Raw genomic sequence first — 142657 nt, forward strand, 5'->3', positions numbered from 1 at the left:
TGAAGGTAATTAATATTTTTATCTTCCTATGTGCTTCATTGATGGGGTACATGAAAGGAGAAATGGAATGAATACTGGAGTGAATACACATGTAGTTTTAAAAAAATATGAACCTATGAAGTTACCACCCAAGGAAAGAGGTACATCAGTCTATGCATTAGTCTCTTGCTTAGTGAGAAATACGGACTACTTCTACACAAGTAGAAATAAACACCAAGCTGCTGAGCTGCAGGGTAAAAGTTCCTGATCTGTGTCTATGTTACTTCAGATCCCACCTTTAAGATAGACCTTCACTCAGAATTCACATTCTACCTCATACTATTATATGATAACAAGATTTGCACAGCATAGTTATAAATCAAGTAGGTTCTTTCCACAGCCATGACTAACTAGGGGTGGAGAACACATACCATATAAACATCTAAATGCCTAATCACATTATTTACACCTCAAAAATTAACTTTACTTCCTGTTATTTGCCTCAAGAAATTGCAGGTATTTAAAGAAACCTTAAAGCAAACCCAGCCAATTCGCAGATACTGTTGCACTCCTGTGGCTGCCGCATTGAGGACAATTCTCACAGCAGCACGACCACTGCAGTTTTGCTGCTAGAAGGTCTCAGCCCTGAGCTCTTCTCTTGCTATACTCCTCAGGCAGGTGACCTGGAAACTACATGACGTAGCCAGGAGGACCACATGCAAAAGCAGTCAGGTCAGAGAACACAGGGTCACAGCAGAGGCCACTTCATACAGTACAGCACATGTAGAAAGAGCTTATGCCCACTGAAAACCCCTGCAGAAGCCTCTGGAAGCTGAAGTTTATACAAGAATCATTCATTTCAGCAACATCACACTGAAGCAACGTGGATATTGTATACCAACCACCAAAACCTAACTCAAGTGTTAAAAGGATGATTCATGAGCAGAGTTCATCTTGACAGTGCCCATTGCTTTCTAGGATCACTGCAACAAACCACATTTATCCAGACTGTAGAGTGCATTCAGTGTTATTATTCATATGCATTACGCAACAGTCCCCAGAAACATAAAGAACTTGCTGGTCATCCATCAAGAGAAGGAACAAGTAGCTTGACAAAGAAGATACTCACAGCTATGTGGACCACCCAGCAGATTTACAGGCACATGAAGACCACAGTTGTTCCCTCCCATTTCCCCCCCTAATAGTTGTAACTGAACATTTTTTTCCCAGTTTTCAGCTATCTTAAAACAGCACACTATTTTCAGGGCCATGTTGATGGGACCAGAATTGTTTTCTTTATCAAGGTGTGCATGATTTCAGCTGTGTAACTCTAATCTCTGTGAGTGCTGGCTGTTGTCACAGGTGATACAGAAAATCATGTAAAGTTAAGCATTAAATTATGACTTTTTGAGCTCACAATTGTCCCTGGTTTCACACCAAAGTAAAACATTCCCAAAGCTTGGCAGATGAGAGCATAATTAAAAGCAACCTTGCACAAATTAGTATTATTTCCTAAATATCTGAAAGAATTAAATATTCCTCTGCAAAATATCAGAGAACACCTAGAGACTTCTCTTTGAAGAAAGAACTGAGCCATCCCAAAAAGGGGCTACCATATCTAGTTAGCATTAATTAAACAAGAGCTCCTCAGGGAAAACAGAGTGCTTCAAAGGTGGAAAACTTATCTGGCAACAAATTCCTACTGAATCAATTTTCAATAATCTCAGAAAATAACACAGCTCATCCAAAATCTTCCCTGTGAACACCACCTTTTTATTACATTGCTGCAAACAGCAAGCAAAAGAAGGAAAATCTTTCAGACTAAAATGAAATTTTTGTTAATAGAAAAGGACCAAATATACATTATTTAAGAGGAACCTGGTGGATGAAAGTACAATAAAGACATAAATGTGCCTGCTAGATACACAGTAAGAATTTGTGAGCTCCCATAGACTGTGGGCTTATTTGCACAATTGCCATTTTCTTCTTTTCTTACAGCATAAAGAAAACTTAAAACCAGGATTAAGCTGTATTTATACCACCTGGAAAGCCTTTGTATTTTAGTAGGCTTGATGTACCTGAGAATGAACCCCACATTCAGGAGCTCAAAATGTTTGTTTCCCCCACACTGGAACACCCATCCCAGGCACTATATACCTGAAGGCAGCCCTTGAACTGCCTTGTTTACAGGCAATTGTTATGAACATTACACTCTTTTCCACTGTTCATTTTTGTTCATCTCTTGCTCTTGCTTTCTATTCTCTCATTTTTTACCTATAGCAATAGAATACATAATAGATGTGTTAGAAAAATTTTAGCACGATTGGAAGCACTTTCATATTTGTATGATATTGATTCTGTCCCATATTTGTTTGCCAGTCATCAAGGCAAAAGTGATTGGATATGCGTATCCACATGTACAAACATGCAAGAAGTCCTAAAGGATACTCACATAAACTGCATAATTGTAATAACTTTGTTCTATAATGTTCCTCTTTTCCAAATTTTTCAGCCCATTACTTGGCTCTTTTGCTGCTGCTGCTCCTCTTTTTTTAAAAAGGCTTGTTTATGAGAAAGTCACCATTACTTCCATGCTTACCTCCCACACACCAATTCCCTGATTAAACAACTGTTCAAACAGAAAAGAGCACTTATTGACAGTTTACTTTATCACCTACAATGAACAAGCCCCGTGAACAATGCACCAGGTTGGGTACAGGTGCCAAAAACCACAAAATCCTCTAAAAGAGCTCTAGCTATGCCTGTCCTCTTCTTTTCCAGCTCTTCTTCAACTACTCTAAATTATATTTTTACTTCAGAATAATATGGCAGTAAGCTTTAGTTAATTTAAAGTCATTTTTTCCTTTAGATTTGGAGGCATAAATACAGTGGAAAAGCCAAAATAGTGTTTATGTCACACTATGTTTTTCAAAGCTCTCATCCCCTTCATCATTCTGCAACATGGTTCATGTAACCCCTGTGAGCTGCCCCTTCATAATCACCCAGGAAAAACACCACAAATATATAAACGGGAAGCCAAATGGAAGCAAGCATACAGAGAACACCAGATTGTCTTTACCTTTCATCATGTCCCTCCCCATTTCAGTATGAGGAGTATGGGAGCACACATACAAAGGGAAAATAGATACCGTGGACAAACAGCAGCCAAACAAACAGCATTTACCTTGGTAAACTCAGTGACACAGCATGACTCCGCAAGAGCACAGCTCCACCCCAACATTATACACTTTGGATGCATTGCCCATCCACATCGCTGTCAAGGAAGCAATTATCAAAAGGATCAATATGATTTATTTATGCTTTACATTAGAGCAGAATTATGCATTATTTGCTTACATTGTTTGTTTCCCTTCTAACAACAGGCCATATTATCAAGATCTGGTTTAAAACAAGCACACCTACACAACCTCCCTAGAGCTTTGCCAGTTTTCTCCAGCTAAAGGAGTGAACCTCTGCCTCCTCGAGCACAGGAAACCAGCTCGATGAAGCTGGCCAGATGAGAGTTGCCTGCTAGGGGCTCAAGCTTATAATAAAATTAACTACTTTTTTAAAACAGGACAGATGCTAAGTTTCTGCATGAAGTCAAACAATGCTATCACATAAAAAGGAGAGGAAAAAAAAAACTTCAGCAAGGTCAATGGATATGAAAATTTCTTCCAATTCTGACACAGAATAGAGGTGTTTCAGTAATTATCGGTATCCATTCCTCTCTTTAAAGTTTCCCTGCAAGCAGCAATCAGAATTATATACAATCTCTGCATGAAACTAATGAATTCATGACAAAGACAACTCCTCAACAGGATAAGAGGTAGTGCATCAGGGGTATTAGCATCAGGCTTTAATGCCCCAAACCAGTCTCACAGCCACGTTCAAACTATAATGGAACTAGAACAAATACCAGCGCTACACAACATCAGCTGCCCAAGGACTTGGGTCCCCATCCCCCCAGAAATAAAAGTAAAGATTAAACAGGTTTGTTCTCTTCCTCTGTCAAGAGAAAGGTAATAAGTGATTCTGCTCTCTATATAAAGCTATTCATAAACAAAGATACAGCACATTCATCTGTAGAAACTTCCATTCAGGTCAGATAAAACACTTTTTAAACATTAACAAGTTACACCTCTCAGCACTCCTATAAAATAAATATTACCTGTGAAATGAAGGTAGCATGGCAAAGAAAAAAAAACTACAAGACAGGCATATCCCATTAAATTTGTGCAACACCTTCCTGGCAACTATTTCTGACCCAAGAGACTTTCTGAAGCAAAACCTACCACATAAGATACTTTCCTTCTTCAGGTGTTAGCTAGCAGAGATCACTGTTCTTGTAATTTAAGCCTGTTTCTCTAGAACAAGTGCACTTCCCACTCAACTTTCCTCCCTGAAAGGAAACACCTTAAAGGTAAACTGCCATGGCAAAGAGTTTCATGTGCATAATATCTTTGAAGGGTACCACAGAGTTCAAATCAAATCTTTACAGAAACAAAACATCTAGGTTGTCTATAGGAGATGCAAACACTTCAGAAGGGCACTCAAACTTACCAACTTGGTTTCCCCCTTGCAGTGAAACCCCAAGAAATTGAAGAAATGTACATTATCCCACATACCAGCTGTTACCCAAATGCTTGCATACATAGACCTTGTTAGGCAGACCCTTTCCTTGAGGTTAGCTGTCAAGCATCAAAGGTCCTGTCTGCACTTCCACATAAATATCCCCAATGTACTGTTGCTATGTCTGATACATGCTGGTGGAATCAAAGGAGGTTGCTCTTCTAAGGTCAGAGCAGATTGTTGTATGGGCAAAAATTAGTGAAGTAGAAAGGCAAACAGCAGCTTTAAATTTGAACATGGTGGCAACAAATACACAGCATAGGAAATATTTGGAAAAGCAAAAAACCCCCAATGCCTTTCACTATAATCTTGCTAGTTCCTAGATGTTTTAGGCTGTACCTCACAATCACATGGCAGAATAGCAGAGTCCTTTAGATGATTGGCTCAGGTAATTGTAAGTAGAAAAATACTGCCAGAATGATTAGAAGAGAACTGGTTGTAAATTTAAGCACCATTTTGATTCATTAATCTCCAACAGCTAAAGACAAACCTAAAGCAATATTAACGTGATTGTAAACTAAGCACTCCTATCCTGTGGCTATTTTTTGGCCTGCTGAGAGAGAATGAGCTGATCAAAGACAGACACTTCATTGAGAGCAGCAAGATTAGTGCTGCTTCAGTGAGCTCACAGTTAGTTCCCATTAACTAACCTGTTTTATAAGCTGGTAACACCATAATTAATCTTAGCTTCAATTTGAAGTGAAACAAGGGAGTGACCCATCCATCTCCTGATGACATTGCACCTGCCCTACAAGCCAGTGCAACTTTACTTATAGTCTTTTGTTGTTGTTGGCCAGGGGAAGAGCTGTAGCTAATTTCACATTAAGGGCACAAGCATTCAAGACCTCTCTGGGAAAGCAGAGCAGAGGTACTGTTTTGCTGGCTCAACGTATAGTGGCAAGTTGAAATCCTACCAAGTGATCACAGTTAAGCCAGGAACCCTCTATAACTGTCCACATGCAGAGCTAATAGCCATTAGCAGCAAGCCAGCCTAGAGAGATACAGCAGTGTAATAACAGTCCCAAAGTCGTGCCCTCCAAGGCAAGCTTAGTGTTTCAGCAGCAACAGTTAGGACTGACTTAAAATATGTATGTTTCACGCATTTACATTTCTGAATAGCTTGTTAGGTTACCAGCAGTTCATAGAATTATGTCCCTTGAGTAAACTGATGAAATTCAAAGATGGAGAAAAAACAAAACACCTTCAACCACCGCTTGTTTAAATCCATCCATCTGAAATCTGTCTTCAGCAGCTCTACCTTCTACTGTTCACCGTTATCTCTTACCATACATCTTCCCACGTAGTGTGATAGATTAGTAAATCTTGAGAACTTTTATTGCAAAATGCAGCTTTCCAGAATTGAATTGCATGTTATTTTTAGCTGATATTCATCAGGGTCTAAATGTATATATACAAATTATTGCTGACAAAAATCTCTCTAGTGAAATATGGTACATTACACAGATAAGATCCTCCACATTTGTAAGAAAAATACAAAGTCTGAATAAAATCTTTTTCTGATAAGTTTGCCTCTGTTCTGGGGATAATATTTTTAATATCACACCAATATTTTCTCTGTAGCAGTTTCACCTTTCAGTCAGGTTTTGTATGTCGAAGCAGAAAGGTTCAGGTGCAGTAGCTAGTACATAACTTCTCATGCACATACCTAAAGTTCCTCCAAAACTGCCTTTGAAAATCTGCTTAAAGTTTCACTCTCCTTTAATCATTAAAATGTTAGAACATTAAAATGCAATAAGAGTCATGAAGCACTTTGCCAAATAAAATACGATAAAAATCTTTCTGGACAAAGATGTCTTTTTTATGGGTTGCAACACATAATTCATCTGAGAAAAAGCTATAAAACTAAGAAAACAGAGTAAAATATCCCACTTCCATTCACATAGGCCCATTGCTTATTGTTACCATTGTCATATGGCTCCAGCTACATACTCCCTCATAAATATCAGCCCCTCAGAGACATCCCACTTCGTAAAAGAACTATCTCCAAACAAACATAGACAGCCAACAGTGACAGAGGGTCAGCTGATAGATGGTGCATATGTTAAAGCACAGATCTGAGCATATAATCTTTCAGCTACCCATAAGATAGAGTTCAGGCTGTGACACATCCATCATGAAAATATTTGACTGTGGTAATATTAACACACATCCCTCTATGGATAAGAGCTGGTCCTATAAAGCTAATAACTGTATTCTCCCCCATAAGAAAAAGTCCAAGCTACCTTGCTAATAAATGAATGCTGAGTACTTCACAAGAAGTTGCATTCATTTATGCATTTACAGGTGTGCTTGCATATGAGTAGAAATATGACAGGCACACATGGCTGTATACATTTCACGATGCACAGAATTGCAGAAGGAGAATAAGAGCAGTGAAATTGTAGAGAGAGATTATAAAATTTCTTAAATCAACTGATATACTGGAAAAGGGTGCAAGCTTTTAGGTACACTGTCAACCAAGCTAAATCCAGACTGCTATCATCCCACCTCTCCACTTCCACAACTGTGTTTGTGGTTCTTCTCCCTTGCACCACCAACAGCATGCAGGAGCCTGCACATACTCTGACAATTAGGAAATGGATCTAGCTCAACACCAATTTAGCACAGACCCTTTGAGGGAAAGGAGTGAGAAGGATCTTATCTGTATAGTGTATAGGATTTAACTTGGGGATGTTAAAAGAAACCACCTCATCCTCCTCTCTCCTCACAATATGTTGTTTCTCCTTCTCTTGCAGCAGTTTCTGACCACATAGCTACACAATCAGACACTTGAACTGACTTATCTAGCCAAATATTGGCACAGCAAAGACTCAAGTTTAAAAGATTAGCCTAAACAACTTAGGGGAATTGTGCACTGAGCACAAAGCTAGGTAGCACCCTTTGAATAGAGAAGAACTGTTTATAAGGGGAGGGAAAAAAGGACAAAATTGCCACCTTCTACTGAAGAGGTAGAAGTAAATACCCACTATGGAATACAGGAACAGCAGCTGAGTATACCAGAGTAGAAAAGGGGTAAGAAACAACAACAGTAAAATCTCTATCTACACAGCCAGCTTCTTATAGCCAGAAATAAGCATTTAGACTGTTGACTTTTGGAAGTCTCTCAAACACACGGTCTCCTGCAAGTAGTTTCTAAAATACATCACACTACCATTAACTTTATAGATAAGATTAAAATGTAAGATATACAGACTATAATATATGAAAACACACAGCCTATGTATATGTATTTATAAAGCACATCTCCATAAGGTCAGTAATACCCTCTAACAGACTAGAAGTACTCCGGTATCACTTCATTTATGCTACAGAGAACATTTACTTCTTTAGAACATACCAACAATTTAAAAAAAAAAATAAACCCAAACTCCCACACACACACCCTACATCACTAAGAAAATAGATTGAGAAAAATAGATTTCACTGTTTCAATGTTATCTGGATAACACATACACACACCAAAAAAAAAAGCCCCAACTAATGATATTTAACTGGCTATCACATATTTCTATAACCCAGGCACTACACAAAAGTGTTTTAAAGTTATTATAATACACACAGTAGAGGAAAGCACTACCTTGAAAGAAGCTACCCCCAAGTTCCAAATATTCCAAAACATGTTTTAGCTACTGCTACACATAACATCGTGAGAACCACATAGGTAGAATGCAATAGTTACCCAGTAGAAAGAATTTTACCTAAATAACTAAAAAACAACAAGAGAACCTTGATTTCTATGAAAAATTATTACTTACAAAGTAGCCCACTCAGTCTCCTCATTTCTGTCCTTCAAGAAAGGCTCTCAAGTATCTTCAAAAAATAATACTGGAAACTAGAATTCAGAAACTCAAGCAAAATAACAGAAACGCGATTGCTCTCATAGCATTTCTTAACCGTCCTTTTTCCATAAAAAGTAAATTATTTGTTTATTCGAGCTCTAGCCGCAGTAAGAACTTACAACCTGACTACCTCACTTCACCCATCATTAATGCCTTTGTTTCTCAGGCACCCGCTGCCTTTTCCCTTTAATAGTTTACGTGATTGAAGCAATCAAGTTAAGCTTGATTAGTCTTCATTTGCATTTACCATTAGAATTGCACCTGAGGAAAAACTTGTGTGCTTGAAGACCTGTTAATTTTTTCCTAAGTGTTGCAGGTGAGTTAAAGGAAGGTATCACATCTCCATCAAAAACATTCCATCACTTGCATCTAAAGGCAAACGCAGCTACCGTTGTGGTACTAAAGCACGCACCAGAAATAGATAGAAAGAACAGGGACTAATCAGCCATCTAAACTCGGAAAAAATAAAGGCAGGTGTTTTCCTCATACAATATAGATGGTAGTAAACTGAGAGAAAAGAACAGGAGGCAACATACAAACAACAGTTTTCCTGATTCTAGGACCACAGTGGTGTTGTAATGATCATAAAATATTAAACAAAACCATGATAAACTTCTGAGAATAAAAAGGGTGTAAGTAGAAGTTTAAAAAAAAAAACCTCTGTAGAAATTTGCTTGAAAATCTGTTGTGGGGGTTGTTTTTTTTTTTTGGCTTTACCAGGACAACTTCTTGCTGAAGCATCTGATTTTCAAAGACTTTGAAATGTTAGTGCAACTACTAACTTTGAAATGTTAGTGCAAATATTCGATAAATAAATAAAGTCATTTTTAACTCTCCATAGCATGAAGTTATTTGATGAAGGGTAGGTAAGGCTATCCTGCTAAAAGTACCTTCGTGTCTCAACACCAAACATTTGTTGAAACTTCAGGACAAAAGTTAAGTTTGTGTTTCTTCAAAGTATCTTGCAAGATAAAATGTATTTTACTTTAACAAAGGCACTGTAGACGACCCAGAAAAGTACAGAAATGATGCAGGTGCTGATCTTAAAGAAAGGCTCTGATATGGCAAGACATCAAGGCAGCTAGGAAGCAAACTTTTTTCCCAAAGATTTATTCAACTTTACAAAAACATTATGGTTTTACTTTTAGCTTTTTTGCAGGCTCGAATGTGAATATTCTTGGGGTATTTTGTTTGTTTTAATACTCAGCTTGTAACAGACAATGTAACAGACTATGTTGGTGAGTACCCAAAACGATGTGCTGTCACTAACACCTCTCGAGCCCAGTTTAAGTCAAGACGCTTCGCTCCAGCACTTACTGGTTGAGAATAAATGAACGGAGCACTAGTGATTTCTGTCCTTTGATCACCGCTCTCCTGGAAAAGGGGGTGTCAGGAAGGCGGCGTGTGAGGGGGAAGGTCCCTGGGCTTGAGGAGGGAAAGGTGTGCTGGAGGGACCCCTCGGCGCGGAGCCCTCCCCGCGCTGCAGGGGCTCTGCCAGCCCTGGCTCCCCCGCGAAGGGCCCGGGAGGGCAGCGGCCGCCCGAGGGGAGTTACCCCCAGCTTCGGGGGGTGGCAGAAATGCCGAAGCGCATCTTTGCGATGCCCTGAAGGGAGCGGGAAGCCGCCTTCTCCTCCTCGCACGCCCTCAGGGGTGATGATCCCCCGCCCCGCCGCCCGCCCCGCCGGAGCCACCGCAGCCTCCCTGCCTCACCTGCCCACCTCCTCCCTTCCCGCGAGGAGAAGAGCAGCTTGTGCATCTCCCGGTTTGGGCGGCGGGGGCGATCCGCCCCGCTGCGAGGGCGTCTCAGCCCCGTTTCGTGACCGACCGCGTCCCCCGCCCTGTCAGGCGAGCGCCCGTCGGTCCCCGTGAGGAGATGCGGGGGGGAACGACCGCCTCAGCCGCGCGCCGCCAGCAGCCGCCAGGGGGCGACGGGCAGCAGCGCCGGCGGGGGCGTGGCCTCCCCGCTAGTCCCGCCCCTCCCTGTGCTCTCCCCCGTCCCGTTGGCCGAGCACCGCAGTGGCCGTCGGGAAGGAGGCGTTGGCGGCGGGCCGGGTAGAAGTGGCGCGAGCCGTTGGGCGGCAGCCGCGGGTTGGGGTGTGCGGCGCGTGCCGGATCGTGGGCGCCATGAAGGAGACGTGCGGGTGAGGCGGCACCGATGGCCCCGGCTCCCGCCCCCTCCTTCCCTCCCCGCTCCCTGAGGGGGTTTTCCCACCGCAGCGCCCTGGCGGGGCGGGAGGCTGTGGGCCCCGGGGTGTTGGGGAAGGAGGGGAGGGAAACCTGCCTCCCGTGAGGGAAAACTCGTCTTTAAAATAAATATTAAACCTTTTCTGCGTGAAGGCAGGGGGTAAGGGCTCTGCGGGGCTCGCCCCGGTTGTCGGAACCTCTGGTTTTGGTGTGTGTGTGCCTGTCTGCGCGTTGTGTTGTCTCTGTTACCTGGTAACGGCGGGGCTGGGGCTCTGCGCTGGCCTTCGGCTACCGATCCCGCGGCAACGTGAGGGGAAAAAGTGGTTTTCTCCGAGTGTTGTCTCAAGGACAAAGTGCTTTAACTTGCTAACAAGTGTCTGCAGGCTTTTTTTTTGGTGTGAGTTTGTGCGATAGGAGTGAAAGGTGTAGCCGGTGTCACTCCCGAGAAGGTCACGGGGTTGGGGGTTTGGTTTGTTTGTTTTGTTTTATGCTGTCAATTTTTGTGGTTCAGGAGCTGATTTCTAGTCATTTCTCCTCCCAGGCCGTGAGGGTGGAAGAGGCTGGAGGCATAAATTTCTAGCTGGCTCATGGCAAGCGGACCTCATGAGTTGCAGGAATGCCCTCACAGTGAACGCTCATACACTGCACCGGTGGCTGAAGGCAACTCCCTGAGCTGTAATGGTGCAAACTTACCCGTTGTCTCCCTGAGTATGCAGGAGAAATGGCTCGCAGCTTTGCAAAGCTGTAAATAAGTGACAAAACCTGGAACAAATCAATTTAAGTTAACTTCTCGTATAAAATCAGGATCTGTCAGAACAGAAATATGTGTGAGCTGTTCACTGTGGTGGACAAATCACGGCAAGAGTTGGTGAGATGTTAAACTGCAACAGACTTATTTAATCAGAAGGCTGGTGGGTGAATAGGTAGTATGCTATGTATGCTACCTCATCCCTTAAGATCCCTTCTTTGTCTGTGCCTGGTGGTCTGGTACACTTGAGAGAGAGAAGATTTTTTTTTTTTTTTTTAATTTTTAAAAATTTTATTCTAAAAGGGGGGGACAAACTATTGGGCATAAGTCACCCTTTCAATAAAACTTTCCAAGTGCCGTTTTCTTCAACTTTTTAGTTGTGAGATCGAACTTTCAGTTATACATGCAAGCAACTGAAAAATATTTACTATTGATTAAAATAATTTGATATTAATAATATCTGATATATCTAATTGATATTGTCCTTTATGTCAGTCTCTAATTATAGTCTCTGTAGGAAGAATGGGGCGATGAAAGGCAGATGGTGGCATTCTCTATACTGGAAAGTCTAAAACCCATTCTTGTTTCGTGCAAACTTTCTGAAGTGCAAGTTGTACAATGCAAGGAATACATAAAACACGTAGGAAATGGCTGCTGTAGATGATTTAGTTTAGATATAATGCACAGCAATTAAACACAGACTTCCCTTCTGCATGTTATGAAAATGATATAAGAAGGAAAATATTCATTATGACTATTTTTACTTATGAAGTGGAAGTTGACGATGCCTATAAACAAGGCAAGGCAGATTAGGTCAAGGCCTAGTTAGACTTGTAAATAAACAGCCATTCTGACTGGAGAGGCTAGTTGATAGGACCACACTCCTCATACCACCCCCAGCTTTTTGGAAAACACATAGAAGAAAGTTTGAAAACTGAGCTCACAGAAAGAGGGGAAAAAAAAAAAACACTAGATGACTAAAAGCTGTGTCTGTAGTTGGATAAAGCTACTCTGAGAGAGAATGGAAGAGTAACGGCAACAATAGAAATAAGGAGCTGTAATAGACTGTTGTTTTTTTTTTTTAATCGAGTGTTGAAGCTGTCCTTTGAGCACTTCCTAATCCCATTGAAGGTGAAATGGGTCAGATACCCTAAATAGCTATAAGCATCTCTTGACTAACCCAGCTAATATTTGAAGTTGTCTGAATGTGAAGTAGAAAAACACACAGTTTGAACAATGGCATAATTAATCCCTTTAGTCTTGGGGTCTGGATATGGGCTCTTTGACAAGCATGATGAGTTGTATACACCTTTTAATGCGTCTCCCCCTTTTGCTACTAGTGTTTCAGTAAAGACCCGTGATCCATTAGGTATAGTTCTTACACCCTGTCCCACTCCTTTCTCTCTCCTGGTTTCAGCTGGTAATGCAAAGTAGGGTTTTCCCTCCATTTTTCTCTTTCTTAAAGCAAGGGTTGTATGGTGTATATAAAAAAAAAGTGCTAATGCTGCCTTTAATTTAATGTTGTACTGCCATGTCAGTCCTGTGCTGCTTCTGATTGCAAAACAGAAGGGCAAGCAGAGGGTCGGAAGAGAAAATTATGCCTTGCTGTAATTGGAGTTCCAGGGGTAGTAACCCGTGGCCCTCCAAACCAAGGTGCCTGGTGTCCTGCTCAGCTGAACTGGGCAGTGAACTAGCTAAGCCAGTTTTGAGCAACCTCTACAAACAGAGCGTAACTTTTGCTGTTTTATACACTTCCATCTGTTGGATTTAGATAAAACAGATGTATGTACAGCTAAGCCTCTGAACTATAAAAATAGAACAGTGTTAAGAGCATGAGGCTCTCCTAGCAACATTAGCTGCAGATTGGTTGATGTTTTCATTCATACTCTTCCATAAACAAAAACAAGATAATACTGAATTTACTGTATCAACTCTGTTTAACAGATCACTTCATTATACGTCCTTCCTCTACAGTTAAGTATAATTAATGCCCTTCCAGAATCAGTCAAAGCACAGCAAACATGTTTAACTAAAAGAAGCTAGTGTTAAATTGTTTTATGTTAGCAGGAACCTGATGGGAATATCCTTAAATCAAAGCTGATATGAAACTGAAATGTGTCCAAAACTTGTGCTGTATGTAGTGTCACCTTTAGTGGATTTCAGACCTTTTAATTTCCTGGTGATCAGTTCTAACTGTCTAGAGCAATGCCAATAAGATGTATTAAGATGGTAGCAACTTGGATCTTTTCTTATGTTTATAAATGTTTTCTAAAAAAAGTGGTTGCAACTTTATCTAAAAGTTATCTAAAAATCATCAGCAGGAATTTTTTTCCCATTTATGTTAATGCTGGGTAAAAGAGCAGAAGTTGATTTGGAAACCTGTAAGCTGAAGGGTGTTTTCCATTAAGTTAGGGTTTGTTTTTTTTTTTTCTTTTGTGAAGTCTTCTGTATTTTATTTTCTCCCACAGTACTGCTAGGTGGCAGAACCAGCCTCAAAGGCACTATGGAATTACCTCTCCCATTAGCTTGGCTCCTCCTAAGGATGTAGATTGCATTCATACTCAGAAGCTAGTTGAAGCAATGAAGCCATTTGGGGTATTTGAAGATGAGGAAGAGCTGAATCACAGGTATAACAAGACTGTAAAATTTGTTAACTAATTGGGTTTTTTAGGGCAGATTTAACATGAGTTTTCTTTACAGGTCGGTTGTTCTTGGTAAACTGAGTAACTTGGTCAAAGAATGGATTTTGGAACTTGGTGAGAGCAAGGTAAAGATTTTTTTATACATTCTTATCAAAACAGCTGAAGCCTTTTTATTTCTTTTAAAGGCCATACTACTAGGATTTATGCTAAAGTTCAATTTTTAACTTTCTTCTGAAGTATCGAGTAGAGCTGTAGTAACTGCCATTGAAATAAGGTACTTCAGGTCAAGATCTTGAAGTCTTTGGGGCACTGAATAAATCTGTGAAGTGGCTGTAGCAGTTGACTTGTAGCAGTTAACAAAGCTGAAACAATATGTTGTGGGGTGAGATAGGTGGTAAATGGGCACTAATCTTGCCCCAATCTAGTTTGAAATTATTAGACTAGATTTGCCTTTTGTATAGCTCTTAGATTATGTTAATTTATGTGCATCTGCTGCATGGAAGACTAATAATAGGTCTCAATTTGTCTAAATTAATGAAAGGACTGCTACATTACTCCTCTTTTTTTTTGAGTTGCAAGCACTCATTTCAGAAAAACACTATCAGTCTATTAAACTAACAACTCAGTACGAGAGTGAGAAGACATTGTTTATGGAGGCTGTTACAGTCTTTCTAAATAACTTGTGTGCTAGTTAAACTTGCATATAGGTCAATATCTATCTTGCATTCTAAAGTAAACTCTTTCTTCTCTACCCACAGAATCTTTCCCCTTCAGCTGTAGCAAATGTTGGTGGCAAAATATTTACATTTGGTTCTTACAAGCTTGGAGTACACACTAAAGGTAGAACTTCTGTTGTCTAGTCATAGTTCTAATGCTTGAAAGTGACTTCCAACAATAACAGAAGGAATGGAATCTCTTTGCAGGTGCTGACATAGATGCTGTTTGTGTTGCTCCTAGACATGTGGAAAGATCAGATTTTTTTCAGTCATTCTGTGAAAAACTAAAACATCAGGAGGAAATAAAAAATTTAAGAGTAAGTTCTCTCCTTGATAGATTGTGCAACTTCTACAATAAGAATATTCATGTTAAAGACTCATATTGGTATTGAATGTCTTACAAGCCAAAAAAAGAAATTGATTAAGCTTAAAAAAGAAACTGTTTCTGAACACCTTCTAAAATACTGTTTTATACAGCATGAAAATGTTGAAGTCAAGCTTCTGGTTCCTTTCCCCAAAGTCTATACATCACATAAGAATCTTTGTGGTACACTTCTCCCCTACACATGGTTTGGGAATGAGTCAGCTGTATCAAAAAGCAAGGTTCTCCCTCGGAGCCTTCCTTTAATCTTAGATGTAGTAAGGGGCTTGGAAATAAGGTAATTGCATGCAGGAAGAGGAAGGGGCAGCCTGAAAACTAAGGAAGCTGAATGTGATGTGGAAAGGCTTCTGTCAGTACCTTTCATAGAATCATAGAATGGTTTGGGTTGGAAGGGACCTTAAAGATCATCTAGTTCCAATCCCCCGCCACAGGCAGGGACACCTTTCCTCTAGACCAGGTTTATGGAGTTCCTCTGGATGTGCTTTAGGACCTCTAATTTGTTCTTCTCGGGTCATGTTCCTCTCTGGCTACTCAGCCTGAGACTTTGCAGAAGGAATGCACACTGTCAGCTTTATGTTCACAGCACAGCTCCTATTAACTTTATGTACAAAACTGCTTTGTAAAATCACCTTCAGGTGCATATATTGTGTACCTTGCATGTAAAGCTGAACTCCTGAGAAATGTTTGTCTTAGCCTAGTCTTCCTTGTGCAGACCCTTTGAAAGACTTCATGTGCATAGCCAATGAGCCTTCGTTTAGATGGCTGTCACCTGAAAACAGACTCACAGTGGGCTGTGGCACAGTTCTAACAACTGGTCTACAAAACTGAAAACTGTCCCAAAAGGTAGCTGATAGCACCTCAGGCATGGTGGAAAATAAAAATAGAGAAGACTAGTGCACACTGTCAAAGGTGGACAGAATTTTTTAATTTCTCTGGATGTTAACCAATAGTAAGATAGGTACAGAAATTTTTTTTCTTTGTAACTACCAAGGTAAGTACCTTACAACTACTGATACTGATGGCTCATTGTGCACTGTTCATTACAATAAATGATCAGCCTCTGAATCTTTTGGCTAAACAACTTTTTAAAGCTAGTGTTAGTACCGTATTAGTGCTATCCTGCTTGCAGCTTATTAACAATTCTTTTGGTTCAGAAGCAACTCAGTCTTTATACTGAGTAGTTTAGCAGTGCAAATTCTGTATTGTGTCATATTTTAGGAAAAACATTAAACTAGCAAAAGATGTTTTCTTATGCAGTTATCTTCTCCTTTACAGGCAGTTGAAGATGCATATGTACCAGTTGTCAAGTTTGAGTTTGATGGCATTGAGGTAAGCATTTCACTTTTTTCTTTAAGTGAGTAAATGCTTTTTCTTCCTTTGGAATAGGATAGCTTTTCCAGGGACCCGTGACTGTGCTATTTTGGAAGGTTGTTGGTATCTTAAAGTATATTTCAGAAACTGTAGTTGAACAGCTTGGCCACAACCTATCTGTGAAGACATTGCAGTAGAATGGGAGCTTATAGGAAAATAATCCCCTAGGAGTCTTAGCAGGCCTGGGAACATCAGGGACATCTTTTTCTAAACCTGCCAGGGTGACTACTTGAACAGCATTTATCTCACAAGGATTGTGCAGAGGGGGAGTAGAGGCAGTGTCCTTGCTAACTCTTCTTAGCTCTGACAAGCTAGCTCTCTGCAAAGGGCTGCATATAGTGTAGTTCGCTGTATGAATCATGTGAACAGACTAAATGTTTTGTTGCAAATCAAAACTGAAGTGGTTATGAGACAAACAATCTGGAAAATTAAAAGTACAAGTGCTCATTTGACTCCTGCCTAGGTTTGTCAGCTGCAGGAATCCTTATATCTTGAATACATCTTATACAGCAAATAAAGACCTGCATGCTGTAGTACCTAAGCAAGTTACTGCTTGGTATCTCTATCATGAAGACACTTAATCAATGTCCTTTTTGTGGCCTTTATCTGGTACAGACCTTCACAGAATAATTTTCTTGCCTCAGACTGTACTAAAAAACAAGATACTTAAGGATCAAAAGGGTTTACTGCATAAAGAAAATGCTCTCTCCTTCGCTGAAGTATAGTTGAGGTGATTGAACTTAAGTCTTAATGCTACGATTGATTTTAAGTTCCCTTTTAATGGAAATTCTAAGTTTCGCGTATCTTTTCAACTTAAAAAAAAAACACCTTCCTTTCCCTAGTTTAAAAAGAAAGGAGGGATGCAATGAAGGTTTAGTAAATAAAATATGGAACTTCTAGCAATTTTCTTGAGTTTTCTGGCAAATAAATCTCTTGGGAGATGTATCTATAGTCACATAATTCTAAATCCAAAAGTTAACCACTCTTTTTAGGCTTAACTAACTGTCCCCCACAAGTGTGCTCTTTGCAAGCAGCGTGACATTCTAACTCACGGTTGGCACTTTTTTCCACTTCAGATTGATCTTGTGTTTGCACGACTGTCTGTGCAAACTGTTTCTGATAATCTTGATCTCAGAGATGACTCACGTCTGAGAAGTCTGGATATAAGATGTATACGCAGCTTAAATGGTAAGCATGTTTACACAACTTTAAAAGAAATTGTTAAGAAAATTGCTATAGAATGCACATTACACAACCCAAGTCTCTGTACACGATGCAGAAACTTATCTCCTGTATACTTGAGATCTGAGGTGGCAAGTGGGCTTAATTTTAGATGTTTCAAGGAGTTGTGTGTTTAGATAGAACCCGTATATCATGTTTCTTTGATCAGGGTGTGTGCATTGTTCCAGTTTGCCACAGAAACTGCTTCAGATGAATAGGTAGAGCACTTGATAGAGAAGAATGTGTTGTAGTTCATAAAAAGTTAAGATATATAAAATACCTGAAGCTTAACTAGCTCACTGTTTAACACTGACTGGTTTAATTGTTCCTGGCTGTCAAAAGAAACCTATCTTTTGGAATGCTGTAGAAAGGCCTTATTAAAAATTGTTTGCTGTAGTCTAAACTATAAAAAAGCTGTTGAGGGCACCAGTTACCTGAAGTGATACTGAGTGTTATGTATAATCTATAATTTTTAAGGTAATACAAAGCAAGTAATCCAAACTTGTTTTCATAGACTGTAAGCTATTGATACAGTATAGCACAAAACTGACTTGTACCAGTTACTAGGAACTTCTGTACTTTTTTTCTTACAGGCTGCAGAGTTACTGATGAAATACTACATCTAGTGCCAAATAAAGAGAACTTCCGGCTCACGCTCCGTGCAATTAAACTGTGGGCAAAACGTGAGTAATGTGATTGTTCATGATCTTAAAACTTTTCAGAGGCACCTCATGCTGATAAAATAAGACCATTGGAAGTACTTCAGCTTTGGATAGCTGTTTAAATGACATTTTTTTAAATTAAAAACTGGTTTTAGTTTAGATTCAAGGTCTGTCCATGTGGTAGATTCTGTGTGGTTTTTAATGGGGGTGGAGTGGGGAGGAGAGGGGAGTGCCTACAAGACAAGGTGCTGCATTGCTTATCAGGAACCTGACTAAATGCTAAAAATACCAAGTATAAAAGCTTGATACATAAGGAATAAGAAAATATCATTTGTGCATGTGGCTAGAGCAAGTGCAAGAAGAATGTCAGAACTTTTTTCTTAAGGGAAGTTGGAGTGAAGCAGTAGCTGTAGCAGTGTAGGCAAATTTCAGAGGAGCAGTATTTTGGGAAGTGATGTGGTAATGATTCTTTTTCTCATTGCTTTAAGGACCGACAATTTTGGCCTCTTTGCACTGCAAAAATAACTGACTTTGAGGCTGAAGTGTACTAGTATTCTATAGATTGTGAAGGTGGTGCTGTAAATTTGAAGCAATATACTTGGCTATTGAAAGACTACAGGCTAACTACAACGTATCCATTCTAGGACGTGGCATTTACTCAAACGTGCTGGGATTTCTTGGCGGGGTTTCCTGGGCGATGCTGGTAGCAAGAACGTGTCAACTCTATCCAAATGCTTTGGCTTCTACTCTTGTTAACAAGTTCTTCTTGGTTTTTTCAAAATGGTAAGAGCTATTGTTTGTTTTAATTTGCATAACGAAGTATCACTTTTAGAGGCAGTATATAAGATTTACATTGACAACATTCAATCCTACCCTGGATTACATGTCAGAGTTTTAAAAGGATAGTCAGTTACTGGCTTTTCTTATATAGGGAATGGCCAAATCCTGTACTGCTGAAACGACCCGAAGAGAGCGATCTTAATTTACCAGTATGGGACCCTAGGGTATGTAGACATTGAATTAAAAAGACTTTAAACTTTCTTCTAACCTAAACTGACGCTAAGCAAAATTGTTTTACCATCGTAGGTGAACCCATGCGACCGATATCATGTAATGCCTATCATCACCCCGACCTATCCACAGCAGAACTCTACGTACAATGTATCTACATCAACGCGAGCGATAATGGTGGAGGAGTTCAAACATGGTAAAGTTCTTTCCATGTGTATTAACTGATTAAAAAGTGCAATTCTTGCTATGTGAAACCACATTATCTCAATTGGTTATATTCCATGAGGTGTTCTGCCCTTTTTGGTAGAACAGGTCTCTGGGAATTATGCCTGTTGCAGGCAATAAGGGACCAGTTTTACAATGAACTGTTGTAGCAGACCTGCATTGTGTCATAAGAATTCCTGCTTTTTGATCTGTCAATTACTGTTCAAAACCTTTATCTTGTGAAGTTTATATCATACTCTGCTAGACTTAAAAAATGTTAATAAGGTTTTCAACCTTAATTGTAGGTCTTGCAGTTACAAATGAGATTCTCCAAGGAAAATCAGACTGGACAAAGCTCTTTGAACCACTGAACTTCTTTCAGAAGTACAAGTATGTATGAAATCTGTTGTCTGAACTTGAAATGATTTACTTACTGGTTAGCATAGTGAGTTTTATCCTGCACTCTAAATAGAAGATGGCATTAATGTTTGTTTTTTCAGAAACTGGAGGTAGTCATGAATTTTGGTAAGGATAAGTACGGGGAAGATAGAGAAACTAAGTGTGTTATGCAACTGACACTTCTTATTAGAAAAAATCAACGATGATATTTAGAATATAGCAGAATGCAATTCTAAAGGATGTAATCAGTTTTTCTTCAGTTAATACTGTGCTGAATGCAGGATATAATCTGTCTTGTCTGAAAGTCATATTCTATAAGTTTGAGGCAGTTTTGGTTTCACTTGAAGGAATATAAAGTCCTGAGCTACTATATTAATTTTCCTTTTCTTCTAGACATTATATTGTGCTGAATGCTAGTGCCTCTACTGAAGAGCATCACTTAGAGTGGTAAGTCTTGCTTTAAATGTGGGTTCAATGCATAACTGAAACTCAGTCTAGTGTTGCACTTTAGTTTTGTTAACTGTATTAACAAATGAAGTATTAAACTGCAACTAGGTGTGGAATACAGTACCAAGTCAAGCAGACAGTTCATCAGCAAAATTAAAAGGGAAGGGAAGTTAACATACATCTTGCTGTTTGAGAAGTTAACCTAAAGATCTGAGTCATGATGAGGAGGAACAAAGAGGGTTAGTGTGCCTGATGGTCAGATGCTCTGCATCATCTGGAGAAGCAGATGCAAGGGGTCTAAGGAGACTGCTTACCCAGCACTGCTTCGATTAGGAGGATGGTCCTTGTTGCAGAGACTGAAGCAAACAGGGATTACTTGATGTAATCAGATGCGTAATGGACACTGGAGAGCGAGGTCTTTTACTGACTTATAGAGCGATGGTCTTCAAACTTTTTTTGATCATGTACTCCTATAAGCAAAAAAAAAATTTTGAATGTGCAATTGCAACATATATTTACTTATTTACAAGTTACATACACATTACTGAAGTTCTAATATTTTCTTCCTGTACCTCAGTGGATTGTCTTGTGCACCCTCTGGGGTACACACACCCCCCCACTTTGAAGACCACTGTTCTAGAGCCCTAGAAGACTTGCTTTCATAACTTTTACTGGATGTAATATTTCATTTAGGACTAGATTGCACTCGATGTTAAGTTGCTCTGATTATGTAGTCAGCCTGTTCCAGAGCCTACTTTTCTCCAGTGAAGTGGAACAAGGCTGTTTAATCTGGGTGAAACCTGACAGTCTGCGGAGAGCATCTGAATGCTGATAAATTGTACTTACTAAGTTTTAATCAGTAGTGTGCTCAGACATCTTATGTTTAGTGCTGAAAATGATCTCTTCAGCACACTTGGTAGTGGATAGGTAAATTGCAGGAGTGCTGACCTGCTTTGTGAAACTTAATGTGAGAAGCACCTCAGTTGTAGTTGAAGGAAATGACTGCTTATGACGTGATATTTGTCATTGTCTCAAGGGACATGTGCCAGTAATTTGTTTAACCTATGTGAATGTGCTGACTAACTGTGAATCTTGAAATAAGGGGAAACGGTGAGGAATCAAGGTACTGTAATGTGTGTGGTGTTCTTAATTTTGCAGTGGTATTCATTGTCAAGAAATGAGTGCTCTGCTCAAGCAAGCAAGTAAAATAGCTTCTGATGAGACTGTATTGACTAGATAATTTGTTTAGTAAAGGCACTATATTTTTCAGTTTGGCTAGAAGAGGGTAAACTCTTTTCACTGATCAATCTGCAGGAAGAATTGCATCTTTATTCAGGTGTAATTGAACAGTTGTGCTTGAACATTTTCTAAACTGCTCTTCTCCTTGATCTTTGGGGTAGAAAGGAGTTTTGCTGCACTTCAAAATGCAGCCAGAGGTGCTGGGATCTGCTGCTTGTTGATACTTGCATCATCAGTTGAAGTGTGGTATCAGAACTGTTAAGAGTACAAGTTAAACTTATTTACCGCTGTCTTTGGAAACTTAAAAGCTCAAATGTCACTGGAAACATCGCAAACTGCAGTGTGTACGATATAAAAATTTAGTGTCTGTTCAGCTGAATGGAACTTACTACTTATTCATTGGTTAGCGTTTTTGTATTATTGTATTATAAAAAGGCATAAAACTACTGTGCTGGATACGGTTAAAAAAATGAGTAAATATCTCTTGTTCTTACTAGGGTTGGCCTTGTTGAATCTAAAATTCGTGTGCTGGTTGCAAACTTGGAGAGGAATGAATTTATAACTATTGCACATGTAAATCCACAGTCTTTCCCTGGCAACCAGGAGCTCTGTAAACAGTGAGTTTCACTACTTTTCTGAAATACAGGTTGGCCAATGTATTGTAACTTGTTTATATTCATTCACCTCAGCTCATCTGTGGGAGATGGTCAGTTACATACCTACTGTTTCATAGGTGTGAGCTCTGACAGGTGAGGTTCTGAGCATGTAAGAGCTTTTTAAAGAAGGGAGAACTTCAGAGAGAAGTACTCTGAGCATTTAAGTATGGGCTGACTCTAATCTTTAACTGCTGCGTACAGCTACACTGTTTTGCTTAATCCCTTCTTGAGAGTAGATACTAGCATTCAACTAAATGTGCATCAATGATATGTGAATCTGTCTTTTTAGGAGTGGATATGTGTCAATGTGGTTTCTTGGAATCGTATTTAGGAAAGTGGAAAATGCAGAAGGTGTTACCATTGATTTAACGTATGTTATACAGTCATTCACAGATACAGGTAAGTTTATACTTTGCTCTAGTCTTGTAGGGTTTAATTTTTTTAATTCTAGTGGAAGTTGTTTCACAAAGTAAATTGTGCTTCCTTCTGGTTATTAGCTATTAGATATTTCTGTGGAGAGCAACATATAGAAGATTAGCTTTAAAAACATGCTATTTTGACACTCTTGCAAAGTAAGTCCATCTTGAAACAAAAGTGTGTCCTACAGTCATACACCACATACCATAAGTGAAATAAGTTCTGCAGATCACAGTAAACACACTGACAAAGGAACTCATTTCATGGTCAGATGTGAAGCCAGATGTCCATTTACTTGGTGTAGCTGCACTTGTCAGAAACAGTTGTCAGTTGCTGAACTTTGAAAGTGGGAATTAACTGTATTAGGCTCTAAAATAAGTTGTTAATGCTCATTGACGGTATTTTTCAAAAATAAGTTTGTGTATGATATGATCTCAGAACTTGGAAACTCGGTGAGTTGTCACATTGTAATTACTTGCAGTTTTGCATGTAAACTTTCGTGTTAATCTTGTGTTATTACTTCTGATAAATGTAGAAATAAAGTAATATTGCAAGTGTTGTTAGATAATGCTAGAATAAAGGGGTTTGGGGATGAGGAGTCATTTGAAAGTACAGGTCTTCTCCATGATCTGTTTACTACTTCCCAAGCTGACTGCTCTTGTGCCTTTCAGAAGTGCATGTGTGCTGTCAAGCTCATGCCTAGCTATCATAATGAAGAACTAAGGAAATCAGGTTACTCTTCTGAAGTGACAAGTGTGTTTGAACAGAGTTCTAAACAGTGGACTCCTTTAAATGTTTGTTTGCACTGATGAAGAGTTTATCCATAGAACCATCATGAGCTGTGTGTTGTCTTACTCAGACAACATGAGTAAATGTAGTAAAACCTGACCTTTTTAGCTCATGCTTTGGGATATGAGAAAAGCACAGAAAAATGCATCAAAAGTCTCGTCTGAGTTTCAAGCTGGGTGGGGTGACTTCCTCAGACTTGCACTGTTATTTGTACTGATGCTTGTCTTGGAAACACAGTGCCACTGGATGTGATGTACATGTGGCAAATGTAAATTATGTCAACGAGTTTTCTGTGCTGCTAAGAGGCTAGAACTAACGTTAAATCCTTTATTTCTATGCACAAACTCTATTTTTATAGCTGTGTGCTCTTAGTTTAGTGTAGCACAGCCTATAGTAAGTTTCAGATGTACGGTTTGAATCCAGAGAGATTGAACAGAGAAGATATTTCTTGATAGATATGAAATCCTTTGGCAAGTGTGGGAGTGACCAGTGGTTATGTGCAAGAAAGCTTTTATAATGTGCCTTGACTTTGAGAGAATACTTTTAGAGGGCCAAAGATTAACTTCAGGCTGATGGGCTCAAGAATATAAGGCTCAGTGTTTGGAAGGCTTTTGTTAAGTGAACTTTATCTCACTTTTACATAAAAACATTATTGGATTTATTTTGAAGCAACTGTTCATGTTGGTGTGAATGTTTGTATTTGTGCTTTTATTTCACTTCTAGGTCTCTTGTGGAAAGACTTGTAAACCTTTTTGTTGCATGTCCTTACTTTGATTCCCACTCTGTATGTTAGTAAGGTGACTTTCCAGTTATGCTTATGAAAGGCATGTTAGAGAAGCTTTTCTAAACGTGACTTAATTTTGTAATAACTGCTGTGCTAGTATAGTATTTTCAAGATGCATAAAAGGCTGTTTGCAAGCAGTTAAGAAAAACCTGTTCAAATTGTAGTGATTCTGATAAGTCAGATGTCTCTAAAATCCAGCCTTACTTTTCTGAACGGATAGAATTTTAACATATAAACTACTGAGAAGTTATATGATGTTACAGAACTGTTATGAAAAAACCACAATCACCACTGTAAATATCAAAAAATTAGTTTGAATCTTGAGTAAGGTGTTTGGTCTCTCATCAGCTGTGCACGATTGGGTTGATTCAGAAAGTCCTCTAGATCTATTCTCAACCAGAAAACTGATGGTTAAGGACTATATCCTTCAGGTTAAAATCATCTCAGATGTGAGCTGCATGGTTAGCAAACCACAGCTGTAACTGAGCTCAGAAATGCGTATTTGAGCTTAAATAGCTGTTATGTATCTAGTCTGTACTGGATGTGAAACGGGCACCTTAGGTCACAATCATCTTGGGACTACATGTGGAGTGCTTGAGTAGCATTTAATGTTCAGTTAGGCTGGAAACTTCTTGCTCTTTGTTTGGGCTGGACAGACTTAAAGGCTTGCTCTTTCTAAAGAAACCACATGTAACTTTGACAAATACCTAATGCTAACATCCCCACTAAGTTACAACTCTATATTTCATGTTAGTTTACAGGCAGGCTAACAATCTCAACATGCTGAAGGACGGTATGAAGATTGAGGCAGCTCATGTGAAGAGAAAACACCTCCACTATTTTTTGCCAGCAGAAGCCTTACAGAAAAGAAAGAAGGTATAATTAAAAATTTGGCTCTTCTAGCAATATTTTTTTTTGCTTCAATAATTAGTTGAAGACTTCATCATTTTTTTTAACTGTTGTTTCAGCAAAGCATGCCAGATCCTAGTCAAAATGCTAGTGGGCTTCAGTGCAGAAGGACTTCTTTAGATGGAAGCTATTTGGACCCTTCCAGAGACATGGACTCCAGAACATCATATAATTCCTCTTCATTGAATAAGATATCTATATTGGACACTTCTACAGCAGAGACAGAAAGGTTAGCACCATAACTGGAGAACTGTGAAGAAGCTGCTTTTAACTGACTCGCAATGTGAATGAAGTCTAGGATTTCTTGTTTGAATATATCTGGATCATAAGCATGTGGAGGGCTCTAATGGCTTCAGAAACAAAGCTGGCACCTCCTTTGGGGATCAGTTTGGAGACTGGTTAAAGAAATCCTTGAAAAAATTAATTTAATGTACATTAACACATAGAAATTAAGAAATATGTAATCTTGAGAGTAATAGCCCAGTACTACCAAACACATAATGCTTGCTGTGTTCAGACCTTTTGGTACTGTAGGAGTAGCATGCAGAAAAAAAACCCAACAAACTTGGGTGCACATATGGGTAGAGCAGATACATTTGTTAAAAGCAGCACAGAGTGCTGGATATACTAAGCTGAAAAGCAGTCCCAGTACACAGACTCACTAAAGAAAATGCTTAAGTTTAAATTCATTGTCTGAAGTTCAGCAAAACGAAGATCTCGTGCTAGATTGCCTGTGAGTTTGTGTTGTTTAGTGGAGCTGTGACAATGAGCTAAGAAGGTAGATGTTTGTCCTGCATGAACTGTCTGGAAATGTATAGTATTTTGCAAACTAGCATTTTATAACTCTATCATCTGACTTCTACAGAAATGCTGTATACCAGCGATCTCATGGCACTAACAATAGAGAGAAGATACCTCACATATCTGTGCCATCAGTGTCTAAGGGACTCTCCATGCCTCTTGTTGATTCAAGTATGTATTGAAGTAGTGGGTGGAATGTGGTCTTTAATTTCATGGCTGAACTCTAAAAGCTCGGTGTCTCCTACAGAAATGGAGGCTACAGTTGCCATAAGAACAACAGGACCTCCAATTGCTTGCACTGTTCCAGGATATAACACAGTTTCTCAACTCAAAGCACGTTTTGTCCAAGAACAGCATGAATTAAGTAGGACTCCAGTTACAGATCTTAAGAATTCTGCACCTAAACGGCCTTATTCACTGACCTCTAAAGGACGTTATTCACCTACATCAGAAGAATGCCCCAAAAAACCAGTAGACAGAGAAAAGGTAAGGAAGTGGGGCTAGGCCAGGCAGGGTTTGAAGTTTGATGTAGAATGGATGAAATTAACTGAGAAGAAACACATATGTACATCCCCAACGGATTCAGGAATCTAAATTTAAGCATAATGATAGTTTTACTAGGATGTAGATATGAGAAATTGTCTTGGATATGATGTATAGCTATTAAACACATTTTTTCCAACATCTGGCACTAGTGACTGTTTCTGGTCTGGTGTCAGGGTCTCTAAACACTGCTGTACTTTTATATTACTGCACTGACCGATTGCTGAATGAACTTGGCTCATTTGGAAGCAGTTCTTAAAACAATTCAGAAAAAAAAAATCTCAAAATGAAGAGGATATGGATCTTATAAATGTAAAAGTATGAGCTAATCTTATTCTGGCAGATGATTTTTGAATGCCTATTGATAGTTTTGCTGCTTTAGAAATCATCAGCCTACTCAATAGATTGTCCACTGCTGAAATTACATTGTGGAGATGCTAGTTAAATCTTGGTTTTGTGGAAGCTTTAGATTAATGTTTGATTTGTTTTATTGCTATATGCAAATCTCCTTAAAATAGCTGTTGACCTCCGATTTAAAGCAGAGGCAAAGAACAACTAGAAAAAACTCAATTTTGATACTTCTAACGAATCAACTTGCAGAACTGTTACCTAGTATTGAATATTTCAAGTACAGATTTCAAGGTTTGGGTAGTAACACTTTTTGAGAGGCTTGAGATTCCTGTGTGATAATGGTAGTCTTGTCTAAATGTTGTTTTAAGAATGGCCACTAATACATTTAATGTGTTGACTAGAAGCTGCACCCAAATATGAAGGTAATTTTGGTACAGCAATTATTTTGAGTCTGTGTATTCTGTTCTTCTAGTTAACTGGCCAGGATTCAGCATTCAAAGATGGCAGCAATCCAGAAGACGTCAGGAGATCTACAGAAAATGTAATTTTGAAGTGGTTGTACTCAGTGGACTAACTGAAAAGCTGAACAGACTGTTCTAGTGTTCTTATTTCAGTCTTCATTTCCCAAATATTACACCTGTATGATGTCTTTTAAATGTTACTACTAGATGATTTGGTAGCACCTAGCTTCTTGCCATGCTTGGAGTTAGATATTTTTTTAAACCACTTAATTCACTGATGTAAACTAAAACTATGATAAAGACTATAAAGCATTTGGCCTCTCAAAGGGAGGATAAAGAGCTCTATATTTAGTGTAACTTGCTACTGAAGCATAAACTCTTGAGGGCACACCCTTAAATCAAGATGTGTTCTTGTTGGTAGAGTGAAGGCTGAAATACCTGAAATGTTGTGTGTGTGCTTATAAGGCTTAAAAAACCCCCACAAAACGACAACAAAAATAAAACCACCACCACCCCCAAAAAAAAAACCCAAAACAACAAAACAAACAAAAAAAACCCCAAACCAAAAAAACCCCCCAAAAACACAAGGTGGAGTTTGTCAATTCATGTACGTATTTAGTTTTTATGTATCCTAGCTGCCAGACCTTGCTGTCTCTCAAGTCATGAAGTTGACAATACTGCCTAATAAATCCCTTCTGCCTTTTTTAGGGTGTCCTTGGAGGAAAATCCATGCTGATTCCCATTATCAACACATCAAGATCACAGGTATTACTTATTGTGCCTTTGTCTTCATGAGTAAAGCAAAAGTAAAATTTTCATTTTATATACAAAGACTTACATACTACTAATCCCTGTAAACTTGGTAGTTCTGAGTAGTTGGTAAGCTTTTGCCTATCATGCTTGTACCAAATTGAATAGCTGAACAGTGACCTTCCAGGTTTACTCACAAAAGTGAAGCCAAAGTTTCCAAGTTATTGAACTTGAAAAACCATGTTTCTTTACACTCAAACACTGACACAGTTTGTTTCCTGATTTCCTTTTTTTTCTTAAGCAAAAAGATATGCAAGATCTCCTTGCAGATCTTCCATAAGGTGATCTGAGCTCTTATCTTAAATACTTCTATACTGATTTCTGGTACAAGACTTGGAAGCTTTGAAGTGTATGAGTGGCTTTAAGTCTTCTGTGTCATATAAAATGTTGTGAAATTGAGGGTTATAAGACTGGCAGTAATCTGAACAGTAGAGACACTCTGTTTTCCTGATCTGTGGATCTGAGAAGAATGGTAGCTTTCTCTATTATGCTGTTGGGCAGCTTGCGACTTATTTCCCCCACTCAGGCATATAATTATCTCAACTGATGCTAGGAAAGAAGTGTGCAGAGGGGAAAATGTTCTTCCTCTGTAAACTGGTGGTAACTAAACAAGTGGTGTGGTGAAAAAAAAATCCTCTAAGTATTTGGTTTTGGGCCATACTGTTTTGGTACATAAAGAATGTCGTTATATTCAACTAGGAAAGGGTTTATCTGCTGCTTCTTCGGAATTAATGATTTTAAAACTTCCTTTTTTTTTTTTTCTGTGGCATCTTTGTGTGTTGTAGAGGCTTTCCAGCAAAGAACTACCAGATTCTTCATCTCCTGTTCCAACAAATAGTATTCGTATTATTAAAAGATCCATCAAACTTACCCTTAACGGGTGACCAGAATCTCTTCAGGTAAAGATGACAATCACTTGTTTAATGGTCCATATTATCAATGTGTATTGTAGTTAGTAACAAAGTATGGAAGGTTACTGTTGCCATACTGCAACTGGCCAGTTAAAATCATGGTCTTATTTTATAGTATTGTTAGATGCTTGCTTCCTTTCGAACTACTCTCTGCATATCCTTGTAACAGTTATCCTTATTAGTCTTTTAAAAGGTCTTAACTGTCACTAGCTGAAACAGCTTTTGAAAAAGCCATAAAAAAACAACCTGTCCTGTGCCTTGGATTCAGAATGCATGTAAACAGGGTTAACTAGTCACTGTAACCACATTCTGGTTTCAGGTGTCTATGAATGTGCTTGTATTCATTTGCGCTTTCCTAGTTCATGTGCATGTATTGTTCTTACCTTAAATTATTTTCCCATTTGGCACATACACTCCTGTGCATCTATCACCATGGTGCTCAGCTTCCTTAGCTAGTAGCTTTCCACTGTCTAGCACAGCCACGCACTACACAAGTATTACCTCCCATGGAGGTTCATAAATAATTTAAACATTGAAGAAAATGCAGCAGAGGATGCTACCAAGGTATGGAGGTGATAGATACGTCCCATCCCATGTTATCTGATTTTTGTCTTAAGACTACTCCTGCAAGAGACTTGAGGGCTTTTTTGTTGTCACTGGGTAGTAAAGCTAAACTCAGAACACACAGCTAAAGATGTACTTAAAACATTGTGACAGCCGAGGCTGTTGTAATGCTACTACCCACCTGCAAGCTGTAGTCTGGAAAGCAACTGGCATGCAGAAAGTGGTTTCAGATAAACCCTGAAAGCTGTTCTAATTGCTTACACAAAAACTTGTAGTAGTCTTAAGTCCAGTTCTGTAAACTGATAACACTGCTTACCCAGTTAAGTGTGTTAAGGTTTTTTGAGGGGTGGAGAGAAATTCTGGTCATATGAAACAGATGTTATGCTATTTCTCTATTGTAATTTCTTTATAATTTGGTGGTTTTGTAAATGAAGTTGTATGTTTTTTCAGAGTATTTTTGTATGTACTGTAAAATACTATCTTCCAAAGAGAAATATAAAATCTCAAGTCTCTTTTTTTTATGCAGGTGGGATCTGCTTAAAAACCCAAACAACTAAACCAAACGTAAGGTGGGGTGGGCAGTGCCACAAAAAAAAACGTTCTACAAAATTATAATGTTATGCTAGAGTAAATTTGAGGAGACTAGGAACGCTGCTTTCCTGCTCCTACTATTTCCAGGTTTTGAATTCACGCCCTCCGAATAGTGCAGTTTGCAAACTGCGTTGACAGCTGAAGTCCCAGCTTGCTATGTGGACAACATATACCCCTGAATTCTTTTAAAATTTGTTGCTTGGCTTAAATAGCAATTCTGAGCTCTGATCATCTTAAGCATCCACCTAAAACCCTAGTGGCAAGACTGAAGGACTGTAAAGGAATAAGAAGAGGCACGTATCTTGTAAGATCTTCTTCATTCTCTAGCATTCTTCCTACTGCTAGTATTCCAAACTTGTGGAGAAAGCATGACTGTATTTATCACAATATACTTAGTTTTTTTTCTTATTACTTGGTTTTCAGATTGCTTCAAGTGCAATTTATCTCTTAGAAAATTGGCCTTAGTGGGTTTGAGAGGTCTTATTCTTCCCTCTCCCCTCCAAAAAACCCAATACTTAGACTGCAAAGCTTAGGTTTAGTCACAGGTTAAAATCAAGAAACAGAACCCATGTTACTTAAGTGGCTTTTAACAGAACTACACCTGGGTTTATAAAATTGTTACCTCAGTTTTGTGACCTGTGTCAAAACCATGGTATTTAAATACTGTAACTAGTACAGACATGACAATATATATACAACTTCAGCACCTGTGTAAATAAAAATCCATCATGGACTTGAAGGAATATAAAGCTGAAGTAGGTGATAAGACAAACAGCAAAGCAAATATGAAAAGCAAGTGTGTTTTAATGGTCTACAACCCTGTAATATTACCATGCTTTTAAGCAAATTCTTCCACTTGAGTATTCCAAGACTGTTAAGGGCTGTTTTGCTCTTAACCTCTATGTCAGCACATGCATTCAGGCAACTATTCTCAAACTAACCTAGGTAATGGATATCAAAGTATATACCTTTACACAGATTTTTTTTTTAAACTCTTGCTTTGCTGTTATCTTCTAATTGCTCTTACTTTTGTTTTCCCCTCTCTCTTAGGGTTGCAAGAAGAATGTTTAGGAAAGACTTAGGAAGTAAGTTTTTCAGACGATTCAGCATAGGTGAGATTACACACCTTATTTTAACATACCCTGACTCAACGCTTGGCCCAGTGCTGAGCGATGTCACTGTTCTGGAGCTTCCCTGAACGTTGTGGAAGTCTGATACTGCCCCAGGACTATGCAGATTAGATTTCAGCTGTTTTAAATAAAGCTCAAACTGCAACAATTGAACTTAAATGTTTTCCTTTGTTTATGGAGCAAGTCCTCTGTTAAAGTGTGTGCAAGGGAAGTTACTCATGCATAAAGACTCAGTGAGGGAGGCTCTTTGATACCAGACTTCCTGCAAACTTTGCTGTTTTCTATTTGCTTTCTTAGCTGGTTGCTGTATGTGTGGCTTACAGGCCCACAAGGAAGGGGTGAGGGATGCATGCAATCTCCTTTAAGAGGAGCAGCTCCATATTGAAATTGTGTATGGTAAGCAACTGGAGCAAGAAATCCCATTGCAGGAATTAACGTCTGTGGTTTTACTTGTTAGGTATAAGCAAAGAAACAGTTAATGTGAAGTCACTTAAACTTCTGCTGTTGCAACGGATGTCCCTGTAGAAACTAAGAGAGACAGTAATAGAAGACTTGCCTTTTTTTCCCCCGTTTTCTTTTTACTCATTAAGGTAAAAAGTATCTTGAAATTGTTAATCTTGACTTTGGGATGACTTAATACTGCCTTTATGTAATACTTAGTGACATAAGCTGTTTAGCCTAAAAACACAAGCGAAAACTCCTAGCTGTATTTTTTGCAATTACCTCATCATCCTTCTTATAAAGAGCCTGGCCCTATGCATTATTCCAGCAACTGAAAAGCCGTGGTTGTAGTGTGCAATGTGTGTGCAGCCGAGGGGCTAATAACCACCCCAGGCTGGAGGCACTCCATGCCGTGGCCCCAAAGGAAATCCAATGGCTGTAGAGGGCACCTCGCTCTGAGCTGTAACCCACTCCTGTGAAAACAGGCACCTTCCTCTCCCCCCAGACCCCCGCAGTGGGCTGCAGCCTTGTCCCTCCATCCGCCCACTGCAGAGGGGCTGTGGGGGCTGCATGCCCTTTGCCAGCGGGCAGAGCTGGCGGAGTGAAGGGGAGCTGTGGCCCAGGCTTCCCACGCTGGGGCGGGTTTCCTGCTGTAAGGCCTGTGGCGGGGGCGGGCTGGGGGCTGAGAGCTGCGTGTGCTGTGACGGTGCTGGCATGTGACTGCGTCGCTGCAGCTCTCTGAGGGCGGGTGGCTGGGAAGCACCGCGGCAGCCCTGGGCTGCCTGTCACCCTTGACCACTGGCTTGGCCAGCTGCAGCCCCCTGCTTCCTGGCCAGCTCTGCTGTTGCTCTGCCTTGCCTCAAATCGTGCTGGGCCAGGCTGGACTAAGCAGACTACAGTGGGGTGTTTTCCAGCCCGGAGCTGATAAGGAGGGGACCGGTGGGCTGTTGAGCACTCCTTGCTGCCTCCTAGTATGCTGGTCAGCATGGACTCCCCTGTGGCTGAGGGTTTCTTCAGCCATCATCTACCCCTGTGGCTGGCTGGCTGGCCTAGAGTGTCAAGCTCTGAGCGTGGCCCGAGGGCTCAGGGCTCCAGGCTGCTGGACCTTGTGTATTTTTCTGAGAGGATGTTAGCAAAACAGTAGTCGGGGGGCTGATTTTTCTCTTGTTCCAGAAGTACAGCCTGTTGACCTCCCAACTGTCTGACCTTCAAGACACTGATAGAAATCAAGAAAATAAAACTGGGACTTCTTGTCCTTGGGCAGTTCCTCTTTGCTGGGAAGACCCTATCTGAATCATCCTGTTTTCTTCACCCAGCCTTGTCTCTTATTCACACCTCATCTCTCTTTATTTCATCTGATCTCAGACTTTTGCTTGTCTCCCTTTCTCTCTGATAACTCACATCTTCCTTTGTCACCAAAATCCATCTTTGCTTCCTCTGCGTTTGAACTGGGTGGTGCTTTATTCTGTGCTGGTGGAGTGAAAATCCCAGGAGTCCTGAAACCAGAGGAGAAAAAACCTGCCCTGCTTCTGTTTTAGTGTGTGGTAGCCTGGCAATCAGCTGCCTACTGTGGGGACCATCCAGCTCACTCTCTGCAGTATATGCAATGGAGCGAGAGCTGAAAATTTTGGCTGCTAAGCAAGTCTGGCAAGCATGTGTAAATTCAATCTTTTCAAAGGTTCAACACATGCCCAAGATATGTGTGGTTTTTCCAAGGAAGAGCAAAAAGTCCAATAGGGACACCAGCATAGTCTCCGTGCTAAATTTCATGTCCCTGCTTCTGAAATGTGAAGAAGTTAGAGCTTCTTAATAAAAGTTTTAAGAATTCTTTGAGTATAATTAAAGCAGCATATGTTCCCCATGACTCATTCTTAGAAATGACTGAGTCATTTTTGTTCTGTTTTTCCTAAAAATCAGCTGGAGGTGCAGTAGATGTAATCATACTCCAAAGAAAAGTTTTTGGCAAACTTGCAGTAACTGAAAATGTGGCCTTAAAATGGGAAGTGTTGACTAGCCATAACCCACAAAGTGCGTTGATGGTAATATGACAAAAAATAAAACATAGCATCTATTTGCTGCAGCATTAACTAAAGCTAAGAAAATGCCAGACTGTATTTTGTCCCTGCAGTTTTAATTCTGCTCTGTTTTTCCTGTGTGGTCACTTGTCAAGAACAGAAAAAGTAATCATATAAACACTATATCCAAGTGCATGCACACAAAGAAAAGCTGAGGGTTTGTCAATTGATGTATAAGTACTTGGCTGTCTGCCTTCAGCACTGCTTTAGTATGTTTGCTGGGATTTTTGTCCATTGCTTTTTCTCTCTTATTTCTTTGATACCAAATTTACATTTTATTATGTACAGCCTCTTCTACTACTTGAGCAGAAGGGCATAGGCCTGTCATTGTGAGCAGTACAACAGAGATTTCTAGTAACTAAGCTAAAGAAGTAATAGCTATTTTAAGTTATACATTTTCTGCTCTCCTAAATGAGGCAGGCATTAGACCATCGGGAAACTGAAAGCTGGTCCTTCTTCTGAATTATATACATGGAACAAGAAGTCTTTAAGTATTTCTTGCCAGCCTTGTAGCGGGTCATTACATTCACTTCTGTTTTTCTCTAGATGGTATAGCATATGTTAATTTCCCCTACTCATTTTGAGTGTTTTTTAAAGGTCTTTACTAATACTGTACCTTTTCTGCTATGTAGGATAAGAGCTGTTGGGAGAGTCTGTAAAGCAACCCAGTGTAGGTTTTGTTCAATGCCTTTACAAAAAAGACTAACCAATCTGTCAAATCATGAACAACAGGAAGATTATGGATACAGTATTTTCTGTATAGTGATTTTTTTACACTAATTTAGCCAAGAAAATCAAATGGGACAAAAATAGACTTCTGGGAGTTGTGTTTTGAGGAAAATGACTGTTGCAAACAGCTAAGTATTAGCAATGAGAAGGCAAGGGAATCCCCTGTTTCTGTTCCCCTGTTCACCCACTAAATAAATCACTGGGTTACACCAAATGATAAGTTGTGTAAACACAGAGATGTTTACTTTTCTGTAATTCAGGGTAAATATTTGGCACATGCCTGTAAAATTATAAATCTGTTTACTAAACTATATTCCTCTTACAGAAGTAAGTAATCAAAAGTGTGTTAATTTTCTCTCCCGTTCTTACATGTTGTGACTTCAAGTGGGGAAAATTCAGTAAAGGTAATATCTCTGTTTTCTCTGGACTGTGCTTATTTAAAGTTGTTTTCAGTTCACCTTTCAGTAACAAGTAAGCTGAGATGGACTGGCCAGAAGCCCTATTACTGAGCTGAGATAGAAGTTTGTATGTTCAGATTCAAATCATGTGTGTGTTCAGCCTTAAAGGTCATCCCTGATTTCAGTGGCTGTGATGTCAGTGGGGAAACCCTGCTGCACTTCTGTTTGTCCTTGTGCGAAGGTCTAAAAAAGTCAAATAAAAGCAAAGCAACTACTTAAAGTTAAGGCTTCAGTATAGAAGCTAACCACAGGTTCTTAGTGACTTCTAAGCAAGAATCAGCTCCTGCTTGTATATAAGCTTGAGTCTCTTATCGGTCACTATTCCTTTAGCTTAGATTGCTTTGTTTTTCAACTACTTATTAAGGAGAGCTTTTATCGAGAAACATGGGATGATCTTGTATTTGTTAAGTAATGGATGCCACTAAAACCAATGTTTAAGATGACTTCTTATCTGAAATAATTGGGCAGAGGATGAACCAGTGTGGCCACCAAAAGTTCCTTATTTGTATTAAGTTTTGGTACTATTGTATATTTTTTTTCAAGGCCTTCCCTGACACCGTGTAAAATTCTTTTTCAACACTTAATAATTCTTTACAACATTTCTGAGAAGTTTTTTTAAATCTCTGCTTTAACAGATGAGGAATCTAAGGCATAGAGATTAACATTTTATGAAGGGTCAGACAGAAATTTTGTGGCAATACCAGAAACTGAAGCCAAATTCCCTGAATGTGTGAGATTGTGTTGTTTGTCCCTTTTTCTGTAGTCATGTTATCAATGCTTGCAATGGGGATTCCCAGTCCATAGCAGTTACTGTATCTGGCTAAGGACTACTGTAAATATCTTTAGAGACTGTAACTGAAACAAAATGCTGATTTTTTAAGCTGCTATATATGTGATAGCTTGCTATTCTTTCTTGTTTCTTTTTTATAAGCTTGCAAATTAAACAACTTTTCCTTTCGGACCTCAATTACCTTCTTAAGAAGAAAAAAAATAATCACAAATTTGTTTCTTGCTTGTTTTTCATTTTCCACAAAAAAGTCTTGCTAAGAATTTTAGCACAACATGCAGTACCATAGGACTGTCAGATCCAAGTTACCACCTTACTAAGTGCTGATGGGTAAGTTCTTGTATGTTACCATTGTGGGGGTAGGTGAGGTTGGTAAGGGGGAATCCCAATAATTCCTGATAGTAGAATTGTAAAAAAAAAAAAAAAATGACATATTTTCTAAGGAGCTACTACTAGTCTCTATAGAAAATGAATGGATGTGAAGTGTATGCCCTTTAAAAAAAAAAAAAAAAAGAAAAAGGCAAAAATACTAGAGTTCTAACTGTCCAAATTGTAGGCAGCTTTATATGTAGTCTTTATCGAGATTCTTGATTAGACACTGCTGGAGATGCCTTTTTCTGCTGCTGAACAGTTGCTGCTGCAGCATCTAACCAGAGTTTCTATGTGAAAGATGAACGTAGCTCTTAAGTGATTGAGTAAATCTTTGCAGAAGTATCATGCCAACTGTTATGAAAAATTGGATATCCCGTGATACCATTTCGGCACAGAAGGCTCCATGCTTAAGGTCGTGTGCTAAAGCCACAAAGGCCTTAGGTATCACCAAATAATGTTGAACTGTATGAATTGGAGAGGCTCTGTCGCTTGGTGAAACATGAATCCCTAAGATGTGTGTTAAGTACTACAAGACTGAGCAGCATAGGACCTCAGTGTTGCCATGGGCTTGCCTCCAGCCCATAGCCATGATATCAGACTTTTTTTTATTATCGTGCATTTTAGGCCCAAAGTTAGCCCCCTTTATATTAATTGTTAAAAATTACTCTCGGCTTCAGTAGAAGCCAAATACTTTTATTTAGGAAAGGGTTGTAGCTACTGAGTTGAGTTTGTTGATTTATGAACATTATGTATATGAACTGGTATATCGTTATATCTTTCTGAATGAATGAATGAGTTTACAGCAAGTCGCTGGTAGCCATCTCCCTTACAATACTTAAATGAATGTTATGTTTGCAGGGCTGCGTATTTTTATCACTCAGACAAAATTCCAGGCAACCCAAGTGGAACCTTTGCCCGTAAGAGAGGTACGTGATTGGGTTCTTGACTCTTTACTGTATTGCTGTGAGTGTATTGTTGTGTGGCCCCAAACTTAATAAACTTATTCCTGTAATCAAAGCTTGTTCAGTGTGGTGAACAAACACAATGAGCATGCCTCCAGGGCCTAAGAATGTGCTATTGCTTAATGAGTTGCTTAAAGCCCCTCAAATAAAGGTGGAAGAAACACTTAGTTGAGAGAAGTTGACATATCCCTTTTCTTCAGCTTTAGGAGTGTGAATCTTCCTAGATTTCCTGAATAAAACTGTTGATCAGTCTCTGTTGCTTAAGCACATTATGGACAAAGATGGAGATGTTCTTGTAAAGGGAACAATAGAGAATTCTGGCTCCCCTCCGTCTTACTGAGCTAGAACAGGAATTTATGAAGATACCAAACTTCTGTTCATAAAGCACTGCTATGCATACTGCCTTAGAAAGCTCTGGCTTGGAAGACAGCCAGTATCTTTTGCAAAAGTTGAAAGAATCGTGGGTTAGAGGCTTATGAAGGGGAGGATATTTCAAAAGAAAGAGAACTGGTTAGGATTGCTAAAGTGGCTATGGTCACTATTAAGGGGAAGGGAAAAAGAAAACCACTTTAGTCTGTTAAGCAGTATCTACTTTACTGCTTATTTTTTTCATAAACCATAATCAGTTTGGTTTTTTATCACTTTAGGAAGTTTGTGCACACCACCTTCATCCCCGGCACACTTGAGTTATTCTTTCCTGGCTGGAGACTTCTGCTTCATCAGTTGTGGTGAATCAACTGTCTGTATATAGCGAAGGAGCCAAACGCTCTGTTAAAGGAGCAAAAATAACATTACATTTATTTACCCCTGTTTTTTGTTATTTCAAATTAATTACAGGGATGTTTATGAGGCAGGGTTGTTGACCACACAAATATAGGTTGTTCATAAAACATACAGTCTGGGAGAAACTGTAATTGCTATACTAAATATAATTTATTCTGTGGTTCCATTCAGCTATATATTTAATTTTATTTTTCCATTCTTCTTCTAGAGCCACTAGTAAACATTCTTCCAAGTAGGGATAGTAATGATGAGACAATAATTGTCTGCATAAATTATCCAAGCGGCCTTCTTTCTTTTCTTCACTTCCTACATTTCTGGTGTCCTCTGGCATCAGAACAGAAGTATATGTTAATCCTAGGCTATGTAATTGAAAAGTTCTGTCTGCATTACAATTCAAAACATGTCAGGTCACATGGTTTCCACTTGACCAGTTACAGCAGGGCTGTTTTGCAAATAAGGTTTTAACTGTGTTGCAAGTGTGAAGTCCTGAACTGACCAAGTCTGTAGTAACTGGGTCACCTGCTACAGAGTTTTTTGTGATGTAGGTCATGGGAATATTTGCAGAAGCAAAAGTGCTACAATTGCATAGCTGTACCAGTATTTATGTTGACATTGAAGCTTAAAGATGCCTATTCAGGAAGCAGAAACAATACCATGTGTAACTAAGATAAGTAAAAGGAATATAAAATCTTGTTTTTAAAAATCCAGCCACTAAATGACCTGGATTTTTTAAAAAAACATTGTAATTATTTCAGGTTTACTTCTTAATGGGCTTTTTGCACCCTGAGAGCTGCCCACTGTTGGAGAAAGTGAATTAGTAGCAGTAGCATAATCCCAAAAAGAAACTGGTGTGCCACTGGATGAATCACTGTGAAACAGAAGAGTAATTCCTGGCCTGTAGAGCTGACTGCTAAGTATATGACAGAGTAAACACAATATATACTTGTGAAGTAGACTGTGTAAGAGCATATAGATAGTATCACATGTAGTTTCCTAAACATCTAAAAGATTAGATCGACCATGGGGTTGCCATGCAGCCAAGGAGCTGTAGTCTTAGACCACCCTGTGGTGCTATGACAAACCCCCTGAAACTGCCCCAAAGCCCTAGCAGTCTAAAAATAGTCAGAGAAGAGATGAAGATGGTGAAACAGAGTATCACAAGCAATTTAACAGACAGCATCTGTCAGCAAGCTGATCACTATCTGTAAAGGAAGCTGGAATTTGGTAGCTCACTTACTGAATCATGAGTGTCCAGTCTCTCAAAAGCTTTGAAGTGGTATTACATCCAAATCAGTTTGCTCATTGTTTTTTGCTCTTACAGGATAAAAGAAAGTGGTAACAAAAACTAAAACAGCTGTGTTACTTTTTAAAAAGTAACAAACTTTTAAAAGTAGACCTATACATTTGGCTTTTTTGTCTGATACTTTTTTAAAAAGCAAATGATTATGTAGATTCACAGAAATACTTTGCAAATTCAAGTGGGAACTTTGGTCTCAGTTTGTTTTCTGTTATGCAGATCATTATTTATGCAGGTTTCCTTTAATGGAAACTCCTGGAAAAGGCAGCTATCTTTGGCTACTTTTCTTGCAGATGAGAACTCAAGATACCACAGAGACTAAAGCTCTCAGCTTTATGCGTGAAGATCTTTATCCTCTAGCTCTGGAAGAAGCGTGAAACCACACAAGTTTGACAAGCAGTTAGAAGCAGATGTAGTGAGATTTACTGGGAAGGCAGCACTTTGCATGCCCTTTCAGGAAATCATTGTAGTGACCACGAGAGGGCATTTCATTAAGACACCACAAACCCAACTGTATTACTCATGATCACTGGGGAGTGGCATCAAGGCCCTTAAAGGATAAGCTGTGTGAAGGCCAGGAGTAAGGCCAGTAGAACAGTAATCAGGCACTTCATTCCCAATCCCCGCCTCTTCCATCCTACCCTTTTGATACTGGAGCCTGTAATGCTTATCTCCTAACTAATGGGGCTAGTGCAATGGAAAATCTTAGCTAGCAGTTACCTGTCTCAGCCTTTGAAACAGATAATTTGGGAGGTTGATTTTCAGCACTGCTGACTTGCCTTGCACCCGAGGGTCTCATTAGAGACTAATCAGAAGTGAAGCTAGGACATCAGTGGCTTTACTATATATAATTTGTCTTTTCTACATCTGTGTGTTAAGGAACCTTTCCATTAAGCAGTTATCTCTTATTTATATTCAACTTTATATATGACATTGCCCTTCCAGCCAACTCAAGGCCTTGTTCTAATTAATCCTTCTTGCCACCAGCCCATTTCCGTCATCTCTTTCTTGCGTTAGGCTTTCTTCTTCCTCTGGTTCCTGCATTGACTTGCCAGAAGAAGCTTGTGGTGGCAATTCTCCTTTCATGTCTGTTTTGTTTCTATTCAACAGGCTATGTGTCTAGATCTTCTGCTGCACAGGGTAAGGAAGCCGTTCAGTTCCTCTCTCTCAATGTGTATTGTGCAACAGATGTCTTGAAGAATTCTTATTCTTCCTGGCTTATTTTTCCTTTTAATCAAAAATAAGTCAGGAGATTGATATGAATATTCTTTATGCACATGGAGAAAGTACTTTTTCCAGGCATCTGAAAACATTCCGAGTCTCATGGTTGTTGACACATTTACTATACCTAAGGCACAATATTTCAGACTGAAAACCTGGAGGATGTTGTTTGGATTTTAGCAATTTTCAGCAATATTAAAGTTCATAAGTAGAATTGCTGTGCAGATGCATGAGTATTTATAAAATGTATTGTTATGAGTGGTTAACCACTCATTGATTACAAAAAGGATGTTGAACTTCCCCAAGTGTCCTAAAAGCAAAATTGACAAGTCATGCAGCAACTGCCAAATGAACAAGCCTGTGATGGGCTTTGCTATTTTCACTGTTCTGTGTGACAAAGCAAGGGGTTTCAACCTTGTAATTAAGAAAGCTCAGACTAAAAATCGTAGCCTTACTAGGATGTTGGCATTTTTAGTAAATATAAATTACTTTATTGCAGCATACTAGTAAATCAGATGTATATGCACGCACAAAGTTCAAACAGACACCGGTGGAGACTTAACTGTTCAAGTGGGGTGAAGCAGTGATGTTGATTGTGGTATTGACATTGATGCTAAGACTTTGCACGGTGAGGTGGCACTATGACACACAGCCCCAGGCAATTTGTAGAAAGGGCTAGTGTGGGTCCAGATAAGATGAGCAGCTGGCCTGTTTACAAACTGTAGATATGTTTTGCATACGTAGGAGGATTTATGCATAAACTGGTCCCAGAAGGTGTTATGTGTTTATGTTCAACCTGAAGAGTGGTGTCACTCTCTGAGATTCTTGGGTATATAATCCTTTACCTGTACAAGTCAGAACTATGTGAGTCATTGGCATAGAGATTAAAAAAAAGGTGTAAGACTTCAAATTAAAAGGAGATATATCTGGTGGGGCTGTATTGAAACAACGTGCCTTTTTATCTCTTTTTTTTATTGGCTGCAGATACAGTCTTCTGAGACTCTTGAAGCTCAAGGTGATGTTAAGTAGCCTAAACTCCTTGCAAGCCCTGAGGAAAAAGGGAAGTCTTGTAATAAAAACCTGGATGAGCGATGGTTATCCTTTGTAGGTGGATCCAGTGCATAATGGCTGGCTGGTATGTGCTGAGGTTTTGGGGAGCAGGAGAATTAATATAGCTTATGTTGCCTATTTTTTTTTTTCAGTATGTAGTTTTCATGTTATGACTAAGGTACTCTAATAGCTTGCTGTTGCCAAAGGGACAGTTCCCATTCTTCAGTCTGCCTCCCTACATTTTTTTTGTGGCTGCAGCTAGAGCAATTCTATTGCTTTCCTTTGTACCAGCAATAGTGATCTGGCTTGGAGAGCTAATCTATTTGAAAAAATAATTCTGGGAAGAAAAAGGTTGTTTTCTGCTGATTTAGCTCCTTATGCTCAGCCTGAGCTCATCTCTTCCCTAAGTCCTCTCCCTACAGCACTACTGCATCAGATGACCCTTGATTGTGGCATAAGGAAGAAGTTTGAGGCTTAGTCCATTTCAGAGGTCACTAGATCAGCTTCACTGTAATATGAGGCTTTTATGTAGTGCAGTGGAAAAAGAAAACACTCCTCTTTTTCTTTGCCTGACAACAAACATGAAAGATATTTTTCTATAAAAATAAAGCAGCAAGTCCCAAACTGTGCATGTGTTTGTAGCACTGGGATGAGGAGAAAGGAATAGGAAACACTTGAGAGGGCTGGGGGAGAAGTTGCCTGAGAACTTCTCTGAATACTGACTCTGGGAAGGAAGGTGCATGTGTTTGTAGCACTGGGATAAGGAGAAAGGAATAGGAAACACTTGAGAGGGCTGGGGGAGAAGGTGCCTGAGAACTTCTTCTCTGAATACTGACTCTGGGAAGGAAGGATTGTGAATCAGAAATTTCAGAGAGATTTATCAATTTCTCAAGATAAAAATACAGTGTTATGCTACAGTTCCATGAAGCTGGCACCTCTGCCCAAACTGTCTTCCAGAAACTTGTTCTGGCCTTGGTGCCATCACATTCCTTGCTGCTGGCACAGTCATTTCTGTGATTGTACATGGAACTGGCTCAGTAAAAACTGAACCAGCAGAAAAACAATCTTTTTGTTTCCCCCAGGTTACTTTTAAGCAAGATCCTGTATCGCCAAAGGAGTGCTTGCAACAGCATAAGAACACATATGAGTGAGTTGCCTGAAGGTAAAGAGAGAAAGAGGGAAGAGACTGCCTTTATCTGACACTACTGCTGTCTAAAGTGTTCATGGAACTGTCATTTTACTGTGCTCAGCACTTTCACATGGAGAGTGGTTCATCCCTGGAAGAAGTTGCATCATGAGTGAATAAGGTAGAAGTGTGGGAGCAAGGAAGAATCTTCTATGATTTCTGTTGGGGAAATTGAGGCTCAGAGAATTAAACGACTTGCCTAAGAGTAAGAAGGCTGATTTGCCAAGAGCCAGATTCCAGTCTCCTGAATCATAGCCTTGTGCCTTATCCACAAGACCAACCTTTCTCTATTACCATTTCCTTTCTCTCCACCCTGTTTTGAGAGGAGGCACAGCAGCATTGTTCTATGTCAAACAAACTCCAAGCATCGCACAGGAACGTTTCCAGCAGAGTGGCTTGAACAACCTTTGAGTTTATCATTAATCGGGAAGCCATGACTTTTCTTGGAATGGCTTCTGCATTAGAACCTTCCTCAGGACCAATAACCACAAAAGCTTTAACCATCAAAAGGCCTGATAGTGTTTAAATAAGAGGCGTTTGAGATTAAGAACCATACTTCAAACAACAAAAGGTTTCTTAAAGCATAGAGGATTGGAAATTACTAATCAGCGGAGTATGTGAGGCTTGAGATACAGTGGGCAGGAAGACAGGACTTTTAACTTTATTCCATAAGGAGAGATAAAAATTATTTTATTATTCTTTTTATTCCTAGTATGATGTACCTTATTAGCAGAGCCATATTCTTAAAGTACCTTAGTGCCTGCTTGGCTGCCTAACCAGGGCAGTGATAAGCAGCTTATCTTTGATCGAAGTCAGATAGCTGGGAACAGGAAATAAAGACTTAACAGTTTGCCTGTGCTGCTTTCCTATCACAGCAGGCTTTAGCAGAGCTTGTTGGGCAATGGGTGTGCTAAGAGCCATCACCCTAGGCTTGACAAATATGTCAAACACTCAGTCCTGTGCTGTAAGAAGTTGTGGTAGTGTTTTGGGTTTTTTTTCTCCACTCTACCCTTTTCTCCTCTTGCTTGCCCCATGACGTTCCCCGTCAGAGCAGGAAGCTTAATTCCTTGCAGCAGCCTAGGTGTTAACTGTGCTAGTACAGCAGCCAGTGAAGAGCACGAGGGAGGACTTGTCTTTGGACTTGATAAGTGGAGCAAAATTGGGATCTTAAAACACTTGCTTTAACTGGAAGACAGGAAGTGAAGCACTAGATCAAACTGGTCTAAGAATCCTGGTATCTCGCCTCTGGCTATAGCCAAAGTCAGCTGACAAAAACAATAGTGAAGCACCTGGCTTTCGTTATGCAACGCTACAGGCGGGGAATTCCGTCCTGCTTTCTGCAAAGATCTGCATGTGCCCAAAGTTATGGCATGTTCTTACGCTTATGTCAGCTGCTGACCAGGTTTCTGTAATTACCATTGCTGTACTGCAATTCTCTAGTTCACGTCACTCCTCACAGGATAATCCCTGTGCCATAGATTCGGTTTGTGGCAGAACAAAATTGCATACAGGGTAGTCACAGGAACAGAGGGATCCATCTTCATGCTTGCATGATTTTGAGTAAGGCCTCTTTAATTTGTTTAGGTTTTTGCCTTTTACTTGGGAAGGCTTCTTGGTTTCTGTAGAACATTCCCCTAGTTTAGGAACATGAACGTATTCTAAACCAGCCACGCTGGGCTTAGACTGAAAGATCATTTTGGCCCACTATTGTGCTCTTCCCTGGGCATCAGCTTATGGCTACTGCTGGAGAGAGAAAAACTGTCAAGAAAATGTCTCCATTCACACTCTCCTTCCTCCAAGAACTCTGTTCAAGGACTTCCTGAGCCAGATCTAATCTCTATGTATCCAGATAATGGGAGCGTATAGATCTTACACAGTGAAACACTTCATGTGGTTGGTTTTCCTCTAATTTTATTATAGGTTGTTTTCATTTTAGGGGAGGGGTAGAGATAGAGTTAAAGTTTTTGGGATGCTATAAGAAGTGCAACCCACTTATCTTTTTCTTAAAAACAATATCACGAAGCAGTTTGTACCATAGACACTGGTGTGTATGTGAGATACTGCCTCAATTTCTAACATGCAGTCTTAAGTATTATCTTTGAGTAGCCTGTTTCTGCAAGCCTAAAGAGTTGAAAAGAGCTGGGGAAAAATAGGGAATGTTTGTTGATGTTTTAGTCATAACACGGTATTTGTATTGCCTGGAATATTGCCCTTAATTTCACACCAGTTTAGACTGTATACCCTACAATAACATTCTCCTTCTGAAGAAATGAGTAGACACTTCTGTTTTGAGCCACAGAGTTTCCCAGGTGCCTTGGTCTGTCTGCTCAGTAGTGTCATGGGCTAGAGAAGTAGGTGGGAACCAGGGATATAAACTGTATTTAGGGAAGCACCTAAATTCATTCTTCCCAAAAGGCCACAGTTTACTAGCTGAGATTTTGCAAACCAGCCTGAAGATAAGAAAGGAAAAGTGTTTAGTCTCTTCATATGCCCGTGGTGACAGCTTGCTTTACATCCAAAACTAAAACTCACGTCTACCTCCAGCTCCTGGGTGATAACCTCCCAGGGCTTTTCCAGCTTCAGCTAGCCGAGGGGAGTAGCACCCCTTTCCCTTGTAAAATCACTCCTGTGACCTGTGCAGGGATGTGTATGCCCTCAAATTGGGAGCATTTCTCCGGCTGTTCAACCTTGTGAATGACAGCTGTCCAAAACTGCTGTGCCACAGACAGGTGATCAATTAAAAAAAACTGAAGTAGCTTCTAATATTAGACGTTCATGAGCCAAACATGTTTGGATGCAGGCCCTTAGTGGAGAGAAATCGGTGTTGTGTGTTTTCCTATTTGCTGCTTTGATGCAGCACAAGCAGTGAGATGCTGAGCTCTGAGCACCCTCCGTGTTAACATGCCATCCCGTTGGCGTCTTCCAACCCCATCACTGAAAATGCATCTACCCTCACCTCAACCCCCAGGTACCGCCTTGAAGAATGTTTTGTTTGAGGTCTCTTTGTTGGTGCGTGCTTTGGGGTTGTGTCTGTATGGGTAGGTAAAGTCAAAGTTTGATTTAGCATATTAGAACCATTTTTCCTGCTTTATTTTACATCATCAATCATAGGGAATCCAAGAAATCCCTGAAGACATAAAGATTTAGTCCTAATATCTCATAGTTTTAGTGCACTACTGGTTTGTACCTTTCTTGGGTTTTTTTTTTGTGTGAAAGAAAATGAGAAATCATGTTCTTCTGGCAAGAAACTAACAACCATACAATTATTTCAGCATAATATCTAATAATGATGATGATGATGTATCTGTTTTCCCTTTAATCTTCTAGAGCCAATGTCACAGACATTGTGATTATCCCGTGTACATCCTCGGATTCTTCTATTCTGATTTCAGTCATAAATTTGACAGGGGTGTAACAATCCTACTGCCTGACAAACCGTGAAACTTAAATAAGGAAGTTTTGCTTGTGGGATGGAGAAAGATAACTTCTGTTTATAGGAAATATTATAGAACCATGAATGCTGATAGTTGGGTAAAATTAAGGTTAAAAAGAAAAGTCCTGTTAAGTTAAGATCAACTACAGAGCAGGAAGAGTAACAAGTGCTGGGCAAGTTGTTAGTGTATGGATTTGCAGATTATAGAACAGCATTTTCTGCTGTGGTTCATTTCTTACACATCCCAATAACCTTTGCTGCAAAAAAGGATAGTGAGAAAAAGAAAAGTAAAAAACCTACTATTATGTACATTGCTTGAGAGCTCTTTGAGGCTTTTCTTGTTATTTTATTAACATTTGCTTTTCAAGAACACTGTTCATTTAACTGCATTTTCACGTGTGACAGTGTATTTTATTCCCAGAGTAAAGACTTAAGAAAAATAAATTTAAAATTTTGTTGCTAACCAAATGCAATCTTGTACCATGACTATGTGTGGGGGCTTGGTGTTCCTTTGTGTTCCTCTCTTTACAGGTGTTTTTAATCCCCCTAGATATGCTTGTTGGTTACTGACCCCTCCACACCTCATCCAGAGTTGGGCCTGTGGAGTTGTTCCCACAGTGTTCATCTCCTTCACTCGATCTAGCTGTGTCAGGGCTGAGCTGTGAGATGTATTTCAGATTTGGATCTGGAAAGGTTAGGTAGATTTCAAGTTGACCATTGTGATCTGATCAGCTTGCTGCTGATTAGTTTTAGTATCAGTCTATCCCTACTAAGTGCAGTTTTCTGTTATTGCTGGTTGCGTGTGACCACCATGCAACTGAGAACATGGGTAACGAGAGCTTGGTCTCTAGAGGCTTAGGGAGAGGGAAAGCAGGGTGTTGGAGTGATGGAGGGGTGAGGCAGAAGAGTGCTGAGCAGGAGGGTGAGGGGTATGATGGAAGAAACATGCCTTGACTGCCCCTGCTGTGCTCTGAAGTTAGAGGGCTCCAGTAAAGGGAACTGAACTTGTTTCTTTTCACTTCTGGCTACCACGAAGGAAAGGAAGGGCCCGGGGGCCGAACGCCGTCACGGTGTGGAGGGGGTGCTGCCCCCCCTCTCCTCCGCCCTGCAGCGGGGGCTCCGGGGACACGGCCGGGGGCAGCGCAGGACCTCGGCCCCCGCTCGGCTCCTCCCCGGCGCTGCCGCGGGGCGGGCGGTGCCGGGCGGGGGCAGGCGGAGCCGGGGCGGGGGGCGGCCCCGCGCACGTCCGCCCGCCGGGAAATTCCCCCTGAAAAGGGCGGCCTGCGGGGCGCGGCGGCGCAGGCAGCGGGGCGGGAGGGAGCCGGGCCCGGCCGTCTGTCCGTCCGTCCGTCCGAGGTGCGCGGGGCCCGGGCGGGGAGCCCCGCGGCGGCAGTGGGCCGGAGCGGCTGCGCGGAGCTGTCAGCATGGCCGGTGAGCGGCGGCGGGGCGGGGGGGGGGGTGCGGTACCGGGGGGGTGCGGGGGGCAGCGGGGCTGCGCCCACCGGCCGGTATCGGCGCGGCCCGGGCGGCGGGGAGCCGAGCCCCCTCCGCCCTTCCTCCCTGCTTCGGCCGCTTTCGTTACTTCAGCTGCGTGGCTAAAGAAGCGGTTGCTGGTTTAGGGGGAACGCGGAGTGTCGGTCGGTTCTTACTTTCATGCTCTGAGGGATGATTTGCCTCTCCCACCATCTCCCTGGTGCTGCCTTAAGCCCCTAAGCAGTCAGCGGTAGGTGAGTAACAGTGCGACAAAAGGGTGACAGGGCTCGTACCCCATCGTCCCAGCATCTGCTTTTGATATTATGTCCGTGCCCGTGTAGCTTGTGAAGTAGGCTCGTGGAAAAAGTTAACGCAGAGACATCGTGGGGTTGTTGAGATGAGTTGCGACAAGATCTTCTGAGGCTGTTATGTTTCAGAATGGATCTTTTAAGTCTTAACGTTGTGTAATTAAAATGTTGAGGTGTTAAATAAGCACAAGTCATGTATCTGGGCAAGAGACATCAATAGGCCGAAGACCCTGATGCTTGGCGAGATCCTGTTCACATCGGAACTCACCTATGAGATATGAGAATGCAAATGAGCAAGAAACAGAGATGGCATAAATGCAAAGTAACGTAGATAAGGGATCATGCATTGAGTAATTACAACAAAAAGTACAATTAAGTTTCTTCAGGCTAAATTGAATTTGTCATCCTTTCAGAAGGTGTTTCTCTGATATCTTAGGGTTTTAAAAAACCACACAAAACCTAATTAGAGTAACATTTCTAAGGAAAGATGCTCTCCAGACTCAAAACTTAGGGGTGCGTGTGTTCAGTTACCACTTAGTAAAGTATGAATTTTCACTCTTGTTAAATATATACGTGTGCAAGCTATCAGCAGAGAGAGCAAACAACTGGGTTTGTATGGTGGCATCTTCTAAATGTTACATGCATTTTAGAGTGGAAAAACTGAAGGAGGAGACAGCACTTTTTTTCTTAATGTATTCATATATTTTCAGTGTAATTAGGAACCAGATAAGGAATTTTTCAGTAGGGGAAGTTCATAACTTCCTGGTACTAGCTAGCTTTTGTAGTCGGTTTGTTTTTTTTCCTTTTGGTTGCTGTTCTGTAATGTAACACGATAGTGAAGAGGAAGTTCATGAGCAGTTTTGTCTCTCTGTTAGAATCTGTACAGTTTATGGCGTCCTAGGTAGATTACTACTTTCTAAAATGAAAATGTGTTTACGCTTTCGGTTATTTTAGATTGAGCGACAATGTGCTGTAACAACTCTTCCACCGTAGTCTCTGTTGCCTGAGGTGTCACACAGAATCACAGAATGGTTAAGGGTTGGAAGGGACCTCTGGAGATCATCTAGGAGGTTATAAGCGTATAGATTGTCTGCTCTTGCTTTTCAGAAACTGCTGTTGCTGTGGAGGACGTAGGGTCACCAGCGATCTGTACTGAGCGGTGACATCAGAGTTGAAGGGCAACACTTCTCCAGTCTGTGTCTCGCTGCAGTCACCTCAGATCATAGAGTTTCGGGCAATACTTTCACATCTTCCACAAAGGCCCACAGCTGCCTTGCTTTTGCATGCAGATGTGGCTGGAGAGTCTGTTCACAGGGCGCTCCTAGTTGTGCAAGAAAAACGCCAGTTGTGTAGTCCCTCCTCAGCCTGCTTCCTTTGAGCGAAGGAACAAGGCAAAACGCACGAACCCGTGATCCCGTTGTCGCTCTGCTTGGTGGCAGCATGTCACGCTTCCTCCCTAATGGCACAGGCCCTGTTAAACTTTAAACCAGCCCAGGTTTCTCAGCGTGGAGAGGCCTGATGGAGGTGGTGTTTTGAGTGTTTGGGGGTTGTCCTTGTGTTCATTTTTGTCTTGCTCAAAACAGTCTAGGATAAACCAGCCTTCAGTTCTTGAATGAGTATAAACTGGATGAACTCTTGGAGCTCTTACTGCTTGAGTATGTCATTGGGGCACTTGATCTATATTCTCTTTTAAATTAGTGTGGTATTCAGGGCACGGGGGGAATAAACAATTTTATAATAAAAAGAACAAGAGGCAGGTTGTAATATGTAGCATAATGTTTCTATTGCTAGCATGTGTGTAGGCAATTATAATTAATTACAAATGCAAATTAAGCTCTTAGGCACTTAGATGAAGGATTAGCTACATTTTTGTTTTTCTTCCATTTCAAAAGCTTTTCCGAGTAGTTGTGGCAGGTAGGTAATACGAGTAGCTGTGTGTTTCTCTTCCAGAATCAGTGCAAGACAGTTTGTTTTTTGCCATAGCCCATATTTGACAAACACAGCAAGACCTGAAGAGGTCTTCAGCAACTCTGTGTGAGCTAACAGACCTCTCCGTGTGAGTGTAGATTGTGAAATAGTTAAGCCATGCCACTTCACAAGCAAGAAACAGGGAGCCCTCCACTTGGCTGCAGAGTGCTGATAATACCTTCAGTTCGCACAAACGCTTTTGTGTTTTCTCTCTACACAAAACATGATGGCACTGATAATCGTGGTAGAGATGATAACGTGATTCTTAAATAGAGTGAGAGAGAACCGAGATAAAATGAAGTTTAATGTTTAATCTCTGGAGGCTACCGTGTCATTGAGCTTTACTTTCCCACAAACACACCTGCTGTTAAGCAGCGGGTTTGCCTTCAATGACATTTGTTTCGACCACAGCCCTGTAAAGATCACTGAGACCAGAGTTTTCTCACCTATTAAGAGCACTTTATTTTAAAAAAAAGTCCTCTTAAGCAAGAATTAATAGAGCATGAAGGGAAATCATTGGTTAAAGCAGAGAGAGTTAAAGAGTTGAAGTGATTGTGTTCTGTAGTAGTTTCGAACAGCGAGGCTCTAGCTAGTTTTGACAAATACGTAATGTATGTGGGTGTACCGTGCATCTGGTTAGCAGCTATGTAAGCATGTGCGTCTCTGAAGTAAGACGGCTAGCAGGCACTTTGCTGCAATTTTGTCATTATAACTTCTAAAATAGATTTTTAATTTAGTGTATGGATACGTGTCTGTATTTGTGGCATACTGTGTTACGTAGGAATGGAAAGGTGAGATTCTTTTCTCTCCTCAGTTGCCTGATGGAAATGGGAGGCTGACTGATATGCAGCAGTTTCTCCTCACTGCTGGCAGAAGTCCTCTGTTGTCTGGTCCTCTGGACTGTCCTGATAAGTACAATAGCATAAGTAAATTTAAGTGTGAAAGTTAAATAGCCATACACTGGTGTGTGAGCTTGGTTTTGTGAGAAACTCAGACTTCTGCTCTCTTTTTGAAACCAGCTTTATGTAATTTCTAGGCTGTTTTGTTATCAGTGCTAGTCCCCCCACCCTTTGCTGGACTTGCTTATTTTCCAGAAAGAGAAAGTGTGCAAAGTTTATCTAAAGGAGGGTTAGAGAAGATCTGGGAAGTATCTAGGAAAGTGACCATCCTTATAAGTAACTGGACCTAGAGTAGTGGCTAATGTGTATTTAATGTGACAGCTCATGTTCTATTTTCTGAAAATTATTTAAAATCTGCTTGACAGGAGGTGATCAGTTTAGATACTGCATTTTGATAAATTGTTAAAAAGGAATAGAGAGTCCTAAATAGTAGTTCTCAAATGTTTGGCACCAAACACAGCCTGAAGTTGAAATCTATTGTGCCTTTTTGAAAGGCATTCAGGTTTTGAAAAGGCGTGTGGTGTTGAAGGCAATTCCAGCATCAGAGAGCTGCTTTCTCATACTGCCATGCCACAGTTGTCTGTAGGTGTGTTACAGTTGAAATGTGTGTTCAGGTAAGACCAAGGTGATATCTTGGAGATGTAGATCTTTCCATCCCTTCTCTGCTTCTCTCAATTACTTAAAAGATAAAGTTATAATATTTTCCTACTTTGAGTGTGAACTGCTGTAGCGCTGGAAATGTTTTGCGATCAACAAATCCCAGGCATAAAGTTCAAGGTTTGTGTTGGCAGGTATACCTAAGTCATTGTAGGTGCAACAAAAGAGAAGCTTTTATTATGGAGTTAAGATTGGAATCCACCTCTTTGCCAAAACTCATATGCTATGGACCCGAGGCTATATAGACCTTGGGCAAAAGGAAGTACGGGATCTGTTACCCTTTTAGCACTTTCAATATATTTAATAACTATTTTGCTTAGTATGTTGAAGTCCAAGCACTTTTTTTCAGTGCTGTGCCACAGGTCATTGCCTGTCATGTTTGTTTGTGATGCTCAGCCTTGCTTGAGTAGGATGCTATTATATGAAGATGACAGGGAGCTCGGTAGACATTTCCATAAGCTATGTTCTTCTGATCGTGCAGCCCATGATGATTCAACTTCTACAATATTTACTTACCCTCTGTTATTTGTATTTCACATGCCATCCCACTGTTGTCACTGTTTGATTGACTATCCTGTTTGATGTTCTCAGTAAGATATATTAAATATCTTGTTACTGTCTGGCAATAAAACATCACTTGAAAAGTACTTACACTTTTGCTAAGTTAATGTCTTTCTAACCTCCCATATTTAAGAGTTCTGCTGTCTCATATTCTTGTCTTATCACTCGTGTTTCCTGAAAACCTCTTTTTGACAACTGCCCAATAGCTTTTACTGAGGTTTCATTGTCTGGAGAGATACTACAACTAGAAGCTGTCCCTGTGGGAGATGGGCAGCCCAAGATGTAGAATTCAATACCAGCGATCAGGTATTTTTCTGAGCCCACAGTGATGGTATTCAACTTGGTAGGGTTTTTTTCTTGCATAATTTGCATAGTTTCTGCTTCACTATAATAGGAACCAAATCAATCAATTCTGAGGAAACATCTTCACTTTCAGAGGACATTTAAGAAGACACAGGACTGACAGTACCAGTACTTTAAGAGGACAACCATTCCTAAAAGTGTATTATAATTAAAAATATCAACTGTTCCATCAAAATAATGATTTGTTTTCTGTTGTATAAAATCCTCTTTCATCAGACACATACTCTCTAATAGCTAAAATAAGCTAAGTTCTAGGTGAGATGGAGGGGAGGGTGTCCTTTGCTAATTACTTAGATGGCTTTGGTATCTGAGGTTTCATTTAACATCTGTTTTCTCGCCTTGCCCCCCTGCCTCCAATGTGTGCGTGTAGGTAAAAAGAAGAGTAGATTGTCTGAGAAGGTAGACCAAGTGGAAAGATGGTAATATCAGTTCAAAGAGTCTAGATCTTCTAATTCTTACATCTGCTGCTTGTTAAGCTCTACTGTCTACTAACATTGAAAACGTTTTGTTTTTAAGGTGGCCCTGAGCCCTACATTGAAATATTTGAACAACCCAGGCAGAGGGGCATGCGTTTCAGATACAAATGCGAGGGAAGATCGGCAGGCAGCATTCCAGGAGAACACAGCACTGAAAACAATAAGACATTCCCTTCCATACAGGTAAATACCACTTTTATCCATGAATTACCATTGCCCACACTGAGCTTCAGCTATGTGTTGGACTCGGTGCAGTAAATAAAATACTTTTCATTTCATGTTCTGTTATTCTTTCCTTGGCATGCAAATGTAGTTGCAACAGAGTGGGAAAACAGTTCCTTGCTCCTAGTCATTAAAGATTTTGTTTCAAATTTACCAGAAGAGGAGAAGGTGTAGAGGTAGTTAACAAAGTGCTGGCAGAGAGAGAACTCAGTGAACTTACTCATTGTCTGGGAATCATTTATTATTAGCTTTTTCTGTATGTACATTTGTTCTGGTTTCTTGGTTATGCGACTTGGGTTTGTTTTTACTATTTGGACTGCAGTATGAATTTTGGGAGAGCTTTGAAGGAGTTTGCCTACAAAATTTGAAAAGGCTTTGAAAAGCTGCTGGGCGCAACATGAAAGAAGGCACTTTGTTCAAGTGAGCAAAGTCAGAAAAGTGACTTACAGCCAGTGATTCAGTGATTAGACTCTCTTGTTTCTTCTTGATTAGTTTCTTTTGCAAACTACCATGAAGTATGTGAAGTCAGAAGGGGATACAGAATTTAAAAACGAGCTGAGAAAGGGGAATTATGTGGTCAGAGCACCTGCAATGAAGATGAATTGGGTGGTTGCATTATGGATAGATTGGGAAATCCAGAATGAAGGAAATCAGAGTAGCCCTAGCAGCTATGATCAAAGCAGGGACAAAGATATGGATAGTAGAGGTGGAATGGAAGCACTTTGGCAGTAGCTTTCATATGTGGGAAAAAAGAATGTGTCAAAGACCCTAGACAGGTAGGGTAAGGGAGAAGAATTTCTGGTCTCCTATTTGAAGTTTAAGTTGCTGGTGTTTACTTGATCTTTTTCAATTTGGAGGAAATCTGTCAGAGATGAGACTAGAAAAGAAAGCTCAAATATAAATGGGAAGTTACAAGTACTTGCCATCTTGAAGTACATTACAGAAGGTGTGTATCAGTGTGTGTAAATATAAAAAAAAGTGGAGCCAAAGATGGAGTCTCTGGAATCACAGCAGAAAAAGAACAGATACGGAGGATGTGAAATCTGAAAAATATGAGATGTTTTAGGCTGAGGCATAAAAGTTCTTTAAGAAGAGGGAGAGTTTGAGAAAGATAGTAGTGGCAGTCATGTGTTGAGCAGCAGAGTGAGCCTCTACTATATAAAGCAACTGTGGAGGCTGCTCTAGCCCTGAAGCCAGAATTACTAAGGGGAGAAGCAAACAAGAAGGTTCCCCCCTTGACTATCACTGTGCCAGATTTGGTTAAGGAATGCAGGAAATGGAGATCTTGCCAGGCTCTTTTTTTCAGCACTCTCCCAATTGAACAAGGAACTACGTAGGCTGCTGGCAAGAGTAAATACTTTCAAACTCAGCCTAAGGCTGTGTCAGGGCACAAGTTGAACAGACCGTGTAAGCCCTTGATTCCTCTTAGCCGGGACTGTGCTGCACATGAAGGCCAGCCAGAACCCAAAGGGAAGATGGGATATGGTAGGTCACCACACAGACCTGGCCATAGTTCTTTTTTAAAGGTAACTGTTGATGACAGTCCTGATTGTTACCGATAGCAGGTGATTTCTAGGTGAATTCCTGCCTCCCTGAAGCCCGTAGGAGGCTTTAGTGCTGATGAGCTGCTAGGGGAGTCCCCTCTAGAGATGGAAACATCAATGAGGATGAGAACAGAGAGGCCAGGAAGAGATTAAATTTCGTGGTGCGGTTGAGATGAAGAACATCAAGGAGGAACTGGAGAATCAAAAGTGGCTAGATCAGGCTTCAAGTTCGAGAGACTGGGTTTGAAATGAGGGGGAAATGATGTAATAGTTGGAAGAAGGTGAAGGAGTGGTGGAAGTTGTTTTTTTTTTAAGGGTAAAAAGTAACAGTGGCTTGTATGAGGGCCAAGAAAGGAGCCAAATTGGAGACTGAAGAAGCTAACATGATGGAACCTAGAAGAGCACAGGTCAAGTCAAAGGCTGAAGTGTTGACCAAAAAGGATATATGATGGATCCTTGGAGTCTCAGGAGAAGGAAAGAGAAGGCTGAAGGAGGAGAGGAACAGTTAGTTATAGGGCAGGGGAAGTGGAGGAGGAGAACTTGCCTCTGCACAAATGTGTGCCTGAGCAAGTCTTGTATGTGCTTTCAAGTTCTGCTTCAAACAATTTAGGCCAAACTGTTTTCCTTTTTTTTTTTTTTTTACACTCGCCCACACAACCCTTGGTGACTTCACTGGTAGCCGTCAGCGTGAGGACAGACTTTTATGCACCTGAGAAAAGTGTATTGAATTAGGCTGATGACTGCTCTGAAGGCTCTAGGAGGAGCTTGAGAATTCAGTGCCGCCCTTAAATATGAGATTGAATATTCATCTGAGAATTAATTAAAAAAACCCCAACAAACTTCATAGAGGACTATGTCATGCTGTATCTGTTAAGATCCTCTTTCACTACTTAGTGTTCCATGCACAGGTGATATCCTTATCCCTGAGAGCTTGGGAGGTTTTTCCTAAGATCTTTGGAGCTAGACCTGTCCTTCAATAAGCGTTTGTATGGGGTCACCTACATAGAATTTTGCATCTTTCATTGTAAGGCTGGATCTGATAATGAAATCTGTCCTGTTATGTTATGCTCTTGCAGCATTACAAGCTGTTTTAGGTCTAAGCTTCTATATTACCTCTGGCCTTTTGCCCAGGGATGAATTCAACTCGTATAAAGAGCCCTGGTAAGATGGTGAAGCAATAGATCCCCAGCCTCATAAAAAAAAAAAAAAAAAAGAAAAAAAGAGAAGGAAAAAACCTGATTCTTTAGAGCCTTTCAGACTCCCTTCCCATTCTTGCAGTAGGGTAATTTAAGAGAACCGAATGGATTGAATGTCGAATAGTGGCACTAGCAAAACTTTATCATTACAAATAAGCAGCTTCTGTGGCAAAACTAGGAGGTGAAGCATGTTGTTTTACTCTCGACAGAGATGAGAGATACTTTTGAAAAAAAATTTAACTTTTCAAATAGTTTGCCAAAGGGTTGTTTTTTTTTTAGTGTAAAGTGAACAACTGAAATGGAATGAACAAAACTTCTGAATGGTCTTGGCTTTTGCGAAGCAATAATGCCATTTTCTCAGCTGTGGTGTTTCTTCCATAGAGTATTTTAGGATAAAATGTATTTTCTGTTACCTGTGGGGACTTTACTAGCCCCGATATCTAAAATCTAGAAAATATCTCACATTTTTTGTAGATTCTGAACTATTTTGGAAAAGTCAAAATAAGGACTACATTGGTGACGAAGAACGAACCCTACAAGCCACACCCTCATGATCTGGTTGGGAAAGACTGCAGAGATGGCTACTACGAAGCAGAGTTTGGGCCAGAACGGCGAGTCCTGTCGTGAGTAATGGTGTTGCTTGGGATTTGGATTAATTATGCAAGTGATTTGCTAATCTTATGTTTTAAAACTCTGAGGTGACTAAAAGGGCAATTAGTATGCTGTCTTTGCTGAGGTTTACTAATCCATCTCAGAGAGAGGGCAACTTCTCTTTGAAGTATTTTGTTCTTTTTCAGTACTTCACACACTCATCTTTTGGCCCTGTCCTTTTCCTATCACCCTTTTCTTTCCTCTGTTCATTCTCCCAATGTCTATCTCCTTTTCCTTTCTCCCACTTGTTTGCTTTTTTCAGTCTTGTTCAGTAACACTTCTTATTCTTGAGTGTGACTCTCTCCTACATGTGAAAATGATGGGTACTAGAATGGGTAACAACAACATTGGGATTGGTGCTTCATGATGAGAAGAGATTTAGGGAAGTTCATGTCTTCCATGGGAATTATATTTGGACTTCCTGGAAACCGGTGGAGAAAGTTTGTACTGGCTGTGTATCATGTCATTTAGAAGATAATGGTTGTGACACATCTAGAAATGTGTTAGTAGCTGTCACTGTTGTTGCTGTTTGTTTGGGTTGGGGTTTTTTTGAGTAAAAATACAGATTCAGCCCAGCTCTGTAGAGCAAGCATGCTGGGAAGGATCTCCTTCTTGATGCAGCAAGGAAAATTCAGGCTCTGTATGAGATGTGCTTCTCAGTGCTATTCAGAGGGAAATTAAGAATATCTAAAATACAATTGTATTCGATGGCATTTTGTGTAAGTTTACCAAGTCTTAGGTAATAAAGTAAAAGCAGAGTGAACTGCAACAAATGTCAAGTGATTATTGCTGGAGAAGGGAATTTAGAATTGACAAGCTGTTTGTGGTTCACAGTTTGCGATGTAGTAAATTTGGAAGCAGGCTATGGCTTTGGGGTAAACATAACTGAGCTGGGGAGAAAATAAGGTGAATATTTCAGTGTATAAGTAGCTCTTACGCACTGCTCTCAGGCTGATGTGATTCTGTTGATGTTAGTGAAATTACTCCATATTTATGTGGGTTTAGTCAGTAGAACACTATTAAAGGAGAGAACTGCAGACACAGTCTGTTTGAAGATGATGATTGCCTGATGGTGAAATAAACAGTTGTAATAGTGGAGATGCTTCTTCAACATACAGCCCGGGCTCAAGGGATCATGAGTGTGCTGCGGAGTATTCAGGTGGCATGTAGCATGTTGACTGTCTTTTGCTGTTACAGTTAGTTACAATTTTATTAGTTTATTGTTTTTAGCTCTGTTCACAGATGCTGTCCTAATTGGCAAAGGGTAGAAAAGGATTAGTAAATGTAATTCCTATAACTTTTCCCCCCCACTGTCATACGTCTCCAAAAAGGTAGGGCTGTCTCTTCAGGCACTTACCTTCCATCTTGATTGTTGTAACTTCATTCTCGTCGGCTTCCCTGCAAATAGAGTTCCCCTTCACCTTGTCTAAAAGGCAGTTGCAAATATCTTCAAACTGTTAAGGGACCTTGCACCTTCCTCTGACCATCCATTCACCAGCTTCTCCTTTGTCTTCTCAAATCAGGCTTCCTCACGCAAGGTCAAAGGATGTCTGCCCTTCTAGCCCATCCCACTTCCTGCTCTCAGCTCTGCGCCTTCTGATCCCAAGCAAAAAAGCCCGATTGCCTGACACCTTTTCTGGTTGTGTGTTACGTTCACTAGGTGCAGGAAGACACTGATGATTGTTTTTCCTCTTGGCATTTGGTTGCACAAGGTCCAAGCGTGTAAGCACAAGGCAAGCCCGTGGAGAGGTCGTTATGGGATGTAATGCCAAAAAGGATTGGGATGCTCTTGCAAATTTTGATTTCATCTCCATTATATGTGTGCATCAAATCCTGTTCTTTGACATAATGCTGTGCCTACATTTCATTTAAGGCACTTGTGATTGTTTGCTATATCCATCAATTCTTCTCAACGTTTTTAGGTTATAAGCCGCTCTGTTTCTTACAAAGCAGTAAGTGGGCTACTTTACTGATAATGGGAAACTATAAGCTTCAATTGAGCTTGACATTGGAGATCCTGATGGGAGGAGGCTAGCAACATTCTCTTTGAAATGTTTCCAGCATCGGTACACTCATTTTTTATAACAAATCATTGGTTGCTTTAAGATGAAAGAATAGTGTGATCCATAATTGGATCTGGATGTTGAAAGTCATTTTCCTTTTTGTGGCTGGTGACTCAGTCTTCACATTCTTCTCTTCGAGTCCATGTTGGAGAAAAGCCTCCTACAATACTAGTGAGCAGGAGATGTCCTCTCTTGATAGTGGTTCTGGCTGTTTACTCTTGCTGAGCATCCCAAACAGAGCAAAAATCCATATTTTTTTTTTTCCTTTTTTTTTTTTTTTTCAGAACTGGAACTACCAATCCCAGATTTTGGGCTGGTCTGAGTAATTACTCTGCTTTCTGCTTGTTTAAAGTTCCCCGTGTATTTCCGGTTGAACAAAGTATTTTGTTCTGCCTGTGGTATAATGATCTTTGTACTGCTGCCTAAACTTGATCAGAGCCCTCCCTGGCCAAAACATCAAGGCAAAAGTATGAATGTTGGAGCGTGTGTGACTGCCCCTATACTCAGATTTTTACTTCCTAGTTTGCTGTGTCTCTACGTGGATGATATCATAGTTTTTAAAAATGTCTTTCATTTTTTTTCTCTCTTCCTACTTCTCCCTCTCTCTTCTCGTTATTTGGCTTGCTTCCTGTCAGCTAACGTTGATGTGAAACCCCACAGCCTTGCTGAGGTTCTCAGCAGTTTTTCCTCTGATCCGGCCCTCTGTTTAGTGATAGTTAAATAGACACTTTCACTGTGACAGCGCATGTTTAAGAAAATATTTATAAGCTGAGAATTACAGTGTTTAAAAGCCTGGTTTCTCTCCATGAGAGACTTTGTTGACAGTGGCTGAAAGATGCAGGGTGGATGGCTGGAGAGCCTGGGACTGCTGGCAGGCAGTTTGGGGGATGTAATACAGAACCAGGCCTGTTCATGGACTTGGAGTGTGCTTCAAGCTGCATCTGTGGAATACAGTGGGTGTTTGGGGGGGAAAAAGTACTATGTGCTGTGATCAAGCCCTAGAAAAAGTACTGCCTACAGGAGAAGATAGAAATAGGATTGCTCATCAAGGCAGAGTACGAATCTTGAGTGTCGGTAGCCACAATATGAAGCCAAGGTGCTTTAGTGAATTATGAGATTCTGCTTCGTTTTCCTCTAGGTCACTGTATCAAGTTCAGGTTCAAAAGGAAGCTTTTGCGTTCCTCTAGTGAATAAAGGTCCTGGAAGTGGAGACTGATTGCAGAGGGTTTGGGAACCTCTGGACTGAGCATGTTGGGTGCAGGCAAGGGTGGTTAAGGAAATTCAACTTCACATCATGCTAGGATAGGCTTGTTCAGGGCAGGGAAACATAGAACTGTTCTTGAGAGTGTTGGCAGGAACAAGGAGTATCTTTAGCTGCATTACGGTGGTTTTTTAGGCGTAGCTACAGCAAAGAACTTCTGTGGAGTTTCAAAGGAAGGGAAATTGCTGGTACTTCTGGAGAAAGATGCCTGCTGGCACGACCTATCTTCTGAGCATATTGTAACATCATGAAACACGGATTATTTTTTTTTAATATTTTTTTATACTTCCTGCTTTACATCCACTCAGCTTTGATGATGTCATGGTTTTTCCATGTGGGAAAGAGTCAGCTCGCTGGGGACTCCCCCCACCTCCTGCATCAGGGTGACCTGCGCTTTTATGCAAATAAGGAGGAGCTGCAGCTCTTCAGAACTTTTCCATAACTACATGATATTTGAAAGCCTGTTTAGACTTGTTTCAAAAAAACCTTTAAAATAGTGCTTGAAATTTACATTCCCTGTTAAAAGCAGGAGGGCAAAGCCTTAACTAATGCAAATCAGCAGGTTTATTGATAACAAAAATAATTGTCACTTTAAATTACGTGAAATTAAGTATTTAACTTTTAATCGTGGTAGGTTTACTGACGAGTAACAATTTTTAATATAGAAATATATATCCTTAATAAATCATATAAAATCTCTGGAATTTTATTTTAGTATTTTTCACTTCTGTTTCTGCTCTTATTTTAGAGAAAACTGCATCCCTGCATTTCAGATCTTTTACATCCTTCTCAAAACAAGATTTTTTTTCATTTCTTGCACTGTATGTTATCACACTAGTCAACATCAAATAATTTATTTAATATTCTACACTGAAGATTTTATTAGTTGCTGAAATCCTGCCACATGTGCTTCAGTTTTCAGAATTTGGGCATTCAGTGTGTGAAGAAGAAAGACCTGAAGGAATCAATTTCTTTACGAATCTCAAAGAAAATTAACCCTTTCAAAGGTGAGTAGAACTTAGCTGGTTCACTTTGTAGGGTGGTGGGGTTTTGTTTGTCCTGCCTTTGCTTTTGTGGTGGAGCTTTTTTTTTTAAAAAAAAATCTCTTTTTGAGAAACACTCTTACACTTCTGTGTCCCTCTTAGTCTTTCCTCACTGTCATCACATGATGAAGATATTTGGATAGTTTCCCTTTTTTAATTTTTTTTTTATTTCCAGCAGCAATGTGAGTTGCTGCTTGGACAGAAGCAATGGGATAGCAGCAGCAACCTTCTCTGGAAACTTCTACAAGTAACTCAGGGAATTAGATTCCACAGTTTTGGCAGCTATGAGAGTGAAAGACTGAATTAGCATAAGTCTGCAACAACTTAAACCAATATAAATCTGTCTTGCCATTGTCCTGTCCCTTCTCTCGTTGTGACACTGGTGTTTGTGACCCCTCAGCCAGCCCATTGAGGGAGCTGATAGACTCCTTGAAGCTGCCCCTCGCTTGATTTTACATCATGGGAGCTGGTACGGGCACCCAGGGTGTTGGCCTCAGTCAAGTCTGAGGCAAGTTGTGCTGTTCCAGAACCACACCTGTACGGGCCTGCCCACGGGCTGTGGTTTTATATGACAGCTGATCTGACCCAACTGTGGGCTGCTCTCAAAAAGAGTCATCCTGCGCTTCCCTCCGTCCCTGGTCACACACTCCTACTACTTTCCTCACTCCAGATACAGAGGCTGTGTGGCTGCACCGTGAACGAACTCAGCAAGTTGCTCCAATGGAAAACCAACTTGCAAAAAAAAAAATAAAAAAGTGGTTTCCCCTCAGATCAACTTGCTAAACCAATTCATCTCACAGCCATATAATTTTCCAAGTTCAGCACACAGAGGGAATGAGGAACACATGGCAAATTGTAGGGCTAACTGGAGTGGGACCAAGGCTTTCAGCATGCAGGCACAACTCGAGGGAATTAAATGAAAAGCATAAACCCCCCCCCAAACTATTAGCTAAGCGTTATTATGAGCGCAGTTGTGTATTTGCTTAAGTGTGGCAAGAGCTTGGACATTTTTCAATACTTCTTTTTTTAATACCCGCAGAAGTCTTGCTAAATTCAGGTAAGACCCTTCTTAGAGAGCTGAGAACTGGATTTCTGGCTAGCTTCAAAATACATCCTTTGCTTTTGTCCTTAATTGGGACAAAAAGAAGCATGTTGAACTTATTACAGAATAAGAATGTTTTAGATCGTTTTCTTAATTTTAGAACAGCTGTTTGGAGTCAGGCTGATGGTCCTAATGGTCCATCTAAGCAATTATTCTGGTTCTGATAATGTATGCACACAGTAGCATCAGTTTTCACATGAGTTTAGTCCTTCAGCACAATTTAAACAGTTTAAGTGTTTTAATTATTTTACCCTGACTCAGCTAGCAATACCTTCATTTCAAACAAAAAAGGGGAACTCTTCTGTTCAGCCCACTTGGCTTTCTTTTACTCCATAAATAAAAAATGAGTTGACGTTTTCCTCTTTATGTCGTGTAGTAAAAGGATATGATAAAATCCCTTTCTGTACGTGTATTTCACCAAAGCTTTAGCAACCACATAGCTCTGTTCCTAGCGCTGCCGAGTGTAATAGTGAAGACATGTTTAACTAAAATCATTTGACAGCAGATTTTTGCAGTGGTTGGCACCTAACTCCAAATTCGCTAATGATTTTGGGTCAATTACAGCTGGTCACACTTGGTAGCATCAAGTCAGATTATGGGCTGCTTTCCACCAGTCCAGCAGCAGAGGAGAGCCTTGCCTGGGTGACACACAGGGCAGCACCCTGCTCTTGGCAGGGCTTGTGCTGAGAAGGAGCCGCTGGCAATCCCCAGCCTGCGTAGTTGTCTTTTGGCACTTGTTAATATGTCAGCACAAAGCAGAGCCTCTTGAGAATGGCCTCCAGCTGCTCCAGGGCAGTCCCATGCTAAGCAGAGCCCAGAAAGGCATAGGACCAAGGTCTAATAAAACAGGATTAGTGACAGAAATATTTTTGTGTGTGTACTTAGTTGATCAAAACAGGGTTTCATTAGCAGCGGTCACGGTAATGTTCACTGCTTGTTAAGATTGAAAGTTTTTTGTATGGATTTACTTTGTTTGTTTTTTAAGGTCAGAAGAGTATCACCACATTCTCCAAGACCGTACAGGCTGTATTGTATCCATCCTGCATTGTGCTTTATGTATGTGTCTTCAGAAAGGCATCTGGCTTTTCTGTTTAGGGGAGTTTTGGAGTTGGAGGCATCCTCTAAGCAGGTCGCAAGTTAGTGTTACTCATTTCATGTATGAACGTCATAAAAGAAATTTCATGGAGCTGAAAACGAGCCTTCAGGGTGTTTGTGAGTTGGTTGTTTTTTCTTTTTCTTTCCTACCTTCCTTTGGAACAGTCAGACAGTCCCTGTCCTGAATCTGATTTCGGGGCAGAGGTTTGGTATTGACCCTGTTAACAGATGCAAAAGGCCTCCAGCCTACCAGCATATGTATTACGTATCTTGTCAGTAAGGGGTGAAGTAATAGCAAGGCGTGGGTCCACAAAGTTGCAATCCAAACTTCTTTGTGTAATGGGGCCATCGCCTTCCAGGGAAGCCCAGGTGCTGCAAGCAGCTGGGATGGCAAAGGGAGAGTGAGCCCTAACACACATTTCTCTAGTGGTGTCATCCCTCCTGCATGTCTTCCCACACATGATATGGATGCACGCTGAGTAAGGGTCATAATCAGCGACAGTGGGAAGTTGCTTGGTCAAGATTTATGTTTTTTTAAGATAATTTTCTCCAGCACTCTTGTCTATACTGTTAAAGCAACCAATGTCTACCTCCAAACTCCTGATGATAAGAAGTCGGTGTTTGCAGGTCATGCCGTGTGCCTAGCTGGAGCTGTATGCGTCTGAGTCATTCTGCAAGTGTACCTGTAAGGCTCTTTCACTATGAATTCCCCACTATTAGCTGGCAGCGTTTATCCTTTGTTAAGTTCAGTACATGCTGTGCAAATTGTGTGCCTTCACTGGGATGCAAATCAGATGACTTGCACTCAGGTTGCTCCTCTTGCGTTAGCTTTGAGAGAGAATTGCTGTTTCCGCACCATCACTGGACGCGTTCATCATCCACTATGCTCACAAGGCTACATCCCATATATTTTTGTCCTTTAATAAGCTAAACAATTCTAGAAATCTCTCTGGTCCCTTATCCCTGAGCACACCAGGGAGGTGGTGCGCGGTGGCAGCCTGATGTGTAACTAGGACTCCTTGGCATGATGATGATATAAATAGCACAGCATCCAAGGAGCAGAGTTACTCCTCCAGTGGAGCTGGTCCATGTCTGCTTTCTAGAGTGTTTGTTTTCTTTTAGTAGCTGTTGAGTTGTGCCATATCCTTGTCTTCCCATGGACTGACTGATGTACAGCCAGCTCAAATTAAAAGAAGAGCCAGTCTTCAGTTAAGAGCTTTTGTGGGTGGGTGTGACTTGACATAGAGACAACAATTGAGTTAATAACAACTCAAGTTAATTATCAATGAGGAAAATCCCTAAATGTGTTCTTTAAATTTAGGGGAAAACTGTACTTAGCAAAGTATTGCAGAGGACTGACCTTTTTCTAGCCAAATGGATGGCAGCATGAAAACCCTAGACGTGTCCTAGAGTGAGAAACCCAGAGAACTGCCAGATTTCAGGCCGTTGATCAAGAGGGTGCAAACAGGCTTTTCCCTGGAGCTTGACACATGCTTAAGGTTCCTGTTCCTTTGTAACTGCTCTTGCTAATAAGCATTTAATTAATTTTTAGGCTGCCCCCTGCACCCCACAACTAATTCAGCTCCGTTTGCCTCCGCAGTCTTTCCTTTGCCGTTTCCCCTTTCCACTTGCGAGCAGCTTGACCCCACCTTGGCTTCGCACTCGTCACACTCTCCACGACACCCCCTGCACGCCTCCGCGCTGCGCCCGGGCTCGTCCCCACACCAGTCACACTCGCTTCCTGCCCACGCACGCAGTCACCATCTCCGCAGCTTCCCTTGCCGGCGGCTGCGCTCGTAAGACCCCCCCTCTCCTCTGACGCTGCTCGCCCACGTCGGCCGGGTTCGCCAGGATCCCCCCTCTCCAGCCCACTTGCTGCAGGGCAGCGCCTGCTTTATAGGGGGGGTTATGGGGTCACTGAGTAAGTGAGCAAATAAGCAAATATTATGGACCAAAAGAAGACTCTTAGCAAGAATTTGGGAGTTGGGAATGGTTCGAAAGTGGAAAGCATCGAAGTCCTCTTTAATGAACGCCCCAGGTGTTAAAAGAAACTTTAAACTTACTGTCCTTAAACTGAAACAAATGTGTAACCCCCCAACTAAATTCTCAAGCTGAAAATCTTGGTGAGAGTTGTCAGCTTTTTAAGGGAGACGGAGCAAATCCACTTGAGGAAAGCTAAATGTCCTGGTCATAACATGACTTCAGCTTTAACTTTAGAAAGCCCTTTGTTCTTCTGTCCTCATGCGAACGTTTCTTGCTGTTTATGCTGAAATTTTTATATTAACGTAAAGGACAGCCCCTTTTCAAGTTGTTTAAAAAGGAAAAGGAAAATTACCAAGTAGAGAGACAAAAAATGCTGACTTCTTTTTTTTTTTTTGTACTATAAACAGAAACTGCTAAAAAATATCTTAGAAACATACAGGGGCTGCTGGATATATTTGCTTAAATTTGTTCCATTTTTACTTTTTTTTTTTGGGTTGGATTTAAAATAGGAAAATAACCCAGATTCAGAGAAACATTTTCTAGACAGAGCAAAGACTGAGTTTCTGCTGTAAAACAGGGAAATGTAGCCATAGTAGTTTGGGCATTTATTGACTGTAGGTTAGCATCTGAATTTTAGTCATTTGCACTAATCAACCCCCCAGGTTTTTGCTTTTTTAAAATTACTGAGTGTTGCTGATGCACGTTCTGTTTACATGTACATGCAAAGGTTTGTCCTTTCTGCAGAACTGATTGAAATTTACCTCTTCATGGATCACAGAGGTATAAACCAGGCATGGGTGTATCGGGAGAAGAAACGTAGCATTGCCACAGTCCTTCCCTCCCCTTGTTCCTAGTTTCTACCTCTCAACAAGTGCTAGTAGATGGTATTAGGCCTCTGGATGCATAGCTGAACAGCCTGGCCCATCATCCTCCAGTACTGTGTGTCCAGTTGCTGAAGCCCCAGGTACAAAGAGAGCACAATATTCTGCTTTTGACAGCAGGGGCCAAATAGTACACCAGGACTATCTGCTCTTTCCTTCGTACCTGTGTAACTGTAATTCACTTAGAAACAGTAAATGTAGCATTAAACTAGCTGGTGAGGTCCTTTGTAGCTGTGTAGAGTTCAGCTACAGGAGACACCAGTCAAATACTTGGGCAGTTTTAGTGTGTGCTGCATTACTGGTCTGCTGTTGCCCTTCCTAAGGCTAGCTGCCATAGAGCTATACAGTCACAACTGTGGCTGCAACGTGGACATAGGCTGGGGGGAGTAAATTGAGTCTGAAATGTACCTCCCAGGCGCTGAGAGGGACCTGTGATTTGCACCCAATTTCCCTGACTGCTTGAACCTGCTGTACATCAGCACCAGCACTGGGAGAGGCAGTCCTTCCTTTCACTGCGTCCGTCTGCCTTCACCATTTCCCTTGTGCCAGGGCTAGTGGTCGTGGGAACAGACTGACTGAAAACAAGCCTTTTCCTCTTTTCTTCTGGCAAGTTAGCTTTGAGCTGGACCGGTTCCCTGATCTGATTCGCCACGTGAGAGCTAGTCCCAGCTTAAGAGTAGTGCTGGAAATGAAGGTTGGGCAGAGCCAGCCTTTTACAGCCAAACCTCTGGTGTAGACTGAGTTAAACTGATCAGTCGGTATCAGGGCTAAGGAGGGTATCTTTGTGCTCCAGGAGCAAAACGCTTGAGGCAAACCACCTCTGTGTCATCACTTAAATGAAACTGAGCTCCCAGCATATCCCTAAATTAAAAACCATCACCTGCGTAAGAGAAAAGGCAGAATACAGCTCATGGTGATTATTAATGATGTGTGCTCCTGAGCAGTCTCCTTGGTGAAGTGTTTTTGTTTGCGGGAGGTCATTCTCTTTGTTTGAGATCTAGCGTGGCTCATACGCCCCCGCAGCCCCTCGTTGAGAAGGGAAGGTCACAAGATGTCCCTTTGCAGGGTAACCTGGTGTTCTCGACATTGCCCTCTCTAAATGTGTCACACCACATCATTTGCCCTGGAAGTTTCCATGCAGGTTAAGTTTAGATGCTGAAGTACCTCCAACTCCACCCACTCCAGAAGTTTCTGACATCATTCGTCTAGAAGCTGGGTGGAGGGCTGTACGTGAGGAATCTGCTATTCAATCAGGTATCACCTTATCAGTCAAAAAAACAAACACTTCATCATTTCTCTTCAGTGTTCAGAATAAACTTTCACTTTCCCTGTGAGCATCACCTTATGAGTAAACATCAGAGCCCTTAATCCCCCAGTAATTTCATCAGACAAATGGTGTTTTATTGGCCTTTCCAGATGTTGAAGACTGTTAAAATAGTAAAAAATGTTAGAAATTTAATAAAGAGGAACAAACGGGGGGCCTGATCTTATCGGCATCTTTAATTTTGTACCCAAATTTGGAATTGAATTTTGGTGGGTTGGACCCAGAGAGTCTCCAATTTTGTGTTACAGAAGCAAATCCGAGAATTTCTCTCATCCAGTGGAAACCCAGACAGGCATCTCTGGACTTCGGTGACGTAAATCCCTGAGACAGGGACAACCCAACCTAATGCCTGTGTTGCGTGAGCTGCTCAGATTAGCTAGCTCAGGTTGGAAGGAGGTGCGTGGGGTGGTTTTGTGCCCATGCTGGCATTATATCAGCCTCTCCCCATGATAGTAGATAATGAATTAGAGAATTATTTCAAAGGTAATTATTTTTTAAGTTGGGGAGTTGGCATTTCTTTTAGAAGAGTTGTAAACAGATTTATAAAGAAAGGATTTACTGGTTATTGTAGCCCCTTTCAGGCTGAACAGCTAATACTCCCCAGGTCTGATTGTAACTCTAGATACTGTTTTTTAAATCCTATTGCCAGAATCTTGGTGAGTGGGGTTAGTTTTCTATTGTGCTGGTGGTGCTTTTATGGATTTTTTTTCTTTTTTGCAGCTTGTCCCATAATTAATTAGAATTTTAATTCTTTTAAAATATTATTTTCATTTCTATGTGTTTAAGTGGCTCAGTGTTATTTCTGAAAGCTCACCTTCCCCTTGTGAAAGAGCTGTATTCACAGACATTCCTTCGTACGCTCCTGTTCACATCGGTAACTGTGGAAAATTAATTTCTGCCAGGTTAATGCTAGTTTTTTGTTAGATTGGGCCGTCACAGGAACGTACCTAGATTGTCGGTTGGATCCCAGCTCTTTCGGTTGGATTCATATGAAGGCAGTAAGGTGTGGTGCCACACAGCAAGCAGCAGTCAGAAGAGGAAGCTGAACTCTTGCCAAGAACAGAGTACTTCTTCCTTTTATTTTTGCGTCGCCTTTGAGCCTTTTTTACCGTATCTGCTCCCAACACCCTGCGATGTCTTTTACTTCACGTGTGTAACGTCACTGGGTTCAGTAGAGCTGCTTGTGCGCAGCTTGCATAGGTTGATGGAGTGGCTACTCTTCTTCTCCAATCCTTTCTGTTCCCAAAATCTTTTAACAGCATTTCTTAACTTTAATAACTTCAGGTTTGTCAGGTTTAACCCTGTCTGTTGACCTTCAGTACAGAAGTTAGTGAAATAACACCGAGTGACACGACCATCCTCCGTACGGCCATACTCCAGGCATTAGTCAGTGTGTTTGTCTGCCTCGTTTTTGTTTGCTTTTAATATTCTTAAGGTCTAAGCCAGCATCCGTTCAAGTTAGTGGCTACTCTCAAATTGACTTCAGAGGGAGCAGAATTAGACGTTCATTAAAAATAACAACATTTTATTTAGTTTGGATGATTGTCTTTTAGCTGGGAATGAAATATGTTTTGGAATTGATGAAAGCTGTGTGCTGCTTTATGCGAACACGGAATCTAGCCTCTCTATATTTTTAAGCGTGTCATCACAAGATGGAGTTGCAGCTGTCTTGTTCTCCTTTTTTGCTCTGTTATGTTCTTCTTATCTGGTTAAAAATAGCCCAAGAGGAATCAATCTTGACTGAGCACTTCCTCTTTCAAACTACAGATTTTTTTAAATTGCATTAAATCATTTATAAGAACATGCAAATTAGGAGCAGTGTTTTTTGCTGTAATACAATGAGCTGTATACAGCAGCTCTGTTTCTTGCAATTATTGGCCCACCACCCTTTTCCTGTGTCAGGTGGTTAAACGGATTTATTGGGAATTTGCGAAAGTTCATAGTGTAGGAAATGATGTAATTTCGACGCTAGCATTACTAATTTTCTCCATATCTAGTGTATTTTTGCACTTAGTTCTTTTAAGCTTTAAGGCTGCTATTATTTGTTTCTGAGGAAGAGGCTGCTGCGCCTGTGGAAAACGCGGCACGAGACTTGGTGCCACTTTAATCTGTGAGAGAGAGGCTTGATTGCCCAACCACAAAGTCCTCACTTTTGATGCAGAATCGAACGCCAGATCCAGATTTTGTGCTTGGCTCTTCTGTCTGCAATGAATTGACTTAGAAAAGGGTATTGAATCTCTGCACTCAATTGAATTTTTAAGAGGTTTGAAATTTGACTGCTGCTTGGGCTCTGTGGCCAGATCCCCATGGTCACCCATGGCTAATACAACACACGAACGTCAGCCTTACTGCCAGAGTGTCCTTGGGAGCTCATTGCCTGCTGGCTGGCATGTCAGAGCGTGGATTAGAAGAATCACTCTAGCTGCTGGAAGCAAAGTGTCATTGCACTCCTGGTCATCCCTTCTGCAAGGTGCAGTCTAGAGAGTGCACCTCTCTTTTTTTTTTTTTTTTTATTCTCTCAATCAGGCTGCACCAAGAGGCAGTTGGGCAGCGGAGTCTGCCAAAGCTGAGTTAGGCTGGACGGCTGTCCCAAACCTGTTTTCTAAAGACCCTATTTATTAAGTTAGCAGGTCAGCTAATGAAGTACCTTAAAGTATAAAAAGTCGCCCTGCACATCTGATAGTACAGTCAGGCACCAACCTGCAAAGTGCACGCTGGCAGAACTCCTCTGGGCACCAGCGCTTCTGAAGCTACGTGTGTAGTTGGTGCTTAGTTTTGTACTCGCTGATGTATTTGTCTTGAAATACTGCAGATCGTGGACTTCTAAAAGGGAAAGGTGGTTTGATTTCTTTTCACAGTAGAGACCAGGAGAAACTGAGATATTCAGAGCACAAAAAATACTAAAAATGCCAGTGGAAAGTATTCTGAGCTCAGTGCATGTATTATTTCACACTGTCAAAAGGTGAAAGGAAGAAATCATTCAAGTGGGCATTGTGGGATCCCACTCACGGCGGGGTGGAGGCCAACCCGGTGATAAACGTTAAAGGTCAGAGCATTTCAATCTAATCAGTACAGTGTGATCCCCACACTGTTTATCGCAGGCGCGTTGAACCTTTTGTGAGAGGCCTTTGAAAGGGTTGAACTTGAGAGGTTGTGACCTCTTGACTTGGCACATGTTCACTTCAGGTAATTGCGAGGCGTATCTAACTGCTGAACTGTTGCTTTGAACGATTTTGGAAGAGAGAGCCACTTTAAATGATTTTAATTATCAGTACTTAAACAAAATTAAATCAGTTTCTCATTTTGCAAGCGCTGAATGTCAACATAATAATAGTTAATGTCAGACCTTAGAGGAAAGCATCGAATTCAGAGAGGGCTGCTTTTCCCAGAGTCGCCCGTTGAGCAGGAGTACATTAAATGTTCGGTAACGATATCCCTGGTCCTACATCTTGAAATTAAAATAAGCAAAAGCGTGAAAAAAAACTGAAATGTTGCGCTTGGATTATGCATGACTGTCTGGTACACTGGGAGGAATATGTAGGGAAACAGATCCTTTCCAGGAAGAGTTTGCTGCTTGTATTGCCAAATTATATCGTAATGACACCACTGATCATTATTCTCAAAGGTACTGAAGTGACACAGATGTCGATGAGAGGAGGGAGATGGTTTGTGTTGTTTCGGCTTCATTCTTGCCCCAAGAGCTGCCTTCTGATTATTTTTCCCTCTCAGTTTCTAGAGGAAAATAAGGATACCATGTAGCAGAAGCCTCTCCGTATTGCTGAAAATCTTCAGCTACGTCCTAGGACTTATTTGTATTGAAAGATTTTTCTTTGGCAGTGGCATTCATTTTGTAAATTGTATCACGCACAAATGAGAAAGAAACATGTCCAGGGAATGACTTTTAAACTATAGATACTTGAAACTGGTCTGGAAGGCAAGGTGAGGAAACCAGACGCAAGAAACAGCTGGAGAACGAGGACAGTTTAGCCTTGTTTCAAGGGAAAGCGTTCAAAGCTTCTGCATCACTTCTTGTGTACAAGGAATTTATGCAGCCCCTGTAAAGCCAGCAGGGAGGATGGGCGTGTTTCTTGTGCCTTGGCAACACCATCTCTTTTACTGGTGGAGACTGATCCCTGGTTTGTTAAAGAATTCCTGCTGGTTTTGATGACTAATCCGCAGTCTTGTCTGTCCTTCTCCTGTTCAGTGCCTGAAGAACAGCTGCACAACATCGATGAGTATGATCTCAATGTTGTCCGCCTCTGCTTCCAAGCCTTCCTCCCCGACGAACACGGCAACTACACGTTAGCTCTTCCTCCTTTGATTTCCAACCCCATCTATGACAACAGTAAGTACCAACTCAGTCAAATGCGTATTTTTTTTCTCTTTTGCTTGGGATGAGAAATGCCAGGCCAGTTTGAGGTCTGTGCCAGTCTCCTGGGTCACTTCTGTGGCTTGGGACTGCTAGATGCATGTCTAACACATGGCAAGTCAGTGAGTATGTACTCAAAAGATGATCCTGGGGTGAAGTGTTGGCCTACCAGAGTAAGAATTGTCTGTCACATCCATGGGGTCACACACGGGGACTTTCTCGGCCCTTGTTCACATATCACAGCAATGACTGCAAGGGAAGGCCTGCTCCTGACGTGCCAAGCGATTACAATAAGTAGTAGTAAGATGGATGGCTGCCATAAGACCGGTCTGTTTTCCAAGGATGTCCCCTAGAGCCTGTTTGTACCTGTGATGAGTCTTGCCTTTGCCTTGTGAGGGCTCTGGAACAGGACTCGAGGAGATTTATCCCAGTGGGAAACTGTCTTAACGCTTTTACATATCCCTTTTGTATCCTGGTTGGTTGCTATTTTCAGTGTACAGGTAGGTAACGGGGGAACGTTTGATCATGCTCTGGGAGGGTGCAGAAGTGTGTGAAACACCCCTTCTTGGCACTGTTCTCCACATCCCACAAAACTGGACTTCTGTATGGCTTTGGCAGGTCGCTGCAGTTGAGGATTTTAGCCCTCAGTGTGTGCTGGACTTCTCTCCTGGAGAAGAAACGCAGAAGAGCTTTTAATAATTGGAAACTTTTTGGCAGCGGTTTTTATTTCTGCAGTGAAAGCATTTCCACACTGAATATTTAAGGTCATTACTTTAGCAGAAACTACTGAATAAAGTGAGGTCTGTGTTTTACACAGTTAGTGTTAGAACTGTGTTGATGTGAGCATAACCACTATGAAAATGTTGAACATGAACTCAGGTGGCTTTGATATTTTTAAGAGTCTCTTCTAGAATTACCTAGAAGTTGGAACTGTGTGCATTGTGCTTATTGAGAACCCTTGTAGTACTAAAGTAATTGGGGTTGAGATAAAATTGATGTACGAGATTTGCAGCTATGTCTCAGATGCCATTTAGAAATGTGCCAAATCATGATTACTCGCCCGTGTTGATTGACGTCAGTCTTTGCTAAGCTGCTGAAATGACAGATAGCTGTGTGCTGGGGGGAAGCTTGGTTTTTTTAGTGTGGGTGTATGTGGGCAGCTTCTGATATACTATAGGTATTTAAAATCCTCCACGTAACGTAGCAGCGGTGTAAATAAACCAGCGCGTAACTGCAACCACAAATCATAAAAATTATGCTGCTCTCGTCTGGAACAGGAGTTTCAGATCTGAATTTCTTCTTGAAACGTTAGCCCTTTTAAAGCTGCTCTGCCGTAGAGAGCTGGGTAAGGTCAGGTTATCACTTCAGATAAAATTGTGTGGTGGAATGGGCTTGGAAATCCTGTGGTGTTAGATTTCAAGCTTTCGCAGATCTGTCCGGATCAGGAGCCAAAAGGTATTCAGAGCTGTTCTGAAAATCAGCTTGCACATTTTAAATCTAGTATTTTTTTCACTTTCTAATGCTTTGTAGTGTCCACCTGCTTTGGATAGTAGAGAAACATAAGAAGATAGTAGAGATACATAATATAAACACAGTAGGGAGGTAATCACATGAGCAGAGGCTGCCATTTATACAATTCAGTATTACAGCAGCTTCTGTTTTCAGTTGTGTATAATGTTAACTGGTTTTGAACAGAAATTCCCCAAGTTGCAGATCTTACCACGCCGAAAACTCTTGGGAAGGGTCAGATAAAGCAGCTTCAGCGTTTCTGAGAAACAAGGTGAGGGAGAACATGTTGTTCTGCCCTTGTTGAGAGGGATGTGATTTTCGGTGGGAAGCTTGTTTTTCTAGGAATTTGTCACCAGGGATGTGCTTCTGGGGAACGAGGAACGGGAATTGGGCAGGAGGTGAGGGCGTGCGTTGGTCAAGAGAGATGGGACACGGCATGGCACGACAGAGGCCACAGGGAACGTCTCCCTCTGAGGCTGCTGCCGTCGCCGGGGCTGGCTGCAGAGTGTGGTGCATCCACATCTGCTGGCGTTTGTGTTTCTTTCCTTCATCCTCCCTCCTAAACTCCCCTTAAAACACAAAACAACAGAGACCCTCCAAAAAACCTGTTAAAAGGACATCGAGTGCCATTCAAGGACACGGAATTGAAACAAAGGTAAAATTAGGCTTCTCCTCGCGACTCTTAATTTACCCTTCCTGTGAAAAACGCACAGTGACACTGTCGGTCATATGACCCTGTGCTGTTTCGGGGTTTGTTTTGTTTCCCCTCCCTTCAAAGTTTCTGATTCATTCAGCAACTGAAGTGGCGTGTGTCATGTAGTAAATGAGGCTGTAGCACCCGCTTCTCCTAATAATAATAATAGTAATAGCTGCAGATAGTAACTACGTAATTGAGGTCTGGCTGGAGGTTATCAGGAGCTCTGGTTTAAGCGTAGTCTTGTGCTGCAGCGTACCCGTACGGTACCATGAAAGATTGGGCAGGAATTGACTCAAACTGAGAGTCTAAAGTAAATTTTTTTTTTTTTTTTTGGAGGGTGACACCATGAGCTTTGGTTTTGTATTTCATCTTTGTGCCTGGAACAGGGAGCCCGTGGTGGTGAAGCCTCGTGTTGCTGTGGTGGTAGGAGGATGGGTTTCTGGGTCGCAAAGTGGCACCAGCCGGATCCTCCCAGGCATTTTAAATACACTTGCAGTTGATGTAAACTATGAATATGGTCACAGACAGGAGCAGAAAAATGAGCATCAGTTACTTTGTGTGTTAAATGAAGACAAGGTCTTAAAATTGCTACGTGCTCTTGTACTTAAAAGTATCAACACAGCATATAGGCACAGGGGACGAACTTGAAATTCTGGAGACAGTTCTTCTGTTCTGGCTTTTTTTTGTTTGTTCTTTGTTACTTCTGCATCACTATACTGTGACACTAGTGCCCTTTTAAATAAATTGTCACACAGCCCAAGGGAGCTCCAGGGGGCCTGTTCCTTCTTGCAGTGTTCTCCTGTCCGTATTTACCCTGCAGGAAAGCTGCTGCTCGGGGCCAGACACCATCAGGCAGAGCTCGTCTCCATCCCGCCCGAGTCCCCTGCAGCCATCAGGCTGTTTGGATGCAGTGTGCAAACGTGGGTGGTGGTTACTGCGACACACAATGCTAGCAGAGATTGTGCACAGGGCAGCTCTCCATCTGCAGCGATCGTGGGTGCTGTCCATGGACAGCCACAGCTTGGAGTTGAATTTTGATCGTTTTTTTTTGGGTGAAATCTGCTACCCTGAGTAAAGGCATGGAAGTTGGGCTCCTAGACCTCGTCTCAAGCACCTAGAGAGGGCAACAGAGGAGAGATTTGATGGCCAAGCATGTCTGACACTCGGAGAGGAGAATGTTCTTGACTTGCTAGCCCAGCTCTTTCCAGAGAGGCATGGCTGTAACAGGTAGTCAGTCCCTCAAAGAACAGATTTGAATTGTACAGCTTGAAGGGCAGCAGCGCTGAGCACAGTAACGTCATTTGGGGAAGTATTTTGAGACTACTCTAGAATAGTTAGGGAGCAAGTGGCACAGCTGCACTGGTATCTTGTGTTTGGAGATGAGCAGCTGGGAGCTGTAGGATCATGGAAAATCACACCCTGCTTCTGAATTTCCTGGATGGAGCGACTTGTGTAGTGCGGATTTTGGGGGGTCACACTCCTCATGTGTTGCCTTCCCTTGATATGCCTTAACTCCCAGAACCTCATCTTCATCAGTGACACAGGTACAGTGATTCTTTCTCATTGACTTTGCCTCTTCCTTTCCAGGAGCTCCCAACACAGCAGAACTGAGAATTTGTCGTGTGAACAAGAACTGTGGAAGTGTAAAAGGAGGAGACGAAATATTTCTACTGTGTGACAAAGTTCAGAAAGGTAACCTTGACTAGGTTTTTTCTTTCCCTTTCTCCCAAATGGTTGGCACTACCACTTTCGAGCTGAGGAACTGAAGCCCTTCACCACACTCCTGCGTGAGTGGTCTGGTTTCATAGCTGGGCAGAATAGCTTTCAGGTTCAAGGGCTCTCAGCACCTCTGAAAGATACCCAGTGCCTTTAAAGTTGAGCCATTTACTTTGGGTTGAATTCTGAGTCAGGCTCCTTTCTTTGTTTCCTTTCCCCCTTTTTTCTGCTGCAAGTTTTCTTCTTCAGCTTAACAAGCATCTTCTGTTTCTAATGGACTAGATGATATAGAAGTCAGATTTGTCCTGGACAACTGGGAGGCCAAAGGTTCCTTCTCACAAGCTGACGTTCACCGTCAAGTTGCGATTGTGTTCAGAACGCCGCCGTTCCTCAAAGACATCACCGAGCCCGTCACGGTGAAGATGCAGCTGCGAAGACCTTCAGACCAGGAAGTCAGTGAACCGATGGATTTCAGATACCTACCGGATGAAAAGGGTATGGTTCCAATCAGCTGAGCTTCCGAAAAGCCATTGTCAATGCAGAACTCGTGTTGATAATAAACAGTAGCTTAATTAGTAAAAATTCTACAACACTGTTTCTACAAAGTAGATTTTTGTTTTTTAAAAGTAACAATAGTCAGTTTGTTCCCTTTTGCAGTGAAAATATCAAGAATCACTGTTAATAACATTGTCTTGGTTAGTGCTGTCACGTCTGAAATATTTTTTGTTAAATATATTTTACTACAATTAGGGGCCACTAGTATAAGTTTTAGAAACTTCTTTTACGAATTATATCAAAGAGAAATTAACGCTCTTTCCTTCTGCTCCGGTCTCTGTAGATCCGTATGGCAACAAAGCAAAAAGGCAGAGATCGACGCTGGCTTGGCAAAAGCTCATACAGGACTGTGGTAAGGGAAATATTTGTCTTTTCCTTGTCTGAGTGAACTTACATTTAGTTGGAGTTACTTTATATAAAAGCAAACATTCAGTGTAGACTCACACTTGTCTTCCATTGCAGGATCGAACGCAACAGAGAGGCCCAAAGTAGCTCCGTTCCCCACTGTCACTCCTGAAGGGAAGGTGATTAAGAAAGGTGGGTTTTTGCATGCGTGTCCCAATCCGACAGCCGTTTGGGACAAGGAGTGCCTGATTGCTGTGGGGACGGGCGTTTTTCAGGGGGGCACTGGAGTTACCAAGGCAGCAGTAGTACCTGTCTCTTCACAGAATCAACCAGGTTGGAAGAGACCTCTGGGCTCATCGAGTCCAACCATTGCCCTGACACCATCATGTCGACTAGACCATGGCACTAAGTGCCATGTCCAGTCTTTTCTTAAACACATCCAAAGATGGTGACTCCACCACCTCCCTGGGCAGCCCATTCCAATGTCTAATAACCCTTTCTGAGACCTTTCTACTTTCCCTCCTCCTCTTCCTCCTCCAGATTCTTCTCAAAGCCTCAGCCATGCTGCAACTTCCCCTTTGCACAGGAGAGGGCTACACCTCCTTCAGCGTTAAGCATTGCAGCTTTCAGCCTTAACGTAGATAACTGCTGATTTTTCTCTGTGTTCAGATGCTCAGCCCTTCAAACGTACACTCAGTCCCTGGCGTTCCCTCTTCTTTCCTTGGAATTCTAATATTCCCTCGAGGGTTCCTTCCTGTAAGATACTGGTGCTTTGGACCATACAAACTAAAACCTTCAGTTCTTTACTTAAATGTAGCTGTCACCTGCAGCATTTGCCACAGAGGGGTGAGGTGGGTAGAGCTGTCCTGCTGCTCTCGAGAAATCTGGGGTGCATCCTGGAGAGCAGTTATGCAAGTACGAAAGTACAAACGCACATCCAGTCTTACTAAGATAGCACTGGTTTTGCTTTGCTTTTTACCATTTGTAATTGTAAAAAATATAAAGAACGGCATTAAAATGCAGTCCCATCTTTCCTTTCCCTAGAACCAAACATCTTTTCATCTGCACTGATGATGCCGGCGCTAGAAAGCCTGGCCAGCGCTAGTCAGAGCTACCCTGGTGGCAACCAGATTCCCCATCAGGCTGCGCAGATGGGGCCAGGGAAGCAGGACGTGCTCTCCTCGTGCTGGCAGCAGCTGTACGGCACCGCGCCGGCAGCCGGCGGCCTGCTCAACACACACCCGCAGAACAGCTTTGCGTCAGAGGTGCCTCAGCCCGCGGCTCAGGCCGGCGGCGCTCTCCCGGCTTTCCACAGCAACCATCTGAACTGGCCCGATGAGAAGGAGTCCGGCTTCTACCGGAATTTCGCCAGCACGAACGGGATGGGAGCAGTGACGGTGTCAACCGCCGACATGCAGAGCGTTTCCAGCAGCAGCATCGTGCACCCGGCGCATCCCGCCAGCGTCTCCACGGCCGGCGTCGTGAACATGGAGACCGACGACATGAACTGCACCAGTATAAACTTCGACAAGTACAATCCGGTGTTGAATGCCAGCAACCACAGGCAGCAGCTCCACCAGGTGCCTCCAGCTTGCCCGCCTGTCGCAGCCCCGGGCAGCGGCGCGCCGTTTAATTCGCAGTCTAACTTACCCGATCCGGCCGTTTACAGTTTTATAGACCAAGAAGTTCTAAGCGAATCGCGACTACCCGCCAACCCGCTCCCAAACCATCAGAATAGCATTGCAGATAACCAGTACTATGACACCGACGGTGTCCACACTGATGAGCTCTATCAGTCTTTCCCATTTGATAACATATTACAGAACTATAGCCACTGAGCCAGCAGCGGCGGGCTGGAGGCGGGTACGTAGCGCTTTACAGATAGCTGGCTGTGGGAGGAGGAGTAACTTACCCTTCTGGAGTCTCTGCTTTCTCTTTCAGAATGTTACTAGGCAAGTTATCATGATATAACTTAAGGTTATATATATTACAGCCCAAAGACTCTGGTGCCCTTAAAGAAGAGGGGTGGGAGTAGGGTTTGGGGTTCTGTACCTTAAAAGTACCTTATATACATATTTTTACGCTGTTGGAAAAGGGAACTGTTAACACTTAACTCCTCCTTACCTTTGGGGACTGGAAAAGCTGGCATCTGCAGAAGGGTTAAAATTTCAAATACTTCACAGGGTTAAATATTTTGAAAAATAAGTATTTTTACAATGGAAATCAAATTTTGATAGGACAGAAATTAGGGAAAAAAACCTTGCACGTGGGCACTGTAGATCAGACTTACCTAATGATGTTAAAGTTTTACTCGACTTACTTGAAAGGTTTAGGTTTCTTACCCTCTTTCGTATAAAATATTCTTCTCCTGAAGCGAGATTGTGCATTGATTTTTCACATTTTCACCGCACTCCATTTGCTTTGAAGGCAAATTTACTCTAAAATTTTTTTAATGACTATGTCATTGTTAGATATATTTTAAAAGACCGGAAGGTTTGAATTTTTAAATAGTCCAGCTCTGTTGTAAATGAAATTACTGCACAAAAGAATGAACAGAAAGTAAGGACTTCTCTGCACTTCATCCCAAGTGCACTATGTTAAAGGACAAACCCCTGTTGCTTTAGGAATGGAGCACGCTGTTATTTCTCTGGAAGTTGTTGTGCGTGTGTGTATGTCGCTGTGACGTGTACGTTCCTTTGAATGGCAGAAATAAGTGGAGCCAAAGCACCTCCCTGTTCTTTCCTCAGGTATCCCAGCAGTTTCCTGCTATGCAAGTGACTGCTTAAAAGGTGGCTCAGACCCTGCTTTGGGGCAAACCTGGAGGCAGTTGTAGCGTAGCCTCATCTCGGTGCACTCTACTAACAACTTAAGGCTACTTCAGGCAGTGCTAATTACAAACACTCCTCTCTGCTCTGTATCAGAACCCAGAACTTCCTCCCTTCCACTTGCTTCCCAGTCTTCGTTCTTAGCCTGAGCTGCGAGATGTTCAGTGACAACTCGTGTGGATGTAACTGGCTAGGTAAGACACTCTACTCTGCATTATAGGGCTTTGCTGGTTTATTATTATTTTTTAAGAAGCAACACAGAAATAGATGAGTATTTCATAAGTTATACAGCTGGTTTGTATGGCAGATAAGGCTTTAAGAATGTAATTGTTCCTGTTTGGCAACATAAAACTGCACCATGGAAAGAAGCAATAAAAAAAAGCACACTCGGATCTATAAAAAAAAAAAAAAAAACAAACAAAAAAACCCAAAAAACCACAACCCCAAATCCCCAAAGCCCCTTGAGACATGTAGCTGTACCCCAGGCAGAAAGGAACTCCCAAACACTGCGTGGTTTGTCAGGAAGCAAGGCCCCCTACACGGGTTTGACAGGACACGCTCCTTCAACAACGTGTAGAATAGATGGAGTTTGGGAAACTGCTTCCCCTAACTCGGGGTACACGACGCAGGGAATTGACTCTGTGTTTTAAAGCGGTTTTGCCTCACTTCTGTGTAGCTCCTCTGCAGTCTTAAGTAATATAAAGACCAAAGAAATACAAAGGAAGCTTGAAATGTGTTGTTTATTCAGTTCTTTTTTTTCTGAAGTTCTCAACTTTAAGTATATTAAATGTAAACATTTTACTCGCTTTACAGAAAGCTCTTTATAGTACAATTTGTTTTTACTGTATAATTAAATATTTTCAAAGTTCTGTTTTCCTTTGTAAACGAGTTGGTTTGGTAATTAAAAAAACTGGTTATAATGAGTACTCAGCTTCTGCAACCTGTTCGGATTCACGACATCCCCGACTGCAGGAAAGCCAGAGAAATGGGAGAAGGTAGGTTATGGGTTGCGTATCCTGGGGCTTTTTAGAGTATTTTCTGCTCACAATTACCATTGGCCACTACAAACCCTGAAGGATTGTTAGGAGAAATACAACAGCTTTATTTTGAGTCCTTCCAGTGCAAAGCAAGAGGGTGCTACGGAACACCAGGCCTCATTTTCTAGTATTTTTCACATAATCTGCTAGAAAATGTCTACCTCTCTCTCACACACGCCTCACAAACATGATTAAATGTTATTCTCACCAAACATCCTATTTGAGTACTCACAAGCAGGTATTTTACTTTTAAAAATAAGACGAAGGCCAAAGTACAACGCTAATATTATTGCTGCAATATTCATTACAGATTATGACGGTTCAAAGTGTTTATTTACCTTGTATTAGAAATTGCAGGCTTTAAACAAAGTTCAAAAAACCAGATTACAGCTCTCCTCTTCATATTTTCACATGATCACTGAACAATAACTATCCAAAGAGTGTGGAGATATTTGCATCATCACCTTTTTTTTCCCCCCTCATTTGGATACTTAATTTATCATAAAAATAAGCAATTTGGGAATTTTTGGCGGACGTCTCTCCATTGTATGGGGATTAGACTCAGCACATCTAGTGTGATCTTTATAGCCTTGTTTATGTGCACTTTGACCCTCAACGTGCTCTCCAGTGCACAAAGAGCTGCGGGTGGAAGCACCTCGAGTGTCCTTGCACTGCAGCAGGAGCAGGAGCCCCTTCTGCTCCTGCCTTGTTAGTTCTATTTCCCCCTTGGAAGGGCTCTTCTCATGTCTGTCGTGTTCATAGCAGAGGCTTGTTTATGTTTTTTTTTTTTCTCCCCTGTAGTTATGGAATTTATAAATCATATTTTAGCTCACTTTGAGTTTCGAGAAATCACAGATATGACACTTGAAATTCTCTTTTGTTTGTTTTCTGAATTCAGTTTCTGAAGTTTTCCATCGTTCACGACACTTCCTTTCTTGGGTACAGATTATTATCTGAGACAACTACTCCTGGAATCTGTTGCTCATAACAGCTTTAAGATTAAAAACAAAAAACTATTGCTGTCTGAATCATGTTCCTATTATTTTTGGGTTAGGAAAACAGGAGCTTCTGACCTACTGCCATACTTAGAGTGGACTAGGAAAACAAATTATGAGAGCCAAGTTTTGACAGTCCATCACAGGCAGAATGTATAATATTTTGATTAATTTTCCAAGATTTTCCTTGAAAATATATTTATTAATGGTTTTTTGAGCCTTCAGCTGAAGTTATTGTGCAGCTGTTCTGTTATGAGGTCTGGCACCACTGAGTTGAAGGTAAGACATCTCAGTAATCCTGTCCCCAAACAGTGCTTAGTCTTGGCAAATATTACCCTCTTTGTTTCTGAAATGTTAATTAATGAAGAGCCCTTAAATTCCAAACCTTAATTTCTTGTCAATAGTTTAGCTCTCTGCTGTACTTCAGGTAAGCAGAAGCATCTTCCTAATAGATTAACATGATATAGGCATAAAAGTGGCTTTTCCTAAAGGGGTAGGTGGTGCTTTGGATGAAATGTTTAAAATCCCACAAGCAAAGAGAAAAACTCGGGTCTTCCCTGTTGCAGGCAAGTTCCTGGGCAATGTTCAACACTCCCAGGCATCCAGCCAAGGCTCAGTACTAGGATTATGCTACAACCCAAAACTATTTCTCTCTGGTTTGGTCTCTTGATACCAACAGTCCGGTACATTTTAGATCTGCCTCCCTTGGAGGTTCTTGGTGGTCCTGTCTTTTTCTTTACGTTTCCATTGTGCACCCTGCCAGGAGTTCCCAATCTTTTTATATATGGTGACTCAAGTGGGGAAATCCTATGCCTGAAGAGGACTGTAGCCAGGCCAGAGAGCTGCCAAGGCCTCAAGCACCTCCACTGTTGTTTCCAGGAAGCATCACTGATGTTTTTAAATGAGGAAAACTTGGGGTTAAGTGCAAATTTTTCCTCTGAAAGCCGTTTTGCCCTTTGAAAAGTACTTTGGGAGAGTTTTTAAAAATCTGATGTCAGGGATAGTTATTTTTAATTAAAACATTTTAAACTACTGCAGAAAGCATAGCTGATGTACTTGATCAGTACACCATTTGCACGTTACACCATTTATCTTGATTGTTTTTTAAAAAGACTTATTATCAATACACTAGCTTACCAAAAGCTTTTTATGCACAGAGGAAATTAAAATAAGGCTAGAGATTGATTGATTGAACACTCCCTGTTCCAGAGTGTTTAAAGTTGATTCAAATTACCAGTAGCCTTTGGCAGATCAACATGATCCAAATGTTCAGCAGAAATACTTTGCACCCAAGCTGTAACACTGTACAGTGGTCAGTAACTGGCTGCTGATGGAGGAGCTGCTTCCTCCTCATCCCAGCTTGAGAAGTTAATTATCCAGGGTTGGAGGCCAGTCAACGTCAACAGACTAGAAAAGCAGGAAGAAAAAAAAAAAGCAAAATCAGCAAAATCAGCAAAATCAACTTGGTATTTTCCATATATAAAGAGACTCTGCATTAGAACTCTGTGCTTGTCAGCTCTAGACTGATAGTGGAAAGAAACAGAGTAAATAAAGGACACTAAGGTGAGAGACATGGGACAAGACCAGCAGGAGGTGGTGGCATGAAACAGCCACCTCATCCCAGTAGCTCCACGTGTGTCTGCAGCCAGTGCTCTGGGAGCTGGGCTTTCTTCATCAAGCAGAATCACAATACCCTGTACTTCTCCTTCCCACCATCATTTGCTGTTGGGCTGCATTGACAGAGTGACCAGAACTGTTAATTAAAAACATGAAACACCTCCATCTTCTCCCTGTCTTGCAGATGGGCCGTTATGGTGTGAAAACCACCAACCTGTTCATTGATGCCACAGAAATATTCAGGTATTGGGCAGTGCAGGCAAGGCTGGAGTAGAAAACAGTCACCTGTCCCCAAGTCTGCCTCCCGAGCAAGGAAAAGTAGACTAAAAGAATAAGCTGTCAAGCATTACACGCAAGAATTATCCAGGCAACAGCATTAACAGTCACCCTGACCGTTAGTCAAAAGGGACAAAACATGCCTGACACTTTATTAGAAGCAAATGTCGTAATTACTACAACTTGGATTACGTTTGTCTTCCCTGGCCCCCCTGAGGCCACGTCTCTGATCCCCTTTGGGCATGACCTTGTGGCTCACCCTCCTCCAAAAGCAGCACACCCCACGTTACCGTAGTATCACGTCTGCAATCGCACCACAGCACGTTAAACACCTTGGCTTCAAGACTGCCTGCGTTAATCATACCTACTCCTTACCTAATCTACAACTTCATCAAAGGATTAGGCTCTTAGGCTGAGCTAAAATGCATTATTAGCAAGATGACTAATTATTTTCAAGTCTCCAGCCATCTTTCACAGTTATGTCCAGTAACGGCAGCGACACCCGTCCATCCAAGAGCCATGCTTAGCCCGAGCCCCCGGGCAGGGGCTCCTGTTTTCAGCAGCCACTCAAGTGCCCTCTGCAAGCTCGCTCTCTCTGGATTAGCCTACAAAAGGTACGCAAAAACCTGCAAGGCTGTTCTGCAAAATGTAACACAGGCAGTTTTCCAGAAATACATAAGAACAAGCATGCTGATCATTGGCTACTTGAAATGAAACCCCGTGTTTTAAATAAACCTTGCCAAACCACTAGGTTAAATATTAAATCTGTATCTCTACGTACATTCTTTTAACCAAAACAAATTTTGTTTTTTTCCTCTGACTCCAGCAAGACAACAGATAAAATTTCTTGCTGTGTTTGAACCAGCACTGAAAGAGGAAGTCAAGCCTCTCCTATTTTTCATCCGACCCAGTTTTGAAAAGAAATGATGTGGTACATGTAACACGGCTAAGCTCTATTCCAGTGGGTGCTAATAATAATTGTCATCAATTCACTGTATGTCCCCCCATCCCTCCCCGACAGGAATTCAGCAGAGGAGGCCTGTCACCTGTGGCAGCGTGGTACAAACCACCATTTTTGCATTAACATCAATTTTTCTATTAACTGTGGTACAGAATGTTGATTGGGGTAGAGCAATTCCACTGAAACCATCGCCCAAATGCAGCCATGGTACTAATTTCCAGGAAAGATAAATAGCAAACAACTTACTTCTACATCCAGCTCCAGAATGTCAGCGGTTCTGTTCAGTAGGGAGCCAATATTGGGCTTTGTTCTTCCGAAGTCTCCATGCACAAATTCTTTAATGTAGCTAGAAATACTGGCTAAGGAAAGGTGTATTTTATTGCAAAGAAATCAAAAGAAAAAAAAAACAGAGTATGGTGAAAAACAAAGCAAAAAATAGTCTTTTTCTACTCCAAAGTCAATTTCCAGTGAATGTCCTGTTAAGCCCATACCCATCTTTAAAAACTTCCTAATTTTTGGCTTCTGACTCTAATGCCACAAACTGCACTATCGACCTGTATTATCTGTTTTATTCCAAAGCAAGTGGTGACTTTATGACAAGACTGCTAACGTGTAAGTAGCAGTAAGCTACAGTATCTCAAAGCAAGTTACTCAATGCATTGCAGTGCATTAAGTATTGCAGAAAAGCTTATTTTCTAAGGTGAAAAGTTTCAGGGAAATTAGAAAAAGCTTAAGTGTATCTTTAACCAGTACATTTTTATAGCTGTCATATACTTTAAAACTATGACAGCGGTCATCCCAAAAACACACACGCAGGGGTAGCATTTTGGAATGAAAGCCTGCATGTGAAATTCTGACATAAAAGCAAACGCTATGCAGCAACATACGACTGCTGAAGAGAAGGGATGTAGAAACACCGCAGCGATAAAAGCAGGAAGCTTATTACCCAAATTACTCTCATCAGCAAGCTTGTTTCCTAAATGCGTTGTGTAACAGCATCTAAGGATACGTTCCTGCTTGAGTCTTCAGATGCAGGCGAAAATGATGCTCGTCTATGTACTCAGATCTCATGGTGTGAATGATCCGACGTCTTACAGCGAGGGGCCGCCTGTGAAGAACCCGGAGAGGTGTCTTCTGGTCAAGTTTTAATTCCTGTTACAAGAGGTAACAAAATAAATGAGGAAGGAAACGTGCAACATGCTGCACAGATTGTAAGACTCATCCGTATTGTTAACCAATCACATCTTTTTTTATGTTGTATTAGGGTAGTTGAGTAATCTTGGGGCAAGACTCATTTTTTCCATGTTTATCAAAGGAAAAAAGGACAGCCATCTCACAGGCTAACGGAGAAGGCCTCATATGAACACCAACTAATGGAATCACAAATACAGAGGAATAACCTTGAAATCTCCATAGTCCTTTGCTGGAATGACTCCAGGATTTCGAAGCTCAGAGAGCCGCAGGGCAATCAAAAAAAAAAATCCCACCCACCAAACTAAGCCAACCCCCTAGAAATAAAAGTGAGGGAAAAAACCCTGAAATGAGATTAGATCTCATAAGTGTCTTTTAAAAAGTTCATTCCCCACCCCCTTTCCCACATGAGATGCAGCAGTTTGAAAGGCAACTTTACAGGAAGGGAGTGGGCACGCTGACAAAAAGCTTCACAGCAGTTGTCTCCCTGAACTGTGATGGCTCCAGCCCTTGCTTTGAGAATGATTTCATGGCCAAGGCCCATAGGAAATAGTGCAACACAACAAAAACTGAACACACTTCTCCATCAAGAATGGCTTCAGAGCCTGCAGAATGAAAGACCTTCTCCGCTCCTTTCACTTACATAAAATACTATGTAAGGTCAAGAAAGGGGTGTGGGGGCCAGATTTCCTCCTCTCCCATTCTCTACATTGTATTATTTGGTCTGCTGGAACATCATACACTAATTTGTATGATGGTGGTATTGCTAGCATGACACTGGGGAAGTAAGGAAGGGTGAGAAGGGGGAAGGGAGGGATGAAAGTCCCTGTAGCAAGGGGAACCCTGACCAAAAAAAACCACCACACAGAGAAAGAGCTACATCCGTGGCTGCATGTATATGAACTCTCCCCTGGGGCACCAGCACAGGTACGATATAAATTCGCCAAAAGAGCTACAGGTACCTTGATATCATCTAGAAATGCAATGTCTTCTTTCTGTATGGCTTTATCTGTCCATATTAAGGCACTATAGGTCTTTGTCTTTTCCTCTTCACCTTCCTTCATACGACCAATTGCCTCTCTAAACAAAAGAAATTAATTACTCACATAGCATAAGCATAATTATGTAACGCTGCGAGCAAGAACGCTTGCAGAACTCCCAAAGCATCGCTTTGAAATCCCTTGCCAGCGATGATAAATACTGACCTGGTGACAAGCTGTAAATCTCGAACCTGTATTTTGTCTGAAGAGTTATTAATTGTCTGTGATGTTTAAAAAAGAATCAGTTAGCAAAACTGCTCAGTTAGAGAAGAAACACATGCTTTATGAGTTCCACGAGGTGCAAATGATTTACCTGCTGAAGTCCCTTCATTTCCTCAGCAGTAAAATGTATTCTACGAGGATTCACAAGCTCAATTGCAAAGGGCCTTCCTGGCAACATGCACAGCCATAAAACATAAAAACATGTTGTTCTAAATTAATGTTTGAATTTATGCAGTAAGGGAGGAAGGTGTGAAGATTGTCTGCTGCTATGCAAACAGGGATAGGACTTGCGGGTTTAGGGATGTAGCATCAGATGGAAGGAAAGAAACAAGGGACTTTTTTTGGCTACTAAACCCCAATATCAGCAGTAAGTGCAAATTATGACTTCCCAGAAGACATCTTGTACAAGTCTGTGCTAATTAAAAAATAAAATAAGAAGAAAAGTTAATTAGCTTATTTTCTGTCACCTACAGCAATGCCCAGGTGCAAGATGATGTTAAATCCCGCTCCCTCAGCTAAACATCTGTTGCGATAGCTGCACTGTCTGTGCTCAGGGCCAGGGACGATCCCCAGTATAAGCAGTGCCAAGAACTACACCACGAATCAGACAGCAACTGGGACACATCATTGTTAGTTTGTACTTTTTCTTTCCCCTCCTCCTTTGGCTATAGTAGCTTCAGCATATTGGAAAGCAACTGACCTTTTTGAAGGACCCAAGTTCAAAAAGACAATAAGGCTTCCCCCGCTGCCCCGTGGCAGTGAGGCAAAGCAGAAGGAGCCAACAGAAAACCAGATAGGAATCAGTCTGACATAAATGGCTTAAAAATAGGAAGTGAATGAAGTAAACCACTCCTAAAAAGCTATGCAGTCCTGTGCATCCGTGTAGCCAAGGACACTGAAAAAGGGCTCCTCTTTCAGGTGGTTTTATGAAACTGTTCAGTCTTTGGGAACACATACATAAATACCACCGAAATGTTTCCGAGAGAAAATTCCAAAGTATGCCTAGTCACACGCTCAGGCACTTGGCATCCAGCGAGATCTGTTAGGGTGGCTTCAGTCAACCAGTTTGGGTTTGTGTTTCACAAGGGATGTCCCAAGCCTTACCATTGCCTAGTGTTCTTACATCCACATCTTCTCTTCCAGAGGAAGAAAAATTAAAGCCTACAACAGATTAGAACAAGGGAAGTGAGATTTTACTTTACATTTTTAATACTCTCTACAGCTTTTAAAAGGTGAAATATTTTATTTCTAAACTTGTTTGCAAATATACTTCGAAGAGCTATCTTTATGAAATGAAGCCTGCGCTGCATTTAAACAAATCTGGGATAGTTACTGTTTATGGCTTCAGGTTCATAAGTTTCTTGGAGAGCACTCCTAGTTCCTCGGCCTGAATGAGACCGCTATAACCCTCAATTTGTCCAAAAAAATGCAGTACCATCCTAAAGGATTTCCACTTACTAATTAATTTTGTTCATTTCTTACCCAGCTAATTCAAGTCTATGAATAAAATCAAACTGACCTGTCTTCCTGCAAAACACTTTTTATGCTAAATACACCCAATGGTTTCCAAACATTTCAGAGAAATTCCTGCTAGTCACGCACACCTGGACAAAAAAAGGAAGAAAATGCAAGTCCAAAATGAAAAGTAACCTCTGTGTATTTGTTTTTTTTTTCATCTTTCAAGCTACAAAAATGTACTGTTGGGTATTTAGTTTCCTTCCTGATACCCCTTCCACCTTTAAGCTTTGCTTGAAGGAGGAATGGGGGACCAAACCCTGCACTAGAAGTAACTTTGCAGCTCTATTCCAAAGGGTCTCTGAAAATCTGATGGTTTCAAACTTTTTTCCTCCATAGGGACCATAGAGATTTCCTCAGTTTTTATTCTCTCTCATTTCGTTGGTCATATTATGGCAACTACAGAACCATGTGCCACGGTCATGAAGGTGTATTTTGGTCATACTACCAGAATTTTCTCAGCTGGGAATGCTCCAGATCCTTAATTATCTTCACAGCCCTTTGCTGGACTAGTTCTGGTATGTCCACGTCTGTCTTGTACTGGGGAGCCCAGAACTGGACCCAATACTCCAGATGTGCCTTCCCAGTGCTGAGAAAAGGGGAAGGATCACCTCCCTTGACCTACTGGAAATGGTCTTTCTATTTGTTTAATATCTCTTCTCAACATTACTGCACATGCACTTCTGGCAGCCACCTGGGGTAATTCTACAAGCTGAAATCAGGTGTCACATAGTACCTGGCCTAAAAACATGGCCTGAGGATTTTCCTAGTGTTCAGACTAACATCCACTAGGAGGAGAGGAAGGGAAAGTAGCTTGTTTTCCCAAATTAATGCGATTTTTCCTTGGGCCTTCTATGTCTCTAATTCCACACCTAGTAGATGACAAATGATGGGCAGCGATTCTTTCACCTGGATAATCCCTGGATAAGCATTTAGCTCGTGGAACTCTATGCACCGAAGAAAATAAATTAATCAAGGTAAGAAACACGAAGGGTTCAAAGGCTATGCAGATATTATGGAATGCTGATGGCAAAACCCTTCTCGTTACAAGTCATTTTATGAAATACCAACCGTTAAGTATAGCTAGGCAAAAATACTATCCCATAAACCCGTAATATTTGCATCATCAGATCAACTGAGGAGATACTTTAGAAGGATAAAAGACACTGCATAAAACAAAGCAGTCATCTAATTACTCACAGATGATAGCTAAAAAAAGTTTACAGGCTTTGACTTGGAAAGGGTAAGAGAGGGATAAAGAAACGTAGTTTTTTTCCATTACACTCTGTACTAAGTCAGTCGTTACTAAGAAAAAATATTCTAGTAATAATGAAAATTAAATATGGTAAAAGATCTCCTAGATACTTACTGTCTGCTTTGAATTCTGCCATTAGATGCTCCGAAATCAGTTCTTCCACTGAAGATTCCAGCTTCCGCTCGCCATCAATAATCCAGGGAGTCTGAGGTAAATTCCTTGAATATTTATTGTATCTTCCTGTAAAAAACAACTATGTTACCTGTAATAATTCTAAAGCAATGGATAAAAGCTCCTGTATTTCACAGCACAACAAATGTAACTTTCATCGGAGCCTTGTGAGAATAAATTTACAGGCTTAAACTCATTTTATAGCCAGAGCATTACAGCAACAGTAGCAATGCATGCCACCACGCCTAGGAGAGTTTCAGGGTCCGAGATGGCCAGCTTAAAGGCAGACCTGGAGAGCCCGTTGCTGCAGTCACACCTTCAGGTATAACCCTAGAAACAAATCTCTATACAGCCCGACACAACTGGGAATGAAAACCCAGAGGTTCAAGTGCCTAGTCTGAGTCAATTCCGAATGGAAACATTATTTTTTTGAATCAGACCACGGTCTTTAACCCACCTCCCATATACCAAACTAGTGCCTGTCCACCAAGGTATGTATGTCCCAAGTGAAGAAGTTCCCACACCCCCCTGTATCAAGTAGTTCAGATTTCAATCCAAGTTCTGCCATTGTCTGAACCTTGAACAAAAGAAACCCAAACTAAAATGCTTCTTACTGACAGGTTTTATAAGAAGTGAAAACATGCACAAACCAAGGAACTCAGTCATAAAGAATGAGTAACCCCCCTGCACAAACAAGTTTCAATCTGAAACCTTGCATATAGAAAATAAAAAAGGAGTTCAAAGTAGCTATGCATATTCTACTGTGCCTCTGTCATCTCCATTTTGTTGGTTTTCAGTATCACATTTTCCTATTTCTAACAATGTTTCCTCCTCGCATGTGGATCTGCAGAAAAACCCCCACAAACAAATGGGGAAACTGAGTAATCCTGTGTTACCAGGGCGAATAATGAAAGTACTGTGACTAATCATCCAGCAGTCGGCTTCACACTGCTACATTCTCTTTCCATAAACTGGAAAAAAGGAAAATGATAATTTTTTTTTCTCTCATTCTAATAATTTTAGCTTTTGATCTGAACAAGAGTGGGTTAAACAAAACAGAAGGTGTTTCTCGGTTTGACAGCTTCTCCTGAACCTTTAAAAAACAGTTGAGGGTTCAGTGAACACCAAAGACAAGGGCAAGATACAGCTGTCTGCAGCTCCCACTCCTCTTCAACCATATTCCACCACACGCTATCTCCAAGTTGAAATGCCCAATGTAAGAGCAGGCAAATAGTTTTGATTTTAGCATGTTGATCTGTAATTTCTAACTTTTGACAAAATCACGTCTTCAGCAAAGGCAGGTGTAATTTCTTCCCCTTTCAAGCAAGTCCACTCTTGGATAGAGCTAGATTTGGTTTTTACTCCTTATACTTAATTACAGGGATCGACAAATAGCAAGAATCTTCTGGGTCTTGCGGCAGTATTATAAAGTTATGTTTAAGACAACACAGCAGCAAATAAATGGATCACTTTACCAGCCACAAAAACTGCACCGTTATTGCACTGAATTTCCAGAGCAACACAGAGGTTCTTTGGTGAACTTGGGGGACATGGAAAATGCCTGTATAAAAAAAAAAAGATTAAAAAATACTAGTAATGCTAGAACATGATGGAGCACCACCACGGCAATAATGGCATGGAAGATGACGACTTCAGTTACCCAAAACACAGCTACAGTATAAACTCAATATTCACATTAAAATCTGGAGCACCAAGAAATGGATGAACATTAAGCGAATCAAGAACATGGGATCACAAATACTTTTGTCAATCTGTCATGGAACATTATCAAAGTACAACACTTGGAAGTGTGCTAATAAGATGCAATATATTATAGCAATAATGAAACTGAATTCTGCATGAAAAGTAGCTTCTGGACTTATTACTAAATCCTTGCTGGGAACCAAAGAAAAGAGCAGCAAAGACTTAGTGCAATTAAGCACAGTGAACTAGAGAAAGTGTCTCTTGATGTCTTCCCACTGCTTGTGATTTTTACCATATTACAGCACTTGGTGTTTTCTGAAAACTCAACTCCTCACATTTTGGAAATACGGGAAAAAAGTCTTTCTTGTCAAGAGAAGTTTGCCTTGCAAACTCTAAGGTTCAAAATACAGAAGGAAGTTCCATGATTTCTAAATCTCTTCTGTGGTTTTGGGGATGTACATAAAGATTTTTGAATGTAAATGATTGACAATACTACAACAAACTGTTTTCACTTCTAACTCCTCTAAATCCCGTGCCAGCCCAGAGACCTGCAGTGACGTACTGCCGAAAGCACAGAGCAGAACTGCAGCTCTCTGACCCACAGTTTCTCCTCTGTGCTGCTCCTGAGGTCATCAACCAATGAAGCACTTTAATGAGAAAAAGACCATCATTTGTGCCATGCCCAGTTTTGTCATCCTCTGTGGCTTAACTCAAGCATTTTAAGATTTTTCCTTAATTAAAAGATCTGCAATGACATTTTATTACCAGAAGAATAGAAAAAGCAGCACATTTTAACCAGTAAACTAGCAGAATTTAAACAATTAAAAGTTCTTTTATATACCACTACTTACCCACTGATATTTTCCTCCCCATCCTAATTCTATACAAAAGCACAATACTAAGAACTAGTTTCAGGATATACTTACTTGAGAAAATCCTCTTCTTTTATCTTCTCTAGGGCTTTTATAACTGCCATTCTAGTGAAAACAGACTGCACAGTGAAATAAAAAAATGAGTCAAGAAGTAAGAGAAGCTAAGAAAGGATATGCCTAAATAAGGGAAAAAAACCCTAAACCATATACACCATATGCTTCTCACAATATAGTTTTTTCACTGGTGTTTTCTTACACCTAAAAGCAGCTCTATATCAGCAAGACCTCACTGTGATCTTAACCCTAACAGGGCAACAAAGAGCAACAGGTAATTTTACCAAAATCTATTCAAGTAACTTTACTCACAACATGAAAGCGATACAACTAACACACCTGACAGATTGCAACATAGCAGTTATTTAGTCGTAGAACTAAGATCTACCACTTTGCTTCTAGAAGACACGTACAAACAGTAGTATATGTTTCCTCACTCTCTTTTTACACAGAAAAAAATAACAAGTGCCACTAACTTTCAGCAGGTCTGAAGTTACTGTCACGCTTCCAAATAAACCTGCTCCAGCTCCTTAGACTATTCAGTCGCTCTTCGGTTAGCTGAAAGAAATGCTAAGCGTATCTTTGGAAACCATCTTATTTCAGATGATGTACAGAAGTGTGCAAGAGCAAGAACAAAAAAAGTAGTGCTTGGGAGCTCAGGTCCAAATTTGCAAAACAGATTAAAACCAGAATCCTAAATCCATGATCAGAAACCTAAACCAGCTTCCTCATTTTCAAGAGTTAAGTATACCTAAGCCCCAGCTTTTATCTCAGTGACAGCAGGCAGCTAGTTCTTCTGAAAATAATACTGTTGAGTAGATATCTGTCTATAAAGTACAAAAGTTAATTCATACTCAGAAATAAGGGCTCTGGATGGTAGGGCTTGGCAGTGACCGAACTGTGGAAGGCAAGCAACTTTAGCCTCCTGACCTGCATCAATTCACAAGGGTGAACTGATAGTAAAAGTAGTAATAATAGTACAATAGTGGCAGGAGCCACGACTACCATCCTCTATGCATAGCCAGGTGCTGCTGTTGATAACTCAAGTGAGGCTATGGCAGGAAACACAGAATTTAGGTTCCTAGAACAGGAGAAACAAGTGTTGTAGCAGGTGAGGTGGAATCCTGCTTTAGGGAGGCTGAGGATGGTCAAAGGTCTCTAAATGTACCTCCTAAACAAAATATGGTCAGCTATGAGATCAAAGCGTATTGCCCAGGGTTTTATCCAGTCAGGTCTCGAAATCCTCCATGGATGGAGCCTGCACACCCTCTCTGCATAGCCTGCTCCACTGTCCCGACTGTCCTCATGGTAAAAAGTTTTTTCTTATTTCTAGTCTGAACCTCTCATTTCAACTTACGTCCACTGTCTCTCATCCTTCTGCCATGCACTGTGATGAACAGCCTGGCTCACTGTTCCCAATAACCTCTCTGTTGGTACTAGGGGGAGATTCAGTTCGGTCCTCCACAAAGACTTCTCTTCTCCAGGCTGAACAAGCCCAGGTTCCTCAGCCTCTCCTCCTAGGGCATGTGCTCCAGCCCCCTGACTGTCTGGGTGGCCGTCTGCTGAATTTCCAATTTAATGATGTCTTTTTTTGCAAACTGGATTGGGGATTTGGAAAAAAAGTGAAAAATACCTGGTCATTGTTTGGGACAAGTTGCTCTAACACAGAGTTCCTGGATGCCTTCAGGAAAGCTGCTCTTTCTCTTTCTAAGCATCAACTAGAGATAATAGCACTTCCCTTCCTCACAGAACAGATGAGCTGGAAAACCCTTAAACTAGCAGCAGGTTTAAATAAGTATCTACTGCAGATGACACAGAAATTTTCCCTCAGAACCCAGTGTTTATATCACTTCTCTGATTAACACAGCCCTTGAAGCTAGCTTCAAGCACAGCTTCTTTGTAAGGATGAACCTCTGAGGGCTCTTCAGAGTAGTTTTTTTTCTTTAGCTTCCCCTACATCTTGTTGCCTGTATGGTTTTAACAGCCACGCCCTGCTGGTTTAACTCCTTATGGGGCATTTCCCCCCTTTTAAAGGAAAGCAATGCAGCAAGCAGTGAGTTCTAACAATACAATCCTCCTAAAAAAAGACTTGCATTTAGTGGTCAGGTGGAGCAGAGTAGGCAGAATTCCTGGGTCAGACTGCCTTAGCCAAATGTCGGTAGACTCTTCACCAGAAAGAATAAAAGGCCTTGCACAGGCTTCTGATAGAAGTTACTCGTTCTCCTTCTGATCACACCCACTGTCCTACTTCTATCAGTTTCTCTCCAACTGTTTTTTTATTCTTACATGTCCTCTTTTCCATCAATGATTGCGTGTGTGCTCAGGGCCTGCAACAAGTGGCAAGGTCCCTTTTCTTTCCTGCCCCTCTCCAGAGGCAGACAGGATAAAACCCTCCTGCGTGTAATGTCTCTTTCATTCAGACCAGAGGACCTGAAAACTGCAGTGTGATCATTCTCTTTTGGCTGCGGAGTCTCATCTTTACAATGTGACTTGCATGAACTGTTTCACCCACAGAGAGCTTGGGGATCATCTTTTATGCTACTTTTAATGCATGACAATCAAATTCCTAGATCTTAAGGGAGGTATTTACAGAGAACATCCCTAAAATTATGGCCTTTAGACAGTGTGGAAAATGAACGACCTGAAGAAAAGCACTAAGTGCTTAGTTATCCTAAGTGGAGAAATGTTAAGTGAATAAAGGAGACAGATAACTTCATTTTCAGACAACTGAAAACTGGAGAGATTTTTGATGAAGGAAAACCAGACATTAAACACTGACTGAATACCCAGATAAGTTCTTTGTTGTAGCTACTGCTGGGAAATTCTGAATGTCAGAAAAGAAATGCAACAATGATGAGATCCTACCTGTTTGTTCTTTGCTGGTTTGAAACAGTCTGGACACGCTGTGGCTCTAAATACAGAAATTAAAATTAGCTGCTGCTCTTACAGGAAAATAAACAAATAAACAAACACACACAAACCGACAGACCAACTTATTAGCATGTACATGGTCTTTGCACCAATGTGCCCAGCATCTCACTTCCACAGCTTAGCACAGAGATTTGAAAATTAGCTTTATCCTAAACCACAAAAGGCGGAAGGTGTGCGTTGCTTGATCCAGAGATAAACCATGGACAAAGCTGGGTAAGCCTCTTTTGCTCTGACCAACACAAATGTGTCTCAGCTTTGAGATGGGATGGAAAAGCACACAAGGAGTTTAGTTCACAGTCCTTTCCAATCCTTCTCAATAAAGGTCATGATTAATGTTTAAGTTCTGTGCAAGATTTGCTGACATCTTGAAATCTACACTTGCTGTTCTTAGACAATGCACACTGCGAACTAGAGATTCAAACTGCTCCTTCTGGATAGGAAAACTCAATTTACTACAGAAAAAGTAACCCCAGGTGTCCGATACCATTTGTGCTTTGCCTCTTCAAAAGGAAACTATTGGTTGTTTCATGAAAGTGAAAGCCAAGTCAGAGAAACACTTTTTCTGAGTAGTGTAGAGGAAGTTGCTGTTCCTATTAGTGGATTTCTATGTATGCAGTTAGAGATTATTTCTAGGCTACAACACGATTTATCGTTTTGTGCTGCTGCTTTTCAACACCTCTATAACTACTCTAGACTACAAGGAAGCAGGTCTGACCTCTTGCTGTTTCTATACAAGCAACTTGCCTGCCCAGTTTGTGATATAAAGCATCACGACTTTCCTCTTCCAGAATTTAAATATCACCTTACTTTGAAACATAAATCTCCAAATATAAACTAACAAGAGCCAATTCCATCTTCTGTGTCAAACCAAGAGTCATTTTAGCACACCTACCTACACAGAATTGTGTAAGAACAGCTTGAGAGATGAGAAATTGCAGATGCCATACTTGGAAATCCTACCCAACAGCATACCTGGAGGACTTCTCCACGTTGAGACAAGGTCCTACTTTGCTTCCACAAAAAAATGACTGTCATTACTAAAGCTGTGACAATCGTCACCATATTTACCTTGAAACCAAACCATTGCCCCAGAATATGCCCACAGCCAGCCATGCACATACGCACAATGCCTTGACGCCTGAGAAACTACTATGTAATTAAATCAGGGAATATGCTGTCACTGTAGAAAAACGTCTAAAACCTTAATTGCCGTTTAAGTATGCTACAAAGAGAAGGCAAATAAAGGGATGTTGTCAAGTCACGTGGAATAGACCTAAGCAGCTGGAATGTGGAATGGAACTTCTCTACAGCTTTCACCTCTGAAGCTATTCTGCTTGGAGTGCTACCATTGGCACCATGACATGCTTGGCATCAACATTTTTGAAAGGTCACAAAAAGGATGAGCTGAAAATAAGAGCTGCCAGGTTTCAGAGGAAGGAAGAGCACTACAGGAAACAAGAACCAATGAAGTAAAATTAAATAAATAAGAACAAAAGGGTGCAGGATCCAGAAACTTTTGGTTTTTTACAGGATTGCAGGTACCATTATTTAGAATTGTCATCTGGCCCTACTGCTTTCTCCCCTTCTTGCCCAGTCTTGAAGAAGCTGGACAGGAAAGAAGTTCAGCAAATGCTGGTAATCAATTCTTCCTAATACCAGGTATGTCACCAAGCATGCATTCCCTCACCCCCCACCCCAAGACAGACGAAGGATGCAGTTGATGAAAACCAAGGTGGCAGATTGGGCATTCAAACAAAGATCACAACTTGCCAGAAGGGGTAAAATCAGGGAAATCTATAAAGGCTGCAAAGAAAATCTCTAGTCTCAAGAGATGAAGTCACTATGCAACAGGGAAGCCAGAAATTCTATGCTGAGCCTCTTTCTATCCTACGATTTGACTTGTAGGAGGAGGACAAGTGATGAAACGGAGTGAAACATAAGTTTTCCAGGAAGCATCAGCAAACAGGAAGAGTGAACCTAATTATCCAGAATATACTACTGCTAGATTTTGAGAAATCAGATTAAATGGTAGCTAAATTCACAGAAATATTTTGCCTCTTTGTGTATAGCAGATGCTCTGCTGGGCCAGGCTAAAAACTATGTGTAGTGGCCAGGGAACTTCTGTTTGTTTTAATCAACCAGCTCAGTTGGATTAACTCACTTCAGAGCCTTCCCTCCCATCCATGTCTCCTGTAAGAGCAGGAAAACCTAGGCATCACCTCAAAAGATTCCCCTACCTGCAACTACGTGGTTTGAATTTATTTTTTAAAATGATACAGCTATATTGAAGAGGGTAATGACTTTGAAAAGGGCTCAAACTGAACAACTTATCTGAATGTTCTTCTTCCAGTTCAAAACCCTGGATAATTTTGTTTATTGGCTTTAAAGCACAGAATTAACCAGACAGAGATGGCGTAACTTTAAGCTCTGCAACTCTCTCTGAATATGAGGAAGTTTAGATGTAGGCCCCATTCTACTTTATAAACACTGCATATCCTCATCTGTAGCAAGTCCAAACCAACAATGTTGCACAATATTTAGATAAAGATCATTTGTTATTTATATAAAAACTTACAGGAAATGGCACTCCTCATCTGTTTCTGGGTGAGCAAAGACCACGCTAACTTCAAACAAACTCTAAATTAAAAACAAAAAAAAGAAAGAAAAAAGGAAGGTAATACTTTATTAAACAAACAGGGAGGATATTCTCAAGCATCCTTATTGTAATATTAGGAAAACAGTAAAGAGGTAGACAAAAGGGAAAGTAACCCGTTTATTATACAAATAATCTAAAGATAATAAAACGTGTGCCGTAATAGCATTTGCATTTCTGAAGTAACCAAAGATGATCTGAGAGCACTTAAAAACCATGAGTGACCTAAACATTGTAGATACCGGCCCTGTTTTGCACAGGGGGAACTGAGTCAGAGACAGTGTATGCTCAAAGCCTATTACGGTCACTAAACTTAACGAACCTTCTGGGAGAGCAGTGCCTAGCGTGGAATAAAGATAAAAACCCCGTCGTAGTCACCACTGTAAAATTTTGTCAGGGGCTTTGTTTGCAATGACTGGATGGCCTTGGGGCAAAGAAAGGCACCATGTCCTGGTGGATTGACAGCTAGACCAGAAACTCTAGTGTAATCTCAATTCTCCCCCCAATTCCCTCTTTGGCCTTGGGCAAACAACACTCATTACTTCTGTTATTCAGATACCAGAATACCTCAAGAGGGCTATTGAAAAGATTGGCTAATATTCAAGTGCCTGGTAGATAAAGGGTACTAGACAAGAAACTTTTATGGTACAATGATGTCTGGAGCGGCTCGGTGCCTAAGTGTTGTAGAGCTTTTGCTAACTTGGTATATAAGAAGTTTGTTTCTTCTTGGATCATCTTCAGGGTATAACGGAGAGTTTCTTTCTTCCTTAAGACAAAAGGGATGTTTTCAATTAGCACCCCTGGGAAAAGACAATCTGTAATTATTATGCAAGCTGACAAACCAACATACAGACTAAGTGAGTCTAGTCCTGGGGTCAGTCCTGTGGTTGATGACAAGTAAGAAGTGCAGACTGCCTTGTCCTCAGCAGGAATTTTAGCTGTGTTTGAAGGAATTTTACATTCAAGATGATGGTGTTTCTGAATTTGTCTGACAACACCTGAATGTCATGTTCAGTCAATGCATTTCAGAAACATTGTAAGAATGTTAGTCAGCACCTGAAAGTTGAAAACCAGGTTTGAAAAAAAACATTTCTATTGCCTGCTTACAGGCATTGCAGGTTCCAACATGCCTATCTCTAGCATTCATTAAAGGGAACAGGACCAGCCTTTCCTCTTTCAGTATGTTTCAGAAATGTATTTTATCCATACAATTTAACATGATAACAACCTGAAAAAGTTATCTCACAGAGCAGTAACAGTGTTGGCAATAATAGGAGAGAAAGAAAGAAGCTGTGAGAATTCCTTAGCCTCCAGAAAACAGTGATCCTGGAAAATAAGAAAACTGAAAAAGTCTCATTGATCAAAGGAGGATGGCAGCCCAAGAGCAAGAGATTTAGAAAAAGACTATGATGTTTTCAGAAGATGCAATGATCTATGTGTACAAAAAAGAAGACTGGACCCCTTGGTATTGAGACTTGGAGATCTCTGGTTAAAAGAACTTCCCCCCTGCTTCCCCCTACAGTGAATATAAGAGCAGTGCAACTTGTTTATCTGCTAATGAGAGGAAAAAAATATATATTATTTTTCCCCTCATATATATAAGTGTATAAATATATATATACACACACAAGCACATATGAAAAAAAAAAAGAAAAAAAACAGTCAGAGAGAAAAAAAAGTGTTTTTGTATTTATACGACACCTTTCCATCAGCAGGAACACCCAACTCTTCTGACAATTGGGGATGAATAATCCACTTATAAGCTTCTTTCAGCTGAACAATGTCATCCTTTGCCAGGGAAAGGCCCAGGTTTCTGAATCACATACACAAAGAAATAATAACTTGCACAGGAGTCTGTCAAAGATAGATACATCACATACAGTATTTCAAGACAAACTTCAGTAACTAGTCCCAGGAAAGAAGCAATGCACAAATAAAAAGGACAAAAATACTAATAGCGTACAGAGCATAGCATGAAAGAACGAAAGGCTGTTCCAAGACCTCCTGTAATGGCGCTGAATCTTTGTATTGAATTAACAAAATGTTGAGGAAACGTTAAGGCCAGACCAGGATTCCAGGTAAGATGCTTCCCAGTAAACACATGAGAGTTTGGCAGGGAGTAGCTAAAGGTGCAGCTACTTGAGCTACAGTCAGCTCAAGCCAATTTAGGACTATGTTGCCTCCTCCCTGCCTCTGGCCATGCATTCCTGCCAGCACTTGCATGCTGACACTACACAGCATGGTAAGTCATACAGGCCATCGATCCCATTTAACACAAACCCTGATCCACCAAAAAAAGGTTTGTTTTTCAGCCAGATCAGTGAGATGATCAGCGCTCCGGGTGGTCACATAAGCACTTATGTTAACACAAGAAAGACAGAAAGTACATACAGATGGAGGCAAGATCCTTCTGATAGTAAGTCAACATCTAGTTCAGCTTAACTAAACTGAGTATCTGGATCCTGCAGGGCAGGATCTGGCTCACAGATGGCACCGTGGCACCTCTCAGGAGCATTAGGCTAACTCAAAGCTGTACAGTTGGACAGACAGCCTGCACTCCACGTTGAAACGCCACGCCCTAGCTATAGTCACACTATGAAGCAAAAGAGATAAGAAACCCCAATTAAGGTCAAACCAGGTAGAAAAAAAACAAACAGAAAACCAAACCAGCTGCCATCTTATCCTTAGCATCAAGTAAACTGGACAACAGCTTCATAACAAGACTATAAAATCAACTTCTTGCTGCTCAACATTTATATAGACAAATGGTGTCTATGTAAGAGCTCTTGTCAGACATACAGCAAAAGCTATGGACACTAAAAAAATAAAAAACCCTCAAATAAAACGACAGCACACCCCAATTGTGAATTTCCTTATGATTAGTTTTGAAGGTGGAAAGTAAGTTAAAACCTTGGCCAAGGACATAGGAAGTGAGTCTACATATTCCACAACTGTTAGCAGAAGTACCTTTATATGAAAACAACTGTCTTGACCTCGACAATATAGCATTAATTGCTTGGTTCAAATTTTCTCTTAACATACATGATGATCTTAAAGGTCCTTTCCAACCAAAATGATCCTATGTCTCAGCAGGTCCACTGCATTAAGTGGTTTCTCATTTCTACTATGCTGGAAAAAAAGTTATAGTAAGAGTATCTCTCCTTTCTCCAAATCTGGAGAACTCTCTAATAGAAGTGTTATGAGAGTTGCCAAAAGAAATTACTCACCCCACTTCCTGTTTTACCAGCAGCCAAGCAGCTCGCTATAGGTCACCAGCCATGCCCAGGAAGAAGAGAGAAAAAAAAAGTTATGCAAGTGGAATTAAGGCTCAAAACTCCCAACAATTCAAGAGACTGTTAGCAGAAGGAAAAATGTCTTTAAAACTCAGGACAAAAAGGAAGTATTAGGATTTTAATTTAGCTTTTGCTGTAGAACTGGAATTGGTGTTTGTTTTTATTTGTAAGACATCACTTTGCAATTCACCTCAAATCCTATCTGGCTTTCAAAAAAAGATCAGGCTGTATTAAACACACTTTGAAACTTGCTATTAACACTATAACTAGAAAAACACTCTGACAGCCTAAGTGCAACTAGCAGTTATCTACCATAGAGAGAAATGGAAAAAAAAGTGTCTAAATGGATGGTACATGCAAACTGATCTGACATATAAATTAAAAAAAATTAAATTCAGTTATCATCCCTTATAAAAAACATGAGGTAAAAGACACACTTGGTCTTATGGCAATCACGAACCCTTTCCCTGAGGATTGCCCCCTTATTTAAAGCACTCCACTTAGTTTAGGAGACATAGGCTGAGAAAGCTGAGGAACAGAAGGAATAATTCTAGAAATCAGAGGGAGCTTTTAGTACAAACACTCAAGTTCACTAGCAATTATTTATGGCACAGCACACGTAGGAATGGCTGGAAGATGTGACCTGAGAATCATGGGCAGATTCAGCCTTGAATTCTCCTTTTCCATTTCCCAGTTGCCCCTCTGTTACTTTGTGCAGATCCTCTGTGAATGCCACCTTCTGCAGCTCCTGATACACTTCTTTGAGCGGAGGTTCCAAGAAGCAATATTTGCTTTACATATGTGACCACAGGATAATTCAGGGGCCTCAGGAGGTCTCTATCCAACCTTCTGCTTATAGCAGGATCGGCTATGAAATTGGACAAGGTTGCTCAGGGGTCTATCCAATGAGTTCTTGAAAACCTCTTGAAAACAGAGACCGCACCACCTCTCTGGACGACCTGCTCTAATGCTTGATTGTCCTCAATCCATGCATTGTAAATACTTCCTCAAACTCTACTCCTTGCGTCTAGCAGCCTTCTATATGTAAAGAAACATAACGTAGCAGGCCCCTTAGATGCGACACTGCCCAGGACAGAATGCCTATCAGTGAAAAGGCAATTAATAAGAAGAGAAAACCTCCCCTCAAAACTTCCTACAACAAAGCAACAACAACAATAACATTCTCAGTTCTTCCTCTACTAACAACAACAACAAAATACATCAAGACTGGCAGGATGCCACTTAACTACCAGAACCTGTACTGTCAATACACAATCTGGACACCTAGTCTCACCATCCTCACTGGAGATGAATTCCGAAAATCAAGTTGTTTGGTTTGAAACAATTACAATGAAAAAAAAAATCAAAATTAGTAGTTTTCAATCTGTGGACTGCAGACTACTAATAAAGTGTCAGTGAAAGGTGACTCCATACACTTGTCATACAACCATATATACATATGCAATGTTCAAAAGAGTTGGTATCTCAAAAGGAGTGAACACCACTGATTGAAATTCTTCAGAATTTTAAATCCCTTCCCTGTCTTTCATTCTTCATGTGCGGTGCTTTAAGAATCACCTCCCTCCAAAACCTGTGGAAAGAATCACTGTCTATTGTCAAGGAAATAATTCTAATGAAAAGGTTTGAAAATGTGCATCAAACTTAAAGGAGCAGAGCCAGGATCACATCATCTTTTCATTAATATCAGAAGGAACCACATCACAGATCTCTTTCACATGCTGATAGAGGAACTCAATCAAAAAAAATGTCTATTATCCTTCCTTTGGTACATCTAAAAGAATGAGGGAATCCTAAAAACAGTGCTAGAAATATTAAGGGGAAAGGATGGTGGTGAAAGAACACAGACTTTGTTAGATACACAATACACAAACCTGCATGCTACCGAACAAAATAAATATAGCTGTATTGATGGAACACTGTTTGCTCAAATTCACTGTGATTCATTATCCTGCATATGCAGACAGTATGAGTAACACTGCTTCCCAAAACACCATGAAGTATATTGTAATCTTGTTTGCATAATAATCCAGGTAAAATCATAAATAAAAATAGTTTCCAATTGAAATTCCTTGAACATAATTCTGAACTAGAGAATATGACAACCATAGAACTGGGTCTAGAAATCTGCATTTGACAAATGCCAGTTTAAAAAATCTCATATGCCTTGATTTAAAGCACATATAGGTTTGGTACTCAGTGGGGTGGCTGATCTCACTCCTTTCCCCTCTTTTACGGGGGCACAATTACAAAATAAGTCAAAACTTCTGCATGTAAGTAGCTGTGCTAAAATGACACCATGGGTCAATTTCACCTCCTCCCTCTTGGCTTCAAAATTGAAAGAGAATTAAAAAAATTACTTCAATTAAAAGGGAACAATAGATTAGGGTACTGTTAGCACAGAAGCCAAAAGATCCCAAATTCCAAATCACATTCAACCACCAAGCCAGCCAAACCCCTCTACTTCTATGCCTTCATTCCCCTGCTCTACTCTCTCCCAGCTGTATGTGAAGCAGGGGATCAGATCCCTCTACTTCATAATTACTTTATGTTTGTGAAGTGGTTTGAAAATGACAAATGCTCATTACAGAGCTCAAGCCTGCAGGGCAATGCTTAACAGCAAATATATTTCTCAAATACACTAGCTCAGGCACTATATTGATTACAAGCTGCAGGATATTATTCTAATGCTATCTGAGGGATCACAGTGGCAACAGCTGAAATACCACGTGCAATCCCAGCCACAGCATTTTTTCACTGTATTAGAAAAGAGCTTCGAGATGGGGAATTCCAGGATGAGGTATACACAGTCCTACAGGGAGTAATGACTACAGATGCTATTTGCATCAATGTCCTTGTAGCAAGTACCAGGATGATGGATCACAACTGAGACCACAGACACAGCTAACAGTCACCCTTTTGAAGGGCATGACTTACTTCATATTCTAATATAGTTGTCTGACATAAACTTGGGACTCCTGTATTTATGATTTATTTTAATCAAATATCCTACTTGTGGAAAGAGGTGATAGCTTCTTTGCATTACAGATACAAATACTATGCAAATGTAAATTTTATGTCCCACTCTTCTTCAGCTCTTATCGTACATTTTAGACTTGGCAGGATGACAACTGTCTTAATTAAATTAGTTGAAGGTAATATTAAAAGGCAGTTTCTGATTTTTTGTTAAAAAGAAGTCAGAGAAAATCTGTGCGTCATACAAAAGGTCAATGGAAGGGAGGCTGTCTTTGGGGTGTCCTTTTATGATAAAATTACATATGTTCTTGTACAGTGCGGTTCAAAGAATTAAAAGCAGAATTTAATAAAAGATCTCTTTTTAATGCCAAGCATTTTGAGATCACAGAATCACAGAATCACAGAATCAACCAGGTTGGAAGAGACCTCAGGGATCATTGAGTCCAACCGCTGCCCCTACACCACCCTGTCAACTAGATCATGGCACTAAGTGCCATGTCCAGTCTTTTCTTAAACACATCCAGAGATGGTGACTCCACCACCTCCCTGGGCAGCCCCTTCCAATGTCTAATAACCCTTTCTGTAAAGAAATTCTTCCTGATGTCCAACCTGAACCTCCCCTGGCGAAGCTTGAGGCTGTGCCCTCTTGTCCTATCGCTAGTTGCCCAGGAGAAGAGGCCAACTCCCACTTCTCTACAACCTCCCTTCAGGTAGGTGTAGACTGCACTAAGGTCACCTCTGAGCCTCCTCTTCTCCAGGCTAAACACCCCCAGCTCCCTCAGCCGTTCCTCGTAGGTCAGACCCTCCAGACCCTTCACCAGCTTGGTCGCCCTCCTCTGGACTCGATATTTGGAGATATTCTATTACTTTCTGATTTTCTATAACTGTAAAACAGCAACTGTTTTTAACAACTGTTTTTTGGAGTGATAAACAGACAGGTGGTAAATAAATCCCCATGATTTTAAAAGAGCTGGTTTCTCCACCATCACCCATTTTCACCCCTTCAGTTAGAGCACGGGTACATAAACAGCTGGTTTAGCATTTGGCAAGACTGAAGGGGTGGAATAGAAGGGATAGCAGGAACTTCCTAACACAGACCTGCTCCCAGACAAACCAAAACTGTTTCCAAAGAGAACAGATGTGGTTTTGGAGCTTCCTACTTACTCATCTCACTCCACCTATTCATTTCTGGACCCGCACCACAACCTTTATTCCCTTGGTTGTACTGCTATATTGTTTGTTTGCTTGAACATAAGGACAATATACCTTGAACGAAACAGATGGACAGGTTAAAAATTACGTCTCAGCCCTTTTATCAAACTAATAATTTATTGCACTTAGAAGACGAAGTTATTGTAAAGTACTAAATCTGGGTTTCTACCAACTCCATTTGCCAAGTCAGTTTTCCCAGTCCGCCCAGTCTCAGTGTATCACCAACATTTCAATCAGCAAGAGGAACTCTCTGAAGCAAACTATTATTTTTTGCTTCCATTTACAGCCAAGGCTGCCTCAGAAGCAGACGGAAACATTTGCCCTGCTTGTTCAGATTCGGGTGAGAACATCCCGGAGCTACAACTGCAATGCAACAACACCCTCTACCGAGGCACTCTGGCAAAGACCCACAAGGAGAGGGAGGAAGAACGGTAACATCAAATTTTTCTTTCCTCACCTTCATCATTATATAGCTATGCTGTGGGGAAAAAAAAAGTAGTTATTTTTAAGCTAGATAAACTATAGCTGTCAAGCTACAGATGCATAATGGAAATGTATTAAGAACTTGATAACATGGGAATTGCAGCTGTACTCTAGCCAAAAGATTCTGTGCATCACCTTGTTTTTTGCTCATTGAGGCTGTAATGAATGGTGTAAGGATGGTCTCAGTCATGACTAGCAAAGGTAGGCTGGAAATGGAAAAGACCTGATGAACAGTACCCTCAAAATAATAAGGCTCCTCTTTTTTTAAACACCTAAGCTTACACCGGGCTTAAAGTTGGAGTAAGTTTGACCTACATTTGGAGTTTTACAGAGATCATGGGCACACGTGCATGCATCCATGTACTCACCTAGCCTGAAAGTGCTTTTTTGACATATCTCATTTTCTGGATGACCATAAAATCAAATGGCAATAAGGGCAGTTCATCCAGCCAGAAAGCACAAAGCAATTTGTTCCGGTATTATTTTACCAGGCACAGAGGCAGCAAAAGCAAACATACCAACCATGCTTAGTTTCAGATGGGAAGCAGAGAATCTTATGTTCAAGAAGACTTAGAAGTAGAATATATGTTAGCACAACGCTGCTATTGCACTGGCATTTGCTCGAGATTCCAGAACTGACAGTACAAATCAACACTAAAAGTGTAGTAGATTATTTAACCATCAAACTGGGGGATGAGAACAGACCTCAGCATAGGTTTATATATAAATCCAAGAAGACCTACACCTCTTTCTGCCATGTTCACTGAAGCTTCTATTACATCTTCCCACAGCAGGCATCTATCATAAAGATTTACATGTTGCCCTTTAAAATAGTATTTTTGCATCATTTTTTATGAGAAAGAGGGGGAACATCGTAAAACACCTCACAACGAAGCAAAAATTGGCATTTTACTGATCTAGCTATACTATGCTTAGCATTCTCACTCAATTTAAAAAAAAATTACCAGGGCTATACACCTCTCCATGTTACCATTATCTTCTGTAATTAAATGACTGAAATTTAAACAATTTAAGTTTGATTAAAATTGCCATCAAAATCAGTAGTTTTACAACTGCTATAAACTATAGTTTTACAAGTCTAGACTTTCAACAATGCCCAAGACAGGTGACTATTAAAATGTGCGTTTTCACATCATTTAAAATGCTGAACAGTTAGAGAGTTCATCTTCAAACCCCTTCATTTGTATTCTGCACTACCAATTATCATTTATTTCAGGAAAAGCACCAGCTGTGCAGTTCCTTCTCCGAGAAGATCCACAAAGCAGAGCTGGCATCTGTACCAAAGGGAACAATACACTGCGGGTTTAAAGAAACTCCTTTTAGATTTTCAGATGTAAAGTAACTCACGGGCTAACTGAAAACTGAAGTGACTCAGACACTTTATTAATTAAAATAATACTCACCAAAATGGAAGAGGAGAGCAGACTTCACTTCTAGCATGTGTTTTTGTTTTTTTTTAAACACTAGCTATTAAAAATCAAACCACCTCCAGCTTGTACATTCCACAGTTACTTTCTTTAATATGCATTTATGTGATGAAGAAATATCTGTAACACTTACCTCCCTGACAGACAGCTGTGGGGGCAGCGACACAGAAAATACAAAACTAGTGAACTGGTAGTCAGCAGAATTAACCTTTTGGCACACCTGCAAGAGGAGGATTTTAATATTAAACCACAGCAATGGAACTGAGTTGATAATCTTTTAGGATATTCTCCATTCTAGTGTAATCACTGTAAATCCATGTTAATATACATTCAGATAGATGTCTAACAGACGAACCAGAGTAATCCCTAACAACTTATTGAAATATAAGCTTTTTTGTTTTGTTAAAAAAAAAAGACACTAATAAACTGTATCCATATTGCTGTGGCATTATAAACAACAAAACTCACTATTTTAAGGCTGAGACCAATTGTATACTGAAATCTTAGTGCAACAAATTACACCACAGTGACCAAAGGCTAGAACAGCTGACTCAAAATGTTTTTCTCCATGGCACTGACACAATTCTATGACAATAAAAATATTTATGCTACTGGGATAAGACAGGAACAAACAGGTATCCACAGTATTAATTCATGATCACTCTTCATCGTAAAAAATCAGGTTTGTCACTGGAAATAAAGTAAGAACCCAAACACGCATCAAATATTTTGAAGTAGGCTAGCGAGAGCTGACAGCTAGATGTCTTTACTGGAAGGAAGCTTAAACACACATGGAGATGAAGTTCAAAATGTCAGTGATTTTATTGAACGTTAACAAAGACTAACTCTGAGCTTTCAAGGTGAAATCAACATCTCAGATAATGAAACTTCCTTATAAAATAATCAGGTTTTGTGGTGCCTTAACAAATGCTGTCAGATTTTCCATTGCTACTCAAGAGAGTAACTCTGAAACAAATCTTAAAAGTGGATTATGTAAAAAATACATACACACTGCCAACGGAAACAAAAAAGAAGCATCATGCACTGCAACAACAGAAACTATACGCTATGCTTTCTGTTTAGTCCCATTTTTAGATATATTCATGCTATTAATCCAAAAACTCTGTTAAACATCTCAAACGCAAGTGGGATTTTTCTAGCTGCTATTTCAGTTTGTCACATAAGCAATTTTATTGCTCAGAGATATGTTTGCAACACTCATTATGCCCATATTGTCTCCTAACTCATATTTTCTCCATTATCTAGTCTATTGTATCACCAAAACATTTTCTTCCTCTGTGGCTTTCTACACAGTAGTACACGGTAAAGACGCCTGTGCTATATTAGGAACATGTAGTTAAGCTGATGAGCACAGCATTTGATGCCTCCTTATCTTCCCTTCATACAGCAAAAGTGAAGAGAGGTCACCATTTACAGTGAGGTTTTCCTTGTAATCTAAGCAGCTGAACTTCAGGTTATCTCCTAAATTCATGTAACTACGTATCTGAGTCCTTTTCTTAGGGAAATGTGCTCCTAGCAGTCCATTGCACCTGCACTGCTACTTTTTTTTAAAAAGTTACATTATGACAAGGCCTAGGTAAGACGTGGTCACAGCCACAGCTTTAATTTCCCAGCTGCAGAGGAGGCATGCAAACACCGCCAAGGAGCAGTACGGAGTTTAACGGCGCCACCCACATTTCAAATACTCAAAATACATAAATGTTTCAGTTTGTTTTCCAGCATCTTCCTCTCAGTTGTTTAACTGCATGGTGTTTTTCATCACCAGCTCTGTATGGTAGACCCCAGCATGCACAAGCTCTAATAAAAGTACACATAAGGGTTAAGTACTGGTTATTTACCTTTTTCACAAAGTCAGCCTCGCAGAACTCCTGAAGAATTCCCAAACACACATTGCAAACCTTCACGGCTGAGTTCTCCATTGCAGTATTTTCATCATTAACCGAAGGAATCTGCTGGAGTGCTCCATTGTGGTTCAGATCATCAGGCCCTTCTTCTGTGTGTTCAAGCCTGATTCTCTTACAAGGTGGATCAACCACGTCAAAACAAACTGTATCTTCTTTTTCTTGATTATTTTTCAGAAATTCTTTTAAATCCTTCATCAAATCCTAACACAAACAAAGGAATAATACTGTTGTTGTTTTTTCCTCTTTTCTCCAATGCTGTAACAAGCACTTACAAACACAATCCTAAAAGGTAGTACTAACCACTTCAGTTTAGTCTTAGCGTATGTAATTAATAACTTGGAATTTACACCAAAAGACATCTACACAATTAAAAAGCTCCAAGCTGTATTTCTCTCAAAATGTTATCCAGAGAAATTGCATTTTGCTGAACAGACTTCTTTGTTACCCAAGAAGAGTGAAAACATTTTGCAGACCTGACTTGCAGAAATGCATTTATCTTTGGCCCCATCGCTATTCAATGAAAACAGACGTTCATTGCCTTTTTGTTATTCAGATTATGTTAGAATTTAATTCCTCCGACTCCATTAGCCCAGATGACTAGGAAGAGAGCTGGCTAGTACAGTATGAGAAGAAAATGAGAGCAGATACAGATGAGGGTGAAATTAAATACACAGAGGAAGAATTTCATATAAAGAGAGAAGCCTACGAAAATTAAAGCATGGGCTGGTGAGGAGAGAGAATTACCTCCATGGCTCTGAATTTTAGGAAGGATGAGAGACAGAGGCAAGACACAGTTCAGAAAGAAAGATTTATTAAAAGGTCTTCAGTAACAAAGACAGCAGTTACCATGCTCTTACCATCTTAGGCAGAGATGCAAAAGAATAAAAAATGGCATGCAGAATGAACACTTCTCAAAGGATTGTCAGAAAATGGAAAAGGATAAGGAAGAAAGATGTTAAAAAATGAATTCTGGAGAGTCTAAACTTGAACAAAGGTGAAACAATCCAAACAGACACCAGAAGATGCAAGCACAAAGACAAGGGATTAGACCAGGTAAATGGAGATGTTTATTTTGCCCACACAATGAGAGAGGTCTCAAAGAACCACTATGGAGGGGGTGCAAATAGCCAAGACCGAGTTGAGGAGTATTAAATACAAGAACAAAGGCAAGAATGATCGTGCACAGCCAGGAAAAATTTGAAGAACATTGAATTTCAGCACTAAGGTCAGCTAAAAAGGATGCCTAATAACACTGTGTGTGACTGCTTGAAAAAGGAAGATTCATCCTTAACCTGTGCTCCACAATTCTTCAGTTACATCCCTCCACCAATTCTACTGAAAGAAGAAGGAAGTATGAGGCAAAAAAGTTTGGAGCATAGATGGTTCCTCCTCTGCATCAGCTGCACTGCCCACAGTCCTTTTACTACTTATTACTTTAAAGGAAAAAGAACAGAGGGAACAGTCATAGCTGCTCTGCTTCAAAAGTGATAGAGCCATGTTGTGCAGAAGCTAACCTGCCCTGTTTTCTGGTGTTTTCAGGGAATACATAGCAACTCTAACAGTCAAACTTAACATTTAACCTGCAACAATTGTTATATTCTGTGATTCTTGTAATTTCTCAAAATTGCACGGTGTAGCAGCAGTCATTTTTCATAACTCATTTTGCAAAGCATTTTCCTCTCAGGCAGACAGCCCAAGAACACAAAATCCTTCTCCTCCAGGGTAGAGCAAAGAACACTGCATTCATATGTTCACACATTCTAATTATGACTACAAAGAACAAACCTTGTATGGACATCTATAAAGCGTCTGTGATCCCACACAGCAGAACCTCAAAATACATCGTGGGCAAGTGCCAGTGTTCAGTAACAGCTGAACAATTGGTCTGTCCTTTTCTGTTAGTGAAGACATTCTGGATAATTCTAAAATTAAAAAAGAAAAAAAAAGCTTAGAATAAACATAATTCAGTAATTCATCAATAAAAGTACTCACTTCACTGCACCGTATTTAGAATCACTGGATTTTTTTTTTTGTCCTCGAGAGAAAGTTTAGGATAGGTGTTTGTCTTGGATCAAAGGCACAGTAGAACTGGAAGGGCAACCCAAAAAGACCACTGACTCGGGGAAAAGCTTCTGTACTTCCTAGAAAAGTCAAGAGTTCTAACAAAGGTATTCTGAGCTTTTGCCCAGAGTTTTATCTTTGATAAAGTGCACTATGTGACGTGTTATTCTTTACTGAATGGAGAAGACAGGTGGAGCCAAGACATACTAAGCCAAATGTAAAATGGAAATTCCTTCTAAAATTGTAGCAAGTAAAGAATCAATCTGTTAAAATCACAGGGTAAAAAAACTCCTAGATGCCACCCCCTTTTGTCATACAAAGCCCTAAAGGCAAAGGAATTCTCTTCTATCCATTAGCCCCTTCAATTTTTTTCCAGTTTCTTATTTCCCATCTCAAATACAGGACTACCATTTTTTGTGAGAGATTTCATAATCCTTTTTTTCCTAAAAGATTATGGCTAATTTGGTTTCCTGTTGCTGTCTCTGCCCAGAACTTTAGAGCAGACTCATTTCTTTGGCCAAAATTTAATAATGAGATAGAACTCTCAGCAAACTTAAGTTCCTGCATTTTTAGAAAAATATGGAAGAGAGTTTCCCAGTGAGGTGCTCACCCTTACTGGATATCTAGGAAAGCTTAGGAGGCACATAAGAATAACCACAGTTGTTCAGACCAAAGGTTCAATTAGTCTACTGTCAACCAACGTGGAGATAAACACATGCCACAGGAAAAAAATGTGTATGCAGGGCATGTACCTCTCTGCCTTCTGGTTATTTCTGGTTTGGGGGATTTCTTTGACCTGGTATGGTTGGCCTGTTGGTAAACCTTAACAGATCTTTCCTCCAATCCTACTCCAGTGTCTCTTTGAAGTTCTTTTGCCTCTACATCCTTCGGCAAGGATTTCCTACATGGAATTCCACACTACCTACTGACAGATGAACCACCGGATTTTGCTTTGGGCTTAGCTCCCGTGAGCAATATTTGATATGCCCCTAGTTTTTGTATTGCAAGGGGCAGCGTAGGGGCAGGATACGCTGGCGTTCTCCATGCCAGCCAGCCTGTCACACCTCCAATGTCCTGCCCTACTCAGGAGCACCTTGCACAGAAATACTTCAGCCATGCAAAACCTTCACAGCATGGGAAAAGTTATTAATTCAACTAATATAGTCTCTCCTGGATTTGGATTCTTTCTGGTGAGCTGTAAGAACCAAGGACTATTTAGAAAACGTCAAATCTGCTTTTGAAAAGAACAAAACGAACGTACTTTTAGGTAACTGTTAGCTCGATTCAGCATCATGAGACTTAATTATATTCCCACAATAATTTTTCACGCTACCACCGTCTGAATCAAGGGACTGAAGAAAAAGAAACACCGAGAAGCTCCTTAAGAAGCTTCCACGGGCGGATCTAAGGGCGGTTCCACGGCGCCGAACGCCCGCAGCCCGCCCGGGATGGCAGCACCGGCCTCCACGGAGCCGGTTCGCCCGCCGACCCCCGGGACGCGACCCCCGGAGCCGCACCGCAGCCCCCGCGACAATCGCGACAAGGCCAGCCCTGCCCGGCCCGGCCCAGCCCAGCCGCGCCGGGGGAGCTCAGCACCCCCCGCTCCCGGTCCGGCCCCTCAGGTCTCCGGGAGGGGAGGGAGCCCCATAACCCCCCCCCCCGACACGAGCGCTCGCCCCGACCGTGAGCACCGTGACAGCCCCCCCGCACTGAGGGGAGCCCCGCGTGGGGTGAACTGAGCCGGGGGGGGGAATGGGGACCGCTCAGCACAGGGCCGCCCTTCCGCAGGAGGCCGGAGGCGCCGCAGAGGGGCTGCGGGCCGCCATCGCCCCCCCGCCCGCCCCGCCGCGCTGCCCGGGGAGCAGCGATCACCTCAGGGCGCTCCTCGCTCCACGCGGGGCCTCGCGCCCCTCCCTTCCCGCCTTCCCGGGCGGCACAGGCTTGCGCAGCGGCGAGGCGGAGCGCATCGATGGGCCAGCGCGGCGGGAAGCCCCGCCCGAACGGCGGCCGGTGAATAGCTCGGCGCTCCCGCGTCGCGTCTGCCGGTGGGCGGGCGGAGGAGCGCGGCGGGCCGGGCCGGGCCGGGGGTCAGAGCGCGGCCCGCAGCGAGGCGGAGATGGCGTCGCAGCCGCCGCCTCCCAAGCCCTGGGAGAACCGGCGGCTGGCGGGCACCGTGGCGCCGGCCTTCCAGTGAGTGCGGGCGCCGACTCCCCCCCACCCCGCGTCTCCCCTGGCTGTGGCGGGTGTTCGCCCCCTCAGAGCGGCTGCGCCTCCCGCCCTCGGGCCTCCCGCCTTGGCCTGCTCCCCTGAGGGGAGCTCAAAGGTCGGGCCCAGCCGGGCAGGGCCTCCGCGACCTGCTGGCTGCTCGGAGCTGGAGGGGGTTTGTCCGTTTGGGTGGCCCAGGAGGGTGGGTTATCTGCTGGGGTGGTTTGGGGTCGTTTGCCCTGCTTTGTTGAGGGGTTGTGTGCCAGGAGGGGAGGGGGTCACTGGTGGCGTCCCCTTCTCAGGGGCAAGAGGGAGTGAGAGGCTCCTCAAAGGTACTGGTCTCAAACCCTACGAAAGCTGCATGTTTAATGGGGTGAAGGTAAAGCTGTGCGCGTTGCCGCGAGTGGGCAGAGTGCAGGTGTCCATTCCTGGGGATTATATACCTGTGTGAGCGTGGGTGCCTCTGTAGGAGTGGAGAAGCTGTGTGTCATCCCCAGGAGATGTAAAAGATGCATGTGTATGTCTGTCTCAGGTGTGTTCACCCGGGAATGTGAGCTTTTCCAGAATATCCAACCTGCTCACGAAGAAAGATGTTTTACAGAAAGTGTTTGTGAACTCCTTTGTTTTTATCAGAAGTCAAGGAAAGCTTGGCGGTTGGAGATCAGTCTTGTTTTTCATTTGGTGCTAGCGATTGCGATTAGGGTGAGCTGAAACTGGGCAAAAGGTTAGCCCAAGACTAAACGTTCAACAGAAGCGTTGCCGCTCTCACTGCGAGCTAAAGCTTGCTGAGCGAGAAATTTGATGTTAATATTTCTTGGTGGGGTTATCTAGCTCATTTCAAATTGCTTCGAGCAGCTTTAAAGTGAGGCATCTTAAGTTGACGGTTGGGGAGGGGAATGTAGTGTGACTTCATAAGTTGCAGTACCTCTGTGTTCCATGATAATAATTTATTTTTGCTTCTGCTTTTAACTGCTAAGAGTGTTAAAGTCTATGATGGAAAAACCAAACAGTGTAAAGATATAAATATTTTTCTTTGCTGTGGAAACATGTAAGTTTTGCTGAGAGGAAGCTGTTCCCTGCCTTATACAGAAATAACATAGCAAGCATGCTTCACACTGAAAGCAGTGCAGAAAGAAGCAGCTCCATAGCAATTCAAACTTGACTTTCCTACTTCTGGTTTCTTCCTGTGAATTTAATGGACTACAGAAGTGGGAAGTCAAGGGATGAGGCAGTAAACATGGGAAATGACCCAAATGATTGACTTTTAGCATGATAATATGTGATTAGCTTTTTAATGAAACAGCAGAAGTTGGACAGCTGCTTGACAGAATTCAAACACCAGTCTAGTACTTGCAGAGTCTTATTACAAAGGGCATAGATAAAATTACTTAAAACTCACAGGCATACAAAGGAATAAAAGTTTAATAAATTAAAAACAAATAATTGACTCATAATACCTCTTCCTGCCAACAATTAACAGTACTAGATTCAATCCCTTGACATGCTACGTAAAGGTAGTTAGATAGTTTGGGTAGAGGGGGAAATTGGGGGACACAAAGCCCTTGCATGTGGTGTTGTATAATTACTTGGATTCTCAATGAGGCAACACCACCCTTTTCTCTAAGGGTGGATTCAAAGGAGCTCTCAGATTTCCTTCCTGCTGTATCATTGGTGCATTGTATAGAAGAGCTGAGAACAAGTATTGGAAAGAAAGCTTTCAGATTGAAAAGTTCATAAATATTCTCGGTAGTGCATATGAGAGGCTTTTGTGTGAAGAAAAATGACCTAGGTGTTACAGCATCATGTTTGATGGATTTAGATGTAGCACTTCATGCTTTCTTAGTGAATGCAATAAATAGACTGAAAGTTTATCAATGTGTATGTTTCAGATATGCTGCAGTTCCACGTTTACATGGAATATCTCATTATGGTTTTTTTCCCCTGGAAGACCTGTATTTCCTGACTAGAATTTTTGCTTCCCACAAACGTTGTGCAATATACTGAATGTTTGGCTATCCTAGCACTACTGAAATGCACTGTCATATTTATATAGTTAGCTAAGAACTCTGGGGAAATAAAAATATAAACTTATTTTGAGTACTGATCTTGCTTGTCTGAATTTGTTTAGGTCTGCTGACTTGAGTGACAACCTGCTGACCAGGCCTGGGCAGCCCACAGTTGCACGAATACCTCCACCTATTTTGCCAAGACCATCACAGCAAACGGGAAGCAGTAGCCTGAGTGCTTTCAGGCCAGCATACAGCAGTTCTTTTTCTCCAGGCTATGGTTCATATGGAACCTCTTTTTATGGAAGCTATAGTCCTTACAGTTACGGATATGGTGGTTTGGGTTATAACCGCTTTCGCACAGATGATATTCCTCCCAGCAGGTTTGTTCAGCAGGCTGAAGAGAGCAGCAGAGGTGCATTTCAGTCCATTGAAAGTATTGTGCATGCGTTTGCCTCAGTCAGCATGATGATGGATGCTACCTTTTCAGCTGTGTACAACAGTTTCAGAGCTGTGTTGGATGTAGCCAACCACTTCTCCCGCCTCAAAGTACACTTCACAAAAGTATTTTCAGCTTTCGCTTTGGTGAGAACTATAAGATACCTCTACCAACGTCTACAACGATTACTAGGTCTGCGGAAGAGCTCCGAGAATGAGGATTTGTGGGCTGAAAGTGAGGGGACAGTAGCTCGCGTTGGCCTCGAAGACAAGGCGGCTAACTCTGCAAAATCCTGGCCCATTTTCCTGTTCTTTGCTGTTATCATGGGAGGTCCCTATCTGATTTGGAAACTGCTTTCTACATACAGTGACGAAGAAACAGGTAAAGATGATCTGCAGCACAAGGGAAGTGCAGCATATATTGTTCCTTTTGTTATCACATGTATGTGATAATCACATGATTAATCTTATACTACAGTAATAGAAGTTAATAGATACTGGAGTACAATACTGAACTTTAGGTATGTGATACAAGTACCAGCCTGTTTAAATAGCATGCTGTTGAGTTCAGACACAGTTTCATGGTAAGCTTTGTGTGATTCCAAAACCATGGTTCCTTTCTATTTGTTTCCTATTAGATGTGGCAGTTGGGTGGGAGGAGAAGTATTGGTTGGATTGACTCAACAAATCATGCTTTGTTTGTTACTCCTGTCAGTTCTCTATTGGAAGAGTTTTAGCAAGGAAGTTAAAGTGTTTTCTTCATTTTCCTTTAAAAAAAATACAAAACTTTATAATTCAAAGCAGATAAACTTTTAATTTCTTTTTGGAAACAGTATCTAGTAACTGGGCGAGTGGAGAAGATGATCATGTAGTTGGAAGAGCAGAATATGATTTCAGTGCTCTCTCAGAAGAAGAAATTTCTTTCCGTGCTGGTGACATGCTAAAATTAGCACCCAAAGGTAAACTCTGAATTTTGTATTTATTTTCTAATCACATGTGAAGTAAGCTATATTGTTAGAGTCTGAAAGTGAAAACAGAAAAAACACCCACCTTATTTGACCAAGCTCCTCACCCACATTGATTTTTTCCCCGAAGTTCTTACTTGCATTGTAATAAAACTTACTGAGTAGTTTTGTTCAGTTTCCCTAAGAGATGACACAGCCTAAACTTAGGGAGTGCTTTGTGGTTACCCTTGCAGTTACCTTTTCCTCACATGTGCTGCACAGCTGTGAAAATCCCTAGGCGTTTGCAGTACGGTGGTGTCATCGACTTCAGAACAACCTGCGCTTCACAGTGTTCCTCAGCTCACCTCACCAATGCAGATCCTAGTCATTTCTCTTGGGAAGGAATTTGTATTCGCCTTTTATCACGGAGTTATTTTCTCTCCATGATGAGCTATTATGTCATCTACCTTCTGGTGTATTTGTGCCTCAACTGCAATATGTTTTGAATTGTTTTGTAACTTGACGCGTTTCCATTTTCTTCTTCAGAACAACAACCCAAAATCCGTGGTTGGCTTTTGGCTAGTTACGATGGCCAAACAACAGGACTTGTGCCAGCTAATTACATCAAAATCCTGGGCAAAAGAAGAGGTAGGAAAACAGTGGACCGTGAAAGGATTACAGAGCAACGGCCAGCCTTTACCAGCACATCTGTTAGAGGATCCACTGCTACTGTGACTTTAGAGGAGCAGGAAGCTGCTTTTGATTCCGTCTTTGCTGAAAGTAATAAAGTTCCTGTTGCGTCTGACTCCACTGTGGTTAGTGGAGAGAAACAGGAACTCTAATACACTTTCATCAACAAAGCAACTGAACTGTGCTTTATTGATAAAATTTAGGGTTTGTTGAAAATGTGTGTTGTAGCGGAACACTGATGAGTCTGTACCAGTTATTGCTGCTACTGACTGGTGAAGGGATGGAGAAACGATTGCTCAAATTTGTAGTATTTATTTTGACTCACCTAAGGCTGTACATTAGTGACTGTACCCAACCATCTGGCAGCAGCTCTGAGATCTTGAGACGAGGAGAATTGAGGCATTTATAACAAAGCAAACATAAAAAAAATAGGGACTGCTGGCCTGTTCTTGTGGAGGAGAGAAACTAGTAGTGAAATCTGGAGATTAACATCTGGTCTTCATTGGAATGTCGGCTTGACAAGAGGCCTTTTCAATAGATGTGCAAAGGAAAGATAGATTTCTGTAAGATGTCCTCCAAAACTGGATGCTGAGGACCGTAAAATATAGTGCATTGTTTCCCCCTGAAAGGAAGGAGAATTGCAAGAGATTTAGGTGACACAATTGAATCGTTAGAAGTTCGAAGTTGTTTGCTTTTCTTAAGAAGTAGGGCTCCTGTCATAAAGACCTTAGCTCTTATAAAAAAGGGACTTGAGATCTCAAGGGGAGAGAAACACAGTTAACAAAGGAAGAGCAGTGAGGCTTCAGCAGCGGTTCTGACCAGTTCTCTTTTGTTTATTAAAATAACATTAAAATAAAGGGTGTCCTGCAGTTGGGCACTTTCCAGCACACTTATTAATTGTTATTCCCTTCTGTGGTAAAATAATTTTGCATCTCTCCTAGCCATTTTGTGTTGTAGCCTGTTAACTGCCTATCAATAGTCAATCAACTACCATCTGCATCTCAACTTATTTCTGTTCTTTATTGGTTTTATATGAACGTCAAAATATCTATGCTGCCTTTTAGTGCAGTAGAAAAGCATTGGGTTGGGGGAAGTTTTAATGTAACTCGAGTGGCAAAGAAAAAGTAACATTTCTTGCTTAATTGTCTCAGTTAGCTAAGATCTTGGAGTTAGCTCTTTATGCTGCCTTTCAGGTGGTAAATTTTGCATCTGCCCATAAAATTTGAGGGCTCTGGTTTATCAAAAGCCGTTAAGGCTGTTCAAAGTATTTAGTATTTTCTTCATACAGGTGTTTGAGAATTCTGTACTGAAATACGGGTTTTGGTTTTTTTTTTTAATGAAGCAAAGATAATTAAAACTTTTTTCCTTGTAGTATATATGTATAACATGTTGAGCTTCTGAAGGTTAGAGCAATCGATAAAATAACTGAAGCTTGTCTTAATCATTAAAATAGCTTTTCTTTTTTCTTTTAAAGGTACTCAAAAGTATTACTAAAAGTAGGGCACAAGCCTTTGTTTAATTGAACCAGTAGTTTCAGTTTGACTGTTTCTACAGAGATCTTCAACACCGATTATGTGTTAGCAAAGCTTTCAGTATTTATACTTGAATTGCATTTGCTGGCCTTGAGTTCTTAGAATTCTGTTCACCACAACAAAACTCTTGACAGGAAAATTGAAGTGAGCCCAGTTTTATTGAGGTAGAGTGGCTGAAAAGACAGATATTATGCTGGAACCTTGGGTTTTAAAGTAATCTCTGAATGCCTGTTGTTGATAATTGGAGCAAGAATTTAAGTGGCTGTGCTCAGGTATTGGGAGATGGTGTGAAGAATCATTTTTACTAGATTGTTACATCTTCAAGTGCAGAGGAAAAGGAAAGAGTAGTTAAAGGGCAAATGAGAAACTTGAAACTAGGTTTAAAACAGAACATGTTCCTGAGACATTTCCCTGTGTACCAGGGCATTGAAGAAAACTATCTATATTTGGAAATGACATCTGTGGTTGGAATAAAAATAGCAAACAATCCTGAAATATAAAATATATAGAGGAAAAAAGGGGGGCGGGTATCAAGTGTACAGTTCTGCTTACAGTATGTATTCCGGGAGGGAATTAATTTACTGTTGTGAGGTTTAATTAATGGACTGACAGCCTCTCTTGTGTCAGTGAAGGATTTCAATCAGAGGAAGGGTGTTTTAAATAAATGAATAAATCAACCCCAAACTTTTTGTAGAGTATCCATTCAAGTAGACTTCTGTTTTCCTGCTCAGACCAAGTTGGGAAGACAGTACCATGATGTATGTTAGAATCTTTAAATCTTACTAATTTTTAGAAAGATGAGTTTAATTTCACTTTCAGGTCATACTATTTTGAAAACAATTATTTTAGTAGGAAGATAGGTTATTAATAACTTAACTGACTTGTTTTCATAGTAGTTTGACTTAGGCTACTGATAACTGTCTGCTAAATCTTGACAAGAATTTTGATTCTTTCAATCTTGTGATTAATGGGAAAAGAAGGCTCTGAGGAAATAAGTTATTTAACTCACGATTAATTTTACTGATTGCAGAAGGGTGTTAAAATTCATTGAAGTAAAATATTTACTGTGCTTTAAGATTTAGATTTTTTTTTTTTTTTTAAATGCACAAACTAGCGTCAGGAAAAAATGTGAGTCCTAAAATGTCATTGTCTGTGTTTCTGCTCATGCGTCAGGCTACAGAAAAAAACATCTCAGTGAATGCTGATTGAAAGAGGGAGGCTGGTTGACAGGCTGCTCAAGACTTGCACAACTTTAGAAAGGTGAGAAGACTAAAAGGAGCAGGTGTGGCTACAACAGGAGTATGTAGAAGAGATCCGAAAAGAGATGCTGTTGAAATATTGCTAAACATATGCATTAGGCAATTGACTCTTATTTTAAGATCTGTACCTACTAAGTTACCTTTATGTTATTCTTTGGAATTATTTATGTAATTGTAGCAGACCTAGAAGTCTGTAACAGACCTATGACATTTGCTTATATGAGGCTTTAGTTTAATCTTCCTTTAATCTTATTGACACTGTTCAGTATACCAGCCATTTTATGCTTGAATACTGTCTGAACTAACGGCAGATGCCAGTTTCGACTGGTTCTCTGGGTGCTAGCGGTACGTCAACGTGCACACATTCAGGTTTCTGAATAATAAACTAAAAATACTCTTATTGTCTAGTAGAACTTAATAAAATTGTCCGCTGCTTTTGCACAGGTTCAAAGCCTCTTCCTTCTCTTGGAGCTAGACTGCAACTGAGCTAGTAAGATTGTTCTGACTTATTTGGCGATCTTGGTGAAATTTGCTAGTCAGGTAAATACCAAGAAAATACAGTTTGTTATAAATCTGATCTGTTTGCAATCAAAGTTTTCCAGAAGAGGTACAAATTCAAAAACCAACACAGTGATTTTCTTGATGCCGTTGTAGAAACGCTCTTGTCCACAACAGTAGCAGAACTGCACTTATTTTACAAAACATAACACGAAAGCGTATGTTTTTAAGTAGCTCCTTCCAGTTTTTTTTTATCCATGCAGGTGCAGCCACGTGTTGGCCATTGGCCAACATTTTTGGCTTGTACTGGCAGGTAGTAATTGCGTGTGTCTGCAGGTAGTAATACACTCTTTGTTTTTCACCCTTGCGTCCTGGGACCGGTTCTTCTACAGACCGATTTGCAGCAGGTTTGGGATGATAAATCTGTCCCCCGGATTCTGTGGAAATACCGAACACAGCCTTTGAGCAGCTGGATAATCTCTTCTTGAAACAAATGTACTCGTATAACCGGTTTTAGTAGTAACATAGGCATGATGTCAATGCGAGGCACCCCTTTCGTATCTGCAGTTTTTAATGCTACTTTGAGATACTAAAGTCCCTAAAATTCGCAGTAGTCACAAAATTGTAAGTCTGAAGGGAATGACACTGCTTATTTATGCTGTCAAAGGGGATCTTTACAGATTTTTTTGTTTTAGAAATGAAAATGCTTTAAATGCAAAGAGCTAGTTCCACTACCTTTGAACTATTGGTAACTGAACAAGCATAGTCTCTAGACTATCAAATGGGTAAAATTTGAGATACTGAGAGGTTTTTTCCTCAAATACTGATGCTGATATTATTTTTTCCTGTTAAAAAAAAAAAAGGGACTGAACTTCTGCCTAACAGCACAGGTTAATTCAAAAAACGTGTTGCAGGTTCTCTGATACAGCATCAAGCCTGCATTTATAGTGGCATAAAGTAGTGTTGGAATAATACAGCAATATTTCAGCATTAGCATATTGTACGGATTGTTGTGGGGTGGTATGAAATAAGGAGTGTTTTCTACTGTAACTGAAACCCAAAGGAAGTTTTCATACTGTGTTAAGAATTCAAATTTCATATACTTTTCTAGATTGGTGCAATCCTTTTTCTGAACTTTTCTGTGCTTTTTTTGCATTCTCTGTCCTCATTGTATTACTCCAGAGTTGGAATAGGGAATAGGTTAAATTAAGGCTCCTTATCTTTGGTCAGCCTTTTTGTGGGCACAACGCCGTCTTTAATGGAGTGCTTTAACACCAATTCTTGCTTAATTAATTTGCTGTGCTTATATTGCGGGACTAATTCTCGGCCCTGGTGCATTATTTTGTTGGCTGAGGAGAGCTCTACGTGCTAGGGCTGCCCCTGTGCGTCACCGTGTCTGCGCGGGGGGATGCGATGGTGGGTTCTCACAGGAAAAATGGCGTCAGAGCTTGTTCCAGGGGAAAGCCTGAGCTGGGCTGGAGGGGGGTGCAGGTAGCAGAGGGGAAGGGGCGCTGTGACGTCGCACTGAGCTAGGGAGAGGTTGGCATGACGTCATTTGTGGTCTTGAGCGCGAGGCGTGACGTAACAGTTTTCCCCCTCTCCGTTGCTCCAGTCGCTCGGGACTGAAGGGCGGGCGGAGGTCAGGTTGCGTCACTGGTTCGTGACGAGGCGGAGGCGCAGTCTGGCGTCACGGCGACGTCACGGGGAGGCGGGGAGAGCCGCTCCCGCCTTCCCGGCCCGCGCGCCGCGTTGCCAGGCTACCGGACGCTGGGCACGGGGCGGCAGGGGGCGCTGCTGCCGCCGCCGCCGCTGCACTGCGACAAGGCGGGGCCGCCGCTGCAACACGGGCGCGCGCCGGGGCTCCCACACTGCCCGCGCGGCCGCATTTCCCACCCCCCGCCCCCTCCGCGGCCATCCTATTGGCTGTCCCCGGCGGGAGGGGGCGGGGCCTTATCGCCAGCCCGGCGCCGATTGGCGGCTGCCGCTCCCCTCACGGCGCTCCCTGCCCGTGCGCTCCCGCTGCCCCGAGAGGGTGGGGCCGGGCGGCGCCGGCGTGTGAGGGCGCCCGTGTCCCTCCCGCGCTCCGGGCACGGCAGGTGGGGACGGGGGCGGCCCGCGGGTCCCGCCGCGCTGAGGAGCCCCGGGGAGGCTCTGCCGAGGTCCTCAGCGGGAGCGGCCGTGCTGGTGCTGCGTCCGGGCTCCGCTCCGCCCGACACGGCGCTCGTCCCCTCAGGGCGCGGCGCCGCCGTCCCGCTGCCTGCCCCAGCGGCCGCTGTGCCTTGAGGAGGAGCCGGTGCCCGTCCCGCCGCGCCGCTTTGCCCCGCGCCCGCCGACCCCTCGCCTGGGAGCCCGCCAGGTAACCCCTGCCCTGGGGGAAGCCGGGAGAGCCTCCTGCCCTCCCGGGAGCGCCGGCGCTGGTTTCCCTTCCAGCCCCTCCGCGCCTGTGACCGGGGAAGGGAGCCTGACAGCTGCGGGGGCTTCTCGGTCGGCTGGCGGAGCTCCCCGCTCCTGAGGGCGGGTCCCACCAGCGCTGGATTGCATGAGGAGGCTGGTTACACTTGTAGGATCTTGCCCCAAAAACTGGGATCAGTTTTTATTTTTTTTATTCAAATACCTGATTTTAATTTTTATTTTGACTGGTTTGTGGGCGAACTACAATCAAAGTTGATGTTATTTCTCTCCCCTACCTCATTCTGCACCATCACTTCGTTGCATTCAAGGGTTCTGCATGAAACCTCATGCCCATCCCACCATCTTTACCTTCCTGCAGGTCATGCATGTCAAGGGGGTGGTAATTCTTCGTTTTTAGATTGATTCTTTGCTTCAAATAAAAAAATAAATCAGTCTGAAATGAGGCAGTGTGTTTTCATAATGTAAATCAACTTCCTGCGCAATGAATTACCTCTTTATTTAACTCATGCCAGTTTGATGAAATATTAAAGTGTTGGGAATCTTTTGCACCACTTAATTTAGAATTCTAAGTATTAATAAAAATTCCTATTGTCACATATCTTTTTGTATTGCGCGTATCCAATGAGTTGGTCAGAATTAAATAATTCTGAAACTTTTTTCCCTCCAATTTCCATAGCTGACAAAAGGGTTAACTTGAGCTTTACTTGCAGTAACAAACTGGAGAGAATCTGTAGAAATTGCCTTATCTCTCTTAACAATATGATTTATTACAGGCTTTATGTTGCTCTTCTTACGGAGTGCGCTGTTCTTGCATGAGAGAGAATCCTGCATGAGAGAGAATCCTGCATGAGAGAGAATCTTGCATGTGTCTTTAACTACACTTCCGACAGGATTTCCTAAAGGAGAAAAAGGCCACTGTTAAATATCATGTATAAAGCCACAAAGGAATCCCATGCTCTTTCCACAATAGAAATAAAAAGACTTACTTCTGTATGCTTGTAATTAAGTATGCTTCTTCATTTATCTTTGCAGTAATAAACGCATATAAAACTGTATTTTAATGTACAGAATAGGGAATAAAAAAATAGTTGAGAGGCAAAGGCGTCATCTCCTCTGAACATGTCACTACGTTTTAGAGTACCTGTCATCTCTTCATGGTCAGGTTGCTTCATGTTCCACAGTGCTGACGTGTACATAAACTTGTTACCAGCACAGCAGTCAAAATACACTGTATTTTGTTCCTTTAAATTATAGACTCTTAACTATTGCAAAATAAATGCTTTTCTTTCTTTCTTTCTTTGATTACCCTGTATAATCATATCATAGAACCAGTCCTTAAGATAGTGATTTATGCAATATTGACATTGCTAGTAATTTTACTTTCATTAAGCTTATTTTATGGCACAAGACCAGAGGATTCTAATACTCCATCATTTATTCAAACATATTTTTAAACCAACTGCTACACGCATACAAGTTAGCACAAGAAGTCGGCTTCATATTTTATAACCACTCAGGTTTACCACTGGTGCTTATCTGTTCTGGCCCAGTTATTTCTTTTCATACAGCAGATACGGTAGATATTCAGTGGCTTAAATATAGTTGATACTGGCATCTGTCTGTGCACTGACAGCGAGATGTCTCCACCTTAGAATTACCACAGTGACACCACTCAGTGCCATCGGGATGAGGGCTGAGGACTCAGGGGCTGAGTCTTAGATGGAAAGTTTGGGCTCATATTGTCCTTGAAGGATCTTTGTCCTTTAAGACTGGTTATTTGGCACACTTTGCAATAGATTTCATTTAGATAGAATTGCTAAAATGTTATGACTTTTTCCTGTTGGACTTGTCTTCTGTGTTGTGTTTGTGGCTTTTTTTAAATTTTTTAAATCTCATGAATATACGAAACCTAAGAATTCTTTTGGTGGGTTCTGAGTTTTTTCTTTCTAATGGTTTCATTCAGTTGCACTTTTGAGAGGATGAAGAGCTTGCAGTCACCTCTATTGTGATTTCGGTTTCTACCAACAAAACGAAGTGCTGGAATAGTTTCTAGAGTCAGAAACAAAATCAGTGCTATTTTCTATATCTTAAGCATCTTTTCTTTTAGCTGCATGGAAAGAGGGTGATGCAAGAGAAACATCTACGTGTAATATAGTTTTAGTAACAAGTAATCAGTTAAGTATGCTACCATCTAAGTGTATTTTCTCTGAAATTCCGTATAATTCTTGCTTTATAAGTCAAAATTCTGTATGTGACTTTAAAGTTCTGTTATTTATGTGATCTGTATAAGGTACTTTGGAAAAGGTCCAAAGTGCTTTCCAAATATGAGTCCTTACTAAGCTCTTTGGCTGTGCGTTACTCAAATATGAGAGTCTTGATTAATGCTTGCCCTTTTCTCCCAGCATATGCTAAAACAGTACTTTGAACTTCTGCTGTGTTCCCTAGTGCTATAACATAAAATTCATTTGGAAAAAGAAAAAAACCCCTAAATATAACACTTTTTTTTTCAAATTAGGAGAACTGCATTTTTAATGTGTTCACTGCTGTCCTTGTATGCTTTGTTCTGGTGTTGCTGGAGGAACAAAGTTTCTTTGCCCTGATAATCCCAGCTAATCAGGAGCTATGAGTGCCTTAGGACAACTCAAAAGTCAGGTCTTCAGGAGGAGAGCTGAAAGACATCCAGGTGTTGTGTTTCCTGACTCAAAGTACTATTGATTGCCCTTAGCTGGGTGTCCTGGGTTGGCTCCTATATAATGGAGGTCAGGTGTGCAAAACGCATAGGCAGAGCAAGAGGAGACCAAAATTGAGCAGTAGGAAGTTTGGAGGAACAGAGGAGTGTATTTGAAGGTAAGTAAATTTAAATTACAATGTCCCTCTGTAGCTTAGGCTGTTTATTCTGAGTCTGCAGGAGGCTTTTTTTGTACTGGAGGGCTTAGTGGGGTGAATCCCTCCTGGAAACAGACAACTCGAAGGAATTAGGTGGTGCCTGCTGCTTTTGAGTTGGTTTTGGTGTGTTTTGCACATTTGCTTCTCCCCTCAGGGTTTTGAGGATGCAGATATGAATACGTAAATTTTGTCAAATAAAGCATTAGTATGTGACTGTAATGCTGTGGTAAACGTTTCCCGTAGTAATTTACAGAGTGCTGCAGTTAACGTAGCTTAAGCTTTAGCAAACCATGCAGTGAGGCTTGCTGATAACATTTTCTCTTCTAGGCTTAAGTAGCCAAAGATGAGTCGTGGATTTTCAGAAAACAATAACTTTCCGTATGACAACAATCAAATGGTTTTGGATATGATCCTGTGTTCACTAATGGGTGTTCCTCAGCCTATCAACTGGGACAGTGTGGCAAGGCTGGTCCCAGGATATACATCCAAAGAGGTGAATTTACTAATAAAAGAATTCGTATACTTTAAGCAGTACTTTATGAAGAAGCAAACATCTTTGGGGGAGGGAAATTGATGTTAAGGGATTTTTTTTTTTCTGAAGTAGTTTATACCTAAAGAATCAAAAAATATTAAAGAGCAGTAGATTGGAAAAAAAATTGTTTCAGTGGAGCCTGAACATTGAAATTAAGAAATACATTCTGCATTTTATTTCATTAGAACTGATGCAGAATAAGAACAAAAATTACTGGAAAGTAAAAATTAAAAAGTGGAATAAAAAAAGAGAAGTTGTGCTAACATGTTTTGAGTTACATAGCTAAGATTTTCATGGAAAGGATGGCAGTGCTCACTAACCTCATGTAGGTTATAGTATACTTACTAGCAAATCTGATAACTTTCTGTGCTTGTCATTACAATTCTAAGGAAGTACGAGTTACAGATCTCCATTAGGTAGTTAAGAGTGCAGTTGCCCCTTGCTTGGTCCTCCAAGGTGTGGATTTTACTTTGGTTGGAATAGAGCTGGAAGAACCTGGTACCTCCATATACTTAATCTTTCTGGATTGCTGAATTTCCTGGTGAAATGCTTATTTTTCTTAATAATAATGTTGAATTTTTCATTTCTGAGGGGAAATAAGCTAAGAGAGGAAAATGTCTTTTGCCCTTGTGGTTCAGCAAAGCTGGAAGCAAACAAGCCAGTGGCCTTTATTTTCTTGCAAGCTTAATCAAATGTGTCAGCTCACATTTATAGCATTGCTGTTGGGCATCACTGTAACTTTGTATTTAGAACATAAAAGTGAAATGATGGGGAGTAGAAGCTTCTGTGGAATGTTATTGCCTTTCAAGTGCTTGGCAAAGTGCTTGGGGGGGTCTCTACTGTTTACTTTTCAATTTGCAGATGGTACCATGCATATTAGGCAAATAAAATAATTATAAAAGTATTGATGAGCTCTCTCCTCATTTTAATTGAGATAATATGATTGATTAGTACATGTCTGGTTACTCTGTTGTAAAAGAACAAAATGTCTCTAATAAGTGGAGTCCCTGTTTAAGGCAGTTAAGTAAAAGTATACCTGTGCTTTTATCTATCTGTTGTATGTAGTAGACTGGCATCCTTACAAACACGAGACACTACATTAATATCAGAAGGATGTCACTGTGTGCACCTCTCCCAAAGGGGCAGGTGGCATACAGCATTGTCAGTTAGCTCAATCCAAAATAAATAAATAAAAACATCTGCTTGAATGGAGCCTGACGAGCTGTGTCACAGGAGGGTCACCTGTAGAATTAAGTAGATTTACTTGTATGGGTAAATTACCTGTGTGTAGGACTCCGCTGAACCAAACCTATAATTGTTGTTTATCAGTACGCATTTACAAAATGGAAAGACTTTCTAGTTCATCAAAACAAGGAATGGAAAGTTAATAGAACTGCAGTGGAAATCAGTCCCTTTTGTCCAAATCAGAATGGAAGTAACAAAGTAAAAGAAGAATAATTATGAACCAATTACTACACCTACCTTTAATACTATTTGACAATGATTATGATAAAAGAGCTAGTTACAAAAAGAGAATTTAAACTCTCCCCATAACTTTCTCCTTTGAAGATCAGGCTCAAAATCACAGGGTTTAAGGAAATAAAGGTTGAAATAGGTTCCATCTTATTTTTTTCTTCTTTCTGTTAGAGGTTTAATTATGGTAAATCTTACTTATTTTACCACATATTTATGTACTTTCCTAACTAAATAGGAAGCATTATAAGTTCAGTATCAGTAACTGTTCACATGCAAAAGATATAATGAAATTCAATATCCGTCTCAAATTACAGTTATTAAAAATGTACTGAAAGCTACTGCTTCATTGTCCTGTTGTTTAATCTTGTGACAGTGTGCCAAAAGATTTGATGAACTAAAAAGCAGTGGAAGTTCACCTGTTGACAACCAGTATAATCCCCTGATGGCCGCTGGTGGGAGTCCTGTGGAAACTTTAGCTACGTACATCAAATCCTCCTTGCTTGATACACAGACAGAGTTTCAGGAGCCTGCTATTGGGCAGGATTCCATTACTATAACTGGTATGTTTTTAGTCATTCTGAAATATATTGGCTTTGACTATAACCATGTATGTGCATGCTTTTCTGTTCTGAGTGGTAAGTCCGCCCAGGAATAGTGCTTGTTCATCTCTGAAAAAGAAAGTTAAGTATAAATATAATGCATACATGAAGTCACTTTCAGTTAGTTTAGATTAAGAATCGATATTTATTTGGATATTTTTAATAGCCTGTCCTTCCAAAAGACATAAATCCTTATGCTAAATCCTCTGTTTAGGATTTTGGGTGGGGAGAGGAATTACTCTCCTGTTTTGTATCCCCAGTATTGTACTGTTAAACCTACAGCCGTTTGCAATCACGTTAAGCTGTTTCATTAAAAAAACTAGACAGTTTTGCGTAGAAAAGCTGCAGAAAGCTGAGAAGGTGATCCCTTGAGGTCAGACCCTTCGAATAAAATGTTTTAAATAACTCTAATCAAGAGATGATATTTGAAAACTGTATATGGAGTATCTAGACTGAAAATGCTTCCAATCAACTTTCAATTATGTACTTGTTACGTGCATGATGTGGAATAAATCCTTCTTGCACCCACAGGTGGCTACTTATAAGATTTAGTAGCTTCCCAGTAGGCAGTTAACAAGCTAACCCTGCTTATAGAACTCTTTAGACCATTAGCACGTGTTTTCTTTTTAACAATGTAATACATGTAATAACTATTAATGCACTTAAGTACCCTAACGTTTCCTACTACAAGATCCTAGCCTGAGATTTTTCTCTGTTTTTTTTGAGACTTTAGAAAAATCACTTACCTTGTTTGTGTGTAACTTGTTGATATGAAATTAGGATAATTAATCTTTTTCTCACAGGCTTGTAGTGAACTCACCGCCTTAATATTTGTGAGGTACTTGTATATTTCAGAATTGGGGATTTGAGAAAAGCCTATTTGTAAATGTTTTTTGTTTAATTAATTACTTCCTAGTGGATTTATTCACACCTGCTTATTGGTAGGATCAAGAATTTTGGGCCTGTTTGGATTTGTTTGTAGATATGAGTAACAGCAAGAAAAAACATCAGACCAAATTAATTTTGAGCTGGATTCTGGTTTTGGCTGAGTTATAAAAGCTCATTTATTACTTGCTAATTATAAGGCAAAGTGCTGTTAAAGCTCTCTGAATGCATATTATGGCAGTAAACAGTCATGTAGGATAGCCTTTTACACAAAGTATTTATTACTTACTTTCACAAGTCAAACAAAATACAAGCTTTGGACGGAAGAAAAAAAAACACTAGGAAGAAATGTGTGGTGAAGTTCAGACATGCCCATTGATTTGGCTGTGTTGCATATTTTTGTCAGCATTATTTCCTTTTCTTTAGTAAATAACTTCACTGTGTTCAAAATAAACTTCCCAATATTTGCAGACAGAACTCTTCCATGTCATTTTTTTTCCACAGGCCCTTCCTTTAACATACTCACTGTACCTTGCATTCAAAATCTAGGAGCCCCACCTTGGCTGTTCTAATGCTAGCACGGGTCATCTGCCTGCAGTGGAATGGCTGCCCTGAAAGCCAGGGGTGACCCAGCCCCTTCCAAGGTTTTACTAGGCTCTGTCTAGTAAATCTTCCCCTTTTATTAACTTTTCCCTCTAGTGTGGCCTTACTAAGGCTTAACTGAGCAAGGCCTTAGGCTGTATCTTCAGAGAAAGTTTGTTTCTTCTGCCTCTGGTGTGATTACTTTATTTTCCTGAAGGGCATAACTGCTGTGTTATGAACTGTATAGAGCTTCCAGATCATTTTTGGTGTCAGTCTGCTATAGTTATTTAGCCAGAAGATGAAGAGGTCTATCTTAGTCTTCTTCAGAAGAGTACAGCCTCTTGCATTACACAAGATGGAGAAGATGCTTCTGGAACTCTTCTTCCTAGAAATCTGAGACTAGGGAGTGATCATGGAAAATCACAACCTTATGGGTTTTCATCAGTGGAAGACAGACTTGTGCCCTTCCATTATTTAAGAAAGATAACGATCTTTCTGACTCATAAGCAAGATCATTGAAGTTTCGGATTGCAGTGATCCATTCATCACAGTCGGAAAAGTTATTCAGTGTCTGAATACTGGGATTGTCTTAACCCTTGACCCAGAACTCACTGGATTTGGTGACTAGACCTCCTGGACTTCCCCGGGTTTTGTGTCCAAGTTGCACTGCTTGTAGTGCATTTGTGAAGATAACCTGTTTGAACTAAAGTGCAACTGTCCTTTATTCCTGGAATAAGCTATGTGATGTAGTTCTAGGACTGGATGAATTTGTATAAAAAATGCTCCGAGAAAGCAGACCATCAATCTGCTGCTTTAAGCCATGTGTTTGAGAAACTTAGCAAAAACACATCTTAAGAGTCTTCTGTTTGGAAGCAACTTATTTCCAGAGCTAACAAATTATGGATAAGAAGTGGAGTTAGTCTCAAGTTGTTATATCCTGGCAGCAAAGCTTCCTGAAAACAGAAGTTATGATGTGACAGAATCTTAAGACCCGCATCCCACAAAGCAGACAAGGAGAGCCTAAGGAAGGGATTGCATTCCCAGAAGGAAGTGCTGAAGACTCTGCGTGAATCTTACTGGTCGATGTTGAGACAGGACCGATCTGGGTTTGCAGCCAAGTGTCTGGGCAACCCAGCAATGCTGCTGGTCTCGGTTTCCAGTGCGTGGCACTCGGAGCAGGAATTTGGATTATCTAGTAGCCCTTATGGTAGCACAAGATTTGTTGCTAGTTGCGTAACATTGCTCCACCATGAGAGCTGTACTTCAGTTGTGTTTCCAAGATGCTGAAGAGCAAAAGGTCAGGCATTTTTGTTCTAATGCAGCCTTTCTTCCTTACATTTAAGGAAGGCCTAGCACAACCTCCACAAGGAATTGTTCTTCAGAGTCTGAGAAAGGTCCTGTGCATAAAGGTGGAGAAAGCACTGACGAAAGCCAGGGGTAAGATCTTTGTGTGTTTGTTATCTAGGGGATTATAGAACTGACAGAAAAACGTCCAAATTGCTCATGCTTTTCTATTATCAGAAAGAAAACAGCTGGGAACATCCTAATAAATGCTGTAAGAAATTTTGAAACCTTACATTGCTACAGGAATACTAGGGGTTAGTTTGAGAATTTATATGCAATAGGGATAGCTTATTTATAAATCTGTCCATAGTGTTCCTCTGACTGATTGCTGCTGTGGTGAGAATAGGAGACATAACCCGATTTTAAAAAGGAATGAAACAAGATTGATGCTCAATAACATTTAAAAAAAATGTTCTGTGAACATAGCTTTGTCCTATGTAAAAGGAGGAAAAGAAAGCTGTAAATGTAAAGTGCGAATTAAAAATTTTACTATCGATTTAAATAGCCATGCACATCACTTTTCCATACTGTACAAGTACACGTAGAATAATGTGTTTGTTTGCAGCCTAAGGGTAACCATCTTTCTGTAGAGACGGCTTTTACTGACTCTAGCTTTGACCTTTTCTTAAGAAATAGTCACTTTAATATACAATAAGACAATTATAATTTCCATAGATGGAAATAGCTATTGTACGCTGTTATTGTCCTTGGTTCCTCAGTAAGTTAGACATATATATCTGCCTATTTTTTCAAGAAAATAAAAAAGGGAGAACAAATAAGTTCTTTATGTAATTCAGGTAGGATCCCATAACAAACTGGAAACACAATTGGGGACTGGAGCTAGAAGTTTTCTTTTTTCAGTCCCTTAACCATTAAGTAGCACTGATTATGTGTCAGAGGATATGCATTTGTGTTCTTCACTTGACAATACTATCTGACAATAGTTTCTATTAAATAGCAGTTATTAATTATTAATACAATCTATTGTTTTCCTTCTGTTAGTAAAAATCTTTTAGTGACATCAGTGTTGCAATGTGTGATCCAGATTTGGAGATGAGATCTTTGTTGATCAGTTTTGGTGTTCTAATTGGCTTACGGTCCTAATTTGGTTTGTGCCTTGTTTTCTTTTTAAGGCCAAATATGGTGATCCATGTGTGCGATGAAGCTAAAAACCTCAAAGAAGATTTTGTTTGTCCTCGAGACCTTTTGATTTCTGAAATGAAATACTTTGCTGAGTATCTGTCAGTGGATGCCCAGCGCTGGGAAGAGGTGGACATTTCAGTGCACTGTGACGTTCACATCTTTGACTGGTTGATACGATACGTTAAAAGGAACACTAAAGATTCTGAAGCTAATGAAATGCCCGCTTTAGGTAAAAGAAAGCGTGTAGATCATTTGTTGTAGGTTCATGATGTTCTGTACTAATGGAAGATTAATGTTTTTGATACAGTTAAGCCCCTGTCTCTTTGTTTCTGAAGCTTGTCAATAGTTAGAAAAGTGTTGCAACAGAGATCCTCTTGTCACTGTAACAGACGTCTGTGATTTGTCAACGCTGACAGTTTTGAGGAAACATCCTAATAGCTGAAGCAGTGAACAAGGTCTAATATATTTTGGGATCTGGTGTTTTTAATTAAGATTCTTCAGACCTCTGTGGAACAAGAACAGAGTGGTAGTTTTAAAATACTGGTGATTATTGGGTTTTGTTTGGTTTCCGCTCTGCTCACCATGGGTACAATTGCAATATTTGCTAAAATTGCAATGCAATATGATACAATGGTAGAAGAACTTTTGCCTTTATGAATTTGAGGCAAGTTTTTAATCTTTTTATGAGCCTTTGCTACCAATTTTTTTAAATATAAACAAACTGAGAGAATAAAGTTATGACTTGCAATGCAAAGGTTATGTTAAGCAAAATCTCAGCTGGATATGATGACTACAGGTGGAAGTTAATCTTGTGTAATTGTTCAGTCATTGTACCCCTATGAAGCCACCTTTTCCAGTTTTTTTAAATTCCAGTTTGTTTTAGTTGTAGTCTGGCCACCTAAATGATAAACCAAAACTTTGTTTCTTAAGATGGAAAATGCTCTACATATTGGAAGGTGGAATGAGAGGCTGATTGGTAAAATAATACTTAAAACAGATACTCAGTATGCAGAGGGAGGGATGTGATATGAAATTATCAAAAGAATTGATATAAAACCCCTTTTTTTTATTGCCTTTTAGAACCATCAAATGTCATATCAATTCTTATTTCTTCTGAGTTTTTGAAGATGGATTCATTAGTAAGTATTAAGAAAGAAAGATTCTCTGCCATAAGGATACAGTTAATTACCAGGTGTCTAACAGCTTGTTTGTTATGCTTTGGCTGTTACATAAACAGATGATGCAATGAGAACATTTTGAGATTTTTATCACCTTTTTTACTCAGTGCAGCACTCTAATATTTGCAGAATCTCAATGCAAGAAAACTTAGAGTAAGTTATTTCTAAATGTGATAGCGGGATCTTGGATTTGTCTTCTGATGACTATCTAGAGTAACATCAGTAGCTGACTTCTGATAGGTTTTTTCAAAAAAAGATTATTAAATCAATGAATACCTTTGGTTTTATACCCTTTTTACATGAATGGCACTTCTGCAATTTAGGATCTCGTTCTCCAGCTCTGTACAAGTAATATCTACTGACTTGTTTGTTAGAATGTTTGTCAAAAGTTCTGTCATTGGGGTGACCCACAATTAAATACACAGTAGACATAGCTGTTTAAGTTGAGGTCCAGGCAATACTATGTATAATGTGTACTGTGGTTTTCTTTTTACAAGCAATTGCAAGATACCACTTGTTGAAGATGAAGCATCTGTGGAGTTGTCTTCTGGTCTGTAGAAACCTTTTGGAGGAGAACACAAACTCACTCAGAGTCACGTTAATTCAGAATCTCCTTTAGACAAATCTGAGACTTTTTATTTTTAAGTTGAACTGAAATAGTTTTCCAAAACACCACACTTTGAAAAATAAAAATCTGGAAGCAATTAGTACATCTTTTGAGATAGCTTTGTTGAGAATTCCTTAACATTATTTCTAATGTTTCTGTTTTTCCTAGGTAGAAAAATGTATTCATTATTGTCACAAAAATATGAATGCTATTGTAGCCACACCATGTAACATGAATTGTATCAATGCTAATCTTGTCACGCACATTGCTGATCTCTTCACGCACAATGAAGTGGAAGAGCTGAAGGACAAAAGAGACAAATTTAAGAGGTAACTTTTTGCCCTGTAATACACTACTGAAGTGCTGTAGGGCTTTTGGATCATTTTTCAGAACAGCTAAGACACTGTGGGATTTGAAGTGATATATATACAGTTTATATTCTCATACAATCTGTCTTTAACACAGAATGTCATGAAGTGACTTCAGAATTTTATAGTAAAATTATGAGCAAAAGGAAATAGCTTTTTTAGGAAACATGCAAAAGGAAAGGTCACACTAGGAGTGTGGCATGGACAAATTATTCATGAATTCTCACATGGGAGCCAGGATTAGGGTAAGGAATTTATGCAATGACATGCTCCTAATTCATAGAGAATGGTTTGGCTTCAGCATCCTGTGAACTCTGATGTTTAGACATAGAATTTAGGGTGGCTGGAAGGCTGAATAGTTGTGATGGAATACGATCGCATACATAAGGACTCCAGCTTAGTCAGTGTCAAGATAAGGGCCAGTGACTGGAGGGCAGACTGACAGACAAGCAACGTGAAAGCAAGAAAGTATTTTAATCAGTAGAGATTAAGACATTACACTACTTTAATTGTAAAAGTTATAATTTCACAGAAGCGTTTATTAATAAAAGGTCTTTTAGTCAAGGTAGAAGCTGGCAGTTTACATTGGCAAACAAAGAATGTAACAGAGCAAAAAAATTAAGACATCTCTTTCCTCACATCTGTATAAAAATAAAGAGATGACCAGGTCAGGAACCAGTTATCCAAACAGATTATTTTAAAGGAAAAGCACATTAAAAGCTAGATTCTGAGAGAAATATAGTGACTTTGCATATTATCAGAATATAATTGTTAGTCTTACTATACATAAAACAATTTTCAGTTTTTTCTAATGGGTAAGCTGTGTTGCTGTCATTAATAGTAAACTTTTCTGCAAGAAGATTGAGAGACTATTTGATCCAGAGTACCTAAATCCAGATTCTCGAGGAAATGCAGCAACATTATACAGGTATGATCTTTGTATTTACTACTTCGGTTGCAAGGACAAGTCCTTGTGTTTCGAAGTCCTGCTCTTACTCCAGTATTTTCTTTTTCTTTTTTTTTTTAATCTAGGTGTTGTTTATGTAAAAAGCTGCTAACTAAAGAAACTGAAAGAAGAATTCCTTGTGTACCAGGAAAAATCAACATAGATCAACATGGGAATATTGTCTATGTTCATATAAGGTAGTGAAAATATATATATATATATATAAAAAATATTTCTTCAACTATATGATTTTGTGTGACCATGCTAAAGAGTATTTTCTAGAATGACTTTACGCTGTCAAATCAAATACTCAGCCTAAAGACTACTATAAATAAACTTTGCCAGTTGTTTTCCTGTTCTAAAGTATTTGTCAGAGGAGCTTCCAGGACCTATTCTATATGTATGCCTCATTCATTTGGCACAAATGTTTAACTCGGTTCTGTGTTTGATCTGTGTTTGTGAACAGCTAGATTCTCTTCTTAATGAAGATCAGTGTGTGATCAGGTGCAGTTCCCTCCCTACCCACATGCCCCCTTTAAGGAAGATAGTGGGAAGTTAATAACAGGAGACCTTTCTTACCAGATCTATTTCATTCAGAACAACCAAAACACAGTTCAGTGGCAGCTCCCAAGGTAACACATACTTAGTGTTACCTCCCACCAGTAATTCCAAGGTGTGGATTAAGTTTTGCCTAACAGTCTAAATAGAACCAAATCTTGCAACCTTGCCCTGACCTATTAGGATCATTGGTAATGAGCAACATAAAATTAATTAATTGTATTACTTCACTTAAGCTGACTGTATGTAGCTGCTATGCAATTCTTAGCATATAAATGTGCAGGGTTTTAAAGTTACTCAGAGGTTTATTTAGGTTCTAATTATTTGCCTTGTGGTACTTGTGAATGCTTTTCTACACAGAATCCACTTACTGTTCCTTAGGCAAAATGATGCTGGCCACTAATGAATTCAGGCTTATGTGCTAATACAGGCATATCTTTAATGACTTAAAAATAGGTTTATATTTCTTGGTCCTCTAGTGGTGCCTAGAACTAAATTCCTGTTGGAAGTACTGCTCACGTAGTCTAGGTTAGATGTACATAGAATAAAAAACAATTCAGGCCAGGGCTTAAAATTGTGAGAAAGCAGTATCTGCTCTTTCTGAAGACAACATGCACCAGTGCAGGTTGTGTATTCTCTTTTGAATTCTGAAGAGGTATGTGTTGTTTTATCACTATGAAGGAGCAAAGGCTGTATTTTTAAGACCAGAAGTCTCAGATATATTCATCAAAAAGATATGGTCTTATCTTTTCAAACTTTAATTCTTAACTGAGTAATTGCTGTTGCATTGCAGATACACAAAAACACGTTGTGTTGGCTGTTAAATAAAATAGAATGGCAGTGCTTCATTTCTGTTGCACAACGTATTACTTTAAAGACAGGAAGCTGCAATATGACTGAACTTGTTTGCATGTGCATATTTTGATTTCTTCTAGTCTGTGCATTGGGTTTTCCTCTGTTTTGTGGTTCTCCTGATTTCCAAAAGGCTTAATATTTATCCTAGCTTATAAATTTGCAGTATATGGATCTTGAGATGAATGACGCTGTAATTCTCTGTTACTAGTAAGTTTAGAATGTTGTGAAAGAATATAGACTCTTCTGTCATGGTCTGAATTTAATAATGATTGTCCCACGTTGTATTCTTCCTGTTCTAAACTCTTCTGTCGGCTTTTCACCAGTGGAGCGTGTGTTGTTCAGCTCCTTCTCTACTTCACCTTTCTGGTGGCAGGATCAAAGCAGAGTCATGACTCTGTATGCAACCTGACCTTTTGCTTTTTCAGAGACAAAACCTGGGAAGTCCACGAGTACTTAATTGGCCTTCATGAGGAACTGAAGTCTTGGCGGGATGTTTATTGGCGTCTTTGGGGGACTGTCAATTGGTTGACCTGCTCAAGATGTAACCAGGTTAGTATATTTTCACTTGTTTGTCTGTAGATGGCTTGTTATGGGTGACTTTTGAGGGGTGAGGCAGGGAATTAAAGCAGTTTGGAAAATATATGGCAATAAAGCTTGGCATATGTTCTTTATAGTGCAACATTTTGACGTCCATAGGTAATTTCACCTCTCTTTATCTCTCTCTTTATTCTAATGTAGTCTTTCCTGTGTACTGAATTCTCCCATTGCCAGTACCACTCGCAGCCAGTTCTTTATCCAGGTATAGCAAGTGCTCTGGGCTCGACTGGGACAGGAGTATATCCCTGTTGTAACCAAAAAGTACTTCGATTTGATCCTACAACCCTCCCAAAGGTACTTCAATACTAGCTCACTTTTAAAAGCGCATAACACATGGCAGGGGGTGTGAGGTGTGACAGAGTGCTATGAAAATAGATCTTTTCCAAAATAAGGATTGTAAATTGTTGCAGTGTGCCAAGGCAGGCTGGGACCTTGGGACACAGAAGTTTAACTTGTGTTATTGTACTGACTGAAATCAGTTCTTCACATAAACTCAAGTATTTGATCTTTTTGTGTATGTGTATCACAGGGCTGCAAAGTGAGGGATCACATGGTTGATTTACCTTCAGGAAAAGAAGGTGCGGATGCTTTGCCATCTCAGACTACTAAAATATTGAATGATCTGCTCCATCATAGAGATGTTGTTGTTGTTCCTTTCACTAAGGATGAGAATAGGTAAGAACATTGTATTGCGTTACTGAAATAACATAGCCTTCAACACTTGGCACGTGTGCACATTGCGTTTGATTTCTCTCCCATTTTAAAGTGGGTGACGTAGGCCTTCTTAAAGGTAACTTATTTTTTATTGTTTAGTTGGAAATTGGGAAGAGAAGAACAAGTACTTTTTCCTTTTATATTTCAAGCATACATTTTGTCATTCGACCCCATAAACATTCACTCCTTTATTTATATTTTAATGGATTATTATCAGAATACTCTGTGGCTGACTTGGAGGTCTGCCTTCTCTTGATACATGGTGAGTAAAGAGAGACTGATTCTGAAGCTATGAAATAGAAAAATTTATTTTTGTTTCACATCTTTCTCTTTAAGTGATTCTGGTATTGGGCTCTGTGATGAAAAAGGCATTGAGTGTGATGTGCTTGTAGAACCAAATACACCATGGGGTCCCAGAACTGGAGAAATCAATGCTGTGAGTGACTGCTAATGTTTTTTCCCCACTTCTTTCTGATAATGAAGATTTTTACAAGGATACTTTGAAGAATTCATTAGACAACTCTTAATAAAAACAAAAGTCATGTGTGGTTGGAGGACGAAGTGCATTGCTGAGCATTGCAGGATAGCATAGACTAGCATAGGTACAAAATATCTGGTTGGTGAAAAGGCAAAACTTGTACCATGTCTGCCAGAAATATTTCTGTATATCAGAGGCAATTCCCCATATGTCTGTGCTTTCCACCCTGTTCTTAAACTGATGATATTTAAGGATCCAGTCATAGTTTAAAATACATCACATGGTGAATATTTAAATAATTACTACCTTTGTTTTAACTGCTGATGTATCTGGATATGTCCACATGACTTTTACAAGCCCATAAATGAAGAACAGTAACTTGGGTTGTGGTTTGGTTTGGGGTTTTTTTGCTGGTGGTTTGTTTATTTGGTTGTGGTGGGGTGGGTTTTTTTTGGGGTCCCCTCCCAAGATGTGGAAGATTTTACTTTCCTGAACTATGATGCATGTATGTTACTCTGTGTACGTCAGGTCAACAGAAATACTTTCTAAGCCTAGTTTAAGGAGACTGTTTATGCTACTACCTCTGGTTCAAAGAGAGCTTTCATGCAAAGATGAGTTTTTGAAGTTCTGCACCCATTGTGGAACTTCTGGTAACTCAACGATCCTGATGGTAGCATGATGTTGCTGATTCCATGAGAGAATTTCAAACCGTGTCAGAAGCTCTCCCCAGCAAATGCAGGAGGCTATTAAAGTTAAATGCCATGACAGTCCCATACATAACTGCCCCCCTGTCCTGGTCTGCTTTTTTTATTAAAATAGCTGTAAATATTTGTAGTGCTAAGGTTAGTTGAATTAAAACATGATTATGAGTTCACTGCGCTTAATCAAAAGTTCACAACTTGTTTGCACACTTAGTCATTCCACCAAAATTTCTAGGTGAAGATGGGAGTTGGCCTTCTAGGAGTTACCAGTGTAGATTGCTGTGCTATAACATACCACTCCTATTTTTAGAATTCTACTCATATTATTTTTCTTCTAATTCTTATTAGTTCTTTCATTTATATGCCTTTTTCTTTTTGTGACTACAGTTTCTTTCTCTGAAGAACTGGACTTTACAGCTGGTTAGTAAAATATTTTGTTCATAATTTTAAATATTTGCTCTTCTGCACTGGCAGATATCTAACTTTGATTTTTGTCTTGTTTTCTAATTAATTTGGAGGAAAATGTATTTTCTTACTTTAATTTGGAGGTTGCAGTATAGCAACAATTTTTACAAGAAAGTATGAAGTATGTGTGAAGTACAACTTTGGCTTGAATAAACATTAAACATTCCTTTTGAATGTTTTTATAAATCAGTTCTTGATAGTTCATTAGGCTAACAAAAAACTCAGAGTTTTTGAGTGTCTGCCTCTTTGATGGCTTGTCTGAGATGCTTCATGTCGTCTTATGCTGCTGCTTCATTGCAAAAAGCTTTTATCAGGGTTGAGGACCTAGTCAAATGCAGGGGATGGGGAGTTGTCCTGCCAGCAGCGTAGGGTGTCACGATTTACTTTTTTTTTTTTTTAATGTAAATGCTAGAGAGCAGCAATTTACTTCTGTCACTCTTGATGATTTGTGTTGGAGTCTGGTGTCCTATAGTAAGACTGTTCCTGTTGCAAACTTTTTGAACTTGCAGTCCATTTTGGGCTTCATCCTTTCTCGTGGATTACTAGGCACTCATTATCACTTACTTCAAAAGATATACGTGTATATTCAAACAATGTAAACATCACATTCCTTAATATTTTCATTATCTTGTGCTGTTCAGTTAGGAACTATTCACTGTGACCCAATCTCTTGAAATATTGGAGCCAGTGGTTTATTTATGATGTACTAGAGATCGAAGGGGAAAAAAATTTAGGTATTAGAGTGAGTTCACAAAAAAAAAAGCCAACAAGATATTCCAGACCAACTTGCAATAAATTCTTAATACAGTTAGTGCTGGTGTACTGAGCCTATGTGTATTTGTAGTGCAATGCAATAGGCATGCTTTGTGGTATTTAATTAGTGAGTATCTCAGCAATTTCAGGCAGTTTGCAAGATGCAGCAAGCCTCAACAGAACCGTTTGTATACTTGTAGTTTCCTGTATTCTATGATTATGTGGCTAGCTCAGACATTTGCTACCATAACATAAATTTTCTTATTAATTAGAAAAATAATATTGCCAGCAATGCATTGGATATTAAACAGTGAATCACACAAAATACAGGTTGGAAGGGCTGTCTGGTAGTCATCTTATGTATTTCCTCCCACTCTCAAAGCAGGGCCAACTTCAAAGTTAGATTCAACTTCAAAGCTATACCACTTTGCTTAGAGTCATATCTGGTCAAATCTTGAAGTATTTCTGAAGATGGAGATTCTACAGCCTCTCTGGGCAACCTCTTACAGTGTTTGACCACTTGGAAGAAACATAAATGAAAATATTTATCCAAACATTCTAAGCAAAGATTTGAAATTACTTTCTCAACATTTGAGAATCACGTTCTCAGACTTAACTGTGCACACAGTTATGTCACTAAGATAAGGAGCTGGGTTTGAAGTCAGCTCCTTCAAGACAGAATTTAGTGTATCATGTAATAGGAATCAAGCCTCACTTGTTATCTGTGGCACTCTCTCCCTGTTTATTAGAAACAGCAGTCATTGTTATCTGAAGAAGAGGAGTATACCACTGGCTCAGAGGTCACTGAGGATGAAGTGGGGGATGAAGAGGAAGTATGCAGGAAACCAGGTACAACAAGTGTCTACAGTCATCCTCCCTGGAATTTAGAGATAGGGATTCAAGGCAGCAGAATTCTTCTGTAGGCAAATTTTAAATGTTAAGAATTGTTGAGGTAAAAAATAATGTTACTTGAATTTTATTTCTAGTTTTTCTGTGTTTAGATACAAATTACCCCACTGCTCAGTGCCATCAAAAAATCACTGGCAGATGAGGAAAGCTGCAACTATTCGTGTCTGAGATGTCCTCAAAGTTGAGCAAGGGTGTATTTTGCAGGAAACACTATCAAATTACTTTTATGAAGTTTCTTGTAGATAAATGTTGGAAGAAAAGGCACACAACTATATTTTTGCATGCTTTTCTTTTTCCCCCCAGAATATTTTTCTGGTTGCATAGTGAAATAAGTAGTGAACATGGCTAGAATTGTGTCTTAAGTTCTATATGATTCAAAAGGATTTTTGTTTGGTTTGTTTGGGTTTTTTTACATATGATAAGGGGTTTAGGAACATGGAAAGCCAAAAAAAAGCAGCTTCTTCTTTCCACCCTAGTAATGAGCCAGTAATTGAGGCAGTTCTTTGTTCTTTTTGTCTTGACTCAAAGGGGTTGGAGTGCACCAGTACATTTAAAACAAAAAAAAATTTGAGTGAAAATTTTTTGTCATTTGACTTTTAACTTGTTTGGTCTGATATCACTCAGAGCTTGTTGATTGAATTATTATGGTCGAAGATGTAGCTTGTATGTGCACTTGTTTTTAATTTTACAACAGAAAACTTGTGCAGTTACATGTAACCCCTCTGCATTTTAAATATGTAGTTGAGTTCCTGTACGTGTGTAGTAGAAAAGTGTTTGAGTAATCTACGTGTATTAGCATGCCTTCAGCACTAACAAAGGGAAAATACCGTGTTCATTGCTCTGCCTGTAAAGCAATAAAGGGAAAAGTTTCTTTTCTAGCTGTGTAGAAATTC

The 142657-nt window shown here is 40.7% G+C and overlaps 5 protein-coding genes across 6 annotated transcripts in view; 4 read left to right on the forward strand and 1 right to left on the reverse strand.

Annotated features, from left to right (window-relative positions):
• Window positions 1-10595: 10595 nt before the first annotated feature.
• PAPOLG (poly(A) polymerase gamma) lies at window positions 10596-36235 on the forward strand. The gene is made up of 22 exons (XM_068401525.1): window positions 10596-10612; window positions 13872-14030; window positions 14104-14170; window positions 14804-14885; window positions 14969-15078; window positions 16419-16472; window positions 17591-17702; window positions 18329-18418; window positions 19042-19180; window positions 19329-19401; window positions 19484-19604; window positions 19918-20002; window positions 20405-20458; window positions 22195-22314; window positions 22643-22752; window positions 25098-25219; window positions 25312-25481; window positions 26118-26224; window positions 26301-26539; window positions 28117-28173; window positions 29004-29117; window positions 36156-36235. Exons 1-21 carry the CDS (start codon window positions 10596-10598, stop codon window positions 29100-29102), a joined length of 2187 nt encoding a protein of 728 aa, XP_068257626.1. The 3' UTR covers window positions 29103-29117; window positions 36156-36235.
• An 11291-nt stretch (window positions 36236-47526) lies between these two features.
• On the forward strand, window positions 47527-78471 carry REL (REL proto-oncogene, NF-kB subunit). Its single transcript, XM_068409310.1, has 10 exons — window positions 47527-47639; window positions 52954-53096; window positions 56350-56498; window positions 60766-60857; window positions 71483-71623; window positions 75441-75545; window positions 75852-76064; window positions 76408-76476; window positions 76587-76661; window positions 77514-78471. Exons 1-10 carry the CDS (start codon window positions 47633-47635, stop codon window positions 78305-78307), a joined length of 1788 nt encoding a protein of 595 aa, XP_068265411.1. The 5' UTR covers window positions 47527-47632; the 3' UTR covers window positions 78308-78471.
• A 1544-nt stretch (window positions 78472-80015) lies between these two features.
• Window positions 80016-113136, reverse strand: PUS10 (pseudouridine synthase 10). 2 transcript variants are annotated; one of them, XM_068409420.1, is made up of 18 exons: window positions 113077-113136; window positions 110929-111065; window positions 109078-109344; window positions 107352-107438; window positions 101016-101050; window positions 99490-99601; window positions 97711-97772; window positions 95070-95115; window positions 92205-92269; window positions 91050-91135; window positions 89518-89643; window positions 87738-87794; window positions 86725-86801; window positions 86577-86632; window positions 86334-86451; window positions 85190-85332; window positions 84427-84526; window positions 80016-82733 (listed from the first exon to the last, which is right to left on the reverse strand). In XM_068409420.1, exons 2-18 carry the CDS (start codon window positions 111052-111054, stop codon window positions 82695-82697), a joined length of 1602 nt encoding a protein of 533 aa, XP_068265521.1. In that variant the 5' UTR covers window positions 111055-111065; window positions 113077-113136; the 3' UTR covers window positions 80016-82694. The 2 variants fall into 2 exon arrangements, with proteins under 2 accessions (XP_068265521.1, XP_068265600.1); XM_068409499.1 differs by lacking the exons at window positions 97711-97772; window positions 101016-101050; window positions 107352-107438; ... (1 more) ...; window positions 110929-111065; window positions 113077-113136 and having other exon boundaries at window positions 99490-99570.
• Window positions 113137-113274: 138 nt separating this feature from the next.
• PEX13 (peroxisomal biogenesis factor 13) lies at window positions 113275-120719 on the forward strand. Its single transcript, XM_068409622.1, has 4 exons — window positions 113275-113394; window positions 115538-116235; window positions 116687-116812; window positions 117344-120719. The coding sequence occupies exons 1-4, from the start codon at window positions 113321-113323 to the stop codon at window positions 117637-117639; spliced, it is 1194 nt and encodes a 397-aa protein (XP_068265723.1). The 5' UTR covers window positions 113275-113320; the 3' UTR covers window positions 117640-120719.
• Window positions 120720-126417: 5698 nt separating this feature from the next.
• The window catches only part of SANBR (SANT and BTB domain regulator of CSR), a 19078-nt gene continuing 2838 nt past the window's right edge, over window positions 126418-142657 (forward strand). The window contains exons 1-14 of the mRNA XM_068409458.1: window positions 126418-126567; window positions 128456-128642; window positions 131492-131585; window positions 132626-132864; window positions 133716-133774; window positions 134589-134749; window positions 135630-135716; window positions 135821-135931; window positions 137573-137696; window positions 137886-138038; window positions 138274-138419; window positions 138795-138894; window positions 140025-140057; window positions 141605-141704. Coding sequence (XP_068265559.1) covers window positions 126418-126567; window positions 128456-128642; window positions 131492-131585; window positions 132626-132864; window positions 133716-133774; window positions 134589-134749; window positions 135630-135716; window positions 135821-135931; window positions 137573-137696; window positions 137886-138038; window positions 138274-138419; window positions 138795-138894; window positions 140025-140057; window positions 141605-141704 — 1744 coding nt within the window. The remainder of the gene's footprint in view (window positions 126568-128455; window positions 128643-131491; window positions 131586-132625; window positions 132865-133715; window positions 133775-134588; window positions 134750-135629; window positions 135717-135820; window positions 135932-137572; window positions 137697-137885; window positions 138039-138273; window positions 138420-138794; window positions 138895-140024; window positions 140058-141604; window positions 141705-142657) is intronic.

Source organism: Nyctibius grandis, chromosome 1 (assembly GCF_013368605.1).
Source record: "Nyctibius grandis isolate bNycGra1 chromosome 1, bNycGra1.pri, whole genome shotgun sequence".
Lineage (NCBI taxonomy): Eukaryota > Metazoa > Chordata > Aves > Nyctibiiformes > Nyctibiidae > Nyctibius > Nyctibius grandis.

Bases quoted from the DNA above. Each gene is read 5' to 3' on its own strand.
- PAPOLG (XM_068401525.1), top strand. The intron at 17,703-18,328 runs GTAAGCATGTTT...TTTTTCTTACAG, and splicing joins ATGTATACGCAGCTTAAATG to GCTGCAGAGTTACTGATGAA. The intron at 25,482-26,117 runs GTTAGCACCATA...TGACTTCTACAG, and splicing joins TCTACAGCAGAGACAGAAAG to AAATGCTGTATACCAGCGAT.
- REL (XM_068409310.1), top strand. The intron at 60,858-71,482 runs GTGAGTAGAACT...TCTCCTGTTCAG, and splicing joins GAAAATTAACCCTTTCAAAG to TGCCTGAAGAACAGCTGCAC. The intron at 76,477-76,586 runs GTAAGGGAAATA...CTTCCATTGCAG, and splicing joins AAAGCTCATACAGGACTGTG to GATCGAACGCAACAGAGAGG.
- PUS10 (XM_068409420.1), bottom strand. From the start codon at position 111,054: ATGTCTTCACTAACAGAAAAGGACAGACCAATTGTTCAGCTGTTACTG. The intron at 109,345-110,928 runs GTTTGTTCTTTG...TGTTTGTGTTAG, and splicing joins TTTATAGATGTCCATACAAG to GATTTGATGAAGGATTTAAA. The intron at 86,633-86,724 runs GTAAATCATTTG...TAAACATCACAG, and splicing joins AAATGAAGGGACTTCAGCAG to ACAATTAATAACTCTTCAGA.
- PEX13 (XM_068409622.1), top strand. From the start codon at position 113,321: ATGGCGTCGCAGCCGCCGCCTCCCAAGCCCTGGGAGAACCGGCGGCTG. The intron at 113,395-115,537 runs GTGAGTGCGGGC...GAATTTGTTTAG, and splicing joins ACCGTGGCGCCGGCCTTCCA to GTCTGCTGACTTGAGTGACA. The intron at 116,813-117,343 runs GTAAACTCTGAA...TTTCTTCTTCAG, and splicing joins GCTAAAATTAGCACCCAAAG to AACAACAACCCAAAATCCGT.